This window comes from Mercurialis annua, linkage group LG8, assembly GCF_937616625.2.
Source record: "Mercurialis annua linkage group LG8, ddMerAnnu1.2, whole genome shotgun sequence".
Lineage (NCBI taxonomy): Eukaryota > Viridiplantae > Streptophyta > Magnoliopsida > Malpighiales > Euphorbiaceae > Mercurialis > Mercurialis annua.
This window is the reverse complement of record NC_065577.1, coordinates 25,313,212-25,457,390: the sequence shown is the minus strand read 5'-3', so window position 1 is coordinate 25,457,390 and position 144,179 is coordinate 25,313,212. Positions and strand designations below refer to the sequence as shown.

Below are 144,179 nucleotides of genomic sequence, written 5' to 3'. Positions count from 1 at the left end.
GATCTCTCAGATTTGAAAATTTAATCTGTACATTATCGGGTAATTGATTCTGGGAGTAGATGTACTTTCTCAAATTTTCAAAATGGTCAATGTACTAATTTTTGTTCCAAAATGGTTACCGGCAAGTTTGTCCTATGTGACTCGCCGGATGCTGTCATCTCTTCCCCCTTTTACCATGTCATCTTCTTCTCTAATTTTTTTAAAATTGTTTCTATTAAAAATAAAAAATTCCATTAAATATGAATTTTACGGAATCAATTTTTGAAAAAAAAATTCAGCTTACGGAAATAAAAAATCGTTCGATTTGTCTCGGTTCAAACCCAAACGACCCAAAAACGAAGTATTCTTCGTCTTGGTTTGAATCCAGACGAAGTACACTTTGTGTGGGTTCAAACCCAGACGAAGATCCGTCTGGGTTCAAGTCTTTACTTCGTCTGGGTTTAATCCCAGACAGATTTACGTATGGGTTTGAACTCAGAATTTGTTTGGGTTCAAACCCAAACGGATCTTCTGTCTAGGATTGAACCCAGACAAAAAATCTTCGTCTGGGTTCAATCCCAGACAAAAATCCGTTTGGGATTGAACCCAGACGAAGTAAAACTCTTCGTCTGGGTTCAATCCCAGACAGATTTGCGTCTGTGTTTGAACCCAAAATTCGTCTGGGTTCAAACCCAGATAGATCTTCTGTCTGGAATTGAACCCAGACAAAAAATCTTCGTCTGGGTTCAATCCTAGACGAAGAACATTCGTCTGGGTTAAACCCAGACAAAGAACACTTCAATGTTCTTCGTCTGGGTTCAACCCAGACGAATGTTCTTCATCTGGTTTCAAACCCAGACGAAGAACACCTTTGATATATTATTTAAAATTTATTGTTTATTTTGAAAGTTAACAATGTACATTGTAGAGTTATTGACATAAATGGTACCAAACCTTTGGACCTTGTATCAAAATGGTACCAAACCTTTAATTTGTATCTTTTTGGTACCCAATGTTTTATCATTCATTTCATATTGTTTTTTTTTTTTACAAATTTCGGCTATTTTTGATGATTGGCAGAAGCGAAAGAGAAGGGCTGAACCACCAAACTATGATATGTGTCATGTGATATGGCGGTAAAAATAAATAAAAACATATTGCTCTGGTCGCCACATCATTAAAAATGGCATGAATTTGTAAAAAAAAAATCTGAAACAATGATAGAAAATTGGGTACCAAAAAGATACAAATTAAAAATTTGGTACCATTTTGATACAAGGTCCAAAGGTTTGGTACCATTTATGTCAATAACCCGTACATTGTAATTAGAAAATAAAAATATAATTAACCAAAAGATTGGTTTGTGTGAATATTGCAAACGTATTTCAAGGTACTATAAACACAAGAATAGGATTATGTTTTGGTATGGGTTTGAGTGGTGAATAGTGGAGTTTTCACACTATGATAGTTGTGGGTTAGAGTTGGTCGACAATCCACATTTCTTAGTAAGGGGTGAGCAGCGGTCGGTTCGGTCATAGAACCGCCCAAAAATTCAAAACCGTTCGTTTTTTTTAAAATTTTGGTCATCAAACCGTATTAACCAAACCGAAATATTTTAATTCGGTTTGGTTCGGTCGAAAACCGTAATATTTTTTATATGATTTTTAGAAAAAAAGAAAACAGTTTTTTAAAAAATAAAAATAAAAAAATGGAGAAATTTAACCTAGAGAGAACATGTGCTTTAAATTAAATCTATATTTATCGTTTTTTATTCTAAAACTATAACAATAAACAAGTTTAATATATAAATGTGTGTATATAAAAGTTTAAAACGATGTAGTTTTTAAATACGGTCGGTTCGGTTATTACGGTTATTATTTGTTAAAAACATAAACTGAACCGAATAGTCAAAATTTAAAAATTCAGACCGTAACTGAACCGTATTTTCAAATAATATTTCGGTTTGATTAATCCGGTTCGGTTCGGTTATTCGGTTTTAACCGTTTAATGCTCACCCCTGATCAATTCTTACCTCCAAGGACGAATTCGCTGTTGCATTCATCACTCATCGCTGCATGTTACGATTTATAAATATAATAGTTCACTTTCACTGTTCAATTACATAGTATAAATTTACAAAAAAAATAACAGTTAATTTGAATTTAAGCTCACTTTTTCCCCCTTTATTTAATATTTATATTCAGATAACTTCTCTATTAAGTTTATGAAGATTTCAAAAAAAACAGTATATGAAACGGAATTGAATTGGGCTCCATGAATTTAAGAAATAGCGAGAATTCTAGATCTCTCTCAATATCTCTCTCAATTCGAAAATCCAGAATTTGAATTGATGTTCTTTTATTGATTCCTCCTAAATTGCATTGATTTATCCTAAAGATTTCATTTCAATTGGAATTAGTAGTACCGACGTGTCAAATATATTCTTCTCCGCTATCATTTCAGTTCATCGCTGTCGGTGCTGAAAATTCAAGTATCTTTTGAATCATTGCTATCAATGATTACAATTCCGATTTCAGGTTCCTATTCTATCCAATTTAAATTGGACTGAAATCATGTTCGATTAAATTTCTCAATGATAAAAATGGAGATTTAAGAAATAAAAGAAATAGATTAACTCGATTAGTGAAGAGGTATGGTTATCTATGTTATTTTGTGGGAAATGAGGTGCTGGAGTATAGAGAAAATGATTGTTAAAGAAATTATGAAAAATGTAGATCTTGTGCAAAGCTGATGAAAGCATAAGGAAGAAGTAAGGGGTTTGGATTTGTATGCTTTTTTTCGCTTTTGTTACCCTAGCGTTGGAGTAGTTGGAGTTACTTTATGACACCCCTCACATTTGACATAATTCACAGTTTAGTCTCTCTTGTTTGAAAAATGAACTATATAGCCCCTCACTTTTGTTTTTGTCAATCATTTAGTCCTTCCGTCCATTTCAGTTGTTAGTCAACGAAACTATATGGTCCCACACTTTTTTTTTCTCAACGATTTCACCCCAGTTTTATTTTTGTCATCGTCCCTCAGTTTTGATAATTAATTACCCATAAGTCCTTTGACTTCGTTGACTAACACTAAAAATGGATGGAGGGACTAAAATGTTGAAGGAAGCAAAAGTGAGGGGCCACATAGTTTAGTTTTCAAATAAGAGGGACTAAAGTGTCTATTATGTCGAATGTGAGGAGCTTCTATTTTTTTACCTAAATAAACCCTTTCATTTCGTTTCTACTTGGGATTTTCTCTCTGAGCTTCTTAGTAATTTGCTCTTTTTCATCGTCTCTGCCGTTTTAAATTTCTTTTCACAAGAATGGCAAAGAACATCTTTGATGCTATGGATATGGGTTTGTTGAGTGATGATGAGGTCACTGTCATACCCAGTCTACCTCTGCTTGAACGGCCGTCTACTCCCTTCATTTCCCTCTTACCTGATAATGAGGATGGTGTCTCAGCTGCGTCCGGTGGTCCTCCCGCCCCTACAGCTGCTATTTCTTTGTCTGGGGCTATATCTCCGGTCCCTACTGATTCTGTGTCGGTCGTGGTAGTATCGTCTCCGGGGCCCGCGTCGTCTGCTTCTCTTCCTTCGGCCTCTTTGAAGGGGACGAGGAAACGTCCTGCTTCCAGTCCTCCCGACTCTTCCTCTGAACGGCTTCTCCTCCATGTCGAGTTGTTTATACTTTCATTCCCAAGGGTGGGGTTGTGGATCAGGATTGTTTCATTCTTTCCAAAAGTTCTCCTTTGGAGTCTAATCACGTTCATTCTTTGGCTGCCTTCCTTCGTAGCCAGTGCCCACTATCGGTTTCTGAGCAGGTTCCCGGTTTGGGAGGCGCTTCATCTGCTTATGCTACTACCCTTAAAATGATGGACGAGGTGCGACAGTTGGATGATGAGCGGATCCGTTTGTCTCCTTTGCTTAATTCCCAGTCTAACTTCAACACCGAGTTTGATCAGATGTCCATAATGTTAAAGAGGTTTCAGAACTTGAGTCGTCGTCAGGCGGTGGATATCGAATCTTTGAAGGCTTCGAATAAGTCCCTGAGGGTTGATCTTCGTGAGAAGACAGTGGTTGCTTCTTCTTTGGAGAAGCGGCTTGATCAGCGAGGAAAGCAAGTTGAGGTTTTACAAAATTCTTCTCGGGCGCAGGAGAATCATATTCTGGACTTGGAGGCCGCATTAAATAACGTAAGTTTGGATAGGGCGGAGGTGGTCACTGATCGTGATCGTTTGGAGTTGCTTTGTCATTCCCTGCAGAGTCAGTTGGATGAGGCTACTGAGGTGGTTCCTCTTATATTCCGACACTACCGTCGGTTCATCTAGTCGGCCATTTTGAAGGACAATCCATCGGCGGAACTTTCCTTTTTGTATGTTGACTTGGATCGTTTTAAAGCCGAGTGCCTTTCCACCTTGGCTGCTCAAAAGTCTACAATTAGTCCCTCGGTTGCTGCTTCTCCCTTTTCTAGGGACGCACCTTCTATGTCTTTTGCAGGCAGGGATTGCAATGTTCTTCCAGTATCTACGCCCGTTTCATCTCTTGTGGTGACTAGATCATTTCCTTCTTCCGGTGGCGGTGTTTGATGAAGTTTTAATTGGTTTTTTTTACGTATTTATACTTTAGTTGGGGAGTGTGGCCTCCTATTGTGCTGCACACATATTTTTGCAGTAACATTTTCCTTCTTTTTTTTGCTTGGCTTTTGCCCTCGTATTTATGCTTTACTTGGCCGTTGTTTCCCTAAATGTGTATTTCTTGGCCATTGCCGCACGAGATGTATCTCTTATGTTTGGCCGTTGCCTTACGAGATATGCGTATTGAATGACTAGGCACCATTTGGGAATTATATATTTAGGGGGCAATTTTATGGGAAAAAACATGTCTCTTCTCTTTTGTGCTTGTTTAAAATTGGCATGGAAAATACACAGAATAATATTTTCCTTCAAACTCTGTTCTACTAGAAAATTCCTGAAGTTTTCAAAAAAAAAAATCCCAAAAACACACTTCATTGAAGACTCTTTCTATATTAGTACAATCTTAAAAATTACGACGACTTTTACTCCAATGGAAAGTTTTTATGCTCTTATTATAATGCAGGGAAGGATTGATTATGGGTTTAGTGGTAAAAGATTTACTGTAAAAAAAAAGTGTTTCGGTGGTGGTTCTGATAGTTGTGTGATTAAATTAGAAATTATTTTAAGTCTATGAGGTGGCAGCAGATTAACATGCCAGCATATCAAGTTGCAGGAGATTAACATGCCAGCATATCAAGTTGCGAAGCGGGCTTTAGTGGGCCGGATCGTTGGTTCGGTCTGACAGCCTGCTATATTCCGTATCCTTTTTGTTTTCAATGTTTTTGCCTAAATTGTCTTTCTGCTTTATTTTACTTCTTTTTTCTTTCATCATGGCTGAAGGTTACTCAAAGGCTGTCGCTTCATTAAAGCAGTCGCGTTGCTCCCTGACTCAGGAGTCACTGGTTTCTCTGTGGCAGACCTATGGCATCCCTGACGACTATCTACTAGATCTTCCAAGCGATGGTCAGTTTGCGGACTCTCGCCTTCCTCCTGGTCAATCGTTTGTCTTTGAGGAACAACTGCTGGCTGGTCTCTGTTTTCCTTTGGATGAACTGCTGCTCCGCTTTCTGGACAATTGGGGTATTGCTTTTTCTCAATTGCATCCAAACGCCATCCGCCATTTCATATGCCTGCAGTCGCTTTACTGTCTTCATCTGGAGCAGTTGTCCCTTGCCCGTATTCATTACTGGACGAACTCTCCTTATCCCCGTAAGAATATTCCGTTCATTTCGTTGGGTTTCCGTTCCGGGTTAAAGTTTGGAGACATCCTGGATTCTTTAAAGGATTTGAAGGACAAGTTTTTTTATCATTTCTCACCCTTCCTGTTCCTTTGGGCCTGCACGTTGGCGTTCATATATCAACCCCTGAGACCCATATGTGATACTGACAGAAGAGAAAGCTTTGATGGATTGTATCATTACCACTTATAAAAAGGGGTCCCAGACATATGCTGACTTAATCAGCCACTATCTGTGGAGGCGTGCCACCCCGGTGGCCCATGTTCCGCCGGATGTTGTTCCTTCTACTCGTATGTTTCGTGTGGTGTTATTGTTTTTTTATTGTTGTTGTTGTGTTATGTTGTTTATTTTATGTCGGCTTTGGTAGGTTGTTCCACTAATTCTACTACCCTATTGGGAGTGACAGGCGTTGCTCTTCCTGCTTCTTCCGGGCATCTAAGCACCATTGTGCCTTCACCGGCTTCTCGTGCTGAAGTAGCATCGGTTCCTTTTGTATCGTTGTCCTCTCCTTCCTCCCGGGTTGGTGTTCCTGGGAGTTCTCTGGGCCCTTTGGCTGCTTCAGCTTTTTCTTCTTCCAATGCTGTTGAGGCGGCATTAGTCGCTTTTCATGGCGTTTTTCCTTCAACTGGTATGTTTCATGTGGTGGTGGTGTTCTTTATTTATTTATTTTTAGTGGTTGTTGTGTTGCTGATTTTATGTCAGCTTTGGTAGGGTTCTCCACTGCTCGTACCTCTCCGCTTCTAACTGAATCTAACATTGTTCGTCGGAAGCGTGTCCGTAATGGTGACTCAGAGCTTCTGCCCAAAATGAAGCCTGCCACTGTGTCAACTCCACTTGTTTCCGTTCGTTCTACAACCCCATTGGGAATGGCCGGCATTGCTCTTCCAGTTTCTTCGGGGTGTCAACCCACCATTGTGCCTTCACCAACTTCTTGTGCTAAGGTAGCGTTGATTCCTTTGGTATCATTGTCCTCTCCTTTCTCCCGGGTTGGTGTTTCTGGGAGTTCTCCGGGCCCTTTGGCTGCTTCAGCTTTTTCTTCTTCCAAGGCAGTTGAGAAGGAAGTAGTCGTTTTTCCTTCTACTAGTATGTTTCGTGTGGTGGTGTTGTTCTTTATTTGTTTATTTTTTGCTGTTGTTGTGTTGCTGATTTTATGTCGGCTTTGGTAGGTTGCTCTACTGCTCAAACCGCTCCGCTTTTAACAGAGTCTTCCATTGTTCCTCCAAAGCGTGTCCGTAATGGTGACTCGAAGCTTCCGCTTAAAAAGAAGCCTGCCACTCTGTCTCCTCCACCTGTTTCCATTCCTTCTACCACCCCATTGGGAGTGGCGGGCGTTGCTCTTCCAGCTTCTTCCGGGTGTCCGCCCACCATTGTGCCTTCACCGGCTACTGGTGCTGAGGTAGGGTCGGTTCCTTTGGGTTTGTTGTCTAGTCCTTCCTCCCGGGTTTGTGTCTCTGGGAGCTTTTCGGGCCCTTTGGCTGCTTCAGCTTCTTCTTCTTCCCAGGCAGATGAGAGGGAGGTAGTAGCTTTTCCTGGCGTTGTTATTCACCTTGGTTCTCACCTGATCGTCTCATTCGGTTGCAACCGTAATGACTTGGGTGTTCCTCACCAAGTTCGTGACTTTATTGGGATGATGGAGTCTCCCTCTCTTTACAACCGCTTAGAGGGTGATGACCTTTATGATTCCATCTTCCAAGGTCACCTCAACGTTATTGATGGTGTGCGCGTTGCTCAACAGAGGTACGTTACCAAGGAGTGTCAGCTGGTGGCTGAGCAGGCGGACAGGAAGTTTGCTAATGTTCAAGTGAAAGAAGCTCTGATTGAACAAGACCTTCAGCGGAAGGATAACATCGCTCTGCGAGCTGAATTAAGTCGGCTCAAAGCTGCCCAAGCTGCACTGGAGGATCGTTTAGGGGATTATTATTTCCTCGTCTCTCGGATATTGAGATTGCACCGAAAGGCTATTCACGATAACTATTTGGCTCTTCATCCTGGTGGGGATACTTCTTTCCTGGATGTCAATGCTTGTGCATTGAAGGAGGAGGCTAAGCGTTTGTTAGCAAATAATAAGCAAGTCGTGCCGCCTCCTGCCAGTGTGCCTTTTTCGGTTCCTCCCGCTTCTTCGGTTCCTGTTAGTCATCCGAGCCTTCCTCCTTTGTCTTTGGACGTTCCGTCTCCGTTTGCTTCTCAACCTTTGGCCTTGCCGGAATCCAGAATGCCTTTTCTTTCGGAGGGCTTCAGCTTCCTAAATACTCCCAATGGGGGATAGCTTTGTATCACCAAATAAAGCATTCTCATAGTTTCCACCTATCTTAAAACATTAATTGTAATTTTATTATTGTTAATGAGTTTTTAATAATGTTTTTCTCTTTAATATTTATATTTTATTCATAAAAGATATTTACATTTTATCTCTTTATTACTCCTATAAGATTACAACGTTTACAATATCTATAGTTATCTAATACTACATCTAATTCTATTAGTGCACAAACACCTTTTCCTAATTACTACTTTATATAATTTTAATTTTTTTTCAATTCCATTATCATATTTCTAATTCACTGGATCAAGTAAATGCCTATTCATTTGTACTTTGTCTATGATATTCTGGTATTTGTCTGAATGTTTTGTACATTGATTTTATTTATTAAATTTATATGGAGTTGGTGATATTTTTTCTTTATTTTTGTGCTTCTTTAATATAGAGACAATGAAATCAACAACCGGTTTTTGATATTTATATTTTTTTGTAACCTTCTTTGTTTGAGTTTGTATAGTCTAAAAAATTGATTTTAATTATTTGTGTAATTAAATTGATATGTGTTTACAATTCAATGAGTGTGCGAGGGTGTAGTGGATCTGTACAGAGAGCAGCAATCGCATATGCAACAATGATTCCGATGTATATGGCAACGTTTGACTTCTGGAATTTGAGGCCCGATTGTAAACACAGCGGGGACAATGTTAATCCTTACGACCCGTTGGATGTAGAGATTATGTCTTGTTTGCCACAACAAATTAATTCGTAAGATATTTGTACTTTTACATTAACATAACACATGCAGTTATTTTCCATGTTCCATGTATTTCATGATTTGAATGGTGTCCGTGTGTATTTCAATGATTGTGGTCCTTTTATTTGCTGTTATGATGAGTTTTTGTCCGAGGGCGCTAGTATTCCCAGAGAGATTGATATTGCTGCATATCGCCTGAGACTTGCTGGCTCGCTGTGGCAGTATGGAATGCTAAAGAATAATAAAGGAACTGTTAGTGATGGCGAGGTCCCTCGCAGAGAGGAGACCTAAAATCACGAGCTATTACTTTATCAAAAGAAGACCAAAGAACAAGATAAACAGTTTTCCTGATAATTTGGCTTGTTCCGTATCACTAATATTTTTGGAGTACTTTTAATATGGTTATTACCTTGCCAAGAGTATTATTATTATAATAGTGACATACCGTTTATATAGTTTAAATTATTAAATGCCATTTCTAATTGCGGTCAAATTTGGTGAATTATAATGCCATATATATTTGAAATTATTAAAAGCCATTTTCTCAATTTGGTGAAATTTTCACCAAATTCACTCCAATGGTAGTCACCAATTTTTTGACCAAAAAATATAGTATTTTGTTACTTTTTAATATTTTAATCATTTTAGTTCTTAACCCCTCCCCTAAAATATTACAGCAACCTGTGGAATTACCCGGGAAAAAAAATAAATCCTCGTGGATTCTCTTTAAAAGCAACGTACATTTAGACCGGTGAAAAGTAAAATAATCAAACATGTATTTTACTAACTCCGAAGATAAATAATCATGAACAGTTTCCGTCGCCAAACTAGGCACCCCGTCGATAAAAAGGGGAAATATGCCGATCGGACGCCGGGAACACCAGGTGTGCCTGTACTTTTTTTTTATCGAACTCTCTAAAAAATAAAAAAAGTGGATATATACGGATACAGGCACCAGTATGTTTTTTATCCGGCTGATATCCACCCGGATATGGTGTATATTTCACCGTGACTCTATGAGTTTGTCCAAATGAAACAATCGCCAAAATTGGTAATTGGGAGCCGAAAGAGAGTGTCTCGACTTCTGGATCGTTGGAACAGTTTAAATAGCCCATTTTAAATGTATATGTACCAGTTTTGTTTAAATAGCCCTCAACTTCAAATTAGTTCTTCCCCAAATCAATACATGTGTAAAATCATACATATTTAAGCCTCTATTTATGAATGTGTAACAAACTAAGAGTATTAAATTGTACTTTAGCCAAATAATAAAATAATGAATAGTACTCCAAAGTCCAAATATTAATCAGAGGTCCTGGTTTCGAACCCTCCTCTGGCTGCACTTTAAGAAATTGTTGATAAACTAATCCTAACACTAACTAACTCCTGCTAATCCCCGCTAATCATATCTCCGTTAAAAAAAGAACAAATATTTGCATAATACTCCATTGTTTGTCCTATTAATATACGAGTTAAATGCTTATGTATCATGAAATATGTCGTATTTTCAACGCAATGATTCCCCGTTGTAGATGAATATAGTACTACTCCACAGTCTCCACTATTTCTCCGAAAGCATTGATTTTTGAACGCATTGAATTTATTATAAATGGTCATGCAGAGAACCGGTGAACACTGGACTAGACAGAACCCATAGTCTTGAAATTTCCACTGACTTATCAATACTCCCCCTATTTCTCTGAAAGCATTTGCATTGAATTCATTATTGATGGTCATGAAACTAGACTAGACGGAACCCATAGTCTTGAAATTTCCACTGACTTATCAGTACTAAAAGACTGAACAAGTCTTTTTAATGTTTACTGCAGTTTGTAGACGGCTTGTCGTCTACAATCACTTGCCATATCGTATAAAATAGGGGAGAAGCCACTACCCAGAATCTGAAACTCAAAAATGAGTTTTGGGTTGGAGATGCCCTTAGTTCTAATAATTACAAAATAATACTAGGACAAGCTTGAATCCTCATATGTCTACTATCAGAAAACAACAACTAAAAACACACACCAGACTAATAAGAACAGTTATAATGTTATGCCAACTTGCATACATGAGGCACTTGTAGAGCAGAATCACATGTACAGTCATAAGGCTTTGCAAAATCATTTCACACCCAACTTTCTCATCGCCTACATTAACCTGTTGGCAGTGAGAGCCAATCGCTGTCTTTGGACTCGCCGGCCTATCGCAACAACATCGATGCCATTGAATCTGCTCTGTCGCGGCTCTCTAGAGCTGCATTCCTTGCCTGAAGAGTCTTGACATGGTCTCGATACTTGGAGAGAGCCGATACCAAGTTTCCATTCTCCTTGAGAAATCCATCATACTTCTCCTTAGCTGTAGACGCTTTCGAAGCTGCAACGTTTAGGGTCGATTTCTGTTCAGCGAGACATACATAAAGCAGATCAGAAAACTTCTTTCTTGACTGCTCGGCCACTATTTTATCTTCCAGCACCCGTTTCTCCGAAAGAAGCTTCTTGTTACTATGTTGACACTCCGAGAGAGCTGAGACCAACTTTTTATTCTCCTTTAGAAGAGTATTATACTTCTCCTTAGCCGAAGACGCTTTCAAAGTTGCGGCTTTTAGGGCGAATCTGTGATTGGCGATAGATATAGCAAGAACTTCGGCACGCTCCTTCTCCTTAGCAAGCTCATCTTCAGCCGCTAAGCACTTGAAATTGTCCTCAGTGGCCCACCGAGCAAGCTCAACGGCGAGTTCCTGAAACGGAATAAAAATTATTAAAAATATCGCATAAAAAACAAAGCACACATGTAATCCTAACTTTTCTTCAAAAAAAAAGAGTCTAAACTAATTTGGTTAAAATACCCGGAATAAAGAGTCTATTGCGTCGGATAGATCCTTAGGAAAAGAATTAGGGTCGCCATAGTCAGGATAGTTGGCCTTAAGAAACTCCATACGATCTTGAGCTTGCCCTGAAAATACTGGCATGATAATACATGACTATGGACTAACCTGACATAATTAGACAAAATAATACTAGGACAAGCTTGAATCCTCATGTGTCTACCAGAAAAAAAACAACTAAAAACACGCACCAAACTAATAAGAACAGTTATAATTTATACCAACTTGCATACATGAGGCACTTGTAGCACTAGAGTCGTTCATCTGATGCTTGAGAGTTATGTATGCCGTAGATATTTTTCCATTGTTGAAAGATATGCAGCAGAGTACGAAATTAAGTTTTTTAATTTAAGTATAAATGAGAGAAAAAAATTTTCTTGTTTGATTTGATTATGAGAAAGAAAGAACAAATATTGAAATAAACAACCGTGGCCTCTTTATACAATAAAAACAAAACAACCGTGTCATCTTCACCAGTCACCACAAATAAGTATTAATGACTCCCTCGAGGGTTTCGAGAAGTTTTTGAAAAAAGTTGCTTGTGCGTGGAGTGTTATTATTGGATTTTAATATTAACGTTAAATGACATGTGGCATTCATGCAAAGAAAATTAAGGATCATGACATTTTAGATGCAGGAGTCCATAAAATAAATGGATCCAAACCCTAACTATAAAACTCAAGTAAAACAAAAACCACCGCTAATGAAATCAATTTAATATGATTTCGCATCATATAGAGACTCTCAGCCATACATTGACTTACATGTACTAAACCATTGACTTCCATGTACTAAGCTAAATCAATTTAATCAACTTTAATAACTATCCAAACACAATTAAATTTTAAGCTCCCCTCCCTTTATATTACCTTCCCCTACTCTTTTTAACCCCCATCCATGAAAAGTGTAAACGTACACATCGTAAACATGGGCAATATTTGATAATTGGACGCCGGTAACGAGTTGTGACCGGTGCGATATTTGTTAATTCTGGATACAATAAAGTGGCTGTGATCAACAACATAAGGCCACTTTTGGAGCCATTGATCACTCCAGAGACCATTAAGCTGCACCCTGTAAGAGAACCGACTGAATTTATGTCAAAAGGAACATTTCGACAAAAAGAAATCAATCACTTCCCATTTGCAAGCGGAATGCTAAGGAAAATAGAATCACCAAGAGGAAATGGTGGAAATACATCAAATAGGATCGCGCTCCTTGGAGAAATTACGATCTTCACAAAACAAACCCATCGGGTTACTGGAAAAAGTAATCACCGGGAAAGAGGAAAGAAAATCTTTCGGTTAAAAAAGAACTACCAAAAAGATAGGACTGACAAGAAGTAGAAGTTGAATACAACACGGAAGAAACCTGAAGGGTTATTTATAGGGAGATGTAGTCGAAACGAAACGTTTAAAGGAGATTGAAGCGTTGCTTCGGGAAGGACGATAATATTTTAAATATTTTTATAAGTTTATACATTTAGACTACGCATAAACAAACGTATAATGAATTTAGAGAAACACCAAAAATACATCATAGATACATACATCTATAAATACACCAATAAAAATAAACTGTATGTGTATTATTTATTCAAATCAAATCTTAATCAATAATACATTATTGTCTAGAGAATAATCCGATCACAAATAATGTTGAGAGTAGGAAGGAAATTTAGAGAGAGTTATGTAGGTGTCATTCGAATTTCTAGATAAAATTAACCGTGTATTACCTAGAAAAACGTATGAGTGTTTTTTTTCCAGTCTCAAAAACATATGAGTATTTCAAACTCTATCAAGTAGACATAGCAGGGATACACGTAAACATTTTAAGAATATTATATGATCCAGAGGTAACAAACCAACTAAATATATACTGCGAACACTATATTTTTTGTGGAAAAAAAAACGCTATATTTTTTGATAACTTAATTGTGGTCACCAAATACCAATATTAATATTTATAATTTTGATTCATCAAAAAATCAATTTTTTAAGGTATGGATATGAAAAGCTAAAATAACTGTAGTCAAGCCACGTAAGCCCCACAAGAGTATTAACTCCTGAATTCAGATTCTGGGTAGTGGCTCCGCCCCTATTTAATACGATATGGCAAGTGACTGTAGACGACAAGCTGTCTACAAACTGCAGTAAACATTAAAAAGACTTGTTCCGTCATAGATCTTCCAGTATTAGTACGTTTGTGGAAATTTCAAAACTATGGGTTCCGTCTAGTCTAGTGTCATCACCATTAATAATGAATTCAATGCAAATGCTTTCAGAAATCGGTGACTTTTTGTTTTTCTTGAATTTGTGAAGCGGTTGTTTAATATGATTCGACTTCGAATTAACTGCTATCCATATGGAGAGTCTCAGCATGCATGAATATCGAGAGTCTCAGCATGCATGACTGATACATTTTCACTTGCCCTAGAATTAATAGACCACTGGATTTACGAAAATGCATTAATGTTCGCTCTCTCAAATCTCATCCATCAGTTGAAATTCTTGGGAAGTGAAAAACTAGCCGATGGAAATTAGAAAATTTATTGTCTACTATAGTATTTGTGTTTTCATAGATCGGTGACTTTTTGTTTTACTTTAATTTGCGAAGCGGTGGTTTAAGTGAATGCAGTGGGCCGAGAATTAAAGTCAATATATATCGCTGGTTTATAAATTATTTGCCTAGTAAAATCCATCGAATCAATTGATTTTTTTTGTCTCTAAGCCTCAAACCCTAATAAAACATTGAATAGGCCAGGATCATCAATGAAAATGGATGAGAAGTGTGTAATCTCTGTATTTTCGAATGCTGCGTTTAGAGGAGTATGTTTTATTAGGGTTTGAGGCTTAGAGACAAAAAAATTCAATTGATTCGATGGATTTTACAAGGAAAATAATTTATAAACCAGCGATATATATTGACTTTAATTCCCGGCCCACTGCATTCACTTAAACCACCGCTTCGCAAATTAAAGTAAAACAAAAAGTCACTGATCTATGAAAACACAAATACTACAGTAGACAATAAGTTTTCTAATTTCCATAATTTCCATCGGCTAGTTTTTCACTTCCCAAGAATTTCAACTGATGGATGAGATTTGAGAGAGCGAACATTAATGCATTTTCTACAGTCGTAAAGCCAGTGGTCTATTAATTTTTAGGCAGGGAAAATGGATGAGATTTGGGAAAATGTATCAATCATGCATGCTGAGACAATACATTTTATTTTTAGATATTGGCATAGTTATATTAAAATCCTTTGTTTGCCGTATTAATATACGAGTTAAATGCGTACATCATGAAACATTTTTCAATCTAATGATCCCCCGTTGTAGATAAATACTCTACCGGTTCTCGGCTCATTAATAATGGATTCAATGGAGTAGCTTTAGTACTAAATTCTTTCATTTAAGACTTGTGAGTTGTAATCTTTTGCTTTTGTGCGCCAGTGGCGGACCCAGAAATATTTCATAAGGGGGGCAAGATTGTGAACGTATTTTAAAAGATGGGCACGGACATGGACATGGTTAATATTCTTGTAGGACCTTTTCTCAGCCATGTATTAATTCAAAGGTGCATTACAAACAAAGCCTGCTAAATGGAGCATAAGAGCTCCTTTATCAATTACATACAAAAGTAGTGCATGTCATACACTAGCTCAATAACAATAAATCACATCCTATTAAAAATTACATTTCATCAGTACAAAAGATCGCAAAGACCTGAAATGAAATTCTGAATCAAGCATTATCAAATCACGTTTTCCATAAAATATGCACCGAATCAATGGCTTTCTGTCCAATTTTAAGGAACTTCTCAAAGAAAATACTCCCATTCATAAAATATAAATATTTACAGTCCGAAGACATGCCAAATTGTGCCCCTCAACTTAAAATTAGCTCTTCACCAAATCAATACATATGCCTTATATAAGTGGACTTTTCGGCAGCCCTATCTGACTATAGACAGAATAACCGGTAGATAGAATTCTATAATTGTATTATGTCTAAAGTGTTAAATTATATAATACAAACACTTCTAAGTAATAACCATAGTTGTATTAGAAAATAATACGGATATACACGGATACAGGCACTTGATCACATTTTATCTGCATGTTATACAACAGATATGATGTGGATTTTATCGTGACTCTGCACACGCAGAAGCTTTAAGAGAAATTTTACTTATCAGATGAAAAAAAATTTATAAACCAATGTCGTTGCCATGTCCATGTCTTTACTATAAGTTCATTCTTGGGAACATTAACCGTACACATCATAAACATGGATAACCCTAATTGGACGCCGGGAACACGAGTCGTGACTTTTCTTTTAATCAAAGAGATGAATATAGATGGATACAAGCATGTGCATATGTTTTATCTACGTAATATTCTACGGCTATGATGTGGTTTTGACAATGTCTCTGTTTACGCAGCAGCTTGAAGGCATATTTCGCCTTTTTTAGAAGAAGAAACCGTGTAGAATGTCCTCTTGAAAGCTGCAGGAATCCGAGTCAGCTTTCCAGGACGGATCAGTCCAATCGAAGGTATAGCTATAGATATCTTGGTTACGAATGTGCTCTATGGACTAGTCCGGCTAATATGGAAAACAGTTGAATAGGACGTTGGAAACACGAGTTGCGCCATAAATAAGGTAATCATGGATTACCTAAATCGGACGTCGGGAACACCAGGTGTGCTTGTACCAAAAATAAGAAAAATGGATATATACAGATACAGGCACTTGTACGTTTTTTATCCGGGCGATATCCACCAAGATATGGTGTAGATTTCACTGTGACTCTGCACATGCAAGGGCTTAAGGCGAGGTTTCGCCCTTTTTAGAGACGAATTCGGGTAGGATCATGAAAGTTGTAGGACGTCCAGGGACGTTCGGATGATTCCAATCGGACTCCGGGAACACGAGTTTTTGCACGAAAAGAGCCGGACAGCTTTCCTATTTCTTTTGTGTCTCCGGATAGTAATTTAATTCTCATAATTCCACGAAGTGAAGTAAAATATTACAGCAACCTATGGAATTACCTGGAAAAAAATAGATCATCATGGATTCTCTTTAAAAGCGACGTACATTTAAACCTGTGAAAAGTAAAATAATCAAACATGTATTTTACTTACTCCGAAGATAAATAATTATAAACCGTTTTCGTTGCCAAATTCATCCACTAGGCACCCCGTCGATAAAAAAGGTAACATGGCTTACCCCAATCGGACGCCGGGAACACCAGGTGGGCCTGTACTCGTTTTTTTATCGAACTCTCTAAAAAATAAGAAAAGTAGATATATATGGATACAGGCACTTGTACGTTTTTAAACCGTGCGATATCCGCCATGATATGGTGTAGATTTCAACTTGACTCTGCAAACGTAGGGGCTTCAAGGGAGGTTTCGCCCTTTTTAGAAGACGAATCCGGGTAGGATGTCCCCACAAAAGCTGTAGGACGTCCACGGACGAATCCGGGACTCAGGATTAATTTTTTTGAAAGAAGTTTTTAACTATGTTTGTATATTTAAAAATACAATGATGTCTTATGAATACCTTGTTATTCAATTCGGGACATTTCTATAAAAAAAAAAAATTTGCCGAAATTGATAAATGTAAAAAAGTATAAGAATATGTATCAGCTAGACTTCGGATATCTGGTAGATACATTTTTAATTGCTGAGTTAGAACTGCCGGACAAGAGGATATGCCATAAATAACAGTATGATTTGTCACTGTACCATGCCCTCTAGAAACTGAAGTATTCTTAAACAATACTAGTATTATTTTTGGACATATTTATTTATATAGGGGGGGGGGGGTCTTAATGAGTAACTGGTTAGATTAAGATACAAAGGTTACCTTGTGCATTTGTTCCATTTCAATGATTTTACCTAGATGGGTATAAATAGCCGGGCAGCTTTTCGGTGGTTTCTTTCGTTCTTGGTTCGTTTTAGTATGGCAGATTCTTTCTTGGTTCTTTAAGAAGAGGTTAAGCCTACTATGTTTCTTCTAGCCAAAACGACGTTCTCTCTTAAGTTGTTGTTTTTAGTGTAAGAATGGATGAGCAAGACAATAGTAAAAAGGATCAGATTATAACATATAATTGCGATATTGCCATTTTTGTTAAATAATTATATTACTAAGTAGTAAAATATTTTAATTAATTATTTTTTAATTTTACCTAGTATGAGATATAAAGTAAACAATTGAAAAAGATATTTACATTTAAGTTGTTTTATTTAATTATTTATTTTATATATTCAAACTAATAAATATATTTTATAGATTTTTTTCCGAATTTTATAGATTGATATCATATTAAACTATTTTGGGCACAATTATCTCTTTTTATTTTTCTATATTCAAATATCAATTTTATTCAAATTTTATTTGATTTTTTTAAATAAAATAGAGATTAAAAGGAACACATGACAAAATAATGGCTAATAATCATCGACGGTCCTCGACCTTTACCCTAAACTTCCATAAACCCCCTATACTTTCAAAAGCTTCCCTAAATCCCCCAACCTTTATGGCGGCGCTCATTCACGGTCCTTATGGACGAAAATACCCCTAAGCGCCGTCTTTTTTTTGCGGCTACAAATCTTAAAAAAAAAAGACGACGCCACCTGTCATCTGACATGTGGCAAAATATCTAAGAAAAAAAATTGAAAAACCCAAAACACCCTTACAACTATTAAAATTTAATTAAAACAAAAATAAAAATAAAAAATTAAAGCAAATCAACCCATTCAAACCACGGAATTATCGAAACCGAACCGCCACAACCGAACCCGCCTCCGGTCACTTTCTCAGGTGAGAGGACGACCGTCTTCTCATATATGAGAAGACGAGTACCAGCTTGTCTTCTCAGGGAAGACGAGCTACTGCTCGTCTTCTCCGGTTGTGAGAAGACGAGCAGCAGCTCGTCTTCCCTGAGAAGACGAGCTGCTACTCGTCTTCTGCACATCTGTTCTTAGAGAACAGATGTGCATCTGTTCTCCAAGAACAGATTCTGATGGGTCGGCGGCGGGCGGCGGGTGGTGGTCGGCGGCGGGTGCGGTTAGTGGTTCGGGTTGGCGGGCGGTGTAAATAGATTGACCATGGGTTTGGTTTGATTAAGTAAATTTGATTTGGTTTAATTTTTTAGGGGGTATTTTGGGTGTTTAAATTTTGTTTTGACATTAAATGACGCGTCAATTAACACGTGGCGCCACTAATTATTTTTTTTCCAAAAAAAAGGACTGCCGCCGAAACCAAAAGGGTAGTTTCGTCTATAAGGGCCATGAATGGCGCCGCCACAAAAGTTGGGGGGTTTAGGGAAGCTTTTGAAAGTATAGGGGGTTTACGGAAGTTTAGGGTAAAAGTCGAGAACCGTCGGTGATTATTAGCCCAAAATAATTATAAAAAGAAAACAAATTTTGTGTTTGTTCTAACTATTTATGTTTTGCACTTCCACATCTACTGTAATATGAATTCATGCAATTACTATTTGAATATAAACACCGGTTAACCATAAAACTATCAAAAAAATATTGAATTTTTATGAATACACTATAAGTTCATAGATTTGTTCTTTACTTAGAACATAAAATATACATTGCAGATACGTATTAGATATCTAGACGATAAATGTTTTGGATGGATAAATGTAGAATTGAAAAAAATTATAAATTAAAGTTGAATTAATTGTATAAATAAGCTAAAACATATAGAAAAATTCAATGTCATTGTTGTACTATATTTTTGTGACGAAAACTCACTCTAATGAGTCGAAACTCAATATCATTGTCATTTTTGTACTATATTTGATTATGATTAGAAAAGAGTCGTAAGTGGTTTATGAGTAGAAATTTAATTTAATAGTTAAAGTTGATAAAACCAGTTAGAAAATTTTATATCCATATATAAGTGTTCGTAGATGATTAGGAATACAAATAAGCAACCACCGAAAAGCTGCCCGGCTATTTATGCCCATCCAGCCATCCATACCAAAACATTGAATTTTTCTACTATATGTTTTAGCTTATTTATACAATTAATATAGTACACATACATATTCTGGGGATAACAAACTACTACAATATTAAAATGATTAAACTTATTATGGGCCCTAAACTAGCACCGTCAATCTGATATCAAAAGTCCGGTGGAGATTCAGATGAACCAGAATTCCTTATGTATGATCTGCTAGATGTCATCAAGAAGTAACCCTGTAACGTAAGATAAAGGTCGTCAACTTTGCCGTTGCTTTGATCCGAATCAAGTTTTACAAACAAATATGATTGCCATTGTTTTTACATAATTCTAACTCTAGTTTTTCAATTTCTTTAGTACTTTAAAAGCGACATATATTTGAACTGAATAGTAAAATGATCTCCTTGGCAGTCAATTGCATCCAAAACACTCTTGCAGAAGCATCTCTTCAAGTACTACTGATTCAGCCAATATAAATTCAATATGTGAGGCAGTTCAGCAACTTCAACATGTAAGGCAGTTCTAGAACTCTAAGACCATGTTGGAAAACTAGAGTTCAATGCTCTGCAGAACACGAAAATAAAATAAATTATTCAAAAGAAAAACTTCAGATACAATCAGATCATGAAAGAATAAGAATTAATCTTACGAGGTAATACCCAAGGCTCAAAATACTTGAACCTCGGGAATTTTCCAGACTTCATCATCATTGCTAGAGTCGTTCATCTGATGTTTGAGAGTTCTGTTTGCCGTAGATATTTTTTGTTTTTTGAGAGATATGCCATAGAAATCAAGATTAAGTTTGTCAATTTAAGTATAAATGAGAGAAAAAGTCTTTCATGTTTGATTTGATTATGAGAAAAAAATAAGTTAGTAAAATATTAGGAAAAACAAGGAAGTTTCTGGAAAAAGTAATCATCAGAAAGAGAAGTAAAGAGGAAAGGAAAATCTTTTAGTTAGCAATATCGCAAAGAACAAATTCGAAAAGAAATAGAAATTACAAGTAGAAGTTGAACATGTTAGAAAATAAGGAGGACCAATTTGAACAAACTCTATTTTATTACACTAAAGTGTAATTTGTACAACACACTAAACTACTCTTCGAATTTTCACTCTCACTCTTATACACTCATGCACCCACTAATGCATTTCTCACATACACAAAATATGATTAAGCCCTTCTATTTATAGGCTTCTTAAGTCGGTGGTAGTTTCTATCTATTTCTATTCTATAATTAATAGAGGAGTTGTTGACTCTTAATTGAACACAAAAAGGAAGAAACCTCAACCGTTATTTATAGGGAGATGTAGTCGCAAACGAAACGGTCAAAGAAAATTGAAGCATTGCTTCGGGAACGAACGGTAATTATGGAAGACAGCTAATATAAAAAAGCAAAATTTAAATAAATGAGTATATTACAAATTCCACTAACATTAGACCAAGATTATTACTTTTCCACGTAAGCCCTACAAGAGTATTCGAATATCGTGTAAATCCTGACTTCAGATCTGGCTCCGCCCCTATTTAATACGATATGGCAAAGTAACGGTACACAAGCCGTCTATAAACTAAAGTAATCATCATTTAAGAGACTTGTTTAGTCATAGATCTTCCTTCTAGTATTAATATGTCAGTGGAAATTTCAACACTGTGGGTTCTGTTTAGTCTATTGCCCACCGGCTCTCTGCATCATCATTAATATAAGGCAGTTGTTAAATAGTACTACTAAATGCTTTCATTTATCCTAAAAAAAATATGCTTTCATTTAAGATTCATAAACAGTATGTCTTTTATTTGAATAACCCGTGGATAGTAAAGGTAGCAAATTTTATGTCCTTCCCCTATGTCTAGAATAACCCGTAGATAGTAATGGTGTAAATCTTTTATCAACTGTATATTCTCATGGAGAGGTTGAGTTCCATCCGTCCACGAAAGATAGGCTGATTCAAATGCTTAATGGGTGCAACCAAACGACCGTTTTATAGTACAATTTGAAATGACACAGATAGATGACAAGGCAATTAATAAAGGTAGCGGTGGATAAGTGGGTACATGGCTTATTAATTCTGCATTGACTCGATGTATCTAACTTAAAAGCTACTAGTACGTAGGTCGATGGAAGACAATCTGATTGTGTAAAATCATATTGGTTTTTATTTTACAACTGTTCTATGTGATATGGAACGTCAAAGATTGAATGCAACGGTCCATTGGATTTAAACCACCGCTTCGCAAATTCAAGTAAAACAAAAAGTCACCAATCTATGAAAAAACAACACTGCATGTGTAGACAATAGATTTTATTTAGCGTTTAGGATCTAGTATGTAATTCGAAAAAACATAGGGTAATAAATTCTAAAATATTCTAGTAGATATAGATATATATTAATCAGATGATACAACTTTGAAAGTACTCTATCAAATAGTTAATTAATTTCTCATTGATACATTTTCTATTATATGGAACAAATTAAATCTGCCTTCTTTTCTTTTATTTTTGTATTTTATTATGCACCGTGTTTGGTTTTGAAGGTCAACCATTAGTCAGTACATGGCATATCTATAGTCTATAGACGTTCTATATTGAATTTTAAATTTTCTAAACGGGAGTTACTTTATGGTCAGGCGTGATGATTCCCACATTAAGACATGGATATGTGCTGCACTGAAGAGGAATGTTCATTTGGTCGACATTACAATTGATGGTGGTTTTGTCTTGCCTTCTTGCTTGCTCGCTTGTGCAACATTGACATCATTATGTTTAAACTTATGCAGCAATTTGAGTGTTTCTACTTCAGTTTGTTTGTCTGCTCTCATGTTCTTAGATCTTGATTGTGTTAAATTTTCAATTGATAATTCCATCTAGAAGCTATTGTCCGGTTGTCTGGTCCTGGAGCAGCTGTGTTTTTGGGACTTGCTAATGCTGAGAAACTAATTCTTACAGAAGATATCATTGAGGTGAGTTTCCTGTTGCCTTCACTATTTCAATTATCTTTTTGGTTCGGTGGAAGAAGGCAGAGGGAGAGTAGTGAAACTCAAGATGCAGGAGGATCGAGACATTTTAGATGGTGGGGTCCCTGGCAATTTATTATAAAATTGTAGCTTTATTACAAAACGGTTACCGAATTATAAAAATTTACAAAATAGTTATAAAGTTTGTGGGAAAATGGAAATAGGAAATGTATGTTCTTAAAAGGAGGGGTCGCAATACTTGCATAGCGATTCAAACGGCTCTATAAGTAGGTTGTTTATAAAATTGAAAAAGTAGAAATTAATCCTTAGAGTAATAAATAGTGAAACTCTACATGTACAGTTTACTGTTCAAAACTCTAAAAAAATGGGTGTATACAATTAGGTTGAAGTTGGTTAACTCTAAATGGTGGGATCCAATTCTTTTTTAGAGTTGGGTTGGAGACGCCTGAAGTTCTAGAAAATTACAGCGTGAGATAAAAATATAAAATTCTTCCCTAAATTAGTTTTATGTGACAGTTAAAATACTCATAAAACAAACAATACACGATAGATATTGAGCAGATAGTCACCAATAATATAAGTCTTCTGAAGCCCGTAACAAGAAAAGTACACAACTCCATTGAATATTACACAGTTGACAGACCAAAGTTTAAGCGTGCGCAAAAGGATGGATCTCTTTGAAAGCAATAGATTGCTTTATGTTCCAAAAATAAATGCAATTTGATTGTCTTCCAGCTATGTGAATCCCTCAATAATCAAAGAAGCCATTGCAGGCTTTCTCTATTATAATGTTGGTGTTTTTGGATAGGCTACATCCATACACGAGGCATATTTTGTTACCCGAGCTCTATTCTCGTTGCAGTTATGCGTGATAAGCCATACCAGGATGTCGATTCTAGTCTGCTGACTCTGCAACTTCGGATTCAACCGCATAAAATTTAGATGCATTATTGAGAATTTGAGATGATAAAATGCTTTAGTACTCTTATTTTACAAAGTTTTAAATATTCACCTCGTTGCATAAGCCTATGCGGGTGTGGAAGATGTCCTCGCGGAGTTTCATTTGGAGGTCTTGCATGTTTTTAATTACAAATACTCCACAGTCGTAAGTGTAATGTAGTAATTTGTGTTAAGTTAATAATAATACATCTGAACTCCCAATTAACGTACTCCATTGTCTATTAAATGCATTGTCGAATGTCGTAAAATTGTAATTACCTATTCATCTGTATAGGTGCATCCGACTTCAATATCGTCCAAAATGATTGAAAATTCCACCATTTTGAAACCTCAGGAGGAGGGAACATCCTATGAATCTGAGCTAACTACATGATGGGACTAACCGGGTTAGAGCTCGATCATCCAATCATACATTATAAAATACAGCAAAGCGTACCACAAAGCGTATAACTTCTCTTTCGCATTCCCACGAAGTCTCTCTAGTTTTAGATGATTCCCAAAGCATGGCTATTTTCCATTTTACATCGATGACGAGCAAGGTATAGTGGCGTCGGCTTGTACAGTAGAGGGGAATAAAAATCTGCATTTATGAATGCAATCATATCTTCTATTTTCCCTGTTATAACTAAAAACATCGGAGCACAGTTTGCATGGTCAAATTATGGCAGTTACCTTCTCGCACCCGTATGCATCGCCGATCGAAAATCTTTCCCTTAATTTGTGACTGTCAACAAATATGTCCCAAAATAACTCTGAACTGCATTGGTGCTCCTGCATGGTGCAATAAATCATTACTTCGAAATATGAACATAAATAATTACTTAATATGGACATAAATCAGTTATTAGACTTTAGATGCTCGTATAAATTATCAAATGTTAAACTCACTGTGTGTACAATAGGGGTAAACCATGATGTCATTTGACTTCCATTTGGTTTTTGTTCAGACATAAGTGCCCGTGAAGCCATAACCACAGCCTAATAGATACAAATCAGATATTAATGTTCAGTTAGGTCTAATAACTATAATTAATATCATTCCTAAAAAAAGGACTGTAGTTAAGTCAGCGTACCAAGCTATCAAGCAATTGACGTTCTCGCAAGGTGAAGAATACTTTTCTTGTACCATAAAATGAAGGTGTTGTTATTAGTGGCTTGCTTTATATAATTGAGTAATTTAATTTTAAAAATCCAGAAATAACACACCATTCCTCGAATTTACTGCTAAAGGCATACGAGATGATCTTCATTATGTTTGACGCACTTCTTATACATTGAGTAATTTGCAATAATCGGGAGATGAGGGCGAACCTGAATCTGAATCAGAAGACATGTCAATTATTTGAATCTCGCTTATTTTCCTTTTACCGTTGTAATGTGTCCCTGTTTTTTTATGGTGAAGGGAGGGGGCGGTTGATATCTGGGATGATTCGAATACCAATTTCTTCCTCGCTTGAAGGCCTTCAGGACTTACTGCTTGTGTTGTGTTACCCGTCCCTTCAACCTTACCTTCCACCAACGGCGGGGTCAATAGAGCAAAAGTTGGTGCAAAGGTAAGGGAATCGTGTAATATTTCCCGCTCCACTTTTACCCGCTTCTTCACTATCTTTAACTCCATTGTTTCATATAAATCTGTGAGCTCTTCTGACATTTTACGCAATTCTTTGATTAACCATTTATTTTCTCTGACTATCGTTTGACCTGACTGTGGAATATTGCAAAGTTATCTTATAACCCATTCAGATCATAATCAAATTAATAAAATAAGTCAATATATGATTTTATGCGTAAGATTCGGTTTTCAGGAGTAGGCTATCGAAATGATAAACCATCGATAAAGGAAGAAAATAATGGTTCTCATGCAAAATATATGATAATAATCTAGTTAAATTGTTCCAACGTAGTTGCCTTTACCTCAATAGTATTGTCAATAAAAGGTATACGTAGATATCTTCCAAATATCAATAAAGTTTAGATGTTATCAAAAGATTAATAAGGTACATTAACTCTAGATACACATATTGATATTACTTATATATAATTAAGATAAGTGTTGAAATTATCCACATCTATATTACAAATTTCAACATATTAACCTGCCTGTCCAACATTTAGGAATAATATTTCAGTATAACTAAAGCAATAACAAATATGAATATATCGTTTAGATAATCAAAAATATATTAATTGTAAGTGTTTATCTCAAACTCATCGTTCCCCATCTTTAAAGAATCTGATTCAGTTTCCACCAGCAGGCTATCGAAATGAGGAATCTTTGGAAGGAAAACATTAATATTCAAACGTTATATTCATGCATAACCTTTTACACAAAAGTATATCATCTATATACAGTTCGATTTTTCTAACATCCAACGTATTTGCCTTTACCTCATAGTCAAACGCATCATTATTTTGATTTACAGATTCCTTTAGGCTATCAATAAGATCAACCTGTTATTAAAAGATCAATAAGCTACATCTGCATAAATAAGTATTCGTTAAATATTATCAAGAAAAGTGTGGAAATTATCCAAAATAAATTTCAAATATCAACATATTGACCCGCTTGTGGAAAATTGAAAACTAATCTCATACTAACACATTCAAGAAACAATTCATTATAACAATAGAAATAACAGAAGTCAAAAATAAAATATTTAATTTAGATATCCGTATATATGTTAGAGATAATTTGCATAAAACTAGTCTACCTATAAGACATAAAAATATCGGAGGATATTAGAAATATAGTCTGCATAAAACTAGTCTAGAAATATTAAACCTATCCAGATATTAGAAATATGATTTACATAAAACTATCTAAAAATTATAATATTCAAAATGTCCGAAAATAATAGTCAGATTCCAGATTCTGTTTCAACGAGTCCATCGAAATGAGGAACTATTAAAAACAGGAAAACAGACTGGTATTCAAAACGTTACATTTCTGCAATGCTTTCCAAAAATAAGATATTAACCAATACTGTACATTATACTGATCAATACTGTACATTATACTCTATACATAATACATAATACTCAAGAGATGCTAAATAATTAGATATCATCAAGAGAAGAGTGGAAATTGCCACATAATTACAAATATCAACGAATTGTTGCTTTAAACCGTTGTTTACCCAATTAATATACGTGTAAAGAGAGGCATAATAATTAGATATCATCAAGAGAAATGTGGAAATTGCCACATTAAATTACAAATATCAACAAATTGTTGCATTAAACCGTTGTTTACCCAATTAATATACGTGTAAAACGTGTATATATCGTGGAACAAGTCGTTTTTTCCAAATTAATGATTCCCCGTGATAAATCATCATGAACAAAGATGTAGCGGTGACGAAACAAGTCTTAAATGAAAGCATTAATTAGTAATAAACGACTACCTTATTATTTGACTCGATTGAATTCATTTTTAATGAGGATGCAGAGAACTGGTAGACAGAGCCCAGAAGATCATTAACCAAGTTTGCAACAACCTGGGTTTTAATATCAGAAGATTATTAACCAAGATCTGTATGATTACTTCCGTTTCTAGACGGCTTGTCCACATTGACTTGTCTTATCTTATTAATGAGGGCACGGTGCTCATAATCAATCAAAATGGCGCCAATTGTGCGGAAGAATTTGGAGGGAAAATGGTCAACCGACGCCGTACTGATTCTACGACTTGTAAAATTCTATTAGGTTTTTATCTTTTTTTTATTTGGCCTAATAACTTAAAAAACCCCAACCATTTATTCCCTTTTCAATCCTACCCTGACATTGAAAATCAGTCAATTTTACACTATTTTGCATTTATTCATTTCAATTGTACCCTGAAGCATAAAATTTTAATTGTACAAGTGACATGCATTGGCGAGACACAACTCATTTAAGGATATAAAGCACATATTTGTAAATCCGGGTTTTTTTTGGTGGGTAATAAAGAGTTTTGCTTAGAGATTACATGGGTAATTTTTAATTGTATTCCTAATAAATCTTCTCAAATGTCAAATGTAACTCGAAAACACCCTACAAGATACAGCGACTATCTACAATTTTGAAACAAGTGATATGTAAATAATCACGCCACGTGTCACGTCTTAATCCTACGGGGTGGACTTGGTTCACCTAAAAGGACTTCTCCATTTCGACAGACTCGTTGAACCGCATATGATACGTTAAAGCAGGGAACGATGAATTTTTCTTACATATACGTCTCAAATATCTAGCGGATACATTGTTAGTATGTTATATATTTGAATACATATATATGTTTATTTTCTTATTACTTCGCTTATTATGATTAAATTTTTAACCGAGTTAGTATAAGATTCTTTCGCAATTCCATAGGCAGGTCAATATGATTATATTTGTAATTTAGTGTCGATAACTTCCAAACTCTTGTTTATCATATTTAACTAATATGTATGTCTAGAGTAAATTATGGCACCTTGTCGAACTTTTGATAATAGGTTAATCTTTTTGATATTACCGTCAAACACAATCAAGATCATGTCGTATACCTTTAGCACCAAAGTCCAGGATCTGTGAGGTATTTCTGGATATTTTTTGTTTCATCACTCAGTTGTACTAAACAAGTCACTAAAAACCCCTTAATTATGTGACCAACGAATCACTTTTCCTCAACGGGTTTTATGGCACAAGAAGAGAATTAATAATCAACTCGTGCTTCTGGCTTCAGATTGGACTGGTCCGAACGGATTTGTCTTTTAAAAAGCTCATAATCTCCCTTGAAGCTGCTGCGTGTGAAGAACCACGTTGGAATCTACACTTTATATTAGTAAATATCCTGCAAATAAATGTTGGTTAAATCTACACCATATCCTGCAAATATCTCCGATGATAAGGTAGTATAAGAGCCTGTCCTGATAAAGGGCGAAATCACCCTTGAAGCTCTTGCGTCTGCAGTGTCACGGTGAAATCTACACCATATCTGGGCAGATATCTTCCGGATGAGAAATGAACAAATGACTGTACATACCATCTCTTTTTATCTTTTAAAGAGTGATACAAAAAAGGTACAGGCACACCTGGTGTTTCCGGCGTCAGTTTGTGGTAATCCATGTTTATTTTCTAAGTAAAATACATGTTTGATTATTTTACATTTCAGTTTAAATATAATGTACGTCGCTTTTAAAGGGAATTTGTAATGATCTATTCTTTTTCTAGGTAATTCCACAGGTTTCTACAATATTTTACTTCGATCCGTGGATTTAACAAGAATCAAGTTTACTATCAAGAGATACAAAAGAAATAGGAAAGCTGGCCGGCACTCTTCATGCAAAAACTCGTGTTTCCGGCGTCCGATTGGAATGATCCGAAGATGTATGACTAGAGCTCCTACAGCTTCCTCCTTCCATGGAGGCAGTATGTTCCTCCATGGAAGGAGGAAAACGCTGCTCCTCCTTGGAAAGGAGGAACAGCATGTTCCTCCTTTGAAAGGGGAACAGATCTGTTCCTCCTTTCCATGGAGGAACACGTTGTTCCTCCTTTCCATGGAGGAACACGCTGTTCCTTTCCTCCTTTCCATGGAGGAACAGCGTGCCATGGAAGGAGGACGACGGTTCCTCCTTCCACGGAAGGAGGACGGTAGCGGTGGGTGAAATTTAAATAATTATAATTAATTGATTTTATTAAAGAAGAATGTATTTTTGTATAATTAATAACATTGACGTGTAATTAGAATATATACTAAAAATGAAGGACTATTTTAAACTTTTTTCAAATGAAAAGAGGTAAATTTAATACCTCGAGGTAGAGGTGAAGCATAAAGACAAGGTCGTGAGTATATGTGACAGTTCCCTAGGTCAGGGTATAAACGAAAAAAAAGTTAAAGGTGAGGGTTTTTTAAGTAATTAAGCCATTTTATTAATGATTAATTTCAGTTCCTAGACGGCATGTCTACAGACTACAGTGCCTTGTCATTTCTAATTGATGAGAGCGCGGAGCTCGGAGCTAAAGTAAAGGCGGTAATTTTGAATGATTTATGGGGACATTTATCTAGTCATCCGACGTCGTACCGATTGTTAGACTTAACAACACACTTCCACAGCAAAACGGATCCATTTCACATCTAAACAGTTGACCAAATGGGTTTTATTTTTGACTTAAATGACCCTTTCTCTCCCTCCGACGACACGTTTTGTTATGAGACTGAACATAAAGAAGAAGATGACAATGACAATAAAGAAGAAGATGACGATGACGATAAAGAATAAGATGACGATGCAGACGAATCTCTGATGGAGCCTCAACTCTCTAGAGCCTATTGTGAGCGGGTAGCATTTCTGCGCTAAAATATACACAAGCAAGTTGATCAATGGACTGAAGAGGACGTTATCGGTCAGCCATTTAGCACGTTAAAGGACGCTGAAAATTTCTACAATACATATGCTAAAATTGTTGGCTTCAGCATTCGTTGTCAAGATCAGAGAATAATAAATAAAATACGTACAATGAGGCTCTGGGTGTGCAGCTGCCACAGTGTAAGGAGGAAGAGGTCCATCAACTGCGTTAGGGCAGAGAGGCGGATTACTCGGACAAACTGTGGCGTTTTATTTCAAATCAAGTGGACGCCTTTGCTTAATTTGTTTCATGCAAGCAAATTCGTTCATGTTCATAACCATACTCTGGCTCTTCCTGCCCATTTTCAGTTTCTCAAAAGCCATCGACACATCAAAGAAGAACAAGCCACAGAAATCAACATTCTTTTAGGTGCTGGTATTCCAAAAGGGCAAATAGTAGACTATATATTATCCATCAATGGAGAGTATGACGCTATAGGATTCACAAGGAAAGATGTATACAATTATCAGGTGGCTTCGCAAGTGCCTAAAGGTTCAACGAATGATGTAGAGGCTATCATCGCCTTGATAACAGGACTTCCAGCAAAAGACCCTGGTATTTATTGCCGTTACTCTGCTAACAAAGATGACAAGCTCTACAGGCTGTTCTTTTCAGACACTATTTCCAGGGCGGAGTATAAGAATTTCGGGGATGTAGTAGTATGCGATGCAACATACAAAACCAATACATTCCGCATGCCCCAAATCCTTTTCACAGGCCTAGACAACAATCGTTTGAAAATTGTCTTCGCATTTGCAATTATAAATTGCGAAGACGTAGAAACCTACAATTGGGTCTTCAGGACGTTCGTGGATTGCATGGGCGGAATAGCGCCGAAAGCCATCTTCACAGACGTATACAAGGCGATGCAGGTTTCCTTACGTGAATCAATGCCCTTAACAAGGCACAGGTGGTGTGCGTGGCATATTTGCCGTAACTTAACTTCGGTTCCGGGTAAAGATCAAAAATTCCGAGATGAATTCGCCACTCTTATGCAAAAAAATGCACTGCCGATATATTTCGATCTTTATGGAATCAATTTAAAAAAAACATGTACTGCCCAAGAAATTACCATGGCTTGTGCTGATGGATAGTGCATTGACTTTATGTCCTGAAGCTTACTTTTTAGACGTGTTCTTAGGCGGAATGAACACAACGCAAAGGGGGGAGAGCTTCAATGCATATATCAAAAGATTTGTTAACCTGGAACTTCGATTGCTTAATTTCATCCAGCATTACTACAGGGGGACAGAGCGTATTCGGGCGGAATGTATGCGTCATGACAGCATCCTGCCAATTCCGCCCCAGCTTATCATGGTATTTTCAAGAAGGTGCACGCCCAACCGGCAGGCATATATACTTCAGCAGTAATGAGTAATGTACGTGTGCCGACCTCTATTTCTTCCTCGACCTATTAAGTCCAAGAAGTTAATTACCAATAACGCTGTATTTTGATAAACACATCTTTTCTGCGAGTTTTAGCCAATGGTTGGTTGTGTGTGATTCACAACTGGCGGACCTAGAAACGTTTCATAAGGTGGCAAGATTGTACCGAAATTTATAAGATGGACAAATCGACAAAATGGAAATTTTAAGGTGGGCAGTACTACAAATTTTAAGCCGGAAAAACTAGTCATATATGTTTCAGAGTCCTCCCCTTGTGCGAAGTATTATTGCCAGAGGGTAATACCTAAAATTAGAGATTTAGAATGATAATCTAGCGATTGTGATGATTTCAGTTTCATATTTCAATTGCAATTGCAATCTTTAAATTAAACTCTATCGATAGATTTTTTTAAAAACCATGTAATTGCGTCTTCAAAGAATCTACTAGTAATTTACGTTTTTGCTGCTTTCTACTAATAAAGTTTCACATTACTATTTTCCTCCCAATGTTACTTTAGATAGAGGAAGAAATGGCTGCAGAAGCAGCCTTTGCATCACAACAAATTAGTTGCACATTTGGAGGCACAAATTGAACAATGAAGATCATTGATTATGGTGATGAGGGAAGCAGTTTTCCAGAATGGACTGTGACTGGTACACCTACAATAATAAGCTGTTCTCGCTGCATGTTAGTAACACATGGTTGGCCATGCAAACATATCTTTTCAGCTATCAAAGAAAAGCGTATACATGAAATTCCAGCGGGCAATTTATCTGTTCGTTGGATGTAGAACATTCGCAGAATGCCGCACCTTTCGGGCTTAAGCTACCACCGTTTAACCGCTACTGATAGAACCAACCGATATGCCGCTTTGCATTCCCAATGTCTGCAGGTAACGCACTACGGGTCAATGAATGCTGGTGCCTTCGAATATGCTAACAAAAAATTTCTAGGAATCACAGATGGTGCACGTCAGCGGTCCATAATAACAGAGGAAGAAAAACAATCAACCCAAAAGAAAAGCAACCATGACAAATACCCACCAAAAATTATTCGAGATCCGGGGATTGTCAAGACAAAAGATGCATCAAAAAAAGCTATACGTCGTAAATGCGTTGTTTGTGGAAAAAAAAAGGACAAACAAAGAGTAAGTGTCATCTCGTCCGGCAAACAATGCAGGTGCCGGCAACTGATGCGGAGTAATGTTTTGTTGGTTAGCATTTTGGATGAATTTTCTATTTTTTACGGTAAAAGGTAATATGTGAAATTTCGTTATCAATGTAATCTGTATTTAAGATTGTTTTGAAACGATGTGATTTGAGTGGTTTTATGACATTATTATATTCAACTGAATTTAGGAAATTAACAAATAATACTTAAAAAATTAATTTGTGGAAGGGGGGAGCTTGTGGGAGCAATTAAACACACGACCTAGCAGTTTGCCGCCCGTCGCTTATACCATTCAAGCTATAGCTCATTGGTAACTCTTAAGTATACTTAAAAAATTAATTTGTGGGAGTTTAATAATTAAAAAACCGAGTGTTCAAATCAATTTCTTGTTCAATTTCACCAAATTGTCCAACATCCTTTTAACATAGTGCAATACAGAAATCATCATGATTTTCCTCAGCTTCCCATAATCTATATCTACGCTGTATAGACACCATATTCTATTGCTCATAATTTTTCTCGGTTTCACATGAATTGTTTATTTTCTTCAATCAGTGTTGGATTTAGCTGAAGGAGGGTGTTTATTTACAAAACTTCTTACATCTATTTTTTGGAATTCAGCCTGTGTCCGTCGGAATTGATAGAAGTTAAAAAGGTGCTAAAAAGGTGGGTTGCAGGATATTCTTTGAAATACAATTTCTGCTTTCTCTGAGGAACATTGGATCTATTTGGTTAATACTATTTTACATTTTGTATTTATACTGCTCTGTAAGAATGTGGATTATCGCCTTTTGGTTGTTATTGAAATTTGGATTATCGCCTTTTAGGTTAATACTGTTCTTTTTTCCTAATATTGAATTTATTAATCAATTGTGGACCCTCAAATTGGACTTAGTTTTCAACCATGGACCCTAAAATTTAAATTGGTAAATATCCATAAATTAAAAATTACTCTATAAAACAATAACTTAATACATACACAAACAATACATACACAAAAACTATCTGATTCCATAGACAACTATTTGATTCCATAAACAATACATACACAAAAACTTACATATGGGTGCAGAAATTAATGGCTAATAATTAGAGACATTTTGACTAGGGGCAGCATTAATTATCATCGTCTGAACCAAACTCACATGATCGACATACACAAACTTCCAACTTTATCAAACCGTCAGCAAAAAAATCATGATCACTACTATTAAGTAGGAACCCTGTTAATGAACGGTAATAATTGTCGGCGTCTTGAATATTCTGGGTAGAAGAATGAAACCTGTGAATAGAGGATTCATTAAATTTTACTTCGATATCATACGGGCAGCATCGGTTTGATAATGGTCCAAGACAAAACAACGTTAATATATTCCCATAAGCGCACATTGTGTTGTTCAGAACAAACACAATATCTATTTTTTCCTCTTGGAGAAGCAAACCTTATCATTCAAGTTAAGAGAAACAACGAATTAACGACCAAAATAAAATGGTGTAAACGAATCTTTATGCATCTCTTTACAGTGACCATAAATCATTTCGGATGATCCCTTGTCATTGCAGTCTAAAAGCGGGCATGAACACGCTATAAAAGAATAATACTTTTCGTGCTTTGTCTTTCCGTAGTAACTAAAAGTTTCTTAGCATCCATAAATTTTATTTTGGTAAAAACTTTTAAAGACTCGACCACTGCTTCCATTGCCCGACATCGCATTGTTCCGATAGGAACAGTGCAAGCATGACATTTTTGAATTTTGGCAGAGCACGTGTTGCAAGTTGTGTGTCCATTCTCACACTGAAGAAAATCAGCAGTTATATAGTATAATTAAGAATAACCCAAGTAAAAGATACAAATATGAAAATATAAAAAAGATAAAGAGAAACCTGAATAATGGAAGGAGTTAAAGGTTCGCAGCAGACGGCGCAATCCATTAATTCAAGATCAAATGCAGAGATAATACTATCGGACATTTGGGAGTTACTTTGAATATGAAGAATGATCTGATCTCTATAAGTGTCTGAATGATAAGTTGGTTGTGTGTGTTAGTAAACATTGTGTTGTGATTACATATTTAAATAAGTTGGATACGTGTCTGCTCAAATTCTTCACTATAAACATTGTGTTGTTTCCCAAGAGAGTGGATGTATTAATGACGGTTTAATCAAAGGGTATGTATAGGGAGACGAAAGGGTTTATTGGTTTTTTAAACATAATTAATGATACTGGTATGTAACACAGAATCAAATTAAACATTCATAAATCTATTTTTTTTTATTTTTTAAAAACGCAGAATCAAATTACAATCGATGATAAAATAGAGTAGAATATTATTAAAACACAGAATCAAATTACAATCGATGATAAAATAGTAGAATATTATTATTAAAACGCAATATTATTTTCTTACATGAAAGCCACATGTCATTTTACATTACTACAAAAACAATTATAACTCCAGCCACCTACTAATTAGAGCATCAGGGATTAATATTACCGCTAGGTTAATTATGATTTAAAACTTGAAGCGTTGCTTCGGGAAGGACGGTACTTATGGAAGGCAAATCATATAAAAATGCAAAATACATAAATTTATCTTTCTTATTTGTATTTTTTTTTAAAACTAATACTCTATAATTAAGGAGTACATTTAGAATACACATAAAAAACGTTATATTGGATTGAGAGAAACACCAAAAATACATCATAGATATATCTATATATACACCCCACCCCATTATAAATACAAAGGGATGAAAGAAGAAAACCACACGCAAAAGGAGAAAGGACAAAAATGGAGTCTTCATGAGCTGCTTTGTAGCTTTTTTGGGTTGGGTTAAGAAAAACCAGGCAACCCAAAAGCTACAAAAAGAACAGGAAGAACCCATAAATAAAGAAGGGGGAGACAAACAAGGTATGTGCTAAGGTAAGGGAACCAATACTCCGCTCCTCTTTTGTCCGCTACTTCATTATCTTTAACTCCATAGTATCCCTCAAATCTGTGACAGTCTCTGATATTTTTGACACTTTATATTCTCTGACAAACGTTCGACCTGTCTGTGGAAAATTACAAAATTATCTCATCCAGATTACTCTACAAACGCAGGGGCTTCGAGTCAGATATCCAGGGACGTTAAGAACAAGATCATTCCAATCGGACGCCGGCAACACGAGTTTTTACATGAAGAGAGCTGGCCAGCTTTCCTATTTCTTTTGAATCTCTTGATAGTAAACTTGATTCTCGTAAATCGACGAATAGAAGCTGGCAGGCTCTTTCAATAAAGTCGAATGCAACGTATCTGGTTGATATCTATAGATATTTGTAGAGAGAAATGTAATTCGTTACGCCGTGGATAATGGAAATTCATTATTTCACAATTTGTTACGTCGTGGATGATAGATACATCATAAACTTCATGTTCATTATTCCCTGTTCTCATAATTTTTATATTTTTTATCCAGTTATATTTTTGTTTGGATAAAAAATTTGGCCGGTAAAGCAAGGGGATGGAAGGTAAAGTCCTAATAAAAGTGTGATTCTTTTGAAAAATATCCTAAACTCACACATTAGGATTTTATTAATTCTATTAACATTTTTCTTATGTTGGTGTATAATTATTTTGGCTTTCAAATTTCAACGCTTTTTGATATTAATATATTTAAATAAAATAAATATTAATATTTTTAAAGTTAATTTATAATATCATAATTAGGTTTTTTAGTTAAATTATAATATTATTATTTTAAGGGATTTGTTGATATGTTATAGTAATATGGTTGATAAAAATAATAATTTTTTTTTTAAATTCGCAAAGTTGAGTCTTTATATACTCCCTTCGTCTCAAAACAATAGTCCACTTTCCTTATTTTTTTGAGAAAATGTCACCATATACCCAAAATCTGAAAAGTTTATGTTAGTGACCCAACATAATATTTTAAGCAAAAATCCCTCTTTTTTAATTTTCCATTTTCAGCTCTACCCCTTTCTTAGGCAAGTTACTTAAATAACCCTGTCTATAGTAGGTGCTTTACAATTGCTATAGTGTATTTCATACACTCAATTTTTCCCCCCACTTTCTCTTCTCCTCTACAATTTTTTCCCTCACTTCCTCCATTACTCCATTTTCTCACTATCTTCTCTTTCTCATTATCTGCGAAAATCACTCAGCACAAACCTCTGTTTTTGTTATTAAATCATTATCAATGGCTCATACACGTTCTGCAAAATCGATTCCTAAAAAAGCTCTGAATATGAAACCGAAGAAAGCGGTTTCTAAGAAGAAGAAGGGTGAATCAAACAATGTCAAGGCCAAAGTTCAACAAGAATCTGTCTCTGGTGAAGGAGTAGTCCGACAATCTCCTCCTTCTCTCAAAAAGAGACATGCAACCGAAATTACTAAGCCAAAGAAGAAGCAAAAAGTGATTTCAATCTCTGAACCAAAACAGCGAAGTCCTAAGGTACTGTTCTTAATTTCATTTTCAATTTTTAGGTTTTCGATTTTGTTAATTTTATGATGTTTGTTTATTTACTGATTATATGTTTGTATGCGTGATTCTATTTGATCCTTATTTGTTTCATTTTGTCATTCATTTATTTTCCCCTGATCTGGTTTAATTTAGGTTCTAATACTTAGTTTGTTTTGTTAAATTGCTTCATTCTATGTTTTAATTATTTGTTATTGTCATTAGGATTGTTTGTGTTGTATTTTAGATTTCAATATGTAGTCCACTTTTAGGTCATATTTATTTTTGTTTTTATGGTGTCTGACAGTTTTATTATTTATTTTTATAGCTGTGGCAGTTAAAGCTCTTACGTGAAGATCGACTTCATTTGAAAATCGATACTTGTATGTCCTACGATACTATTTCTGAAATACAATCAACTTTGAGTCCTTTTGAGTTAGAGTTGTTTAGGAAGTCTTATTTCGGTTATTTTCTCGATATTCCTAAGATTATGGTTCAAAACCAGATTATTCATTGTTTGTTGTTGAGGGAAGTAGAGCAATATAACAAATCTGAGATGTGGTTTGAGGTCGGGGGTCATAGGCTGAAATTCGGTATTGAGGAGTTTGCCTTAGTGTCGGGTTTAAAATGTCACGGGAATGTCAGTAAATATGGTTACCCGACGGTGTCTAATGGAATTTTGGACAAGTATTTTGGCGGTTCACAGTCTATTTCTAAGCAAACTCTTCGAGATATTTTTAGGTCTAAGCATTGGGATTGTCCGGAAGATGGTTTCAAGCTTGCTTTTATGCATTTTTTGCATAACTTTTTGTTAGCTTCCCCTAAAACTGCTCGTATTCCTCTAAAAGATTTTGATGTTGTTGATTCCGATGAGTTGAATGACTACCCGTGGGGTGCTGATGTTTTTAAATATACTTTTGATTCTTTGTCCACTAAGGCTGTTTTGGTCTGGGTAGTCTTAGGGAACCTAAACACATCTACAAATACTGTCTTCAAGGTTGTCCTCTTGTGTTTCTTTGTTGGTTTTATTAATGTTGTCCGAAGGTGCAAAATTCCTTTGTTCAGTTGGTCAATGAAGCTGTCATTCCTCGCATTTTGAAGTGGCAAGCTTTCTTTTTTCCTTTTTATATCCCAGTTGATAGAGATCTTTTTGATGAAGTTTATTCTGAGCAGGTTTGTCTCTATTTGCATTAATTTTCTGTTTAACTTTTTTATTAATCTGTGGTCATAAATGGTTAATATTAGGTTCATATTTGGTTTTAATGCTTCAGATGAATCTGCGGTCCATTGTTCCAACATCTGCTAAATGGGAAACCCTTCCTTTAAGTGACTTTTTCAAAAGTTTCAAAGGGAAGGGTAAGTCTAATGATGGTTCTGGATCTAGCAAAGAGGTTGGTGCTAAAGATGGCTATTGTCCGGCATTACTCGTTACAGATGATTTGGATGAAAGGAATAAATCTAGTGATTTAGGCGCTATGGAAGAGAAGTTCCAACTCATTTTTACTGGTTAGAAGAAAATCCAGTCTGAAATTTCTGAATTTAAACGCCTTATTAGTAGTCAAGTTTCTGAAGTGTTAAGCGTTGTGAAACGGTTGTGTTTAAAGATTAATTTAGATGTTGCTTCTGAAAAGGTAATGTATTTTCATTCAATTTAAAATTTTCTTTTTATGTTTTCTGTTTGTTTTAAGAAATAATTTTATTAATCATTGTTCATTCATTTATTATTCTTATTTCTATCTAGGTTGATGGTTTGTCCACTTCGAAAAAAGATGCTACCTCCTCTCGTGACGATAACGGTAGTGATAGTGATGAGACGTACGTTGTTGGTAAAAAACCTGTCTCTAAAGATCCTATCGAGTTAGCCAAGTCTTCTTCTGACGATTCTGAGCCTATTTTGAAGGTTTAGTTATATTCAAGTTTGTGTTATTTCAGTTTATGTTTTTTGAACTAAATGTTAACTATATATGAACTAAATATGAACCATGTTTTGTTTATCAGGTTGTCAGCAAAAACCAGCAACAATCTTCGAGCATGCATATATATTTCCGGGTCTGTAAAAGAACGAAAAATAGATTTTGCTGCTGAGGATAATTCTAAAAACGATAGCTTTAATGATAGCTTTATTGGAGTTGAGCAAGGCGTTGAGGATTCTGTCAGCCGATCAAATTTTACACCGGAGAAAGAATATGCTAACAAGTTTGTGTCTGTAAATGCAAATACTGAGGATAAGCGCTCCGATGACATGCCATTGAGCGAAAAAGCTGCAAATGAAGATGCGGCTGATGAGAAGGCTGCTAATGAAGTTTCAGTTGACGGTGATGGAGATGGTTCTTCATCGGACGCCACAATTTCAGACAAGGCTGGTGACTTTTCAAGTGCCTATATTGAGATTACTGCAACTTATGGTGTCGCGGATTCCGTAAATGCAAACATTGAGGATAAGCGCTCCGATGACAAGACATTGAATGAAAAAACTGCAAATGAAGATGCCGCTGATGTGAAGACTGCTAATGAAGGGGCTATCGATGGGGATGGCGATGGGTTTTTATTGGAGGCCACGATTTCGGAGAAGATTGATCGTAAAGTTGATGACATTGAAACTGCCAATATTGAGAATGCTGCAACTGATGGTGTTGCTGATTGTTCAAATTTTGTTTTTCCTATGGATGTTGGGACATCTACTGGCAGCGATATGCTCGCTGATATTGTTACACAAAAAAAAATTAAATTCTGTTGTTGGAGCTTCTGTTTCTAACGAGGTATATTTTCTAATTTGTTATTTTTTTTTTCAATTTTTTCTGTTATTTATCACTTATTCAATTTGACAGGTTCCTGTCCGACCTCTATCTATAATTGATTCCACAACTTGGAATATATCTGCTGAGGTTTTTGATCAAACGCTTGAAAATGCAATGGCTTCTTTGGCTGAAAGGCAGTCACAGGTTAAAACTGAACATTACTGTTTTTTCCAAGTATTAGTATGGTATACATTTAGTACATATTTAGTTCATATCAGGTTACTAAAACTCTTTTTAATGCTTCTGTAGGTTTCTTATGCAGATTTTAATTTTGGTACTTATTCTCTATACCCTTCTCTTCTGATGATTTATTATCAATTGCTTTATTCAATTTAGTTTACACTTAATTGGTTTCCCATTATGTTTTTTCTTTCTTTAGGTTGTATTGTACCGAAGGACAGTGTCGGTAGTGTTTGTATTTTTCCTTTTGATGAAAATGGTAATATGTTTTCTCATGTGAGTAAACACAAGACTTTCTTGGTAGATCACCTACAAAGGAGAGTTGAAAGTTTTAAAATCAGACGAAAACCGATCAAAGACATGACTCGAACATTATGTGCTGCAGTAGTTCCTAGGTAGATCACCTACAAAGCAGTGGTATCCTGGACCAACTGCTCTGATACCACCTTTCACGACCCAAATTCGAGGGCCGAGACCGGCGCTAGGGAACAGGAGTGGTTTCTCCGGAACCCGTAGCAAGCCTAAAAACGAGTAAATTTTTTTTCCGCAAATCAAACATAAAATTATGCACAAAACGTTTTCGGGAAAACATCGTAAAACAATATTTCATATACGTCGAAACCGTTCTTTGAAAACCGATGCATAATCGATAGGAACCAAGGTCTTACTCTGCGATAACATAACTCAGCATTGCCTTGTTCCGAGTCAAACAATTTCATACCAATTTCATTCATACACAATTGGTGAAAATATCAAACTGGTAAAAACATAGTTTTATAAACCGTGTATGTATAGATTATAAAATCAGAGTTAACAGCTGGACCTTGTTTGATATAAACAATCAAATATAGACTGACATCTACTGACTACGGCAGCGCTACGAATTGAAGCGTACTTCAATACATACTTTATATATTGCAGACTTCCGAAACAAGAATGGAAGTCCATCTCTTCAAATACTATCACCTGAAATAAAACACAGTTGGGGGGGTCAGACAACGCTGAGTGAGTTTACGCGTTACTAATGGTGTTATGTAAAATAGCATCGCATTTAAAAACAAAACAAATATATAAGGACATAATATATATCAAGTATTAGATCCGATCGAAACCTTAATCTTAAACTCATACTATTTCCTATACATATCCTACTCATACTGTATCCGTTCATATTATATCAAATCATTTTAATCCAAGTGGTACGGTCCCGAGATAGTTCGACCGAGTTACTCGTTACCACGTGACATAGTCCCGAGATAGTTCAACCGAGTTACATCATGTCACTGCTTAATCCCAAGGTGTGAGTCCCGAGATAGTTCAACCGAGTTACTCACTAGATACGGGTCCCGAGATAGTTCAACCGAGTTACTCACGTATCTACCAAAAATATAATCCTCCTTACTCCCAAACATAGTCATCATTTAACGAGATCATATCAAACATTTTTAAATACAAGCCTCTATCTATACTAATTCTATGACTGACCGGACACTGGTGATCACACAGCCTATTGACGCCCAATAGGTAGCTCGTTTCCTCGGATCGCTATACTAGTTTTATTTTATAAGAAATAAACATTCAATAAGAAACAATAATCATTATGAGTAATAATGTTTTATGCGATGCATTAATAATAATGATAATTAAAATAAATTGCTTTTATTAATAACACACAAAAGTAAATTGTAAACTCACCACTTGCTAACCGTAATCTTCGAGAATTTGTAAAGCGGTATCGTATTCATCATGTTCCGGGTCCCGTTGGTGGTTCTCTCGCCGGGTCTACACAAATTCGATAATAGATCGAATTAATAAAATTTCTAACTATAATTAACTTATCCAAAATTGGGTTTCTAGTCAACTTCGGCTATCGAAACCGCTCATTTAAAATATCCCAAACTCAAAACAAATTGGACATTTCCATAGTCCGCAACATTTCCTACAACTTTCATTCATATTCTAACTTTATTTGACGTCTTTAAAGTTTCCAAAGTTTTCGTTAAAGTTAGCTCTTTAAATATTTCCTATTTATTTTGTGTTTTTGGACCATCTTTGAGCTACTACAAATGTGACTTAATGTGGTCCAAACGCGAAATAAAAATGACATTCCTAAAGTTTGGAATGTCGTCTAAAACTTTCATTTGGACCTCGGAGTGAAATTAGCACCCGAAGGTGTCAGAAATCAATCCTGAAGTTGGTACCTCAAATCTGGAAATTGAAGCTGTCAAAACAGCTTACTAGTGCTGCTGTTTCAGGCCTCGAAACAGGGCGCGTATATTGGTCGAAATCCAAAACAAATTTGACATTCTTATTCTCCGTACTCCATTGAACAACTTTCATGAAGATTTCAACTCATTTCGACCTATAGTTTGCTCACAATTTAATTCCAAAGTTGCCCTTTTATTATGTCTTAATACTTGGTTTATTTTTCTAACTTATATTTCCAATTTTTGACTTAACTTCAAACACGGATAATTTTTAATCCGACTTAACAATACCATGTTTATTTCACTTAAATCTCATCTATGAAGCATCATTTATTTATTCTACCCATTTTTGGGTTAATATTATTACGGATTGAGGTTCGTTTTTATAGGCGAAGTAGCCTTCATGACTTGATTATGTCATTTCCAGATTTTCACTCTTTCAACACCCCATCTATTTCAATAAATTCAGCCCTATTTAAATATTCAAATGTTAATCCGAATATTACGTTTCAGTCTCCGTATATCTCTTACGATATACTACTCAACATTTCTCGAATATCACCGCTCCAAGACCTTCGAAACTTGATCGAAAGTCGGCACTTCACACTATTTTGGGACTGCATTTTCTGCAGTCCACAAACTCAGTCCTAACCCCGAAAACCTACTGTTTTTATTCCGATTAAATTCTGTCATGCTTTAGACTCGATCCTACGTCTGAATATGCCGCACTTGGCTGGTCGGGGACTGCTTAAACAGTCCCCGTTAATAGCTGAACTCTGCTCATGTGAGCAGAGTTCATCTGCTCGTTGTGAGCAGTGAGTATTCTGCTCACGTGAGCAGAATGGTTCTGCTCCATTTGAGCAGAACCGAGCCCCTATTAGTGTGTCCCGACGTGCTACCTCGACATACTATCGATCCCCTAGCATATTCATTAATCACGAATCTCAAACCTCACTCAAACACATCACAAATCATTAATAAAAACTGAATTTTCAGCAAACTTTCAAACAGAAAATTTAATCAAATAAACTCATCAAACAGCCCCAAATCTTAATCTAATTCAAAGCTTAAGAGGTTACCTTGATCCCTAGATGTTGGCTTCACAACCGAGCTGAAATCTCTGAAATTGGTGGCCGGATGGTTGATCTATGGAGTTTGCCGTGGTGGGAGTTCCATTGTCATGGTGAAAGTGATGAAACCTTCGGCACTTTGCATAAACAAGGGTTTGGCTTTGATTTTCCATTGATCCAAATTATGTTTGCTAGAGAAATTAATATTGAAGAGGTGGAGGGTTATGAGGTGTCTTCATCAATTTCATTTGATGGAAAAATTTGAGATGCAATACTTGAAGTTGGCACCTCTAGCAATTCCACCCTTAAATTTTCAATTCTTACAATTTAATCCAAATCGTTTCACAATTAATCGGAATTTTGACGATTATCCTTTATCGATAAATAATGGACTTTATCGCATTATTTATTTATCCGGGTCCAAATAATTTCTTGATATCGTTTTCCTTTTCCGATAGTCAAATTCCGTTTAATTAAAATCCTTTCGTCCAATTTCCATAAAATTTAATTTTAGCTTCTTAATTTTTATTTCACGAACTTTATCGTAAAATTTATTAGTTCGGGACTTTTCATTTATTTTATTTTATTTATTTTTCTTTAGTCCAGTAAATATTCTAATTTATCAAATAACAATCTCTATTTAAATTATTATTTTATGAAAATTTTTAATAGACCCGCTTCGGTCTAAATTTTTATTTCTCGAACTTAATTTCGATGTCCTTGATTAAATTCTCACACTTATGCCTCGTGTCATCTTATTTGGTACTTAAAAGTACGGGGTATTACAAATTTATTGATTAATAGGGCTATATTAGTGTTTTTCCTTATAATTTAGTGTAGAATATATGCTAGATAAAACATGTACACATTCTTTTATCCTTATCTCTTCTAAATTTTTAGAGAATGATTAAAAATAAATGTCACAACTCGTGTTTCCGACCTCTGATTGGGGTAGAAAACCTTAGATGTAAATTATTAAAACAACCGCTTCTTGATTACTCATTCGTTCCTAATGCCAAAGCTACCATTGGGGAATTCTGTTTTATACAAATTAGAATGGTCATCGTTCTCTTGAAAGACTTAAAAGAGTTGGATATACGGAAACAGCCATGTAAACATGCCTTATCCACATGCTATTAACTGATATATAGTGTAGATTCCACCGTGGCTCTTCTCATGCAGCAGCTTCAAGGGAGATTATGACCTTTTTAGAAGACGAATCCGGATTGTAAATTATTCAAGACAGCTTTGCACAGTCGCTCGGACCAGACCAATCTGACGCCAGAAGCATGAGTTGTGGCGAGAATTGAAGTAAAATATTGGAGAAATTTATTTTTTTGTGATTGCTCGGAGAAAATAGTTTATTACTTCATAAATTATATTTAATTGCGACATATATATGAAAAACTTTTTTCTCCGAGCAATTACACAGGAAAGTAATTTCTCCAAGATAATTGTTGGATGACAAAAAGACAAATCAAAGTTAATGCATGTTTTTAAAAAACGTTTAATGGATGTTTTCCATGTTAGCCGTAGTAAATACGAAATTAATTAAGTAGTCCATAAAGTCGAATGCAAAATATCTAATATATATCTATCGCAATCTGTAGAGTACAAACTGTAGTTTGTTACCCCGTGGATGATGGAAAAATGGGATGTCGTTCCCTGCGTCCTGTATAATTAAGAAGGGGGGTTAATCCCTACACTTCGCATGATAAGAAGGTAGAAGTAGGGATCGTAGTTTAATAGATGTTTATAAAGAGAAATTCAATGAATGTTTTCCATGCTTAGCCGTAGTAATAAAAAATTAATTAACTAGTCCACAGAGTAGAATGCAGCGTATCTGGCCAGTATCTATAAATATATTGTAGAGTTATAGATTTTAATACTGCAGTTTGTTACCCCATGGGTGATGGGATGTTCCATTTCAACCCCGGTTAGGAAAATAGAATCACCAAGAGGAAATGGTGGGAATATTACAACAAATAGGATCGCGCTCCTTGGAAAAGTTACGATCTTCACAAAACAAACCCATCGGGTTACTGGAAAAAGTAATCACCGGGAAGTGGAAAGGAAAATCTTTTGGTTAAAGAAAAACTCGCGAAAAGATAGAACTGACAAGTCACTAAACATGAAACTAACTTACTAATTCAATTTCAAAAGAAACTATCTCGTACTAGTTATTCGTAATAAAGACTTTGATTCCAAGATCATTTCAGGGACGAAATCATGGCCGTCGATAAACATCAAAAGACCGTTGGAGATGAACCATAAATCATTATTCTCACCTTCAAGTCGATAAAACCAACAGCTATAAACTGATAGATATTATCAAGAAAGGTTGCTAACTTCTCCTTTCGTTCAACAGCGTTAGTACAAGATTGAGACGTGAGACTTAATTCTGTTAACTTTTTCTCCGATGTCGTAATAATAACCTTCTTCGGATGAAGCAGGGCCAATACGACAAACCGTAATCATCATTTTCCCAGCTGATCCATTTTTTTTTGCTAGAAGAACACAGGACGCTTAACCTCTTCTTGAAGAACCAAGAAAGAATCTGCCATACTAAAACGAACGTCAAAGCTGCAATCAAGATGTAAGAATTTGCAATACGGAATCCTGCAACAAAATGTAAGAATTAACATCGTTGAAGTTTAAACGAGGTATTCTAAATTAAAAACAACAAGTTGTAGTTGCACCTACAACGAGATGTAAGAATTAACATCGCTAAAGTCGTTCATCTTATGTTTGAGAGTTATGTTTGCCGTAGATATTTTTTTGTTTTTTTAAGAGATATGCCATAGAAATCAAGATTAAGTTTGTCAATTAAAGTATAAATGAGAAGGAAAGAGGAAAGGAAAATATCGCAAAGAATAAATTCAAAAAAAAAATAGAAATTAGAAGAAGTCGAAGTTGAACAAAAAGAAGAAGAAACCTCAACCGTTATTTATAGGGAGATGTAGTCGCAAACGAAACGGTCAAAGAAATTGAATATTTCCGCAAAAACTGTTGACGTTTAATAGACTATTTTTTCTTAAAGTCCCAGGGACCCGAGATAAGATTAATTGAATACGAAAGATAGGCTGATTCAAATGCTTAATGGGTGCAACCAAACGGCAGGTTTATAGTACAATTTGAAATGACACAGATTGATGACAAGGCAATAAAGAGAGCGAAAATAGAACATGGTTTCTAGAGAAAGGAATCGTGGTAATTAATGGACGGTTTTACATTGACACGAATTGATGACATGGAATAAAATTAACTGTAATAAACCCTACGTAAACGGCTATTAAACCACATTTAAAATAAATTGTAAATACATATTTGCTCCTTACCCATAAAGTAACTCCCGTTTTAAAAATATAAAATTCAATATAGAGCGTCTATAGATTTGCCTTATACTGACCAATGGTTGACCTTCAAAATCAAACACTCCGTGCATAATAAAATACAAAAATACATATAATAAATCATTATCAAAATAAAATAATAACAGAAAAGAAGACAGATTAAATTTGTTCCATATAATAGAAAATGTATCAATGACAAATTAATTAACTAGTTGATAGAGTACTTTCAAATTTGTATCATCTCATTAATATATATCTAAATCTATAAGAATATATTAGAATTACATGGAGATTTTCATATTGTAGTTTGCTACCCTATGTTTTTTCGAATTACATACTAGACCCTAAACGCTAAATAAAATCTATTGTCTACTGCAGTGTTGTTTTTCCATAGATCGGTGACTTTTTGTTTTACTTGAATATTCGAAGCGGTGGTTTAAATCCAACGGACCGTTGCATTCAATTTTTGACGTTCCATATCACACATAACAATTGTAAAATAAAAACCAATATGATTTTACACAATCTCCATCGACCTACTTACTAGTAGTAGCTTTTAAGTTAGATACGTCGAGTCAATGCAGAATTAATAAGCCATGTACCCACTTATCCACCACGACCTTTATTGCCTTGTCATAAATATGTGTCAAATTGTACTATAAAAAGGTCGTTTGCTTATACCCATTAAGCATTTGAATAGTTATAAAAAGTTCATATTAATCTATTTTTTAGTAATAAGAGCAGCAATGGATCCATCATTTGTTGATTGTTCGTGCCCTATTTCAGGCTGTCCTGTTGTTGGCTCATCTGAAATTATTTATGCTCACTGCAAAATAATGCATAATCACTCTGTTACTAATTTTGATTTTGATAGCAGTTTTGTTGTTTCGCTTAGAGTTGATTATGAGTCTTTTGTTGCTTTACAAGAGAACAAATCCAATGTTGTATTTGTTTTGCACAACAATTCACAACCTACTGGAAACATTTTAACATTGAGTCGTCTTGCACCGTCATCAAGTAGCCGCCACTGTTTTGTTATTGAAAAAAAAAATTAGTGATGGTAGATGCATCAAGGTTGAATCTCTTGCTGGCAATTTTCAATCCATTAAAGCTTATAATAGGCCTCCAGTAGACACTGTTTTTGGTGGAAGTCGTACAATTTTTGTTGAATGTTTAACAAATTTGGATATCATCGTGTATGCTGATACTGCAAGGCTTATAGAACCCTTACAAGACGATTCCGATTTAGATTCAGATTCAGGTATGCAGAATCACAAATAAATTATGTAATTTCTAGTTGTTTAAATTCACTTTATAAATTCGGTGTAATACCCCAAAATATTTTAAGATAATTACGTCGTGCCACGTGTCGTGATTTCCGATAAATTAAATTAAGGAGAATTTAATTTAATTATATCGGGAATTTAGAATAAATTTTAATAAGTTAGTTAGCGGGATTTGAGGATTTAACTTCAGAAATTAATATAAAATAAAATATAAATCCCGTGACGGAAATTATTTTGCCAAAGTCCGCAAAATAATTTATAGTATTAGTGGTAAAAGTTTCGAGTCAATCGGAGACCGTTTAAAATTTGGACGCGGATAGGTTTTGGGCTAAATTGAAACTTTTGAAAAGTTTCAAGGATCAAGTTGCAAATTGACCATTATATATAAGTTTCCTTCAGATGAAGGAATGGCCCAGAAACCTTATATCAGATAACCATTTTCATTTCATTTCGTTCATCGCCGTTTCCGCCGTTTTCACCGTACGATCTCCGTTTCTCGTCCGTTTTCGACGTTTAATAACTCGAATCGATCGTATTCCGAAGGGCAATCACGGTAAGCAAGTCGTTTCTCCATTTGTTTGAGTTTATTTGATGGAAAAACGGTTTAAAACGATAGGTTACGGCGAAACCGAATCGCGATTACGTATTCGATTCGTTTTAAGCGTTTTTCTCTTGTTTTCGACTAGCTTGATTGATGTTTTGGTGATTTGGATGATTTGGGATCGATTTAGCATGTCGGGAGGGCCTTTTTCAGTGGTCAGGGTCGTGCCCACGAAGGTGCACGACGTGCACAACATCAGTGCACGTCGTGCAGGGGCACGACGTGCACCAGTGAGGTGCACGACGTGCACAAGGGAGGTGCACGACGTGCACAAGGGGGGTGCACGACGTGCACCACCCCTCTTTTGAAGGGAATGACCCTAAAAACCTAATTTGACGATTCCCCATCCCGATATCGACTCCCGGACTCCGAAAATGCGAGATTCGGACGTAAAACGAGTAAATTATGACTAGTTGTTTGGGATGAATTAGTTTATGGATATCAATTGGTTTCATCAAGGAAACCTATATTCTCTATTGAGAATTAAATTGAGAAATAGTAAGAAATGAGAGAAGAATGATTCGTTTATCGGAAAAGATTACGTTTGAAGCGCGACGGCTTATGTTTTGTGTCTTGTCGTGTCTCGAGTCTAGAGTCAATCTTAGAATAGGATTCTGATATGAGTCAAATGTTTTGAAATTGTTTTAGATCCAGCGAGGCAAGAAGGAGCTGGACCAGGAGCTCGGGAAGCTTGACGTTTCTAAAGCCCCGACGTATTTTTGGATAAGCGTTTTCTGTGAGTTTATACGATTTGCTTTTAAAGTATTTATTTAAGCAAATATTTTATATTGCTTTATGTTTGTTTTACATGATTGCGATGCGAATTCTTTTTATGAATTGCATATGCTTGATTTGAAACCAGTATTGATCCGATGAAACGTGCTACCTATTGGGCGACAATAGGACTGTGTGATCACCAGTTTTGATATGCCTCAGCTGGGAGCTGATGATGAATATGAAATTTACGATTGGGTTATGATTTCGATACGCAGAGTGAACTCGGCTACGGTGTAGCCTGGAAGTCCCCGTATCTAGTGGCTGGGCCACCAGCGAGTTGGACTCGCAATTGATATTTATGATTGGGTTGATCGATTGATTATTAGTATGTTTGAGGATTAAGGTTTCAATCGGATCCTGTACTTGGCTGCATATGATTGATTACGATTTTATGTTTTATTTGAATACTTATTAGTAAATGTATGAACTCACTCAGTATATCCCAATATACTGACCCCTCACAGATTTCCTTTCAGGATAAAGACGCTTTGAAGCAACGGACTTCTATCCTACTTCCAGAAGTCTGTATTTTTGAAAGTATGTAAAGAAACAATACTTTACTCTTAGAGCTGCAGTAGATAAGTATTTTGTCAGACAGCTTGTATGTAAAGTTTTCTGTAAATATAACTTTAACGTTTTAAAGTTTTAAACGTTTTACGCTTGATGCGTTATTTATATTGTGACTGCCAGAGGATATATGTGCCTGGCATGTGTGCTTCTGCATGACACGTATTTATTTATGTCATGCATGACGTTTATGTTTCGCGAAAAATTATTTTACGTTATTAGGCTTGCTACGGGTTTCGGAGCAACCACTCCCATTCCCTAGCGCCGGTCTCGGCCCTGAGATTGGGTCGTGACATTCGGGATGACCTATATGAATATATCCAAACGATGTTGATGTAATTGTTTGTTTGAGGCTTCTTTCGAAACCATGCAAGTACGTACATCTGGTTTATGATGCGTACGTATCATGAAATATGTCGTATTTTTCAACTTAATGATCCCCTAGATCAATATAGTAGTGTGATGCTGCGAATTTTATAGTTTAAACTCCAATGGGATGGCGTCGTACAATCGGATATTATTTGAAAATTAAGTTTATTATTAAAATTATCAGTCCATGTCTAATCGATAGATATGCCGCTGATAGCAAAAAGGGAAAAATAATAATTATGGTTGACATTATAATATCCACAGTACTTGATTTCAAAAGAAATTCCTGATTATTATAGAAAAGTTTTAATCTCCATCCGTTTATCAATTCGCAGATGGATTATTATCTTTACAGGTTATTTAGTATTTACGGTATATAGAGTTTCTTGGTGAGGAGGCGCCACACATATCGAAAATAATACCCGGGTAGTTTGTCTTTTTGGTAGAAGAGTATGTAATATAAAATTTGTTGAAATTCACCTACCACAGTCGTTTTTTCATACTGTTCGTGTGGAAAAGGGTGGAATATACAGAAACCGACGGATGTGTTTTAATATCCACGCTTTATTCCACGAATAGTCAGGTAATATACAGTAATTTCGAAAGTAATACTGAGATTGTTTTTTGTTAAAATACTTGGCATATAAATTTTTATTCGGATTTCAATTTGTCAGGACAATTCGTAATCGTTGAAGATAGTTCATAATTTTAATTAAACTACAGCTTCACAAATTCAAGTAAAACACAAAAGCACCGATCTATTAGAACCTAATACTACATTAGACAATAAATGAATTGCCACTTACTGATGCCACCAAGGTACGTATTCATCCACTCTCAAGAGCGAAGAGGTAAGCCCAATTCCGAATAATCTTTTCTTTAGGGTGTTTGAAATGAATTGCCACTTACTGATGCCGACAATCATCGAGAACTTGTTAACAAAATCTCACAAGAAGCGGCAAAAAAATAATATTATAAATATTAATTGAACTAATATGTAACAAAAATAAGTTTGTGGGTATAATTGATAAAAGTGTATAAATGTTAAAGTAAAAAAAATGATTAAAATATTAAAGATAAATAGAATATTCTTTTTGGTGTAGGAAAAGGTGAGTTTGGGTTGGAGTGAATTTGATGACAAATCACCTAATTAATATCTGATGATGAAAACATGGATTACCGCAATCGGACGCCGGGAACAGAGACATTTGTTATCTGGTTGATATCTTTAGAATATGTAGTAGATTTCAGCGTAACTTTACTAACCCAGAACGTAGATTTCGTCGTTTTTCGAAGACAAATCCGGGTAGGATGTCTCTATGAAAGCTGTAGCCAGGAACTCGAGTCAGCTTTCCACGAATGTTCGGATCATGAAAAACAAACAAATCACCACTCTACAGTCTAGACTCTATGAAAACACAACAGTATTGCTGACAATTTACAATCTATTGGCCACATTGTTTATATTTAATAGATATTATTTTCGGTATGATACATTATCGTGCTGATTACATATCATCGAGTAAGGAGTGGAATTAATTTCAAATTTCGATACTAAGAAAAATATACATTTCAGAAGCTCATTCTGAGGTGCCCTCTTCTTGAAAACTTTGGTACCTGCAAGAAGGCAAAGTTCAATCTATCAAAGTATGAAATACTTAATTCCAGGAGTGTTCAATTAATTGGTTTGTTACAATTTTAGATATGAAGATAGATGTAAAAGCCGGGACTCATGATTAGTTTTTTGGAAAGAAGTTTTTAAAATACAATGATGCTTTTGGACGACTCAGGAGATACATATCTCCCAAGGCAACGGCCAAACAAAAGAGGGAAGGCAACAGCCAAACATAAGAGAAACATATCTCCCAAAACAAACAACAACACAACAGCAACGTGAATCGACAAACAAGCAAACAAGAAGCCAAATACTTCAACAAAATCTCACAGGAAGCGGCAAAAAAGTAATATTATTAAAAATAGATGTGCGGCACAAAAGGAGGCCACACTCCCCAACATCATAAAAAACAAAAACAAACATTAAACACCACCGGAGGAAGGAGGCACACCCTGAATTAATGCAGGCGAAGAAATACCAGAAACGGGCAGAGGAGCAACAACAGCAGAAGAAGGCGGAGGAATAACCTCGGACGAAGGAGAGGCATCCACCAACGCCTCAATCGCAGATCTCTGCGCAGCCAAGGCGGAGAGACCCTTATCACGAAACCGAGGCAAGTCAACATATAGGAAGGAGAGGTCTGCCATTGGGTAGTCCCTCAGAATAACCGACCTGATGGACCGGCGATACTGCTGAAACATCAGAGGAACTACGTCAGTAGCCTCCCCAACTTGATACTCCAAGGCTTGGCCTTGCAACTCCAGGCGAGAACGTTCCACCTCCGCCCGTTCCAGACGAACATTATTCAACGTGTCCCCGAGGTCCGCAATACAATCTTCGCGACTACGAAGAGATTGATGCAAGGACTCCACCTACTGACCCCTCTGATCAAGCTGCTTCTCCAGGGAAGTCGCAAGAACAGTCTTGTCACGAAGGTCTTTTCTCAGAGACTTGTTTGAGGCCCTTAATTGTAAGATCTCATCCGATTGACGCTTCTGTGCCTCCCGGAAACGAGCCAAAGCCGCAGACATTTGGTCGAACTGAGCGTCAACATCCTTCCGGGAATTCTTAAAATTAGAAAGACGAATCCGATCGTCCTCCAACCGACGGACCTCATCAAGTAACTGGAAACAAGTAGCATAGATGGACGGCCCACCTCCTACGCCAGGGACTTGTCCAACCATAGACAAGGGATACTGACTCCGGAGGTAACCACAAACAGAGGTCCGGATGTAATAGGCGTCGAAAGGAGCCCCCTTCGGTAGTATAAAGCAGTCTCGATCTACAGTGCTGCCCTTCAAGACAAAGGTGGAGCGTGGCACCTCTCGACGAGGACGAGACACGTTCTCCGAGGAGGAATCCGGGAGACAGGTAGAAGGACGCTTCCGACTACTCTTAGAAGAAGCAGAAGGAGTCACTGATGGCATTGCAGCAGAAGAAGACACCACCACCACTGACACGGAATCGGTAGCAACAGATGTAAGAGCCCCAGGCGGGGTAACAACAGGCAGAACGGCAGGCAGGGAGGCTAGAGATGCAGCCGCCACGGAAGGAACGGGATCGCCAGCCATAAGCTCATCTTCATCGTCTGACAGAAGAGAGATGAATGGTGTCATCGGACGTTTAAGCAAGGGAAGGCTGACATCAGCAGCGCCCTCATCGTCACTCAGGAGACCAACGTCCATGGCATCAAAGATGTTCTTAGCCATATTAGAAGGGAAAACGACAGTGACAGAAAGATGAAAACAAAAATCACGAAAGAAGTAAAGAAAAGAAACGAAAAGAAGAAGAGCTATTTATAAACTTTCCCGAGAAGGCAAAAAGATGAAACAAAAGGGTCAAATGGTTAAAATCGAAGAGGCGCAGGAGATGAACAAAGGGTCAACATGCCCCCTAAATTTGTGATAAAGGATCATCTAACTTAATTTTTAGGTCAAATAACCCCATAATTGTATTTTTAAAACGCATAAAATAAAAATCAGAGTTAGGGGTGCAAAAAAATTATATACTTCCCTAATTGTTGCGATATAATTATTATAAATCCATTTTTTAAAATAAAAATATAAATTATGGAGTTATTTGACCCAAAAATAAAGAGTTTTGGGGTTAGTTGCTGAAAACAATATAAATTGGGTCAGATGACCCGGTGTCACAAGTTCAGGGGGAGCGTTAACCCTTTGTTCTTTTTTGTTGACAGTGAAAATTAGTCAATAGAGATAGCAATGCTAGTCTAGAAAATGCAATTTATTTTTTTAGTGTTGTTGGATTTTATTATAATTCTAAAAAATTTAAACTATTATTTTAATTATATTGATAAGTTATACTTATCATATATTCAAACAATTTCTTTTATTATTTCTTATAATATGTTATATATATAAAAATAATTTTTTTATACTTTTTATATATATTTAATTTTATAACTTTTAATATTTATAAATATACCCCTGTCATTTGAAAAAATTTATTTGGCCGTTTTCGTTTCCATTCCGGAAACCGTTTCCTTTTCCGTTTCCTTGCACCTTAGGTATTGATAATTAACCAAATTAATTTATCTTTTTATTGGAGGGTCTATGGTAGTAGCATTTTTTTATGATTGACGTTAAAATTCTCTTCATTTGTGAATCCACCTGTTTCCGTATATATCCATCTCTTTTCGATCGACAAAAAATTCACAACGTTACATTTCTGCATAACCTTCTAAATAAGAGTATATAAAGATGATTGTCTTCACCTCAAACACATCATTATTATGAATTAGAGATATCACCGCAATATCGATATATTTGTGTAGATATTATTAATCATTCCCTGCTATAATGAATCACTTTTGTGAAACGTATGCTTCGGAGGTTGGGCTTCCACTACTCATAAAAATGATGTGTTTGAGGTGAAGACGAACATGTTGATATACTCTTATTTAGAAGGTTATGCAGAAATTTAACATTTTGAATTTTTTGTCGATCGCAAAGAGATGGATATATACGGAAACAGGTGGATTCACAAATGAAGAGAATTTTATCTTCAATCATCAAAATATGCTACTACCGTAGACCCTCCAATACAAAGGTTATTTGGTTAATTATCAATACTGATACACATGTTTTCTTCCTGATGTGCTCGTGTACTGATATATCAATGATTCTTAAAATAGCTCACCATCTTCATCTCGCACTCTTCATGTTCTACTTCCTCACCTTCCTGTTCTCCTTGTTCTTCTATTGTATCATCTTCATTTTCATCGTCCACCAATCCTTCATGTTCATTATCATTTTTCAAACAGTAGAGTCGTAGTGAATTCACCCCCCTCTGCAACTCGTTCTAACATAACATACAACCAGTTAGATATATTCTCCGAGTATCACGTTAAAATATATCTGTTTAAATGTCTATAAAGTAAATGAACAAATAACGTAGACACTACTAAATTGAAAATTGAATCCCACCCACTCCTCGGTCTTATTTTGTACACATACGGCTGCATGAATTTCAGACAATGTTTTTGTTGCCCATATTTGAAATTTAAATATTTCGTCAATCTTTTCCGGGCTGGCTCCATGTTCACCGCCTCCGGTACCGTCAGACCTGGAATCTAACGAGTCTTTGAGGAGAGATCTTCGTGAGAAGACCGTACTTGCAACCTCTCTAGAGAAGTAGCTCGACCAGCGGGGTAAGCAGGTGGAGTCTCTGCAGCATTCTCTCCAACTGCGGGAGGATTGTATTGCGGACCTTAAGGTGGCTTTGAACAATGCTCGCTTGGATTGGGCGGAAGTGGAGGCAGAACGTTCTTGCCGGGAGCTGCACGGCCAAGCCTTGGAAAATAACCTGGGGGAGGCTACCGGTGTAGTTCCCTTGATGTTTCAGCAGTATCGCCGGTCTATCAGGTCGGTTATTTTGAGAGAGTATCTGATGGCGGATCTCTCCTTTCTTTATGTTGATCTGGTCCAGTTTCGTGACCAGTGTCTCTCTGCCTTGGCTGCGCAGAAGTCTGCGTTTGAGACGTTGGTGGATGCCTCTCCTTCGCCCGAAGTTGTGCCTCCATCTTCCTCCTCGATTATTGCCTTGCCTTCTCCTGTGACTGCTTCTGATGTTTCTTTGTCAGCGGTAGTTGAAGCCGTGCCTCCTTCTACTGGCAGTAGTTGAAGTTTGTCTTTCTTCTCTTTTCTCTTTTTTATATTATATACTTTTGTAATGTTGGAGAATGTGACCTCCTCTTGTGCTGCACGTATGTTTTAATAATACTGCTTTTTGTTATTTGGCTGTTTCTCCCATTTATTTTCTTGTATTGCCTTTTCTATGTATGTTGTTTCAGGAATTTCGTTGCATTTTTTGTTGGTTTCGTTCTTTCCTTGCTTGCTTATTGTCCTAATGATCTTGCGATTTGTGTTGTTGTTTTTGGGAGATATGTTTCTCCGTTTTATTTGGCCGTTGCCTTAAAGAGATATGTATCTCTTTTATTTGGTTGTTGCCTTGGGAGATATGTATCTCTTTTATTTTTGGCCCTTTCCTTGAGAGGTCTGTTCCTCTTTTGTTTGGCCGTTGCCTTAGGAGATGTGTATCTCTTTTGTCGCTTGTCTATGTGTATTTGCTTACATCTTCGGATTATTGTTGTTGCTTTTTAATTTGCATTTTGCTACTTTGTCAAAAAGAGAACTTTGATTGTATTGAGATTGACATGGAAATATTAGTTATAACAAAAATGAAAGCTACTATCTTTGTCTTTTTGGCCTTCCTTCTTTGACTTTCTTCTTGTGGCTACTTTATCCTTCTGCTTCCTTCATGGAGATAGTGTAGAATTTGGCCGCTACTTCTTGGTCTCCTTTCACATTGATTATTCCTCCCGGGGTTGGTATCTTCATTACTAGGTAGCGGATGCTATTGATTGCTCCGGCGGCCTCCCTAGTATTCCGTTGTATGCTAGTGGCATGTCCACGACCGAGAACAGTGTTTTGACTTCCTTTGCTTCCTTTTCTCGCCTTCCAAACTCTATCATCAGCTCTGCTAGCCCTCTAGGTTGGAAGGAAGTTCCTCCGAGTCCCATGATTGGCACCGGACAGTGTTTGAGTTTTCCGAGTTCTCCCCAATCCTTTTGTATGTTTCCCATGTTATCAGATTTACAGCGCTTCCGTCATTTACTAGCAGCTTCATCACTAGGAAGTTGTTGATGATTGCTTCTACCACCAACGCATCGTTATGCGGCCCTTTTACGTGTGTTCTGTCATCTGCAGAGAAGGTGATTACCTTTGTTGATTCTCCTTTTCTTCCGGCCTGCTCAGCGACCTGCATTACTTCGGCTCTTAATCTTTTCCTTCCTTCTCTCGTGCTTTTTCCACCCACAATGATGTTGATGACTCCAGCGATGTCCTTCTTCCTTCCCCTTTCTTCTTCCTTTTTCTCTTCTTTGTCTGTTCCTTCCTTTCGCTGCTCCTTTTCTTCTCTGTTATTTTTGAAATTCCTCAATGCTCCTGATTCGATTAGCTTCTCTATTTCCTTTTTCAGGTCGTAGCATTCTTCTGTATCGTGCCCGTAGTCTTCGTGTAACTTGCAATATCAGTTTTCGTCTCTCGTCCCGGTTATGTGGATCATCTTTCTGGGCCACGTTACTGGCGTCCGGCTTTCTTTGACCCACATCAGGACGTTGGCTCTTGTGGTGTTTAGTGGCGTGAATGCCTCTGTTCTGTCCCCGTACCTCGATTGGTTATCATGGGAATACCTGTTGTTGTTCCTCCAATGGTTATTTTCTTCATAAGGGTTGTACCTGATGATACTTTGGTGGCTCGTGCTATATTCCTTTCGTGAGTGCGAAGATTGTCCCTGAGAGGCGCTCCCCTTGCTTTCTTCCTTTTTTGGCGCATCGTTGGTCTTCTATCTCCTTCCGTCATCTACGGTGATACATTTCTAGGCCACCGCCATTACCTGCTGGTATGTCTTTGGATTCATTGAGCTCAGCTTGTCTCCCAGTACTCCCATTCTTGTTCCCTTCTTTAGAGCTTGTACCACCGTGTCATTTTTCAGGTCCTTGATCTTCATAGCTTCGCTGTTGAATCTTCCAATGTATGCTCTAAGTGTTTCCCCTTCTCCTTATTTGCACCTGTATAGTTCTTCTGAGCTTCTTTTCGGTGGGATATTTGTGAAAAATCTTATCACGAATCCTCTGTTTAGTTGCCTCCAGGTAACTATCGATCCCTCTTTAAAACCGTTGCACCATCTCTGTGCTGTGTCGCTGAGTGTAGTCGGGAATGTCTTGCAAAGTATTGCATCTAAGACGTCCAGTAGTACCATCTTGTTGTAGAACTTGGTGACGTGGCTTTCCGGACAACCGATGTCGTCGAAGTTGTCAGATTTGGGTATCTTGAGTCTCTCCGGCCATTTCTCGGACAATACGCTCGTCGATAGGGGTGATTTTCCGTCTGTCATACTGCTGGTTTGGATGTGCTCTCTTGATTTTTCTTCGGCTACCTTCTGCATTGCTTCTGAGATGAGCCTTTGAACTTCTTTCAAATCCACGCTATCCATTCCTATCTCCGATCGCCTGGGAGCGGGTAAGTCCGCCTCTTCCTTATCACCATCTTCAATCATGACTACTTCCGGCTCCCTCCCTTCTGGGTCGTCGAATGCGTTGGGTGTCTTCTCAAGTCCGCTTGTCAGTCGTACTCCGATTCTTGCCGTTGGGTGTCTACGACCTGATTGACTCGGTTGCTTCCTCCACCACAGTGGCCACTTCCTCTCTGAAACGCCTCATCATCCCATCCGTCATTAGTCCCAGGGAAAGTCCTGACTGGGTCCGTCTTTCGGTGTGGGTGTCAGACTTCCGAAACCCTGAAAGAAGATTTCTGACCTCCCTGTCGCCCCCGAAGCAATGGGGGTTTGGGGACTATCTTCTGATACTTCTGATACGCCGGGTAAGGTACTTTTCTCCTTGGCCGCTTGTCCTGTTGTGTTCTTGCTTACATCCTCCATGGCCAAATCCAATCAGTAAATTTTTTTCTAGGAGTTCCCACAGACGGCGCCAAACGATGGATCCGGATGCCGGATATAATCTAAGAGTTGGGATGTCGAGTATCAGGTTAGATGTTTGTCTTCTGATGGTAGGTTTGATGTTCGGATCCTTTGCTCCTTGTTTTTCTTATTTTTCTTAGTCGATGTGGGATTTGTGTTTTCCTTCCTTTTACCTTATTTTATTTGCTTATTCCATCATGTCTGGATTTAAGACAAGTGTCTGCTCGTGTCTGTTTATATTCTTCGAATTTTAAACTGTTGTTTTTCGTGCACTTTATCTCATTTTACTTTCTTTTCTAGATATTGCTTCGTTATCCTCTCATCTTCAATCTCTACGCTTTATTTTCCAGGTAAACTTTGAAGTATCTTTAAGGTTTCTTGTGTCTGGTTTTCATCATCTTTCATATAGCTGAAACTCTGCTCCTTTTATGTTGTTAGTATTTTTGTTCTTCTTTAGATTCTGGGTAATTTTCCCTCATTCTTGGTGTTCTTCATTCCGGTATTTTACCCGTTTTGATCTTCTTCTTTTTAGGTCTATTTATAATATTTGTTTGTGCTGTATCATCCTTAGATGGCGGCTAGGAGGGCAAAGACAAAGTTCGCCTCTCTCACTATTACTGACTCTTGCCTTAGTAAAGATGAAGTTCGAGATATTTATTTTAAGTATAATTTTCCTTCTGAGTATAGAGTTAGGTTACCCGGTTATCGGAAGCCTGCATTTGGGTCTCCTGGTTCGCCTCGTGAGGCGGTTGTTTTTGAAGAACAACTCGTCGCTAGTCTTCGGTTTTCTTTAGATCCTTTTTTGGTAGAATTATGTAGGGACTTGATAATCGCCATGGGAGAACTCCATCCTAGGACTATTTAAGTCATTCTTACTTTTGTAGAAGCATGTAGGCTTCGGGGTTGATCTCCTTCTCTTAACGTCTTTTATCATTTTGTTGAGTTGATGAAGTGTGATAGCTGTTTCGTCTTTGCCATCGGTAGGAAGGATCGTTCTTCCATATACTTATCGTGTTTAGATAATGGTTGGTGGAAGCACCATTTCATAGTCATTCATGATTTTGCCTTCTTCCACTTTCCGGATGGTTTTTCAATTTATCGCGTACAAAATTATCCATCGCCTTTAAGTTTGTCTGAGTCTATTCTTGCTTTCGATTTGTCTTTTCATAGTATTTTCCAGCGTCCTATTTTAGCGGTTTTGGTAAATAGTCATATTTGATGTCAATGGTCTCCTTTGTAGGATCCTTCAAAGGGTTTGGTGCATCTTCACTATGAATATATTGAAGGTATTTCTTCCAGACTCTGTTTTATTTCCTTTTTTTTTATGGGATGTCCTCTTCCTTTGATGATCTGCTTTTTAGTTTCAAAATAGATTTGGATGTTCTAATGGGCGGAGTAGAAATAGTCGCCGATGTTCCGGTTGGCGAGGTTGAAGCTGAAGTTGCTCTAGTTCCTGCCGGAGCGATCCTATTAGCGGGCGCTAGGGTGGTTGTTATAGCTGATGATGTTGCAGTTGTTGATGGCGAACATGTTGATACAGAGGTTGCTGTCCCTGTACCCCCTCTAGCTCCGGTGGCTTTGCCGAAGACAGCGGAGATAATAGATCTCGATGCAGTTATTGTACAAGATTCAGAGGAGACTTCTCCAAGCACAGATCCTGCAGTCAATGATTCGCCCTCTCGGAAAAGACGATGTGTCAGTGAGGGATTTTCCTCGGAAGGGCCCCGTTTTGATCGTTCAACTTCTCCTCCGAAGTTGGCTGAGTGGGTTGAAGATCATAATCCGGCTAGTTTTCTCAACCTTCGGGTTCTAGCTGAGTATATCAGGGGTTTGGCGATTCCTGAAGATATTACTTGGTTCGCCTCCAAGCATGGTCATGAGCTAGCATATATTGCTTGCTTCCATGGTTTTTCGGTGAGTCTTCTGATAAAATAAGTTTATTTATTCACTTTTTCTGGCGATTTACTTATCTGGGTTTTTCTTGTGATAAGCCCTTCAGGCCGTTTTGGTTCTGAATGATCGCCGACAATGTGCCAAAAATGAGGCTGAGCGTCTTTCTGCTCTCTTAGCAACGTCTGAGTATGAGAGAGCAAGCTTGAAAGTTTCTCTAGAGGAGCACGATTCGCTTTTTTTAAAGTTGAAGGCTCAGGATGCCATTAATGACCGCTGGTTCATGGTTATCGAGAAGAAGACCGCTGATTTGACTCGGGAGATTGAGGAGTTTATAACCGTCAATACCTATGTCGGGGAGGAGAGGAACAAGTTAAAGGATGAAGTTGAAAAACTTCACATTCGTCTACTTGATACGAAGGCCTTTTATTATGCTTTGATTGGCGAATATCGCCTTGCCATCGAGAATAAGCTGTTGGAGCAGAACCCTAATATTGACTTTTCGGGTGTGAACGGGTTGGACCCTCAGGTCATAGCCCAAGCGTTTCTTGTGAAGATGGCGAAGGATTTCTCTTCAGGAAAATAGTCTTTGTTTTTTATTTATTATTTTTCTCTTTGTATTGTGTCGCCTTTGTGCGCAACGTACTTTGTTTGTTTTTAATGAATGAATCACTTTCCATTTGATGTTGGTTTTTCCTTTTGCGTTTATTTGTTGGAATATGTTTGATTGCTGGTTTGAAATTTTTGGGCGCCATTGCTTCTGTTATTTTGATATTGTTGTTTCACCTTTTTAGAGTTAATTTGAACTCCTCTTTTGCTTTGTCGATTCGCTTCGTTAAAGAGCTATTCTAAACTCTGTTTTTTGGTGTTTTTGCCCTATTATACAGTTAATCTAAATTCTGTTTGTTTTTTGGTGTTTCTCCTTTTTCGAGAGTTAATCTAAACTCTGATTATTTGGCGTTTTGCCTTTTTAGAGAGTTAGTTTAAATTCTGTTTGTTTTGGGGATTTTGCCTTTTATTTCCAATTCCTTGTTTAGCATTCGTGCATCATGTGCTATTTGGGAAAACTAAAAATTTATTGATATAAATAGGCTTGCTTATAAAAAAATAAAGATAGTTGTAACACCATCGGGTTTGACACAAAGTCTCTGTTGGCGATGAGTTATTTAGTTCCTACTACTCTCCTTTCGTTTCCTGCATGCTTTCTTGTAGGTCAATGATGGACTCGTCATAGCACTTTTTGGCGATATTCTGATCTCCTCTCAGTGTTACTACGCCTTTCTCAGTTGATACCTTTATGGCTAGCGCTTTTATGCTGATGACCGCAGCCGAATCATGGAGGAATGGCCTTCCAAGGATTGCGTTATATGTCAGCTCCATGTCTACTATATTGAATAGGGACATGATCTTTTTGTTGATTCCTTTCTCCGGACCGATTATAACTTCTAGGCTCACATCTCCGAGTGGGTTGATAGAGGGTCCTCCGAGTCCTGATAATGGAATCAGGACTCGACGCAGTTTTGTCACGGTCCCTCCTAAGCTTTTGTATGGAGCATTTGCCATAAGGTTTACATCACTTCCTTCATCTATGGGGATTCGTTCCATATTCCAGTTTTTGATGATGGTAGTTACAACCAACGCGTCATTGTGGGACGCTTTCACATGTTCATAATCTTCGACATCAAAAATCACCGGTGGCATATGGGTTTCTTTGATGTTCAATACTTCTCTTCTCTGCTTTCTTCGGATGGTTGAGCTGCTATGCCCTCCCCCATTGATCATGTGTATCGTCCCTAGAATCTTTGACGGTCTCTCTTCAGCATTTTCCTTGCCTTTGTCCTCCCTGTTCCTCTTTTCTCCCTTGTCGTTGCTTTTTGGTTTATTAGCAATGAACTTCCTTAGTTCGCTAGCGTCTATCATCCTTTCAGTCTCAACTTTTAGATCTCTGCATTCGTCCGTTTCGTGTCTGTGCTCGTCTTGAAATTTGCAGAACTTCCTAGTGTCTCTGATCTCAGATTTCATCTTTGGTGGCCATACCACATTTTTCACATTCTCTTTAATCCACATGAGGACGTTGGTCCTGCTTGTGTTTAATGGTGTGTAGTTGCGCTCGTCCTCTCGGGGGTCATACCTTCTTTCATATCTGCCCTGGGGGCGAATCGCCTGCTTTCTTCAGGCCTCGATCGTCTATCGTCCGATCTTGATTTGGGTCTCTCTTTTGACTTTTCTTATGATTCCTTCCCTTTCGCTCTTTTCATCTGATTGCTCCGCGTCCTTCGTCTAGCTCGAAGTATTTTTGGGCTATACCCATTAGGTTCGAGAAAGTGGTTGGCTTGTTGACTAGCAGTTTGTCCACCAATTTCCCGAATCTCGTTCCTTCTCTTAGCACTTCGGTTGCCATATCAACATTCAAGTTGTCTATCTCCATAGCTTCTTTGTTGAATTGTTCGATGTAGCTTCTTAGCGTTTCTCCTTCCTCCTGGATGCATGGCCTCAGGATGCTGGTGATCGTTTTGGATAGGATGTTAGTGAGATATCTCTTGAGAAATTCCGTTGATAGAGAGGCGAAGTTCTTGATCGATCTCGGCTTGAGTTTATTATACCATCTTTGGGCAGCTCTTGTCAAGGTGGTCGGGAATACTCGGCATAGGATTGCGTACGAGACACTTAGGAGGCTCATAGTTGCAGTAAATCTGGACGTGTGGTCCCTTGGATCTCCTTCTCCATTAAAAGTTGGTAAGGTGGGTAGTTTCATGTTGTAGGGGATTGTTTCTTCCATGATTTCGGCTGATAGGGGCTAACCCTTCAGCTTCAGGTCGTCTATATCCAGTTCTTCGGATTTCAGCTTCTTCAATGCCTTGGCTATCTTTTCCTCCAGGTCTTCTTCTGCTACATATGTGGTTTTACTCTTCTGAGGCGATTCGGAGGATTCGCCTTCGTCTTTCTGGTTCTTTTTCCTGGACTGTGCTTTTCCAGTATCTTTTTCTTGTCTCTTGCTCTTTGCTGGGGCAGCCTCTTTATCTTTTTCTCTTCGTTCCTCTCTCTTGGAGTTGAGTCCGCTTCGGGCATCATCTTGATTTTCTTAATTCTTTGCTGCATTCCCTGAATTTTCCTCTTTTGACTCGTCGTTCCTGTACTCTCGGTTTTTTGGGTTTTCTCCACCTTCGTTTCTTCCTTTGTTTATCCCTTCGTTTCTTCCTTCGTTTCCTCTGGTTGGTCCTTGGTGATTTGGATTCCTTGTGTTTTCTTCCCTGTGTCTTCATCGGGCGGGAGATGGGCTGAATTTTTCCCTTAGTATCTTCATAGTTTCGTCATGATTGTCCTTCGACCGTTTGGCTTTGTTAGCCAATTTGTCCAAGTTTGTTTGGACAGCTTCCAACACCTTTTTCAAGATCTCGTTGTATATTTCTGGGTTTACCATGCCTGGTGTTTGCTCATTGTTGGCTCCGAGGTCATGGAATGCAATATGGTTGTTTCCCCTGATTGAGTTGGTCTGATACTGCGGGGTGGAGAAGGATGTTCTCCCAGTGTTACTCCCTCCAGCTGTGTTGTGCACGCCATCGCCGGTGGTGGTTATCACCTCAGGCGTTTGTTGATGGGTCTTGGGATCCATCGGTTGTTTATTCTTGAGGTTTGATCCATCAGAAGTCATCTTCTTCAATGAGTATTTGTTTTCGAGTTCAGAAAAAAGCCTCTTCTTGTTTGAAGTTTTGGAGCTTTTTCCCACAGACGGCGCTAATTGATGGAGTCTGCCATCTGATCCGGTGGATTAACCTGCAAAACAGGATAGAAGCTAACCGGACGGTGGTTGTCCGATTAATTCTCCGATGCTAAAGTCAGTATTGAGATTTGAGCAGTGTTTTGAGTAACTGAATGTAATTGTGTGTTTAGGCATACCTTAAACTCTTTATATAGTAGTTGAATATATACCTTGTAGTCTTGGAATATGAAAGTGAATCCTATTTAGTAGGGTTTGACCCTGATTAGGAGTGTGATTCCTTATTCAGACGAGAGTCCTATTTAGGAACATCTTCCTAAATAGTCTCATCTTCCTAAGTTGGAGTTTGTATTCAAATAGGAAAGATCTTTATGGATCTTCATAAATTTGGTCGATTGGCCGAATCCCTAGGTCGACGCGCTTTGTCGAGTCTTGATGGGAATCGGTCTTCTACTCGAGATTCGACTTGCTATTCTGGTCAAGGCGAATCTTGTGGATTCGGTTATGAGTTTCGTCTGGCTTAACCCTTTCGGCGGGCGTCCGATATCGTCTGAGGATGGATCTCCTGCGACTCGGCTCCATAGTACTTATGATAGGATTCAATATCCATTAGTAAATCTATATAAAATATGAACGAATAATCACTTTACCCCCTGAACTTGGCACAAAGTATCAAAAAACGTTCAAATTACAAAAACCTGATCACTTTTACCCTGAACTTGGAAAAACTGGATCAAAATCCCCCCCTTTGCTAACGTGGCACTTAATAGGAGAGTGAGATTAATAAAAATCATAATTATCTCTAATTAATCACACTTAAATACTAATTAATTCTAATTAAATTTTGATTAAAATAAATAAAATCAGGGATCTTTTTGAATCTTTTCTAAAAAAAATCAAGTTTTTTTTCTTCCTTCAACAGATTGGCCGGAAACTTTTACGGCCAATATGTTGAAGGAGAACAGACCCACCGGCGAGTCTATTCTTCAAGAACAAACCCGCCGCCGACTCCTCGTTGTTGACCCGCCGTTCGGTGGGTCAACAACGAGGAGTATCGAGGAGCAGATCCGGCGTGGCAATGTTATCTGCCGTTGGATAAATGAGCCAATAGTTAAAGCTTCAAAACTAAATAATTTTAGACTGAGAAGAAAAGAAAATTACTTGTAGAGACACGCAAAATAAACAAATAATTCAAAGGGGAAAAAATGGTATTAAATCTCCAATCTGCAACTATAAATACACGAAAATTGTCCCTTGTACCTCCGATTCAATCATCAAATTCTTTCTCTATTAAAATCTCTACACCAATCAAGAACAAATCTCATTTCTCTTATGGTATTTATTTTCAAACTTGATTTTTTTCCGTTTGGTTGTCAAAAAAATTTAAATAAGTTGCTGAAGTGTTTTAATTTTTGTTTTGGAGCTTGCAGGTCTTCATCGAATCGATCTTTTTCATTGCTCGCATTTATGGTATTTATTCTAATTTTAATTTACGAATCAGAGTGATATATTAAAAGCGGAGTTTAGTGTTTTGTAATTACAAGTTGTTTAGCATTGCAAAAAACCGAAGTGGAATCACCTCTGAAAAAGGAAGACAAAAGAGAAGAAGAAAAATAACAGCGAGAGACAATGACGATTAAGCCGGCGGTTTGAATTTCTGATGGAAAACAAATTGTGAAAGATCAGACGATCTTGAACGGACTACCGGACAATATAATAGCAACATCCATTTCATCGTCAGGTCCGGTGGACGAAGTGTTTCTCGGAGCTGTATTTGAATAAGAAAACAGTCGTCACGTAGTACCGTTAGGTACTTTACGAGACGTCCGGTTCATGGCATGTTTCCGGTTCAAACTATTTTGGATTGGCGCAAAAAATGGGAGATCACGGCAAGGATATTTCGTTAGAAACTCAGTTTTTAATGGTGGAGACTAAGGATGGTCCCATCTTGAATCTCACGGTGGAAATGAAGAGAATCAGATTATCTATACAGTTTTTTTGCCTCTGATTGAAGGTTCATTTAGAGTTTGTTCGCAGGGGAAGATTGACGATGAGCTTAAGCTATGTTTGGAGAGTGGTGACGTGGATACTAAAGCGTCGTCATTTAGTCGCTCTCTTTTTATTCACGCTGGTACTGATCCGTTTAGTACTATAACATAAGCTGTTAGAGCTGTTAAGTTGCACTCAAAGACGTTCCGTCAATGGCATGAGAAAAAATTGCCTGCAATAGTTGATTATTTTGGATGGTGCACCTGGAATGCTTTTTACCAAGAAGTTACACAAAAAGGTGTAGAATATGGGCTAAAGAGTTTATCCGACGGTGGGACTCCTCCAAGATTTGTGATCATCGATGATGGATGGCAATCCATCGGTGGATATTCACAACAAGATGAAAGCAAATCTCAGCCGTTACTTAGGTTGACTGGAATAAAAGAAAACGAAAAGTTTCAAAAGAAAGATGATCCGACGGTGGGTATAAAGAACATAGTGAGCATAGCGAAAGAGAAATATAGGCTGAAATACGTGTATGTGTGGCATGCAATCACAGGATACTGGGGTGGGGTCCATCTAGGAGTTAAGGAGATGGAGGAATATGGATCGTTGATGAAATATCCAACGGTGTCAAAAGAGGTGATGAAGAATGAACCAACATGGAAAAGCGATCCGCTGGGCAATGCAGGGATTAGGTTTGATGAATCCTAAAGAAGTTTATAAATTTAATAATGAGTTGCATAGTTATCTAGCGTCTGCGGTTATATATGGAGTTAAGGTGGGCGTGCAATATATATTGGAAACTTTGGGTGGGGGGCTTAGTGTTGGCGCAGCGGGAGGCGCGGGTCCGGATCGTATATTTAAATTCGAAATCAAAATTCCAGCAATCCGAATCCTAAAGTAGATCATATCAACAACAAATGGATCGTCGTATCATTTAGTAATTAAAGCACGCATCTAGGAATCGAAAGAAGAATACCTATGTCGATTCTCCAACCATTCTTGTAGTCCCAAAAGTACGGCGACATCAAGCTCGTCCACACGAGTATGCGTCCGATTGAATTCTCGCCTTGAAGTAATCTGCAAGAGTTCCTCTTGCCGAGCAGCCCTATGCTCAAACTCTCACCGCAATTACGTCCTTGCTCGGATGTATGAAAAACATCGCCAAGTTTTTCCCGTGATTGATGACTACTTGAACTCCTTCAAGTGCTTTCTCCCTCTACAACTTTGTAGTGAGATGTGTGTTGTCTGGTGTTATGAAATGAGCAAAGCCAAGCTCATTTTATAAGGTAGAACTTTGCTTAAGAATGCAACACCTTGCATGCTCGGTGTCACACACCAAGCAAAGGTGTTGCCACCACATGACACCTTTCATGTGATGACATCACATAGATGACATCATATAGGTGATGTCATCATATGATATCACAAATAAGCCTATTTCCTTATCTCATTGCATCACCATGACATCATCATTCCATTAACTTATGATTAATGCTTTAAGTATCATTAATTACACTATTTAATTACTTAAGCCTTCTGATCATAAAACTTGGTTAAAATATAATTAGGTTCATACAATTAGGTCCTACTAATTTATAACTCTTACAAATTAGTCCCAAATTTGTACTTGTTTTTCATTTTAGATTAATTTCCGAGATATGCTAGAATCTATATGAAATCGATCTTTCGTAAACTCAATCGGTTGCACACTCTATTGTGTGTGACTAACTAGGTTCACATCTATATGGCAACGAGAGACATAAGAAACGCCTTTCTTATATTAAATAATTAAATCCCATTTAATTATTAATTCTCGTAGATCGAGAGTGACGTCTAGCAACATATCACGACCCCCAAAATAGAGATGAATGTTTCGATGCATTCTTTATGAACCAATGTTCATAATTACCGTACACTCAAAATTCCCTTCATCTAAGATTCCAATCTCGACTAACGTCACGGTTAAGTCAAACACTGTTTGTCTTGATTATATGACCTCGTCTCTCAGTTCTAATTTTTGATAAATATGACTTCCTCTAGAAACAACTTTCTATGTAATTCATATACACCTGCGCAGGTTTTATCATCCATCAAGAATAATTCGAGATAGCATAGAATCTTGTCTCTGTTCATCCAGAGTGATGAATCCTTTCTAGGTTAAACCCCTATCTCCATATACAACTAATTAGAGCCAACACATCCCGCGGCCCTAGCTCATGAAAGATATAGGGTTAAAGACTATCAAACTCTAATCACCTATATACAAGATAGTGTCACCGTAAGTCAAAGGACATATGTACAATTATGAACTAGATGACATTAATTTGACTTTAATGAATTACCATGTATAAGTCATCTAGCGTCACTTGTTCGACTCACTCAACACCTTGAGTGTCCACATGTTTATTCTGATCCCCATCAAGTAGTATGAGACTCACTACTTCCTATAATTAGCAACTCTTTACTAATCAGGAGAATAAATAGAGGTGACAATCTTTCCGGGGTAATGCGATGCCCTTATTTGCAAGACCCCAACGATCGTGAACGATTATTTAGATCATTTGTATAATAGAATCTGTCACTCATATTCTTAACACCTTAAGAATTGATTCTATCACAATGTGATAAGGACAATACGTAATAAATGAACACTTAGTTGATGAGACAGTTAGTTCAAATAGAACATATATATTTTTGCCATTGAGATTATTTCTACAAAGATAAATGATTAAATGGCCCTAGGGCACATACTACTAACAATCTCCCACTTGCACTAGTGCCATTGACAACTATATCTAAGCCCCATCTTCTCAAGATGTAAATCTTAATGACTCTAAATCATGTAAATATTAATGACTCTAAGTCATGGGCTTTGTCAGTGGGTCAACCATGTTATTGTCTGATGATATCTTTTAGAGAAACAATTTCTCTCTTTCCAACACTTTCTTTAGATAATATGATAATGCCTTTACATATGTTCGGATAATTTGTGAGACCCGGTTTCTTTTGCTAGGGCAGTAGCACCATTATGGTCCCAGAAAAGAGGAACTGTCGACTTTAATGGAAGAAAACCGTACTTAGTTCAGTTACAAACTAATTTATCCAAACACCTTCTATTATGACATCTCATGTCATAATATACTCGGCTTCTATAATGGAATATGGAGTTGATTCTTGCTTAGAACACTTCTAGCTCACTACTCCTTCATTATAGATAAATATGAATTTGGAGATAAGACTCTCTGTTATCCATATCTGATTATTAATCAGAATCTGTAAAACAGTCTACTTAAAAATCTCGTTCTCCATTTGTTAATATCATATCTTTAGTTCTACAGAAGTACTTAAAGATATCTTTAAGAACCATGTAATGTTCTCAACATGGATTGGATTAAAACCGATTAGTCCCACTAACCGCATAGACAATTTCTAGCTTTTAAAGTGGAAACACATACCTCAGACTACCAATTGCCGAAGCCTGTGGTATCTTTACTAGATTCTTTCTTTCTTTAGAAGTTTCGGAAAACACTGAAAGAAGAATTTTATGCCTAACTAGTATCAATCCTCTCTTAGAACTTCCATATTGAACTACTTCAATATATTTTATAAGAAGAGTCTTTAGGAGAAACCAATTATTCTCTTAGATCTATCTCTGTAGAGTCTAATACTGAGAATTTAGGCTACCTCTCCTAGGTCTTTGATGGAGTACATATTAGATAAACCAAAATTTTACAAAAGTTAACATTCCGACATTATTATTTATTAGTAATAAGTTATCTACATGCAAGATCATGAAAGTGAGTCTGCTCCCACTAACCTTCTTGTAAACATTGGGTTTATCATCGTTTTTAATAAATTCGTAACTCCTTACGAATTTATCAAGACGACGAAACTCGAAGCTTTCTTTCCATCCACTATGGATCATTTTAGCTTACACGCCTTGGAACCTTCTTCGTATTCAAAATCCTCGGCTTGTTCCATATAGATATACTCCTTAATTTAACCATTAAGGAATGTGGTTCTTACATCCATATGTCCAACCACAAAATCTAAATGTAGCCTTGGTAAGAAAAATCTTGATGGACTTAAGCATGGCTACCGGTGATAAAGTGTATTCACAATACGACTTCTTGCCTCTAGCAAAACTCTTTTGCAACAAGCCTAGCTTTAAAGGTCTCCACCTTTTCATTAGTACCAATTTTACACTTGAAGATCCATTTAAACCTTATTGGTATAATACCTTTGGATGGATCGACTAGCTCCTAAAATTTGGTTTCTTTATGTGGAATTCATTTAAGATTTTATTCCTTCAAACCAATTTTGAAGAATCTATATCACATATAGTTTCCTCATAAGTAGAGGGATCAACACTTGATCTTTTTCTCCATGACTAAACAACTCTTGTTTATCATGCGGGAAAACCATCTCTCCAGTGGACGAGATACTCTACTTAATCTTCGAGTTGTTAATGTAGATACATCTTTTACTAACTCCGGCTTTTAGTGGGTTTGATCAATCTTCATTTATTCATTATTTTGTTGGTAACTAGATGACTCCTCATCTAATTCTATATTCCTTTCTTAGTGTCCCTCTTGAATAAACGCTTTATTAAGAAAGACTACCACCGATAAACAACGATTGTTTGTTCGGTTCGAATATAGAAATAAATATCCTAAACTATCTTTAGGATATCCAACTTAACCTTTCCATGATTGATTTTGATTCCAAATTTATCGGATATCAGCTTCCTGATATGTTCCGAACACCCTCAAATCTTAACATCCTTAAGACTTGACTCCATACTATATCTCTTAAGGTATCTATGGTGCAAAATTTAGTTTAGAATTTTATTTGCGGTAAGAAGTGCTTGACCCCATAACGAGATGGATATGTCAGTATATAGCTCATTATTGATCGTAGTCCCACAATATACGATACCTCCTTCTTGACAGACGCACCATTCAACCATGGTGTTCCCAAGGAGTAAGTTGAAAAATAATACCAGATTCCTATTAGGAACGTGCCAAATTTTGTACTCAAGTTTTCTTCCCTTTTCGATCACATCGTAAAGTCTTAATACTTTTTCCAATTTGGTTTTCTACATCATTCTTGAAGTCATTTGAACATTTCAAAATCTTCATGTTTGTTCTTTATAAGACAAACTTAACTATGTCAAGATAAATCATCGATGTAGAAAATGAAGTATAAGTATCTACCTTGGTCCTTTTCTTTAAACGTACCATATACATCACTATGTATGATCTCTTAAACGGCCTTAGCTCTACCTCTTTGTCTCACAAAGAATAATCAGGCCATATTGCCTTTACAATACGACTCACAAATCGGAAGAGATGCAAAATCTTGATTGCTTAAGATTCCCATCCTATCTAACTTGTTATGTCTATTTTTTGCAATATGTCCAAATCATAAATGCCAAAGTTGTTTAGAAGTTTGATAACTTATGGTATTAATTTCCAAAACATCTTTTGCATTAAACATCTTTAATCAAATAATAAAGACCATTTTGTACATATCCATACCCAACTCCGTATTATCAAATTTAACACTACAAACTTCCTTTGTAAATATAAAATCAACTACCAAATTTGTCATACAAATTCGGACATGATATTTCTATATATAGTGGGTAAGTACAAAAATACTTATTTAAGTACAACTTATGTTTACTTAAGAAAATTGAAGTTGATCCTATAGCTCTTGTCGCAACGCTTGCGTCATTCCCGAGCTTTAAGATTACTTCATCTTTTTTTTATCTTTCTCACTTTTACTAAATCCGTAAAAGATAAACACTTGTGAGAATTAGCATCGGTATTCAATACCCAAGCTTTTAAATGAGCAATTGACATTGAAACTTGAGATAGACACATTCTTGATGGAATTGTCATTCCTCTCGTCATTGCCGTTTAAGTATTCACAATACTTAATGCAATTTCCATTTCAATGTCTTTCGGTTTGACAAAAGAAACACTTTCTTTTATTGACAGAACCGCCTTTTAAATATTCCAAATATTTCCGGCAATGACTTATACTGTCCTACATCTTAACAAATGAAAACACTTATCTTTGTTAACCGATGTGCATTTCTTTTTCATAATAGCCTTGGAGGCATCTAAATATCTTAATCAATCAAAAAATTGATTTTAAACCACTAGCCGATTATTATCGTGAATGTCACTTTAAAGGATTCTATTTAATCTTATTATCCATTAGATAACAAAGATCTCTAATTAGTATTCATGTTATTTTATATATTTAACCATAATGATTTGGTCTTTATCAAAATGGCCTCCCACTATCTTTTTCGAATCCTACACTTCCAAAATAGGAAACGCGAATCTTTTTTGGAAAAGATTTCAAGCGGGTGATTGAATTCTTATATTCATTTATCTTTCCCTCAAGTACTTAATGCTATTCTTTGGATCAAAATGATATATAAGTGAACAACTACTTGTTCATCATATCTCATATGAGGTTCAATCATTTCCGGCTCCTAATGCTTTCACCCTCAAGTACTTAATTCTATTCTTAGGTTTCCACATTAGTTAAGTTTAACCCATTGAATCAACTAAGATGTATCAATTTGAATAATACACGACTCAGGTACGCCTAATTGCCGTTATTTTCGTGTACTATATTGATACACCCGTAACATCTCATGCTTAACAATAAACTCAACAACAGCCTCTTGACGATATCATCTCACCCCTATGTATCCATAGCCGACAAGATGATAACTCAAAGTGTGTTAGTTTATTGCTCCAATGGAGAGCCATTGATAACTCAATTTAATGATTAATCACTATAAACTTAATCTTTCAACATTTTAGGAAGATTTCTTAGTGTAGTCTGTCACTGATCTATCCCCTTTCTTCAAACTTAGCAACTTTTCTCTGAAATTCTCAGTAACAGAGAAGGGTAGATAGTAACCTCTGAACCTTGTCATAAAATCAGCCCAAGACAATGTAGCCATCTATCGCCGCCTGATGTTATCGCGAAACCAGTCCTTAGCTGGACCCTTCAGCGACATCTCCACAAGCATCACTAATTGACGATCAGTAGCTTGAACTCTCTGACTATTGTATTCAAACTCTTCCAAAAAGTCAAGAGCATCCCCAGTACCATCAAAAGAAGTCGGATTCAACTTCGTGTAGGTTATCACCATCTCTCTGTCTGTCGGAATGTGACCGACTCCAGCAAGTCCACCCATACCAGCTACAGCACCAGCCTGAGTTTGTTGTTGCTGCGCTAACTGACCCAGTACAGTACACTGATTCTGCAAAAGAGCCTGGTTGTTCTGTATCTCGACAATCCCAGCAAAGAAAGTAGTGAAGTCGAACGCCTGCATATTCGGTGCCTGCTGCACATTCGGTGCCTGAACACCTGCTACACCACATCCTCTAGCTCCACCTCTACCAGTACCAGCTCCTTTGCCTCTACCTCTACCTGCACCTCTACCTCTACCACGTCCAGCATTGGCCGGAACTGGTGGTACGTTCTGATCGACTTCTTTGGAAATCGCATCATCAGCCACAGCTTCTTGCTCTGCTGCAACACGAGCACGAGTATGAACAACATTGTCCATATCCTAAGGATTGAACAAAAACAATTTAAATAACACGTAATTCATACCCAAGTATGAAACAACACAAATAACAATTAGGATTTCCCGAGAAATCAACAGCAGTAAAATATTCACCCAAGTGAAATAACATTGACAATTAACAGTGTCAAATCAACATATAATGACTGATTTGACGCAATCCTATTGGTGTAGGAAGAATATTTTAAAAATCAAAAGATGACGTTTTTAAAGACATGATAGAAACCTATATCCGCAGTAGTTCCTAAGACACAACCATACTTAACAGAGTAAACACATAGCAAGCAAATTACCTTGGTTTGAAACCAAAGCTCTGATACCAAGTTTGTCACGACCCATTTTCATGAATCTCGACCGGCGCTAGGGTATGGGTAATGTAGTACCAAAACCCGTAGCTAGCCTTTCATTTAACATAATAACACATAAACCTGCAGAAAACCAATGCTCGGGGGCAACCGAGACTTCAGCCTAAATCTAGTAGTTATAATATTCAACAATTAAAATAACATGTTTTCCAATAATAATATTAATTCGGTTTAACATAAATAATTCTGAATAGTATTATAACATGCCAAAGCAATAGACCAATCTGACAACAACTAAAATAAAATAAAGACGTCTAGTCAACTACTGCGGTCTAAGAATAAAATAGTTTTATAGTTATACTAATATAAATGGAACCTTCGAAGAAAGTAAATGCGGAGATCACCAGACTCTCTCAGATCAAAACCCTAGAAAAAATTGGAAAAACAACGGAGTCAGATATACTGAGATGAGTTTATACCATTATCTACATTTATTAAGTGGAAAACCTTTAAAATCGTTTAAAACATTTAATAACGATATTACGAATAATAGTTGGAACCCTAATCCACAATTCTAAATAATAAACATAATCCAATAGGTCTGGTCCCGAGAGCTGAGCTACATCGAGTTACCACTGACCACACTTATACCAGAGTCCCGAGAGCTGAGCTACACCGAGTTACTCTGCATGGTCCCGAGAGCTATGCTCACACCAAGTTACCACATTACCATAATTACCTTACCCAGATCATTACCGGTGCGCACGCAGTCCTAATGATGCCCATTAGATAGCATGTTCCAACTAGAAGCCATAATATAAAAACAGTTTGAAATGTACGTACAGTATATATATTTAATATTAAAATAACAATTTACTTAATAAAGCGGTAAATAGTAAGTACAAACTCACTGCTTGCTAATCCACGTGAAAACCGGCAAGCAACTAATCCTGGTTCGCCTCTGGAGCACGAACAATAGACGGGTCTAGACAAATAAAATAATTATTAAAAACAGACCCTAACTCTAGAGAGTACTAGACACCACACAAGACTAGCACAATTAACACGTTGGAATTAAATAATCCAGAATAATACAAAAATACCCAAAAGGTAATAAAGTCCAATTAATATAAGTCTATTGAGTTCTTGCTTTAAAATCCAATTAACAAATATTATTTAATATCTTTAAATAATAATTAATTTCCAAATAGTGGGTTAGCCGAGTTATCATTAACTACCAAGCTAACCTCACTTGTCGGGTGACCCAAGTCTAACCCGATTCAAAACATTTATCAATATAAACCCGAGTTTATATTTTTAAAATAATTCAATAAAATAATAATCCACTTTAAAAGCAGAACTCAATAACTTCAATTCCAAGTAACCCAAGTTACACCCTAAAAATCTAACCATTTTAAGTTTAATAAAGTTTGGGGGTTAAACTGTACTTTAGTCAATTAGGGACTAAATTGTACATTAGCCAATTAGGGGCTAAACTGTACTTTATCCAATTTGATATCCGAATTCAATTTAATAGCGCTTGTTTATAATTAAAATAAAATATGAAGTTATTAACCAAAAACTTATGTAAATAAGTTATAAAACTCGTTTAGAGACTAAATTGTAATTTAGCCAACTTTTGCCAAAACGACATTTGAAGGCAATTATAATTACCCGAGTAATTATATTAACTTAATTTATAAATAATTATCGTTAACAACATTTTAGTTATAAATCAAAACAAAATCCAATTCATTAGGTATAGTTTAACTCAAGGGATTAATTTGATTTAAACAAAAATGTAACATGATTGAAGTGGCAAATTAACCATCTATTCTATTTTAAAAACAAACTCCCTCCAAGGCATCATCTTCTTCGTGGAAATAGTTACAGAACATCCAAGACATGGTTTATTAATTTCTAACAACAATTTTCATCAACTTTAATGATTCAATCTAACAATGCTCAATCCTAATAACTCTCAACGTGAAACCAAAACCGAATGAAGCAAGGAGTCAAGTAACAGTAACATTCATACAACGAATAAGAATTAAGAACGAACCAAGGATTCTTAACCGAGCTCAATCGACTAACAACAAACTAGATGGTGGCTAGAGTTTGTTGGATTTGTAGTGAATGAATTAGGTTTAAAAGATTGATATATATAAGGGAAGAAATAAGTTTGGATTTGCTGAAATCATGTGAGAAATGGAAGGCTCACTGTCCCGGTTTGTTTCTCGAACGAGAACAACCGAATGGCCTTGTTCTCGTTCGAGAATGCCTGGTCTCGTACGAGACCAGGCATTGAACGAGAACAATCGTGATTCTCAGGTCTCGTTTGAGACCTGAGTCACACGGCAGTGGTTCAACCATTTGGTTGAACCACGAATCCAAAGATGTATTCTTTTTTTTTAATAACCGAACCTAAAATGAATCGAACCACGAACTATTTAAAATACTCCTCAAAACATACCCGGAACCACGTCGGAAATTACAAAAATAATTTAAAATTTTACGGGATATTACACATACATATTAAAGCTAAAATCAATCATGCAATTACACATGTATGATCATGGACTTCCCAGGTCTCATTCTTTAGCCAAAAAAGAATGAACAAACTATTACATATCTCGGAAATGATTCCCTAATCATTCACTATGTAATATCTGTTTTCTTTAGGTATCGAGGAATCATCCTAGAACCTTCGAAGACTTCAACCGATTGCTGATCCTCGAAAACAAAAAATTACTTTTTTTTTACATTTTTTTATGCCGGGTGTAAAACTCCTTTTTCAGGATTTCGGTTTTTTTACAGAAAACAAATTTTTTTTTGAGCCGAAAACTTTTTCCCGGGTGTAAAACCCGCTTTTCGTCATTTTTGGTTTTTATGAAAAAAAATATTATATTTTTTTTCGGTTTTTTTTTCGGGTTTCGCTTTTTCCGCATATTCCGTTGATAACAACATAATGAACAAGCGAATCACGTATTGTGTTAAATGATCACATTAGAAAAATTCCCAAGATAGATTGGAGGGTCACGAGCGAACCACTTAAGTACCAATCTCCTAGACAGGATTTATTCAAATGTAATTAATATCACAATAGCATTTGTTCGTTTTGGAAAAAAAAATTAAGCCCTCAGAATTATAAATTACATGCCCAATAATAATTTCTAAGTCCATGATTATTTATACATGTATTCAATCGTAAAGCGTTAATACTCGATGATACGGTGGCTCTGATACCATTGTTGGTGCAGCAGGAGGCGCGGGTCCGGATCGTATATTTCAATTCAAAATCAAAATTCCAGCAATCTGAATCCTAAAGTTGATCATATGAACAACAAATGGATCATCGTATCATTTAGTATTTAAAGCACGCATCTAGGAATCGAAAGAAGAATACCTATGTCGATTCTCCAACGATTCTTGTAGTCCCAAAAGTAAGACGACATCAAGCTCGTCCACACGAGTATGCGTCCGATTGAATACTCGCCTTGAAGTAATATGCAAGAGTTCCTCTTGCCGAGCAGCCCTAAGCTCAAACTCTCGCCGCGATTACGTCCTTGCTCGAATGTATGAAAAGCGTCGCCAAGTTTTTCCCGTGATTGATAACTACTTGAACTCCTTCAAGTGCTTTCTCTCTCTACAACTTTGTAGTGAGATGTGTGTTGTCTGGTGTTATGAATGAGCAAAGCCAAGCTCATTTTATAAGGTAGAACTTTGCTTAAAAATGCAACACCTTGCATGCTAGGTGTCACACACCAAGCAAAGGTGTTGCCACCACATGACACCTTTCATGTGGTGACATCACATAGGTGACATCATATTGATGATGTCATCATATGACATCACAAATAAACTTATTTCCTTATCTCATTACATTACCATGACATCATCATTCCATTAACTTATGATTAATGCTTAAAGTATCATTAATTACACTAATTAATTAATTAAGCCTTTTAATCATAAAATTTGGTTAAAATATAATTAGGTTCCTACTAATCTATAACTCTTATAAATTAGTCCCTAATTAATTTGGACATATTACAATTAGGTCCTACTAATTTATAACTCTTAAAAATTAGTCCCTAATTTGTACTTGTTTTTCATCTTAGATTAATTTCCGAGATATGCTAGTATCTATATGAAATCGATCTTTCGTAAACTCAATCGGTTGCACACTCTATTGTGTGTGACTAACTAGGTTCACATCTATATGGCAACGAGAGACATAAGAAACGCCTTTCTTATATTAAATAATTAAATCCCATTTAATTATTAATTCTCGTAGATCGAGAGTGACGTCTAGCAACATATCACGACCCCCAAATAAAGATGAATGTTTCGATGCATTCTTTATGAACCAATGCTCATAATTACCGTACACTTAAAATTCCCTTCATCTAAGATTCCAATCTCGACTAGTGTCACGGTTAAGTCAAACATTGTTTGTCTTGATTATATGACCTCATCTCTCAGTTCTAATTCTTGATAAATATGACTTCCACTAGAAACAACTTTCTATGTAATTCATATACACCTGCGCATGTTTTATCATCCATCAAGAATAATTCGAGATAGCATAGAATCTTGTCTCTGTTCATCCAGAGTGATGAATCCTTTCTAGGTTAAACCCCTATCTCCATATACAACTAATTAGAGCCAACACATCCCGCGGCCCTACCTCATGAAAGATCTAGGGTTAAAGAGTATCAAACTCTAATCACCTATATACAAGATAGTGTCACCGCAAGTCAAAGGACATATGTACAATTATTAACTAGATGACATTAAACTGACTTTAATGAATTACCATGTATAAGTCATCTAGCGTCACTTGTTCGACTCACTCAACACCTTGAGTGTCCACATGTTTATTCTGATCTCCATCAATTAGTATGAGACTCACTACTTCCTATAATTAGCAACTCTTTACTAATCAGGAGAATAAATAGTGGTGACGATCTTTCCGTGATAATGCGATGCCCTTATTCGCAGGACCCCAACGATCATGGACGGTTATTTAGATCACTTGTATAATAGAATCTGTCACTCATATTCTTTACACCTTAAGAATAGATTCTATCACAATGTGATAAGGACAATACGTAATAAATGAACATTTAGTTGATGAGACAGTTAGTTCAAATAGAACATATATATCTTTACCATTGGGATTATTTCTACAAATATACATGATTAAATGGCCCTAGGGCGTACATACTACTAACACTTAGGAGGAAGGGTAGAATTGACAAAGCAATATCATTAGGCTTTTGATTCTTCTGTTGCTAGGAATTTTCCTGATAATGGATGCATTGCTTGCATGAGTCACAATACTAATGCATTATACTGGTAAGTTTTTTATTTTTCTGACCTAATTTGCTAAATAATTATAATTTCTAGTTGGAGTTGGGTTAAAATTTTGAATTAATTATTATTACCTCCATAAATATAGGTTTGAACTTTTTCTCCCCTTAATTTTAAAAATTACTATATACACTGCATTTCGTTATCTCATGTTGTTTGCTGAAAAAAGTAATTTTTGATTAAACGTTAAAATATTTTAACCACATGTTTGATATAATGTTTTGTTGGTGTATGACACAGTTCTAAACAGGCAGCTGTAGTAAGAGCATCTGATGATTTCTTCCCAAGGGACCCCGTATCACACACAATCCATATATCAGCTGTGCCATACAATTGTGTAAGTTCGTCCACTAACTTTGTAGTAGAGCCTTCATTTATGTGCACAGCGCCAAAAAGAAACATGTTCTTTTCTAGCATTCTACTGACCAAACTGATAACATCTTTTATACCCTGAACTTTTGCATCAATCCCAAGCTGCTTACGTTTCTTTAGCTCTCCTGCAAGAATATGCATGGAATGAGGTTCCAAGAAGGAGAGGGATTAAAACAAATAAAAGCACATTTTAGCAAACTATGTCATTAGAGCCAATAACCTTACAAATAACCTTTCTAGAAAATCTCCAAAAATATAAAAAGGAAAAAGACAAATTCAATTGTGTATGTACCACCCAATTCATAGCTACAGATAGAAGAAAAATCATTCAGCATGTTCAGATCGATTGAAGACCTAAATTAACTAAAGAAAAGAAAATATATCATATATCATAATCGCATTGCAATTATTAAAAAGAAACCTTGGCAGCTTCTAATTGATGGTAGTTTGGAAACAATCCACAGAACAATATCTCAAGTAAAATAGCACATGACAATAGTTTTAACTAAACTCGATTAAGCTTTAATTACAAACTACTAAGATACACTTTATGCTCGTCAAGTTGTCAATTAAAAAGTTTGATGCAGTAGCTTGGGGAACATACTAAGATATATATAGATTCTTAAAGGTGGCTTGAATGGTTGAGTTTCATGTAAACAGTAAAGGCAATACAAGCCGCATAATCTTCGAGACAAAGGAGCATTACTACTCACCATGTAACTTGCGTATCATCAAAACAAGTTCGTAAACTGCACAACATAAACTAAATTAAAAGCATAAATTAAATAAATTAGGTTATAAATTGAATGAGCATAAAGAGATTGCATAAACAAGGCCAATTTGTTAGAAGGCATAGCATCAAAGATGTAAGTGAACCTTCTAGAATACCAAACTTTCTTTATTTCAGAAATTTTGTTAAATCATTCTACACCGCAAAATTCACAGCTATTAGTCAAATAATTAAACAATCAAAAACAGCTAAAAATACAATTAAAAAAAAGAAAGGATTAAGTAGAAAATAGTTACCTCACCGAACTCATTAAGAGGCTCGTCGATATATTGCTTGAGCGGAGATAGACTCATTGAGAACTGCAGATTCTTCCAACTAATAGAAACGCTCAATCGCAGCAATTGGTACTAAAATTTTAATTTCGACGTCAGCCGTTGCATACAGCGGTGGTGATGGTGGCCTAATCTGTAGTAACAAAGGTGGTGATGGTGGCCTAATCTGTAGTAACAAAGGTGGTGGTGGTGGCGGTTTCGGAGGAGAAGAGTGTTTGAGCTTTCGCGGCAGATAAAAAATATGGGGTTTAAATAACATTATTTATATAGATTGTGAATTTTCAGTTCCAAATTAAATTTGTAAACGACATGTAGTCAGTTCTAAACAAACACTAGATATTATTTTTTCTTTTTTATTATGGACGAGACTAGAGAACTAATTTAATCATTGATAATTGATTATTTAATAATTTTATTGGAAAAACAAACATACTTCTAATTCTTTTTCATACAACCAGCCTTTAGAACTTTAAAACTATTCAAATTTTAATCTATCAAATAAAATAATATCAATACAAAAATACAAGCAAAAATATTAATCGAATTGGAAATAATCAAGCCGAAATTCCGCGAAAGGTAGTCAATTCGGCTTTCAACGATGAACATAGTTCCTTGAGTGCAAGGTCTTCAGTATAATCCTGTTCGATTAGTATGTGAGAACGTTCGATTCTTGAAATTTCGTGCTTTTCAAGTTTCTTATTGAATCCAAAAGATAGATCTAAAAAAATAAACTCTAGATTTTTGAAGAAAAACAAACTTCAAGACTTCTAAGGTACCAACTCTAGATTTTTGAAGAAACCACTAATTAAAACTAGAGGTGATTTTCAAATCCCTAAAAAAACCACCTCCTTTAAAATAGATTAGTTTCTTCATATCTCTAAAGATAGACCAATTAAAATACTTCTACTTCTTCTACTTTCAAGTTGCGAATCGCAAATCCAATCAAGGACCCCAACAACCTTGATTGGGTTAAGATCCTTACAACCGATTTAAGAGGGAAAAAATTCTTCATTTTAAATTTTAAAAGAGACCCACTAATTAAAACTAGGAGGTGGTTTTCCATTCCGAAAAATAATAATTAGAATTTCTACTTGGATTGAATTTAAATTTTGAATTAATTATTAAGACCTCCATAAATATAGGTTTGAACTTTTTCTCTCCTTAATTTTAAAAATTACTACATTAAGAATTTAGTTATCTCATGTTGTTTGTTGAGAAAAGTAAATTTTTTTTAAACGCTAAAATATTTTAACCCCATGTTTGATATAATATTTTGTCGGTGCATGGCACAGTTCTAAACAAACGGCTGCAGTAAGAGCTTCAGATAATTTCCTCCCAAGGGACCCCGTATCACACAGTATCCATATAACAGCTGCGGCATATAACAATATGCTTTTAGGAGAATTTATACTGGCAGATTGGGACATGTTTCATTCACTCCATCCAGCTGTTGAATATCATGTTTCGGCTAGAGCTATTAGCGGTGGTCCGATCTATGTTAGGTACTCCTAATGTTGGAAAAGCGTCATTTTCTATTCGTATATATGGCAATCGTGAAGTTATTTTTATGTTAGATCGGTAATTCTGATGAATGCTTTTATGAACAGTGATGAGCCTGGGAAGCATGATTTTAATGTGCTAAAGAAGCTGGTTTTGCCTAATGGGTACTTGTTTCGTGCGCGTTTGCCTAGCCGGCCAACTCGTGACTGTTTGTTTTCCGATCCAGCTCGTAATGGTGTTAGGTAAGAACTGCAAGACAAGTAGCTAAATCTTTCTTGATGGGTGTTATATAACACGGCTGAAACAATATTTTTTATATAGAATTTAGAGTTGTATTTGCGTTCCAGAAATAAAACCAACACGTTGAAATTTAGGACTTGAAAAATTTCTATGCAACACAGGGTTTAAGCATAGAAAGTTATATGTGGGTACATTTTCTTACCAGCAATTTGTGTTTTGGCAGCTTGCTGAAGATATGGAATATGAACAAATACACAGGCGTTTAAGGAGTTTACAATTGTCAAGGAGCAGCTTGGAATAGTGTTGAAAGAAAGAACACATTCCACGAAACAAAATCCGATGCATTAACAGGCGCCATTAAGGGTCGTGATGTCCATCTCATTGCTGAAGCAGCAACAGAATGTAACTGGAATAGTGACTCTGCTATTTACTGTCACCGAATTACTGAGCTTATTACTCTCCCTTATAATGCATCTCTACCGCTGTGACTCAAAGTCCTTGAGCATGACATATTCACAGTGACGCCCATTAAAGTGTTAGCACCTTGGTTCAGCTTTGCACCCTAGGGACTCATTGCCATGTATAATGCTGGTGGTGCCATTGATGGGCTAAAGTATGAAGTAAAAGGAGGAGCAAAACTATCGGAGTTGGACGAGGGATATAAGGGTGAAATCAGCATAGCGAGCAATGAGAGATTGGATAATTTGAGCAATGAATTAGTTGGGAAAGTATATATGAAGGTTAAAGGGTGTGGCAAGTTTGGTGCTTACTCGTCTACTAAGCCAAGGAAGTGCCTTGTCGATCACAATGTTGTTGAGGTTGAGGTATAGATAATAACATTTAGGTTAGATTAAAAAAGCTGAACTGAGTACAAATTGCGGGACGTCTTGACAGAAAATAAATTGCACGCGTCGAGTGGATTAAAGAGGGCAGGGTGGGTATTAAATTTGGAAGAAACTCGTTAGTTTTTTCTTCCTTTAAATTTCCCTTGCCTGTTATGTATTTTATTTTATGTGGAAGAATCCAATCAATTTATATCTAGACTTGTAGTTCAGTGATCTTACTTGAAAGTTTTTTAGGCCTAAAACCAATCTGCATCAAGTGTTTCTCTTGCACCATTATTGCTATTTACGATCGTAACAACCCTAAACATTACAGCTATAAACACTACATGATAGTTAAAGAAATATAAATTTCTCACCCAAAGCGAAAACACCAATCAGAATATGTATTGAAACTGAATTTGATAAACATTTCATTCACAAAGTTTCATAGTTATCAACAAAAACTTGAGAGGACAGTTTGGTAGGAAAAATCAACCTGTTAATAGTATTTATTTAAGTTACCAATTTGTTTACTGAATGCCCTTCTTCTATAAGATTTTCTTAATCTGCACTACAACCAATCCCAGTTTTATCTAAAGTACCTAATTATAACTCATATCGATCATATTCTAACATGTCCATCCACAGCTTATCTCAACTCAAGTGGGTTTGAAGTCTAAACCATTTTCCTAATTTCCTTGTTTCTGTGAATACATTCTTTATTATCCTGTTGTCACTTGTCAATGTTCTTGTAGCGGGTTGTAAAAATGTTGCATTTTTAGTTCCACCTATATTTTCCTCTTCCTCATGTCTCTATTCTTGTGGCTCTTCTTCATATAGTTGCGCTTCTAATTCACGACTAAAATCATCATTCTCTTCGTCCTCATTTTTCTCTTTATGGTTCTGATGCTGCTGTTCTTGTTTTTCAGCTGGATGCTCATACAATCTTGTCTGTTGATAGAACATCTCTTTCTGGACATTCAAGTTCCCTCTGATGTTATCCATTATATCTCTAATAAATTCCTTATCATCTGATATGTGTTGTATGTCCTCAATGTTCGCCACCTTACTTGCCTCTTCAAATGAAAAGGAAGGAATAAATTGTTAAACAAGAACATAATAAAGATCATTAACATTATTTGGACAAACAGAACGATGAGTTCAAGTTATGAGAGCTCAAATACTTAAAGTTCCGTTGGCAACAAAAATATTTAAAGATAAAAACCTTTCAGGGTTTGAGATTCCAAAAAGGAAAATCCATTACAGAAATAAATTGCAGAAATGACCCAAAAAAAATGAAGAAACTAAAAGCAGCTCAGGATGCAACAAGTGAAATCAGAAAATTCCAAAGCAGCTCGGAATTAAACACTTCAAAAATTCCTACAAAATGTGGCTTATAATAAAATTCCCCTGCTAAAAACTTGTAAAACTATTTTTGTAGGTAAATTTAAATTTGGATATTAGCACTAGCAGTAATCAGTAGCTCTCCTGAGCAGCACTGGTTTTGATTTTCTGAGATAAATAAAAAATAATTTGAAGAAATGATGTTTAATTGTAGTAAAACCGCTACTACATGAAAAGTTAATTAGGAAAAGTTACCTTGGATAGCTTGCTTCTTGGCCTTTGCATACTCTGTTGATATTGTCTTCATTGTATCAACATCAAATTCGCTACCCTGATAAATGAGATAATAAAAAATTTAAATGAAATGTTGCTTAATCCACAGGCTTATTAAAAGAGAAAAATAGGAAAAGATTATCACTATTTTTCTTTATAAATATCACTGACGCCTAATTATTTAAAGATCATTTCATAGTCTTCCTGGTATGTTGGCCTAGAGAAACTATACCAAAATATCTTCACTGTTGCTAAAAGTATTCAGTTATATAACTACTAATATAACCAGTTAGTAAATTAATTATAACATTGAAGGAGAAAAACTGCATGCACCGCGTCAGACTAATATAAGTGAGACATCTAAGTTTAATTGGAATTGGAATGAATACTTTCTGGACTAAATGAGTGAGACATCTAAATAAGCTCAGGAAAAAAAAACGTTGAGTTGAATCTTGATTACATGTATCATCACACTATCAAGTTCCCATAGTTGGACTATGCATTTGCCGATTTTCTCTATAAACATATTGGTTGTGATCAAATCACTTACCAAGTCTATGTGGAGGAATTGTTTAAGGCGAGTCTCAGAAATTAATCTGCAGCAAGAAATCAATAAGCAATGAAAAGATGCAGCAAATTCTTCTAACTAATAGAAACGCTCAATCGCAGCAATTGATACTAAAATTTTAATTTCGACGTCAGCCGTTGCATACAGAGGTGGTGATGGTGTCCTAATCTGTAGTAACGGCGGTGGTGGTGGTGGCAGTTTCGAAGGAGAAGAGTGTTTGAGCTTTCGCGGCAGATAAAAAAATATGTGGTTAAAATAAAATTATTTATATAGATTGTGAATTTTCAGTTCCAAATTAAATTTGTAAACGACATGTAGTCGGTTCTAAACAAACACTAGATATTATTTTTTTATCCTTTTTTATTATGGACGAGACTAGAGAACTAATTTAATCATTGGTAATTGATAATTTAATAATTTTATTGGAAAAACAAACATACTTCTAAATCTTTTTCATACAACCAGCCTTATGAACTTTCAAACTATTCAAATTTTAATTTATCAAATAAAATAATATAAATGATTGATACAAAAACACAAGCAAAAATATTAATTGAGTTGGAAATAATCAAGCCGAAATTCCGCGAAAGGTAGTCAATTCGGCTTCCAACGATGACCATAGTTCCGTGAGTGCAGGATTTTAACTATAATCTTGTTCGATTAGTACGTGAAAAAGTTCGATTCTTGAAATTTCATGCTTTTCAAGTTCCTTCTTGAATCCAAAAGATAAATCTAATAAAATAAACTCTAGATTTTTGAAGAAAAACAAACTTCAAAACTTCTAAGATCCCAACTCTAGATTTTTTAAGAAACCACTAATTAAAACTAGAGGTGGTTTTCAAATACCTAAAAAAACCGCCTCCTTTAAAATAGATTAGTTTCTTTAAATCTCTAAAGATAAACCAATTAAAATACTTCTACTTCTTTTGCTTTTCAAGTTGCGGATCGCAAATCCAATCAAGGACCCCAACAACCTTAATAAGATTAAGATCCTTACAACCGATTTAAGAGGAAAAAAAATTCTTCATTTTAAATATTAAAAGAGAGTAACTAATTAAAACTAGAAGGTGGCTTTACATCCCGAAAAATAATAATTAGAATTTCTATTTGGATTGGATTTAAATTTTAAATTAATTATTATTACCTCCATAAATATAGGTTTGAACTTTTTCTCCCCTTAATTTTAAAAATTACTACATTACATTTAGTTATCTCATGTTGTTTACTGAAAAAAGTAATTTTTGATTAAACGCTAGCAATATTTTAACCCCAGGTTTGATACAATGTTTTGTTGGTGTATGGCACAGTTCTAAACAGATGGTTGTAGTAAGAGCATCGGATGATTTCCTACCAAGGGACCCCGTATCACACACAATCCATATAGCAGCTGCGGCATACAATATTGTATTTTTAGGAGAATTTATGCTGGCGAATTGGGACATGTTTCATTCACACCATCAAGCTGGTGAATATCATGCCTCAGCTAGAGCTATTAGCGGTGGTCCGATCTATGTTAGGTACTCCTAATGTTGCAAAAAACGCCATTTTTTATTCGTATATGTGGCAACCGTGATGTTATTTTTATGTTAGATCAGTAATTCCGATGAGTGATTTTATAACCAGTGATGAGCCTGGGAAGCATGATTTTAATGTGCTAATGAAGCTGGTTTGCCTGATGGGTCCGTGCTTCGTGCCCGTTTGCCTGGCCGGCCAACCCGTGACTGTTTATTTTCCAATCCAGCTCGTGATGGTGTTAGGTAAGAACTACAAGACAAGTAGCTAAATCTTTGTTGATGGCTGTTATATAACACGGCCGAAACAATATTTTCTATATAGAATTTAGAGTTTTATATGCGTTCCAGAAACAAAACCAACACGTTGAAATGTAGGACTTGAAAAATTTCTATGCAACACAGGGTTTAAGCATAGAAAGTTATATGTGGGTACATTTTCTTACCAGCAATTTGTGTTTTGGCAGCTTGCTGAAGATATGGAATATGAACAAATACACAGGCGTTTAAGGAGTTTACAATTTACAAGGAGCAGCTTGGAATAGTTTTGAAAGAAAGAACACATTCCACGAAACAAAATCTGATGCATTAACAGGCGCCATTAAGGGTCGTGATGTCCATCTCATTGCTGAAGCAGCAACAGAATGTAACTGGAATAGTGACTCTGCTATTTACTGTCACCGAATTATTGAGCTTATTACTCTCCCTTATAATGCATCTCTACCGCTGTGACTCAAAGTCCTTGAGCATGACATATTCACAGTGACGCCCATTAAAGTGTTAGCACCTTGGTTCAGCTTTGCACCCTAGGGACTCATTGCCATGTATAATGCTGGTGGTGCCATTGATGGGCTAAAGTATGAAGTAAAAGGAGGAGCAAAACTATCGGAGTTGGACGAGGGATATAAGGGTGAAATCAGCATAGCGAGCAATGAGAGATTGGATAATTTGAGCAATGAATTAGTTGGGAAAGTATATATGAAGGTTAAAGGGTGTGGCAAGTTTGGTGCTTACTCGTCTACTAAGCCAAGGAAGTGCATTGTCGATCACAATGTTGTTGAGGTTGAGGTATAGATAATAACATTAGTTAGGTTAGATTAAAAAAGCTGAAGCAGCAATAGAATGTAACTGGAATGGTGACTCTGCTATTTACTGTCACCGAACTGCTGAGCTTTACTCTCCATTTTAATGAATCTCTACTGCTGTCACTCAAAGTCCTTGAGCATGACATATTCACATTGACGCCCATTAAAGTGTTAGCACATGGGTTCAGCTTTGCACCCTTGGAACTCATTTCCATGTATAATGCCGGTGGTGCAATTGATGGGCTAAAGTATGAAGTGAAAGGAGGAGCAAAACTATCGGAGTTGGACGAGGGATATAAGGGTGAAACCAGCATAGCGAGCAATTAGAGATTGGATAATTTTGAGCAGTGAATTAGTTGGGAAAGTATATATGGAGGTTAAAGGGTGTGGCAAGTTTTGTGCTTACTCGTCGACTAAGCCAAGGAAGTGCATTGTCGATCACAATGATGTTGATTTCAAGTATGATTCTTCTGGTATGGTTACTTTTATCTTGGATAACTTGCCTGAGGAAAGTAAACTTCATATTGTTGAGGTTGAGGTATAAATAATAACATTTTTTAGGTTAGATTAAAAAAGCTAAACTAAGCATTAAATTTGGAAGAAACTCGGTAGTTTTTTCCTCCTTTCAAATTCCCTTGCCTGTTATGTAATTTATTTTATGCGGATGAAAATCAATTTATATCTAGACTTGTAGTTTAATGATCTTACTTGAAAGCTTTTTAGGCCTAAAACCAATCTGCATCAAGTGTTGCTCTTGCACTATTATTGCTGCGATCATAACAACCCCAAACATTAGAACTATAAACACTACATGATAGTTAAAGAAATATAAATTTCTCACCCAAAGCGAAAACACCAATAAGAATATGTATTGAAACTGAATTTGATAAACATTTCATTCACAAAAGTTTCATAGTTATCAATAAAAACTTGAGAAGACAGCCTGGTAGAAAAAATCAACCTGTTCATAGTATTTATTTAAGTTACCAATTTGTTAACCAACTGCCCTTCTTCTATAAGATTTCTTTAATCTGCATTACAACCAATTCCGGTTTTATCTAAAGTACCTAATTATAACTCATATCGAGCATATTCCAACATGTCCATCCACGGCTTATCTCAAGTCAAGTGGGTTTGAAGTCTAAACCATTTTCGTAATTCCCTTGTTTCTAAGACTACATTCTTCATTATCCTGTTGTCACTTGTCAATGTTTTTCTTGCGGGTTGTGAAAATGTTGCATTTTCAGTTCCATCTATATTTTCCTCATTCTCTTGATGCCACGGGTCCTAAAGTTTTGAAATAAGAAAATGATGTCACGGGTCCTAAAATTTCATAATTTGGACCAAGTAGGTCGGGAAATGGACACCGACATGAGAATTATTAAAGATAGGTCGAGAAATAATAATAATTTGAAATGGGAATTATTATTATTATTAAAATAAGAATTTATCGAAAAAGGAATTCCAAAAGTTAGGTACGACGATTAATTAGGAATTTGAGTTTAAGTGCAAATTGACCGTTTTGAGCCAAAATAGCCTTTTAGCCATTAAGTGGCCTTATTAGGAAATGATTCATCATTTCCCTTTAGCCTAAGAAAGGCCCTCATCTCCTTCTTTTCTTCTTAGAAAAACTGTCCCCTCCTCCATGAACACAAGTTCATGATTCTTTCACCAAATTCCATCTTTTTGGATGCAAATTACTCCTAGAGCAAAGGTGATCAATCTATGGAGAGTAATTTAAAGTTTCTATGGTTAGTTTGGATGATTTTGAGATTGAATAAGTTAGGGTTTATAAACCTAAAATTGGAGTTTTGTCTAATTGATTATGTAGCGTGTTCTTAAGCTTGAAAGAAGTGTATTAATTGTGAAAAGGAGGCTAGAATCATTCGGCTATGAGGAATCATTCATGGTAAGGAATTTATGAATTCACAAGATTTTTGATTGATGTGTTTGAATGAGTTTGTTAGCTATGGATTCGGCAACAATCATGAACACAAAGTGTTTGACGATTGCCTAAGTGAAATAAGGAATTGAGTTGTATGTTTGGTTAAGTAATGGCTTGAAAGTATTCGGCCATGACCCTAAGTTATTGATATGTGTGTGTTGATAAGTTTTAGGCATTGATTTGGTGATGAAATAGCTGAATTAGAGTCCATTGGAGTTAAGTTTAAGTGAATGATAAGGTTGGTGAATTTCTGGAATTAGTGCGCTGCAGAATAGCCTCGTTGCTAAGGCAATATATCAAAATATAGAGCTCCAAATTAAGTCCCGTTTATTGGTACGGAAACTTAAGAGTGTCATCTAAATCTGTCTAAGTTTATGTCTCTGCAGATTCGGTCTCTAAGTGGCTCGAATAGAGCAGAACATTAAGTTGCACATAACAGTTCTGGAAACAGGACAGCCCAAGTTATTAACTTAAGGGCTAGTTTCCGACACCTTCGGGTGCTAGAATTAGTCCGAGACCTAAACAAAAATTGTAGAGGACATATGGAACTTTAAGAATGTTTGTTTTTTTAGAGGTCGGACTACGTTACGGTTAGCAAACATAGTCGACTACGGGGTCGATAATGCGACAATTTATGAACTTGTTTATTCTCGAGCTATGTGTCTATGGAATTAGAATCTCACTCGAGATCTATTTGATAAATGTCCTAGATCCGATAAGACGACCTACTAGCAGAAAAGGAGCTCAGGGAGCTTACGCTATAGTAAACGAAGATTTTGGATAAGCAAGTTGTGAGTATATTTTACTTACTCGCATTATCGTAGTAACTTTATATTAAAGTACTATATGATTAGTATTTAAATGCATCGCATGGATTGTTTGGATTGAATTGGTTTGGATTGAATTGTTTGGCTTGAATTGATTGGATTGGTTTGTGTCGTTTGAATACGACTTAATTGTTTTGGAATGGTTTGGCTGGATTGTATTGTTTATATTGCTTTATGCATATCATGAATATGCGTATAGTTTGCATTAGAAATGTGATCACAAAGTCGGGTCAAGTATAGACAAACATAGAACGAACCCAACTAACTGACAATGGGGCCTCTTGGAGGTATGAATCTGTGGAGTGAATGTGTGGTGTGATTGGAGTGTGACGTTTAGCATGAGATAACCCGGTTGAATTACCTCGGGACTCATGGCTAGAATATTGGAGTGGAAGGTGAAAGGGTATGGTGTGTTTATGGAGTGTTTATGGAGTGTATGTACCCTATGAATGGAGTGTGGAGTGAACTCGGTGGAATTATCCCGAGATTTAGAGAGGAAGTATTGTGATGGAGTGTGGATTGAACTCGGTGGAATCATCCCGAGAAATTGTGACTGATTGATTGATCACAGACTTTGTGTCTGGTGATTAGCCCAGAATTTTTTGATCAATCGAAAAGGCAATACCTCCGTAAGACTAGGTGAATACCTATAGCGATATAAATCTACGATTAAGACTTGATTGAATCAAGTAATTGCCTTGTGTGAATTGATTGAAAGCATATATTTGTGTTTGCTTTAAAATGATTTTAAGATGCGATGCTATTTTGATAATAGGGTATGTAACGTATAACTCACTCAGTCTCAACTGACCCCTCAACAGTGTATGTTGCAGGTGTATGGTCTATGGCACGACAGACTTCTATCTTAGTTCCATAAGTCCTTATGTACAGAAAGAAGGAGACAACCAGTAGTGCTGCAGTAGGGTTGAGTCCTAGTCTATGTATGTTTGTTTGTCAAACGGTTTTCACGTTCGATAAAACTCTGATATGTGTATGATGTTTTGACTTCCGCTTTAGTGTTTTGACTTCCGCTTTAATGTTTTTACTTCCGCTTTAATGTTTTGACTTCCGCTTTAAAACCGTTTGTTTTGATTGGTATGATACAGAACGGGCTGTGCTAGGATGTGGGACATCGCATGGTAAGAACCAGGTTCCTAATGTGACGTCTTTAGATTTTGAAAGAGACGTTTGTATACATCAAAGCTCAAGGAGCTTTTAATGAAAACGTTTTGTGAATGAAAGAGGATTTGTATGTTTAAAGGTTTGCGAAAAATTTATGTATATTTTTAAAGGCTTGCTACATGTTTCAGAACCACCATTCCTATTCCCTAGCGCCGATCGCTGCTCGAGATTTCAGATCGTGACACCAGCGAGGCTGCAGTTTTAGAGGAAGAGGTGGAGGTAGAAATGCTGGTGGTAAAGGTGATGGGCAAGTTTCCCAGGCTAGTAGAAGCCAAGCTAGAATTTTGCATTAAATCCTCAGGATGTGCATGCATCTAATGTTGTGGTGCAAGGTACCCTCCCTATATATTCTATGGATGCATTAGTTTTGTTTGATCCAGGTGCTACTCACTCGTTTGTTTTTCCGAGTTTTGCGGTGAAAATGGATAAAACACCTGCATTTTTACAGAGTCCTTTGTCAGTATCCACTCTCGTGGATGAGAGCGTGAATGTTGATGCGATGTATCCGTCTTGACTTGTGATAGTAAATGGACTTAATATGTTTGTTAATTTGATTTTATTTAAGGTGCTAACTTTTAATGTGATACTTAATACTCCTGGTGGTGAGCCATTTTCTTTTCAAGGTGAAAGGGTATAGTCACCAAAAGATTTAATATCGATTACTAAGGCGCGATGGATGCTAAGGATTTTTTGTTGTAATGAAAGATCTAGACATGGACAAAGGTAGTGTGCATTATGTACCAGTGGTGTCGGAATATCCATATGTTTTTTTTGGAAGAATTACCTGGATTTCCACCTGAAAGGGAGATAGAATTTTGCATAGATGTGATTCCTGAAACAATCCTGATATCGATACCTCCGTATCTAATGGCACCAACGGAGTTAAGAGAACAGAAAGATTAGTTAAGGAGTTATTAGTTAGAGGTTTTATCCGACCAAGTGTATCACCATAGGTGCTCTAGTATTGTTTGTCAAGAAGAAAGATGGGACTTCAGGACTCTGTATAGAATACAGGCAATTGAATAAAGTAAAAATCAAAGAATAAGTATCCTTTTCCTAGAATCGATGATTTACTTGATCAATTGCAAGGAGCGAAGTGCTTCTCTCATATTGATTTACGATTAAGCCATCAACTGCGAATTCAAAATTATGATATTTCAAAAATAGTTTTCAAAACTCGATATGGTCATTACGAGTTTCTGGTTATGTCGTTTGGACTAACAAACGTTCTAGAGGCTTTTATGGATTTGATGAATCGAATTTTTGAACCGTTTTTGGACCAGTTTGTGATTGTTTTTATTGATGATATATTGATATATTCCCGTAGTGAGGAGGAACATGTATCACTTACGGTTGCTGCTGCAGAAGTTGAGGGAACATTAACAATACGACAATTCTCAAAGTGCGAATATTGGCTTGATCAAGTAGTATTTTTAGGACACGTGGTGTCTAAGGATGTCATTAAAGTCATTCCAAAGAAAATGGAGACGACCAAGTACAGCCAAGCCGATCACACTAATAAATTTAAAGATTCGAGTCAGAAATATTTTCGGGCGAACAAGTGTAAACCAATTTAAGAGAAAAAAAGGTTTAAAATAGGAAGCATTGCAATTTATTTTCGATTATATTTACTATAATGAATAATATGCATTATAAATTCCACTACGAGTTGACTTAATTGGTGTCAAGTGTGGACAGTAGGCATGGGATTGAAAGAACATAACATGTTCGAATCTCATATCCCATAAAATGAGATTTATTGAAAACATTTGTGGATGAATTGTTATAAATTTGTATTAAGTGGAAGGTTGGGATGGTGTGATCCGAAACTAGTCTCACCGGAGGTTTACGAGAATGGTCAGGCTCCGCCTCTACGAGGTAGTAGGCCTCCATCGGGAGTTCGCTCGTCACAAAAATATATATTTAAATATATATTTATTTTTGAAATTGATATTATGCACATTTAACCATATTTATTAAATTAAATATATATATATATATATATATATTTAAATATATATTTGTTTTTGAAATTGATATTATGCACATTTAACCATATTTATTAAATTATATATGTGTTGACAAATGAAGTTGATGTTTTTTGTGCGAAGCATGGCATAATTATGCCCAATATGGAAGATTTTGTTCCCACACGTAGTCGGTTGAAAGCGAGAGAGCTCTGAATTACATACCTTCATCATTTTTGCTTTGACGTCTTCTATGCGGTAATAGATTTAATTTCCATCGAAATGAATAATCATTTTCCAGAGTCAAATTTAGAATTGCTTTTATGCATATCATGTCTAGATCCAAAAAACTCGTTTGAAGCTTTTGACCATGTTAAGTTACTTCGACTTGCTGAAATATATCCATAAGATTTTTCAAGTGCTGATATTATCATTCTTGAAAATCAAATTCAGACTTATATTTTTGATGTTAGAAATACCAGCGATTTTTGTGATCTTCGTGATATTGGTGGTCTTGCTAAAATGATGGTTAAGAAGGGAAAAGTTGAGAGAGTATTCGGTTGGCATTGACGTTACCAGTTGCAACTGCAACAGTTGAGAGAGTATTTTTAGCTATGAATATCGTCAAGACAGATTTGCGGAATAAGATGGCAAATCAATTCATGAATGATTGTCTAGTATGTTTTATAGAAAAAAGATCTTCAAGATCTTGAAGAATCGTATGATACAATTGCCTCTAATTAGAAAGCAATGATTCTTTAATTTTGTAATGTGTTTTTTTTCTTTTCATTTTTTTTACATTAGACAATTTAATAATTATACATTTTGATTATATTTTTTAGGCCAAATCCATTCTCAGGTCCCTCTACTTTTCACCTTTTTTTCAATAGGTCCTTCTACTTTAATTTGACGTATACAGGTCCTTTAAACTTTAATTTCGATGTTATTGTATCCTTACACGGATGGAATATGGAGAGTGTGTCACACTCTCCGTTAAATGATAAACTTCCGTTAGATGATGACCTGTCAATATAAAAAAAATAGAAAAAATAATTTGGCTAAAATTTAAGAATCAATTTGCACTTTTTTCCATTAATCTTCTTCTTCCTCCATTTCACTCCATTGCCGGAGTAAAAACTCCATTGCCGGAGTTAAAAAAAAATCAGCTAGCCACCACTGAAAAGTGGTGGCATTCTTCTCCTCCATTAATGGAGGAGACGAGCTTCGTTTCCTCCATTAATGGAGGAGACGAGCTTCGTTTCCTCCATTAATGGAGGAGACGAAGCTGTTCGTCTCCTCCATTAATGGAGGAAACGAGATCTCGTTTCCTCCATTAATGGAGGAGACGAACTCGTTTCTTCCATTAATGGAGGAGACGAAGCTGATCGTCTACTCCATTAATGGAGGAAACGGAAACGGCTCGTCTCCTCCATAATGGAGGAGACATACAGCAGGTCTCTTCCATTAATGGAGGAGAGACATGCTGGTTTCTCCTCCATTAATGGAGGAGACAAACCAGGTCTCCTCCATTAATGGAGGAGAAACCAGAAGGTCTCTCCTCCATTAATGGAGGAGAAGAACGGCCACCACTTTTTCAGTGATGGCCGGCGGTCGAGAATTATGGTGGTGGTCGGAGTGTGAGTGGGCGGCGGTAATTAAAATTTTAAAAGCAATTTTTATTTTTAAATTAAAATTAAGTTCCGATTTAAATTCAAATTTAATTCTTTTTATGTGGGGGCGGTTGGAGCGGGAAGGATAAAAACGGCATCGAGATTAAAATTACGGACTAAAAAATATTAATTATTTGTAAATATAAAAATTGGATTTGATTTTGTTTGTAAATTAAGTCAAAGGGTTTAATTGTAGTATATATCAAATATAAGAATTTTAATGTATTTTTTTTACTTTATTTTAAAATTAAAATGTTATATATTTTTTTTCCACACTCTCAATAACGGAGAGTGTGGCACACTCTCCAAATTCCATCCATAAAAGGGTGCAATAACAATAAAATCGAAGTTTAAGGGACTTGTAAACGTTAAATTGAAGTAGAAGGATCTATTGAAAAAAAAGTGAAGAGTAGAGGGATCTGAGGATGGGTTTGGCCTATTTTTTATGGTACAATGTTTTAATTTTTTTCAAGTTGAATTTGTGCCCTACCTCAGTTTGGGGCTGGCTTCGTCACTAATACAAACATATATTAACCTTATAAACAGAAGCATCGTATCAACATTTGTACATACACACTAGAAAACCGATATAAATACATGGGCTTATAATTTCCATATCCTATACGTACTAGCCCGACACATAGGTCCATATTTGGATCATATCTCGAGCTACAAATATCCAAATCATGTCATTAAACATCTCATGGAAAGACAAGAGATAAATCTACAATTTTCTTAAAAGAAACCGAGTCCAAATTTAAACTCAAACCGGCTCATAATTCTCCTTCAGAGTAGTACCTGTGCGAACCAAGGATTGAATCGCTCAAAGGCAATGAAATGATGACATACAGCCACTCGGCCGGCCCGTAGCTGGCCCAAAAATTCCGGTCTGGCCTAGACTTGGAGAAGTTGAGTTTTTGTCAATTTTGGAAGGTTCTGGAAGTCTTGGTGAGCACTCTTAGTCATTATACACTCAATTACACCTCTTAGATAACACACAAAGCACTTGCCCTTCACTCAAGGTTGTTATAGAAAGGAACCAAACTTAATCCTCCACTCAAACTCATTGTGAAAGGGAGACAACTTGGGCTTCACTCAAGCTCTTTATGGGAAATAAATGGCTTAAACTTGAGCATCACTCCACCTCATTATGTAAGGAAAGCAACTTGGGCACCACTCAAACTCTTTATGGCAATTAAATTGCTAAAACTGGAGCATCACTCCACCTAATTATGGAAGGAAAAAACACTTGGCTAGGGGGTCACTCATATTTCCGCTATAAATAGCCTTCTTTTGAGATGAGGGGACTTTTCACAAATTCTTGAATTCACAAAATTCTCTCAACCATTTTCTTTGTTCTCTTCTTTTCTTTCATGTTCTTGAGGTACAACAAGTCTATTATTATTTTAATATGACAATGGATTGCTAAACCTCAAACTAGGAATTGAAATGTAGCCTTGTTTCGAAGAAATTCTTGATTATTTTGTATTACATCTTATTAATGTTTTAAACAAGGTTTTTCTTTAAATCTGTTTTGATTATCAGGCTAATAATCACCCATGGCCCCTGACTTTAAGGGTACCTTACGACAAACCCCCTGATCTGAAAAAACGATCAGTAAACCCCCTGATCTTTGTGATGGCGCAGTCTTTTTTAGTCAACTAACATTAAAAAAAAAAATCTGACGACGCCACGTATCAGTTGACAAGTCATCAAAAGACAAAAAAAAAATTAAAACACCCTAAATTACACACAACCCAAACCAGCCCCAAAAAAGTCGAACCAAACTAAATTCCAACCACCCAAATTTAACCAAACCATCTATCAACCTCTAACCACCACCGGGCCGGCCACCACCTCCGGCCCGGTCACCATCTATGACCGTCTTCTTAGGTGAGTATCTCACTTGAGAAGACGGTCTTGTCTTCTCAGATCATCATCTGAGAAGACCCGCGTCTTCTCATATGGACATGAGAAGACACGTTCGTCTTCCCAGATGGATCTGAGAAGACGAACGTCGACCGGAATTAGGCGGGTGGGCGGGTGTTGGGTGGGGTGGCGGTTAGGATTCAAATGGCTGGTTTAGGTTCAAATGGCTGGTTTGGGTTGTGGGTAATTTAGGGTGTTTTGGGTATTTTGATTTTTTTTGTCTTTTGATGACCTGTCAACTGACACGTGGCGTCGTCAGATTTTTTTTTAATGTTAGTTGACCAAAAAATACGGCGCCAGGGGTATTTTCGTCCAAAAGGGGTTTAGTGAGCGCCGTCACAAAGATCAGGAGGTTTACTGATCCTTTTTTTAGATCAGGGGGTTTATCGTAAGGTAAACCTAAAGTCAGGGGCCATGGGTGATTATTAGCCTGATTATCATGAATAGTAAGATGGATCACCTTGATGATGTTTTTATCCTAGAATTCATATGAAGTACTTAGCGGTGAAGCATGAATTTGGACTTAGAGATCTAATTTAAACACAATTTACTTCAGAATAGAGATATGTCGAGGAATTTCGATGGCGCTAATTTTTTTAACAAAAGGATTTAATTAATTAACATGGTAATTGAAAAGTATCCAGAGTTAATTAAACACGAGGGAACAAACATAAAATTTTGAGATGTAATATTAGATATGATTGAATTTTCCCTCAACTATGGTGAAATCTGAAATCCTATTTATTACAAATACTTGATATTTTATCACAAATTTTCTTTTACTTTTCATTAATTAATTAGTTGTTTTCAACCCCAAATTAAATAAACAGAACCGTTACTTAAACAAAAATTAAATCAAATAATATTTTAAACAGTTCGTACTTATGGATTCAACCTTGGATACTCCGAGTATTACTTGCTATAATTTATTTTGTATACTGACAGAATTGACCGATCAGTCACGACTTTCTGCTACATTATATGGATTAGATTATTTTTTAGGAGTACATGCTACATGTCTCACATGCAAGTTAAATTTGAATCATATGCGCCTTTTACTTGTTTTTCGCTTTTAGACGTGTTTAGATTACTAGTACTATATCCATTGAACTTCATGATTGTTGAGATAAGATAATCGGATACATCACGCAAATAGTTAAAGAGTTAGATAAGCCAAGTACAAGAAATTTGGTAGTATTCATCGAATCTGGTCTTGTGGTCTGGTGCACGATAATCTCACCCATAAGCGAGTGAGGTAATCTAGTTGGTAGAAAAGGCATTATCTAGCCAAGCTAGGTGGCGACTCTATTATTGTCAAAGCCTAACCATATCCAAAATCAGCCATAGGCCTGGGTGAATGGCTCTCGAACTCCGCTCCACTCACACCTTACTAACTGAAAGGAAATTGATTGGAAAAGTAGTGAGGAAAAACTCAGTGAATAGATATATCAAGCATAAAACATTATTCCTTTCAGTTTAAAATATAAAACTTTGAATATCATTACCATTAAACTTTCATAAACCTTTAAATGATATTCACAAGAATCATCAAAATATATGGATAAAATATTCAATAGGAATAAAACATTTCATTTTTAAAACACATTGAAAAAAATAATATCAAAAACCAAAAATATGTTGTGATATCCATTTCAGTAATAATCCACCAAACCTTAGGTATGTTACAAGGAACATAACATTGATTTACGCCCTAGCCAAACGTTTTTAGGCACACTTTATGGCTAAACATTCCACGTCATTAGCAAGGCTCAGCCCTTCTCTCTTTACCGGCCATCAATCAAGTGTCTTGTGTCAAAATACGCATGTGCATATAACAATCTCAGCACATAATCAGGTGCATATCACAAACTCAGAACCTCTTACATATATCATTACAGATTAGTCATATCACAAACATAAATCACAATTCATTTGAGCACAAACTAAACCACAATTTGGCAATAAAACCAATCTCAAGACATTTGCCAAATCAAACACTTTCACAAGCCATCTACCAAAACAAATGAATATCGAACTTACCAAAAGGCATAAATCATTTCATAGACATTCAACAAGTATATCAAGAGCCTAAAAGCTTTTCCATAATCAAACATTCATAATGATTCAAATAAAACATTTCTTTCAATACAACAACATTTTATAAAATGGTATTTGAAAAGTTTAATGCGACATTTTATCGAATACCTTATGTGCATTATAAAAAAAGTCATATAAAACCATTTCAAAAGTATTTAAATATTAACATATCAAATAAAAAAATTATAGGTTAATTTCATTTGCAAGTGCTTGCATATCTACTTATCAAAATGCGTCCGAAACACACACTAATGATTCACCGTTTTGCATAATTCGCACCGACACATTTCTTTCCTTTAACAAAATAATGGTCTGAACAAAACAAATACTTTAGAGACTGAAATAGAGAAGATTAAACTTGTAAAATTGTATCTAACATCCCTATGTTTTTATGCCAAGCAACATAAATCAATTTGGAGTTATAAAACTCAAAATATCCATCTCGCATTAAGCTGCAAATTCTGGATTCAAAAACAGAATATTATGTCACTTAGGTAATCCTCAAATACACAAGCTATTGAAGATAACATTACTTACCAATTGATTATGTATTCCTTCCTAGACCTTAAGAACTCTAAGGATAGAAGCTTTGGAGTTATGCATATCTCATATTCTCTCACACACATTATGAATTTACCGAAATAGAATAGGCTTTTGACATTAACCTTTTAGAAACTCTTAAGGGTAATCTTTCCATTTATATTCTCTATATACACATCAAACATAAATTCCTTTAATTAAATAATCACAATATCTTTTAATCCTCAAGGCATTTGTTTCGTTTAATTAAACTGATTCAAGTTAACTAACTATAATGTTCTTTTCAATCTAATTCTAATATATAAAATATATTATTCCTTATTTTTAGTTATTTGTAATAATAATTAGACATGATATGCAATGTATAATGAGTTCTAAATACGATTATGGTACGGTTATGACAAAATCCAAACACTACTAAAATATCCGGTGTTAGCGACGGATTTTCCCAACGGACAGAAAATCTGTCGCTAAATACAGAATAACGACGGAAATTGGCGACGGATAGACTTATGTTGCCAATTTCCTAGGAAATTGAGGCAGGAAGTGGCTAAGCTCACTCCCACCTCTTTACCGACGGTATTTACCGACGGATATGGTTTTCTGTTAGTAAATTTACTAACGGAAAATCATATCTGTCGGCAATATACCATCTTAAAAAACGCTGCGTTAAGCAGCTGAGTTTACCGACGGATTTTCATAAATTCGCCGGTAAACCTAGTTAAATGAAACGGCACATTTAAGGGCTAAATTTACCGATAGATTTTTCTGTCGGTAAATTTAGTCCTAAAACGAGTTTCAGATCTTTCTTCCCCATTTCTGTAGATTCAAAGAAAAACGCAAAAACTGCCATTCTGCCATTCTTCCCCATTTCTGTCTTTCTTCCCCTCCCCCCCTCTGCCGTTCTTCCCCATCTCCGCTGCCGCCGTTTGCAAGCTCCTCCTCCTCGTCTCAGCCGTCCTCCTCGTTGTCACAACCGTTCTCCGCCGCCGCCGCCAGTGTCCAACAGTTCCGGTAAGTGTTTTTTTAGTAATATACTTAATTAGTAAATATATTAAATTAGTTTAAGATTTGTTATATTAATTTAGGGTTAGATTATATTAAATTAGGTGTTTATATAGATTTTTTAAGATAAAATTAGGTGTTTATATAGATTTTATAAGATAAAATTATGTGTTTGTAATACCCCGTAAAATTAAAGGATTAAATTATTTCACGTAAGGAATAACTTATAGGACCGGGAGAACGTAAATTAAATTTAAGGATAAATTTAATTTATAATATCTCCGGAAATATAAAATAGTTATAGAAGTTAAAATATAAAATTTGGATATTTATATTTTAACTAACGGGAATTAAGAAATACTTATAAATTAAAATAGAATAATTTATAAGTCCCGTGTGAATATTTTTGGAGTCAATATTTACGAAATATTTTTAGAAAGTTACCCCTAAAATTTTATAGAATTTGGAGATAGCAATTTTATTAAGTGGGTCTAATTTAACCCTAATAAATCTTTAATGAATTATTAAAGATTTTATATAAGTCCCGTGATAATAAAAATTACGTTTTTATTCTAATTACGAATTATGGAATTCGTGGTTAAAATTTCATAAAATTTGGAGTTCGTTGTCCGTTTTAGTTACGGACGAATATTTAAAAATTTGGGTTAAACTATTGCGTGAATACCTAGGGGCTAGTTTGGAATTTAACCAAACTATATATATAAACATTTCATTTGAAATGTTCATAAGCTGCAGAAAATCAAAAACTTAGGTTTTTGAATACAGAGAAACGGCGACGACGCACGCGACAGTAGGTTCGCCGATTTCGATCCGATTTCTCGTTTCTAACTCAAATTTCTTCGGTAATCCATTATTAATCTAAGTTATAACCGTTATTTTGAATTTGGATATATAGAAAATGGATTATATTCGAATATATAACGGTTACCGTATCGAATCGAACGTATACGTAATGATTTTACGTTCCGATAGCGGAAATGGATAGATTGGTGTTTGTATTGGTGTTTAGGATCAAAAAGTGGCGTTTTAGCATGTCGGAAAGTCCGGGAAATCGAGTTTCCCAGGGCTGTGCATGACTAGTGCACGAACGTGCACCATCCATGGGGCACGACCGTGTATCAAGTGCACGATCGTGCACTAGCCTGGGTGCACGAACGTGCACCAGGCAGCACGACCGTGCACAGGGTTGCACGATCGCGCTGCCATGACTCGAAGGGGGGAGTGTTTTGGGGCTTTTCGCCCTAACTTTCGACGCAAGTAATTGTCGAACTATGGATGATTTAAATGGACTTTAAACCTTAAACCTGGACGTTCAAAGGATTAAAAGAACTTGGACAATTAAGGGAGTTCGATTAATAAAAACATAGAGATGTTTTAATTAGGTCCTCTATTAATCAAAAGTGATTAATAGTTAGAGGACTATGAGTTGATATCGAAAATGAGTATAGACTAGATATGTTATATGTTTAGTAATGTCAATAGAGAGTCTACTCTTTAGAGTTAGAATTCTTGTTTCAATTGTGTTTAACAATTATTTTCTAACTAGATCCGACGAGCAAGCAAGCTACCGGACCAGGAGAGTAGAGGGTGAACGAGAACTGTTTTGTGGATAACGGTTTTATGAGTTCGCATATTTACTTTTGAGTATTAATGCCAAAACATTTATAATTAAAAATGTGTTTGAAATTGCATTGCATAGAGTCGATTTGAAACCAATATATAGATCCACTCGAACCTGATATCTATTGGGCAACAATAGAACTGTGTGATCACCGGTATTAATAAAACATTGCATTGCATACTAGTTGGGTTCTTTGGCCAGATGCTTGCAAAGCGGCCTAGACCTAACAGGTTATCCTGGGGAGCCAGTAATTCAATTTACGGCCCAGCAAACCTTACACAGAGATAAGATGATTGTGATAACATGAGTTCACATTTCATCCTGTGTTAAACAAGAAAGCATGAACTGTGATATTAATCACAGTTATCCAAATGGGGTTTCTCTTAGGGTTTCATTTGGATCGGTTATTTGGCTGCACAAAGTGCGTTTACATGCGATTTCTGCGTTTATTAATATGCCTTAGTAACTATGTGAATTCACTCATATTTGACCCCCGTTGATTTCCCTTTTCACAGGTAAATGATATTTTGACGTGACAAGACTTCCAATTCTTTCTCTGGAAGTTGTAACTAAATAAAGGTCACTCTAGAGCTGCAGAGTAGTTCTAGCTCCGAATAGTAGTTCAATTGTAAATGCTTAAACTCTGATATGAAACTACTGTCAGTATCATTTTGGGACAAAAGCATGTTTTTATAAAAAGGGCTTTTGCCAGTTGTTTATAAGAAACCTAGTTTTGATAAAAGCTTTGTGAATAATTATTTGGCATGCTTAAACCGGTTATCTAATATGATTACTGGTTTTCACCGCTGGCATTGTTTTCGGACAGGGTTGTGTCAAGATGTGTGCAGTGTACACGTATTACCCTAAGTCCAGTAATGCAATTGTATGGTTTTGATTACACGTTTATCTGAAGGTTTTCAAATACTTGCGAAAAGAGATTGAGACCCTTTATGTTTTCAAAACGCGAAAAGTTTTTACTGTTTTTTCCTAGGCTTGCAACGGGTTTCGGAACAGCCATTCTCATTCCCTAGCGCCGGTCTCGACACGAGTTTCTAGGCGGAAATCGGGTCGTGACAATATTGGTATCAGAGCAATGTTGTAGAACTGGAATGTCTACAGTAACATTGCCGATACTCGAATAGTAGAGTCTAAGGAACTACTGCAGCAATAGGATTTGAGTCATGTCCTTGATATATCATCATTTAATTGTGAAATATTCAGCTTTTCCTTAGGTTGTGAATTTAGAATGTGTCTGATATGAGTTATATATTGTGATACGCATGAGCACGTGAGGTGTGACCATTGAGATGGTTATATGCGTTCATGTTGGATTTGTATTTGTTGTTCTTCGTTTGATTGCAGTGTGGTTTGATTTGGTTAGGATGGCTGACCAAAGACAAACTCGTGGTCGAGCTACGATGATACGAGATGCACCTGAAGAGGCTCATGATGAGTCGTCTGTGCATATAGGGCAACATGAACCGGCCAACGTAGCAGGTCGAGGCCGTGGGCGTGGTAGACCTAGAGGTAGAGCTAGAGGTCAAGTTGTGGAGGAACAGGAACCAGTTCAGGCTCCTGGGATGCCACAACAACCTAACGCGCCAGGCTTTGACTTTAATCAGTTCTTAGCTGGAGTTGCAGCTATGCAAGCTAACCAAGTGGAGAATCAGGCTATGCATAGGGAGCAACTATTACAACAACAACAATGCGTTGGTGCAAATGTCGATAGAGACAGTGTTTTGGCTTATATGCGGCTCAAACCAACAGAATTTGATGGTTCAGGCGATGCATTAGATTTTCTTGAGGAAGTTGAGCGTAATGCTAGACGTTTGCAGGCTGACGAGAGACAGTCAATCTTGTTAGTTGAAATGTCAATGAAAGGACCCCCAAAGGATTGGTTTCGACGTATAATTCAACCTACGATGAATCAAATGACCTGGGTAGAGTTTGTTAATCGGTACAGAGAATTTTATCTGCCATTTTCTGTGACCGAGAGTTATCGAGATCAATTGTTAAATTTGAGAAGAGGAAATAGGTCAGTGCAAGAATATGTGACGGAGTTCACTAGGTTGGGAAGATTTGCACCTGATTTGATGGCTGATCCAGCAAGGGCGAATGCGAGTTTTATCAAGGGTTTAGGACCCTAAGTTTCTGATGTGAACCGAGATTTGATCCAGCTGATAGACAGTGCACGTCAGATGGAGACTTCGTTGGTACAGTTTGGCAGAATTGTAAATTCTACTGCACCAGTGTCGACAAGGAGTGATCAAGTTGGTACGACAGCCAATACACAAATGTGGTTTAATCCAAGTGGTTTTACTGGACCGCGACGTAAAATTTTTAAAGGGAAGAGTAATAAGCATTTCAATACCCCTGGGGCTAGTTCAAGTGGACGTAGCTCAGGAAGTTCTGGAGTTTTAACTCCATATTGCCAGAATTGTCGGAGGAGACACTATGGAGTGTGTCATCTTGCTCTAGGAGCGTGCTTTGTTTGTGGCCAACCAGGCCATTATGCAAGACAGTGTCCGATGTCAGGAGCACAAGGGTCTGCTGCCAATGTTGCTCAACCTTTTCAGCAGCAGCGGAGACCAATGTTTCCGGCGGCATCTGGGCAAGGTCAAACTGGTAGTACATTTACTAGTCAGAGAGGAAGAGGTTTTGGTAATAATCGAGGGGGAGGAAGAAATGGTGGAGGAAGAGGTACTGGTCAAAACTCTCAGGCGGAGGGGAGTCAAGCCAGGGTGTTTGCACTAAACCCACAAGAGGCTCAAGCCTCTAATGCAGTTGTGCAAGGTATTTTTACTATAGCTTCTATGGATACTTTAGTATTATTTAATCCGGGTGCAACACATTCATTTGTTTCACCGAGTTTTGCGATTAAGATGGGAAAGCAACCCGCTTACTTGCAGAATCCATTATCAGTAGCCACGCCAATGGGTGAAAGTATGGATGCGGACATAGTTTATTTGTCTTGTCCTGTGAATGTTCAAGGACGAGAGTTGCTTGCCGATCTAATTTTGCTAGAAGTACTAGCATTTGATGTTATATTAGGTATGGATTGGTTAGCTCGACATTATACGAGTGTGGATTGTCGGGAGAAGTTAATGACATTCAATACCCCTGGAATTCAGATGGTTTCAATTCAAAGTGAAAAATTGAAATCCACAGCTAGCATAATCTCAGCTATGAAAGCTCAACGAATGATGAGAAAAGGATGTCAAGCATTCTTAGCTATTGTGTTAGATACAGAGAAAGCTCAAGGAACTGTACAGAATGTACCGGTGGTAATGGAGTATCCAGATGTTTTTCCAGACGAATTACCAGGATTACCACCAGATAGGGAGATAGAGTTTTGTATTGAGCTAGCTCCTGGTACCAAACCGATATCAATACCTCCTTATCGAATGGCGCCAGCAGAGTTAAAGGAACTAAAAGATCAACTAGAGGAACTACTTAATTGTGGTTTTATCAGACCGAGTGTTTCACCATGGGGAGCACCTGTTTTATTTGTTAAAAAGAAGGACGGATCGTTTCGGCTCTGTATAGACTACAGACAGCTGAACAAAGTTACAATCAAGAACAAGTACCCATTGCCAAGGATTGATGATTTGTTCGATCAACTGCAAGGAGCAAGGTACTTTTCTAAGATTGACTTGCGATCAGGATATCATCAGTTAAAGATTCGAGAGAATGATGTTTCGAAAACTGCTTTTAGGACTCGGTATGGTCACTACGAGTTCCTAGTTATGTCATTTGGATTGACGAACGCACCGGCGGCTTTCATGGATTTGATGAATATGATATTCAAACCATTCTTGGATCAGTTTGTAATTGTTTTCATTGATGATATTTTGATTTACTCGCGTACGGAGGAGGAGCATGCACATCATTTGCGCATAGTTCTTCAGATATTGAGGGAGCATCAATTGTACGCCAAGTTTTCAAAGTGTGAATTTTGGTTAGAAGAAGTGGCATTTTTGGGACATGTTGTGTCTCAAAGTGGAATCAAAGTAGATCCAAAGAAGATTGAAGCGGTTGTGGAATGGAAACGACCAACTTCGGTGACTGAAATTCGTAGTTTCCTTGGTTTTGCAGGATACTACAGAAGATTTGTGCAAGATTTCTCAAAAATCTCAGCACCATTGACGAAGTTAACTCAGAAGAATGCAAAGTATGAATGGACAGAGAAATGCGATGACAGTTTTCAGAAACTGAAGGAGTGTCTAACGACAGCTCCAGTACTAGCATTACCAGAAGGTATTGAAGGATTCACTGTTTACTTTGATGCTTCAAGGGTTGGTTTAGGATGTGTTTTAATGCAACATGGATGAGTAATAGCTTACGCTTCTCGCCAACTGAAAAAGCATGAAGTGAACTATCCTACTCATGACCTGGAATTAGCAGCAGTGATTTTTGCATTGAAAATCTGGAGACATTACTTATACGGTGCAACGTGCGAGATATTCACGGATCATAAAAGTTTGAGGTATATCTTTGATCAACGTGAATTGAATCTCAGACAGAGGAGGTGGCTAGAGTTGCTTAAGGATTATGATTGCACTATACAGTATCATCCGGGTAAAGCCAATGTGGTGGCTGATGCGTTAAGTAGGAAGTCTGCAGGAAGTTTAGCACACGTTACAACAGAGTGGCGAAGGCCATTGATCAAGGAGATTTATATGATGTTCAGTCAGAACATTAGATTTGAAGTTTCTTATCTTGGAAGCTTGATAGCCCAACTAAGTTTGCGACCAACTCTAATCGACAGGATTAGGAACTACAAGGTGAAGATCCTCAACTAAAGCATGTAATGGATGAGGTAGAGAAAGGAAAGTGTCAATACTTTAGTGTTGTTAACGGAACACTGAAGTATGGTACCAGATTGTGTGTACCAGATGTTGAGAGTCTAAGGCAAAAGATCATGGAGGAGATCCATGGATCAACTTATAGTATTCATCCGGGTTCTACCAAGATGTATAAAGATATTAAGGAGATGTACTGGTGGAACGGAATGAAGCGAGATATTGCGGAATTTGTAGCAAGATGTCCAGTGTGTTAGCAAGTTAAGCTTGAACACCAAAGGCCATATGGATTTTTACAACCCCTACCCATTCCAGAGTGGAAGTGAGAGAGGATTACAATGGACTTTGTGGTTGGATTGCCTAAGACGCAAAAAGGTTTTGATTCTATATGGGTTATAGTGGATCGTCTGACGAAGTCGGCCCACTTTATACCTATTAAGATATCATATACTGCGGCGAAATTGGCACAAGTATATATTGACAAGATAATCAGTTTACATGGAATTCCTGTGTCAATAGTTTCAGATAGAGGTTCGGTATTTACCTCTAGATTTTGGGGAAGTTTGCAAGAAGCGATGGGAACGCGGCTAGATTTTAGTATCGCATTTCATCCGCAAACTGATGGACAGTCTGAAAGGACTATTCGGACTTTGGAAGATATGCTTCGACTGTGTGTACTGGATTTTGGAGGTAGATGGGACGTGTATTTGCCATTAGTAGAGTTCTCATACAATAACAGCTATCATTCCAGTATCGAAATGGCTCCATATGAGGCACTATACGGTCGTAAGTGTCGATCTCCTATCTATTGGGAGGAAGTTGGAGAAAGAAAATTGACAGGAGCAGAGATTATCCAAATTACCTCAGAGAAGGTACCATTAATTAAGCAGCGATTGAAAACTGCTTTTAGTCGCCAGAAAAGTTATGCGGATCCAAAGAGAAAAGAGATAGAGTTTCAAGTTGGTGACTATGTCTTTCTAAAAGTATCACCAATGAAGGGTGTTATTCGTTTTGGAAAGAAATGCAAGTTATCTCCAAGATATGTGGGACCATATGAAATTATAGAGCGCATCAGAGCGGTAGCATATAAATTAGATCTACCGCCAGACATGTCACAAGTTCATCCGGTGTTTCACATATCGATGCTGCGAAAATATATCGCAGATCCTTCTCATGTGATTCAACTTCAAGCTGTGGAAGTTAACGAGGAACTTTCTTACGAGGAGCAGCCTGTTGAGATAATAGATACTCAACTGCGGAAACTTCGTACTAAGGAGATTCCTATGGTGAAAGTGCGGTGGAGAAATCATTCTGTAGAGGAGTGTACGTGGGAGACGGAGGCGGATATGCGTCAGCGATATCCTTACCTATTTTTACAAGGTACGTAGTTCTTATTGAAATTCGAGTACGAATTTTAATAAGGTGGGGAGAATGTAATACCCCGTAAAATTAAAGGATTAAATTATTCCACGTAAGGAATAATTTATAGGACCGGGAGAACGTAAATTAAATTTAAGGATAAATTTAATTTATAGTATCTCCGGAAATATAAAATAGTTATAGAAGTTAAAATATAAAATTTGGATATTTAAATTTTAACTAACGGGAATTAAGAAATGCTTATAAATTAAAATAGAATAATTTATAAGTCCCGTGTGAATATTTTTGGAGTCAATATTCACGAAATATTTTTAGAAAGTTACCCCTAAAATTTTATAGAATTTGGAGATAGCAATTTTATTAAGTGGGTCTAATTTAGCCCTAATAAATCTTTAATGAATTATTAAAGATAAAATATAAGTCCCGTGATAATAAAAATTACGTTTTTATTCTAATTACGAATTATGGAATTCGTGGTTAAAATTTCATAAAATTTGGAGTTTGTTGTCCGTTTTAGTTACGGACGAATATTTAAGAATTTGGGTTAAAGTAACGCGTGAATACCTAGGGCTAGTTTGGAATTTAACCAAACTATATATATAAACATTTCATTTGAAATGTTCATAAGCTGCAGAAAATCAAAAACTTAGGTTTTTGAATACAGAGAAACGGCGACGACGCATGCGACGGTAGGTTCGTCGATTTCGATCCGATTTCTCGTTTCTAACTCAAATTTCTTCGGTAATCCATTATTAATCTAAGTTATAACCGTTATTTTGAATTTGGATATATAGAAAATGGATTAATTCGAATATATAACGGTTACCGTATCTAATCGAACGTATACGCAATGATTTTACTTCCCGATAGCGGAAATGGATAGATTGGTATTTGTATTGGTGTTTAGGATCGAAAAGTGGCGTTTTAGCACGTCGGAAAGACCGGGAAATTGAGTTTCCCGGGGTTGTGCACGACTGGTGCACGAACGTGCACCAGCCATGGTGCACGACCGTGTATCAAGTGCACGATCGTGCACTAGCCTGGGTGCACGAACGTGCACCAGGCAGCACGACCGTGCACAGGGTTGCACGATCGTGCTGCCATGACTCGAAGGGGGGAGTGTTTTGGGGGTTTTCGCCCTAACTTTCGACGCAAGTAATTGTCGAACTATGGATGATTTAAATGGACTTTAAACCTTAAACTTGGACAATTAAGGGAGTTAGATTAATTAAAACATAGAGATGTTTTAATTAGGTCCTCTATTAATCAAAAGTGATCAATAGTTAGAGGACTATGAGTTGATATCGAAAATGAGTATAGACTAGATATGTTATATGTTTAGTAATGTCAATAGAGAGTCTACTCTTTAGAGTTAGAATTCTTGTTTCAATTGTGATTAACAATTGTTTTCTAACTAGATCCGACGAGCAAGCAAGCTACCGGACCAGGAGAGTAGAGGGTGAACGAGAACTGTTTTGTGGATAACGGTTTTGTGAGTTCGTATATTTACTTTTGAGTATTAATGCCAAAACAATTATAACTAAAAATGTGTTTGAAATTGCATTGCATAGAGTCGATTTGAAACCAATATATAGATCCACTCGAACGTGCTATCTATTGGGCAACAATAGAACTATGTGATCACCGGTATTAATAAAACATTGCATTGCATACTAGTTGGGTTCTTTGGCCAGATGCTTGCAAAGCAGCCTAGACCTAACAGGTTATCCTAGGGAGCTAGTATTTCAATTTACGGCCCAGCAAACCTTACACAGAGATAAGATGATTGTGATAACATGAGTTCACATTTCATTCTGTGTTAAACAAGAAAGCATTATCTGTGATATTAATCACAGTTATCCAAATGGGGTTTCTCTTAGGGTTTCATTTGGATCGGTATTTGGCTGCACAAAGTGCATTTACATGCGATTTCTGCTTTTATTAATATGCCTTAGTAACTATGTGAATTCACTCATATTTGACCCCCGTTGATTTCCTTTTTCACAGGTAAATGATATTTTGACGTGAAACGACTTCCAATTCTTTCTCTGGAAGTTGTAACTAAATAAAGGTCACTCTAGAGTTGCAGAGTAGTTCTAGCTCCGAACAGTAGTTCAATTGTAAATGCTTAAACTCTGATATGAAACTACTGTCAGTATCATTTTGGGACAAAAGCATGTTTTTATAAAAAGGACTTTTGCCAGTTGTTTATAAGAAACCTGGTTTTGATAAAAGCTTTGTGAATAATTATTTGGCATGCTTAAACCGGTTATCTAATATGATTACTGGTTTGCACCGCTGGCATTGTTTTCGGACAGGGTTGTGTCAAGATGTGTGCAGTGTAAACGTATTACCCTAAGTCCAGTAATGCAATTGTATGGTTTTGATTACACGTTTATCTGAAGGTTTTCAAATACTTGCGAAAAGAGATTGAGACCTTTTATGTTTTCAAAACGCGAAAAGTTTTTACTGTTTTTTCCTAGGCTTGCTACGGGTTTCGGAACAACCATTCCCATTCCCTAGCGCCGGTCTCGACACGAGTTTCTAGGCGGAAATCGGGTCGTGACAGTGTTATAACTTATTTAGATTTTAATTAGATTTATTTACATTTTAGGGTTGCAGGTTATTTTGGTTTCCGCATCCGCTGCCTCGGTTTCCGCACCCGCATTCGCTGCCATAGCCTCTGCTGCCCGTGCCATTGCCTCTGACGGTTAGTAATTTTTTCATTTTAGTCTATTTATTTAGTTATTTATAATTACAAATTGAATTTTGTATTAATTAATTTAGAGTAGTTTATGCGCAATTGTAGTATAATTTATAACATACTTATCGTAGCCAATAAAATACACTTTGTACAAGACATCAATTAAAACAATACATTATATTAAACTGTTGTACTAGACCACGACTCGATCAAAGCAAAATACTATTGCAACGACTACGACTTCCGATCCAAAGATAGACTTCTAGTCAAGTCCCGAGTCTAGGTACCTGAAAACCATTTTGGAAATCTGGGTCAGTTTAAACTAAGTGAGATATACGTTACTTATCATACTATCAAAATAAGCATCGCGTTTTAAACATTTTTCATATATACAATCACATCGATACAATCACATTGAGTTCAAACAATACAATTAGGCAAACAATTGATTTGATCCTAATCTTAATCCTGGACAATTCTTAACCTAGTGATCTTCTTAGGCTTAGCGAGAGTACTTCTTTCTCGTGTCCTTTTGGGTAAAGTCCCGGGATAGTTCGACCGAGTTAAAAACTGGTATCACTACTTATATCCACACGATCGATCACTATCAGTCCTTTGATAGTTCAACCGAGTTACTTTGATTAACGATAGTTGCAATGATAAGTTAGTTTGATTTGATCTATTTCTATCGTCTAAACTTGACTTGACATATGACCACATACTAACTCGGATGTATACTAATTCACATTTGCAACTAATCATCAAACAAGAAAACAATAGAATCCAAACAATTCAAATATAACAATTTGATACAATCGATCCATATAATTAATTCCATCAATCAATACAATTCAATATAATCCAATTAAATACAATATTTATGCGATGCATTTAAATACTATTCATATGGTATATTATTTAATTTTTAATACGATAATACGCATCAGTAAAATATACTCACAACTCGCTCTCCAATATTTCACAATTCTTTGTCTTGGCCGAACCCTCCAAGCCAAAACCCGTCGAATCCGTAGCTTGTTGATACATCTGTCATAATTAAAATTAAAATACGGTTAAATCTAATAAACGTATAACAAATATTATAATCCAACCTATAATGTTAGGTCGACTTATTAACCTTGACCTACAACTTTAGTTTGAAATTATTTGAATATCTACTTTAACTTTCGAATTCCATGTTCCTACTTTCAAAATTGATAACCTATTTAATAATCTAAATACGTCTAGCTCGAGCCTTAATATCAAATCTTTATCATACTTTATTGGTTATAGTAACCAAATAATCTAAAATGTTTAATTTTGACTCTATCACAATTTGCGTCAACTTTTTAGTTTCCATTTTAAACGTAAAACGCTGAATCCGTAACCATTATCCTTTTGCACTCAAACAGACCATATATGCCATTTTCATCAATTTTTCATTACTTTCATGCTTCACACTCATTATTTAGCATGATTTATAAGTTGATTAGAATCGTTTAACGATTTATCGTAAAATCGTCAAACTATCTCGCGTAACTTCGGATTGAAACGATTACGCGTCGAGGTTTGAAAACCTATCGACATTAGGTTTCTTTATCAACTCCATTCATCCAGTATACTCACCATAACCATATACAATCAAAGACCTAAATATTATCAAACTCATTCAAGCATGAATTCACTATGATGGCTGAACCTATCATTCCTTTTTCAATCTATATTCATCAATCATACTCATTTAGTTTCAGCTATTATAGCTCAAAAACAAGGCTTATGATTATCAATTGCATCAATATCATCCTCCTAACTTGGTGTCCGAATACCCTTACCAAGTTCCATTACAAATATTCAATCAATAACAACACACTTCTATACTTAGCATCATTAAACAATCAAACATCACAAATTCCATACAATTGTCGAACCATAAGCCAAGTCTTTATTTAAATTTCATCAATTTAGCTTAAGCACAATTCAACACTTATAGCTTACCTTGGCTGATGTCTCACCACCGAAGGTCATATCATCAAGAATCACCATTAATATTCTCCATTCAAGCTCCAAATCACCTTACACACATCAATTACACCAGTTATCATCAAAGCATAATTAATTACAGTAGAAATCCTAACCAGAAATACTCAACCTTACCTCAAATTGAAGACATAATCTAGTAGAGGGTCCTTTCCTCGTTCCGTGGCAGCAAAAGTCACTCAATTCCGTTGAGAAACAAAGGAGATATGGCTATTTGAAGATTTGAAGGTTTGGAGAAGAAGATGATACGGGATTTGTGCATTCAGCTGAAGAAAAATGGTTTTTTAGAAATAAAAATTAATTCCCTTACTATTTATAATTAATGCAAAAAGCCATCTTTATTCCTTAAAGAATTCGACTTAAACCGATTTGATTTCTAGCTTATAAAATGTTTGATTTCATCGATTAAATACCCGATTTTTACACCTCGGAAAATTTAATATTATTTATTATCCAAATAAATAATATCACTCTATTAACTCATAATTCCATTTCCGATGATTTATTTTAGCAATCTTTGGCTAAAAAAACTCAAATTCCAATTTGAGCCAAATTGCATTTTTTCCAAAAAAATTGCCCAAATTTTGTTTGAATAATTATCGATAACCAATTTATCTATATTATTTTTAGAAGAACTAAGTCCCTTTAATTTTCTATTTAATTTTTATTTTCGGGGAATTAAAAGCTTACTTTCCAATTTTGAGCTAAATTGTACCTTTAGCCACTTGCTTATATTTGTCACTTTAATCCAATTCTATTTCTTTTATGGAATATTATTATGGATATTTTCTTATTTCAATTTCAATGTTGACCTACTTAGATCTTTCTTTATTTACTTATTCCGCTCAATTTCTTATTTTTCCCATTTTAATCATTTAAAATGAGATGCACTGCTTATTTTTAAAATACCCAAATTTCAGGGTATTACACTAGCTTGCTTGGCCTATTTTGGATTTTACTATTTGACCTTGGCGGGACCCATTTGTTTGTTTCCAAACAGTCTGTGCGCATTTCAACATTTATATTGCGCGACTGGAAAATGCATAAGAAAATTTTAGAAAAGTTTGATTTATTGATAAATTTCTTGTTCCATTGTCTCAAACATTGTGGTATTGGAATTTATGGTCATTTTTCTGTTCTTTCTAGGTTCATGTGTTGGTCAATAATTGAAACATACATATACGATAAAAGATCTATATTACTGGCTCATTTAATAATTGATAGATGGAGATCTCTCTTTTTGGGTCCTATCAATGATCATCGAATATAATCTTATATCAAAAACATTAGTGATCATCGAATGTGATGAGGTCGTCGCCTGTCAACTAGCTTCGACAATTTCATTTTTGAAGATCTGTGAAGGTACTCTTAATCCCCTCTTGATTCATTTTGGAATGCATTACTTGGCTGATCCAAGCTGATCTTGACTGCAAATGGTACCTTTTGGTTGATTCTGACATACTGGTTGAACTAAGATTAACACTTCTCGGGTTGATTCTAACACTCTAGCTGAGTTGACTAATATGAAGCTTCTACTATATGAAGATCTTATGGAAGGAAAACTGTTCACTGATCTGTTTGACTATATGTATTGTATACTTTAGAGTTGAGAAGACTTTCTTAACCTTTAGCTGATTCGCCAGGCTGTCTAGATCGTCGATGCTGGAGTCGTAAAAGATTTGGTAGAACCGCTTTCTGATTCGTCGGCCTGTATGGATCGCTGATGCTTGAGTTGTAGAAGACTTGGTAGAACCATTTTCTAATTTTTCGGGCTGTCTGGATCGCGGATGCTGGAGTCGTACAAGATTCGGTAGAACTGTTTTCAGATTCGTCAGGCTGTGTGGATCGCCGATGCTGGAGTCGTAAAAGACTTGTTAGAACTGTTTTCTGATACGTCGGGCTGTCTGGATCGCTAATGCTGGAGTCGTAATAAACTTGTTTTCTGATTCGTCAAGCTGTTTAAATCGTCGATGCTGGAGTCGTAGAATACATGGTTGAACCATTTTCTCATTTGTCTGGATGGTTCCTTGACATTCTAGATGTTGGCTAGGTACCCAATATAGCAGTCAGTAGAATGGCTAAAATACAACTAGTTAGTGCATGATGCGTGTATGTTGTTTCATCCATCAAGGGTTCCTATTTGATGCATGGCATACGGGATGCATGGATGAATGATGTGAATGCTTATGATATGCAAGGCTAGTTAACACGTAGCACGTAGCACATAAAATAGCAGATATCACGGAGACATGTTGTTCCTTCCAGCCTTATTCCTCCTACACACGGTTCTGGGCAAGGTTTATTCCAAGGAGTTTTTGTCTGACTATCGCATCTGAAATGCTAAGGTCGACATGTACCTACAAGCTCTCTTCTAGCGGTCCTAAAAACAGATAAGTGACATAGTCAATGTATGAATTTGTTTTTCCCCTCAATTGGAAGGTATGGAAACATATAGACAAGGTGAACCAAGGATGTCACCAAAATTTTGGGAAGTAACTAAGCCTCGACGGGTGATCAAGTAAATGGACTTTACTTGACCAGATCTAGATATTAGGATTGATCAAGTAAATGGACTTTAGTTGATTCGAACTAAATATAGGGGTTGACCAAGAAAATGGAATTTACTTGATTGGATATGGTATTTGGGTCTGGCCTAATAGGGTGTTGTTGAAAATTTGGTTTTGAAAACTGGGTAAAAGTTATTAGGCCTTACCGAAGACTAAGAATGAAACTGGATATTTTGAAAAATGGATTTAGAATCCTTACATTGACATCATGCCTCAAATACAAACATTATATTGGGTAATTCCTTAGAGGGTAGTGTCTAGGCCAGAATGTATGTAAGCTGAGTCGATGGGTATTGTTAGTAACCAGTTTAAGATCCCCATAGACAAATACCTTTGATAGCTCTCCTTAATCACAAGTACAAGCGACCGAGGTACTGGGTTATGAGTGATGCTACTCCGCATAAGATGTTTTGGACGTTGGACTACAACACCAAAACGTGAGATCAGCTATAAGCATCGGGATTGATGTAGGGTCTCTTACATAGTAGGACGAGAAGAGAAGAATCTAATGTAATGCCGCATGCACAAATATGTTTGGAAAATAAGAGTGTTCAATAAGAAGCAAGTCATGTAGTTGTGTTCATGGCAACTATTTTTGAATTCTGAAAACATTTTGAGTTTTGATGTTTAAAAACAGTTTAATCATCCTTAGTGGAGTCGCCACTATGATTGGAGCGGGGTTTGAGTGCCACTCACCCAAGCTTATGGATGACTTCAGATCTAGTAAGGTTATGAAAATAATGGAGTCGCCACCTAGATAAGATAGGAAATACCTTTCCTACCGACTAGATAACCTCACTCGGTTATGGGTAAGATTATCGTACATCGGACCAAAATACCGGATTCATGGACACTATCAAGACTCTTGTACTTGAATTATCGAACACTTCATATATTTTCATGACATATTAATTAATCTCATCTTAATCACACATGCAGTCCACATGATATCATATTAGAAATGTAAACAAGTCTAGAAAGCGGCAAAACATATGAGACGCGTATATGAACAAAGCCTAAACATGATGTATACGTGAGGTTGATTTTATTAATTCATCTTGAATGCCTATACAACGACTATTTATATTTTTATGGCAACCTTATGATTTCTAAGTGATTTGCTGGACTTATTAGATTTTGTTAATTTAACGTGGTAAAATTCATTTACATATTGATATTGAATCTGGACATGCTTTTGAAAGAATATAAACAATGCAAGCATACATCTAGGTAGTTGATATACAAACGAGGTTAGAAATACTTTTTAACCTTGTAAACCCGGAGTGTCTAGCACTCGTTTGTCATCTGGAAGTCTGTGTGATCAGAATCTGGACTCGGTCAGAATACATAAGTTCTTTGTCTCTTTGATACAGATCAACTGGTTTGAACCGGGATCAATTTCAAGTTTAAACGAACCCGGAACACCTTCTGGAAGTTGCTGGTCTCTAGCGGACATGGGCTTCAAGGCACGGTTGGCATGACAAATTACAAATTTGGGCTTTTGGGCCTGAAATAAATGGATATATCCTATTATAACTTAATAACATATCCTACAACTAATTACATGTCTGTGGGCTCAATCGAGGTCTAATTCTGAGTTCCAACAAACCCGGAAACACAAAACGAAGGTCTAGATTGCATCGGGAAGATCTGGAAAGCGTTAGGATTGAAGAATAAAGGACCATAATGGTGCCACTAGGAGTAGCGCTGGTGCCACCATGGTGTGGCACTGGGGTTCGTCGTTTTTGGTTCGAGTTTCATGCAAAAACACTCAAAACAGATCAAAATGCATAAAAAAATATACTGAAATGTACCGGAACTGAAATACAATGTTTAAAATTGAATTAAAGACCCTAATGACATGTTTCTAAGCTGATTTTATGGAAATCATAGAAAAACAAGTAAGAACATGGCAATCATGACAATTTAATCTCTAAGCATGCGTTTTAAGCATCAGAATTTAACATTTTTAACATATGATGATTAAAACATATTAAAACAACTGATAAACATGTTTTTATGTCATTTTCATGAAAATCATGTCAAACGCTTAAAAACATAGCAATTATTTTAAAAACACAGTTTATGGCAGAACACATAAACATGCAGTTTAAGACTCGAAATCTAGCGGTTCTAAATTAAAGACGGAAAAAGTGATGGAAAAAATAATTATATCCTCAATAATACCGCTCTAAAACATTGGCTCGTTTTTTGGCTATCCGGATGTAGAATCCACCTTAAAATTGATGTGTAGCAATGTAATATCCCGTAAGTTTGACGTTGCTAAAGTGGGAAAGGTGTCTTGTTTTGAATAACCGGAGTGACGATAATAAGAGATTATCGAACGGATTAAATAAAATAAGACCGAAGTAGGTCGGTTTTAACATTCTAATAAGGAAATTCTGATATTAGAATTTAACAAAAGGAGTGAAATCGGAACTAAAAAACATTATAAGAGAAGAGTATAAAGTGAATTTTAACATCCCGTATTATTAATTATTGAAAATAATTAATATAATAGTCGAGAACAATTGATAAAAGATTATCGAAGAAAATAATTATATTGTAATGTCGTATAATTTATTTGGGTATAATAATACGTAATTATCAAAATTTAAGTGATTAATTAGTCATTTGGATAAAAGAAAAGTTAAAAAGGAAATGAGTAAAAGTAAAAGAAGCGGAGGATTAAATGGATTATTAATTAAATCACATATTGATAATAAAAACAAAAGTGAGAAGGACAAATAAATAAAAGGGTAAAGATGAAAGATTTGGTTGTACTTTAAACCATAATAATGGAGACAAGATTTAGAAGGAATTAAAAAATGTTTGGTTTAAGTGAGGGACCAAAGTGGTATATTTACCAATCTATATGAATGGATTTGATACGAATGAATTGATATGATCAGATAAAGAAAATAACAAACTTGGTAAAGAAGGGGAAGGAGACGATCAACTTCGATCTATCGCGTTTTCTTTGTCCGGTGTTAGAATTCGACGATTCTTGCGCCAATCTTTTGGAAATTCGACTCTCTAAAAACTAAGTCTTCAAATCAAGGTAAGGTTTCTTTTTGGGTTTCCGAAATTTTAGGGTTAGGGGTTGTATGTTTTGCGAATGAATCGTTTGATCGTAATCATGTTGATTTTGCGTAACTGATTTGTTTTAAGCATTGTTTGTGCGTTATTGATGTTTACGAGTATTGTGATGATGTTGGATATATTTGTAGGTATCTTAAGAATGAAGTAAGTGAGTTTTTCATGCCTGAGTACAGCCCTTAGGGTTACTGCCCTCACCTTCACGTCGTACCAACGATGGGCACAACGCGAGGCTTGCCCTCGCGATGCAACGGTACGCATCACAGCGCGAGGAGCCTTGGCACGGCAAGCCAAGGAAAGGCCCGACATACAAAGGCCAAGGCAAAGACACCTTTGGATTTATTTATTAAATTTCTCGGAGATTCCTCCGATATTGCCACTCCGGCCACTAAAAAGTGGACACGTGGTCCAATTAGATAATTAAATCTTTTGGGGTATTACATTCTTCCCCCCTTATAAAAATCCGTCCTCGAATTTTCATATACTTTCTTGATTCATTCTACGCCTTAATATCTTGAATTCCATTCACAATAGGTCCACCATATTCATCTTATGGCGCATGTCGGCGCGTGGAACAGTTATTACTGACCTTCATGCCGTTATCTTCTTCAATAGTGACCTCAGTGATATCCTTATGTACTATAACTTATTACATCGGATCTCTTCTTTTGTATCTTGGATACGTAGCTCTTTTATATGTTCTTTGTCCGATATATAACACTATTAACTCTTGTACTTGTAACTGAACTTTCAGTTCCTTACTAATGTTCAATGATAGCTCATCCTAATGATATCTCATCACTAAAGATGATAATCTTTGTCACTCGATATTTCTCTTTTATGATGACATTAGTCGTATTCATCTGTACTTACGATTCTCTGTTTTTGATTCTTTACTTTTGTTTAATACATCTAATCCCATCATCATTCTTGGTTGAGTAATGTGAATACTCAATTGGCTCATGCTTCTCTATTTACGTAGTTTCTTTTGTATTATTGTTGTTGTCATCCGATTGTTATTCATCGTAGCTCAAATAGATGCTGTTGATAAAGCTGAAAGAGACGCTGGTCTTCTTCGCAAGGTAATTTGTTTATTACTTTTATTCTGATTTAAAGTAAGTTTTTTGACAATTTACTAACAGTATACCAACAGTTTACCAATAGTTTACCAATATACATTTTATTTGTTTTTGGACTGTTATTAATATATAGTTTTTATTTAGAAGGTTTATGAAGTTGATGAGGGATTAGAGGATGAATCTATATTTGATGAAGCTTGTCTCAATGATCTTGCTTATGTTTGTGATCGTATTGAAAAACAAGCTGCTGATCGTATTGAAAAACAAGCTGCTGATCGTATTGAACAACAAGCCGCTGATCAAGTTGCAAAAGAAGCTTCCGCTGGTCAAGTTGCAAAAGAAGCTTCTGAGGTATTTATTAAAATTTAATAGTGATTAATAATTTATTGTTGTTTTTTCATAAATTATTATTTTTTTTAAATAGTTACAGAAGGCGTCTTTGAAAACAATTATTGTGTATCGAGGCAGTCCATCAGAGGTAGTATTTCAATTATATTTACTGTCTTTTTGTTATACTAAGTAGGTTCTAAATAGTTATTAATAGTCTACTAATTACTATTTACAGTTATTTTTGTGATTTTATTTGATATAATAATAATAATGGCAACAAATTTCAAAGATTGCCTCTGAGTTCAAAATTCCTTATGCAAAGCCACTAGCATTTATCAAGGCTAAAGAGAACGTAAAACGTGTGAAGAAACTGAATCCTCTTGATGACAATGTTGATGGAGATATTCAATGTGCAGAACTACAAGATTTTGTTGATTGGATTCAGTGTGGTCTGAGGCCTGATCTTAAGTACGTTTTTCTATTTTTAAGTTTTAATATTTTAATGCATTATAAATATATTTTAACTGTTTTTTGTTTTGATATTTGTAGGAAAAAGTTTTATCTAGATAATGACAACATGATTCGACCAAGAATGAATTTTGGAGTGGAACATATTGCGAAAAAATCATGGTTTTATGCGATTAAGTGTAGTGGTCAATTTTTGACGTCATCTGAAGTATTTTTACTTGTTTTATTATTGTGTTTAAGTACTACATTTGGTTTTAATTTCCATTTAACTTTTATTTACAGCATAACACTCTGGTTATGTATTATATCCGCAAAAAAGCCAAGTATAAGCCGTTAGATGGTTTGCGAATTACCACAACTGACTGTCTGTTTGACGATAGAATGTGTGCAACGTACGTGGCATATACAAAAAAGAAGAAGCGTGATGTATCTACTGTCAGTAAGCGTAGTACTGTAGCTGATTTTATTCGTGGAGATAAGGTTCTTTGCAATACTCATTGGAAGGACGTGGATGAGGTTCTTTTTCCCATATACGTGAACACTCAGAAACATTGGATTTTGGGACGTTTGGTCTTTAAAGAGAGATGCATATATGTCTATAATTCCATGCAATCAGCTTTGTCGAGGGCTCTTGGAATGGAAGCAGCCACGAAATATTCAGTTCTCATTCCTCTGTTTTGAACTCGTATGAATATTTATCAAATGAGGAGCGACATTGATTTTAACTCTCCTGCTTATCAGAATAAGGATTTTTGTGATCCTTTCAATATTGTATCTGTTTCCAGCCTTCCAGAGCAACAAGAAACGTAAGTTTTTATATATTTATAGTTTTATATACATCTACGTTTTTGTGCATTCAATAGGTCATTTGTTGATTATTAAATAAGTCTTTTTTTTAAACAGTGATTGTGGAGTGTTCACTCTCGCGTTTGCAGAGCATTTGATTCATAATAAACCTATTCCGTTGACTCTGTATATTAATCGCTATCGGATGCGTCTCTCATATCTGTTGTACCGATATGGCATGATGAAGAATGCGGAAAATATTGTTAGTGATGAAGAGATTGAATCGAAGAAGAACGATGGAAAAGCAACAAAAAAGGGAAGAAAAAGGTGTCAGATTAGTAAATGTTTAGTATAGTATGAATTTTTAATGGTATGTTTGAATCAGTAAATGTTTAATATAGCATGGATTTTAGTTAAACTAGTGTTTTTGAATTATTATGTGTTTTTTTTTGTATATAGGTTTTTTAAACCTATGAATGCTTTTACTTTAAACTAATGTTGTTCTAAATTTTTTTCTCTTTTAGCAATCTTTTAGTTTTCTTTTAGAAAATAATATGTGATATTTAATTTTTGTCTTTTCTTTTATGTTTCAATTATTTTATGTCTTTTTTTATATAGGTTTTCTAAAACTATGAATGCTTTTTTACTATAAACTAATATTTTTTCAAATATATTTTAAATTTTTAGAATCCTGTTAGTTAACTCTTAGAAGAATATATATAATTTTTAAATTTTTACCTTTTCTTATATGTTTCGATTATTTTATGTCTTTTGTTTTCTATATAGGTTTTCTAAAACTATGAATGTTTTTTTACTGTAAACTAATGTTTTTTCAAATGTTTTTTAAACTTTTAGAAATCTATTAGTTAACTCTTAGAAGACTGTATATAATTTTAAATTTTTTAAGCTTGAATGTTTGTACTATTGTGTTTTATCTCTTTTATGATGGAAAGATCAAATTTTTTGTGCTAAAAAGATAAATGATTTGTGAAAATAAAGCATACTCAATTTCAAAATATGTAATTATAACTAAACATAAAGAAGTAACTAAGATTTAACTAAAAAATTGCTAAAAGAGTATAAAAATTAATTAAAAAACATTACTTAGTATAATTTTTTTAACACTCTAGATAATAGTCAGTTAACCCTTAGTAAATTGTTAGTTACCATTTAACTTTTATATATATATATATTCACTCTTTTATTAATATGTTAGTTAACCCTTAACTTACTGAATATATATATATTATTTAGTAAATTGTTAGCTACCACTTTGATTTCCTCACTACATTTAAAGATAAAGAAGTAACTAAGATTTAACTAAAAAATTGCTAAAAGAGTATAAAAATTAATAAAAGAACATTACTTAGTATAATTTTTTTAACATTCTAGATAATAGTTAGTTAACCCTTAGTAAACTATTAGTTACCATTTAACTTTTTTTTTTTTATATATATATATATATATATTCACTCTTTTAATAATATGTTAGTTAACTCTTAACTCACTGAAATATATATATATATATATATATATATATATATATATATATATTAGTAAATTGTTAGCTACCACTTAGTAGACTATATGTTTTTGTAATTTAGTAAATTGTTAGTTACCATGTAGTAGAGTATATGGTTTTGTAAGTTATTTTACTTTAATAAACTGTTAGTTACCATTGACTATATATATTTTATGTTTTAAGGCTATAAATTCTTTTACTGTTAAGTATTATACTTTACAGATTTGTATACTTTTTTAGCAATCTGTTAGTTCATATTTAGTAACCTGATCATTACATATATTTTTAAAATATTTAGTAAATTAGTATTCAGATGCAAAATCAGTTTTTTATTAATAAACATATGTAACTTGTTCACAAACAAACAATAATAGTGTTTAAAAAATTTCAATGATGTTGTATTATAAATCAATTACTGAAAAATAACATTCTACTTTGGTAGATTTCGACATGTCTTTCGGTTATGTCCTCTTTGTTCATATCTTCCACACTTACTTGGATTAATTGTTTCCAATGGTCCATTTAGTCTTCTTTTTTTTGGTCTTCCAGCTAGTATCTTTCCTATTAGTGGAAGTATTTCAATCCTCTCAATTTCAGTAGGTACCAATTGTTTTGACTTGGCATTGGATACACAACTCCATCATACATTGCAAGCAGATTCTCTTTGGTGAAGAATTTAGAGCAGTATTGATAAGGATCTAGGTGTAGTGAGGATAATATTGCAAGTGTATGTGGACACGGCATCTCATCAATTTGAAATCTGCCACATGTACAGTTCTTTTCTCTCAGTTTCACTATAAATGTCTTTTCACCATCTTACACATTATGCACATTAGTAACTGATGTTGAAGCCTGTGTTATAAAAAAACACATTATAACTTAATTATAGAATACATTAGAAATTAATTATAGAACACTGTCAGTAAACCTATATACAATAAAATAAAACATAAAACACAATAATCAAAACATACAAAGAAAGATAAAAATGTTAAAAAATACATTTGGTCCTCTAAATGGCAACTAACAGTTTACTAAAAGAGTGAAAAATAATAATAACAGCATTAATAGGTTTAGAAAACATATATACAATAAAATAAAACATAAAACACAATAATCAAAAACATAGAAGCAAAGATAAAAAAGTTAAAGATATATATATAGTCTATTAAGGTTTAACTAACAGATTGCTAAAGGAGTGAAAAAAATGTACCTTTATTTTCAAAGAAATTGCATAGTTATCTCTGAGATCATTTTCTGCTTTGCTTGTCAACTTAGTCATTGTACAGATTGCAGCATTTCTATTCGTGTAAGTCCATTTTTGCGTCAAGAATCTCAAATATTCAAGAAGTGTCACTACTGGTAACTCCCTAGCTGCTTTGATAGCTGCATTCATAGATTCGGCTGTATATGAAGTCATTGTTGAGAACCTATTGTCTGTGCAATGTGCTCTTGCCCATTTTTTGACACCAATTTCTTCCAGATAGGGTCGAATTGCAACATTTACAGCATCTAGTTGCTCCATGAAATAGTCAAAAGACTGAACTGAGTAAGACTTTGCAGCTCCATGGAAACACTCTCTCAACGCTTTTGCATTTGTTTTCTTTTTGAACTTTAGTTTAACATTGTTTAGTAAATGGTATACACAAATTCCATGACTTGCTGCTGGAAAAATGTTTTTGACCGCCTCAGATATGCTATCGTGCCTATCTGATACTATACACAATCCAGCCCTCCGACCAAAAGCTTCTAGTAATTTTGCAAAAAAGTATTCCCAAGAAGCATGATTTTCAGAATCAACAACAGCAAATGCTAGTGGAAAAATCTTACCATTCCCATCTTGGGTGGATGCTGTCAATAGCATTCCACCATAGGTTGATTTTAAAAATGTTGCATCGACTACAATCACTGGTCTACAGTACTTCCAACCTTTTATGTATGCATCGAGAGCCATAAAAACATATTCAAATTTTCCATCGGATGTCTGTATATCTACTACTGACCCCGGATTAGTTTGTAAAAGCATGTGTTGAAATTTTGGCAAAATAGAATATGAGTCACATGGATTACCTCTAATCTGATCTAGCGCCTTTCCTTTTGATCTCCATGCCCTATTATAACTCAAAATCACCCCAAAATTTTTTGTATGTCTACAATTATGTCGGATGGGGTATAAATTGTTTTAACATCCAAAAACTTTGTTTTTATATATTCCCCAATTATTGATGACGTAGCTTGTTGTTTGTCTTCCATTCAAATTTCTGGTGGACAGGTGTGGATGTTATTCACTCTTCTAACAACAAACATACTTGTCTTTCCATCTCTTAAAGCTCTTACAGTCCACTTGCAATTGTCGTCTAAGCAATTAACTATATATTCCTTCGGGCATGATTTACTCACTTTATATTGAAAGTGGTTAGCAATTGTGTAAAAACAAAAACTATTTATCGTGATCTTTTTATCCTTAAAGATCTGTCCGACATATATATCCTTTATACTAGGTTCAGTGACCATTGAGATGTCTTCTGGTGTTCTCTCAGCTTTTTCTTCTTCTTTGCTATTATGTTCTCCCAAAATTTCAGCATATTTAACAATATCCATTGTTGTTTCACTGGAGATCATATTTACTGACTGTCCTTCAATCATTGTGGCAGAATGTAAGCTTTCAGATTCCAGTGATTTCCACTGTTCATCGCATACTTTGTTAGTAACACACAAAGGAAATTTGGTTACTCGCATTTCCTTTTTTTTAGTTCAATGTAGAATTGTAGGTTGTCATTGTCTTCAACTTCTAAAATCTGGTAGCTGTCTTCTAAACGATATTTAATTTCCAATTCTGTTTCCCAGTGGTTTACCTTCAGTATTCTAGCTATCATTTCCTTCAGTTTTTGAAAGTTTATGTCTTCCTTTATTATTATTCCTTTCACCTTATAGTTGGAGTAATTTAAATCTTTATCCCATACTCCATTGTAGTATACAAGACCTTGAAGTGTTGCTTTTGCTGCATCACATTTATATAAAATCAATAAACTTATAAAAATAGCATTAGTTATCTAAAAATAAAATAAACACTGCAAATTGATTTCATTATCATGTTTATAACATCAAAAACATATTTTAACTCACTGAGATATATTTAAATATAGAAAACTATTAAACTGTTAATTGAAATTCAGTAGTAATATATGAGTTTACTAACTGTTTACTAGCACTTAATTTAGTATAAAAGTTCTTATAATCTATAAACAGAATACCTAAACTAAGAAATATACATTAAAATAAATTAAATATACAGTGATAATTATAATTGTTGAAAACTTATAAAAAATATTGTAAGTTTCATTTTCTAAATTCTCAAAAGCTGAAATTCACTCATGCACGTACACATTGTAACACATTCACTCAGCATACACATTGTAACATATTCAAACGCATAGAACACTTTTAGTAAACTAACAATACATAATTTACTACAGGGTACCATAATTGTTTACTTAACTCATAATTTTAACAATTTACACAGCTTTCGGCTAAATAAACACATCTAAACATTTTGAGAATCATAAAAAACCTAAATTTAGTTTGATTTGAGTTGTTTAACTGATTATTATATGCTTTTAGTTAAATTTGTATGATATTTCAGCTCAATTAAAAATCACGATTAAGATTGAAAGTTAGCACAATTGTGATTGATTAAACTCACCGAAATCGTTTGGTAAACACATGTCGTCGTGATTCATCGCTTTTTCTCCAATGTTTTGATTGATTATCCTTTTCTGTGGAACTGTGATTGATCGCGATGATCAATTTTGTAATTGATCGTGTTCTAATCAGTGATTAATCGATGCCCTGTTTTGAATTTTGAGAGAATTTGTTGTTTGAGTTTAACAGAATCTCTTAACTTTTTGAATGATTGATTTTGCATGGGTTTTGTTTCCTATTTATATTGAATCGTATATATGCAAAAGAGGAAACATAGTTTTGCTAGATTTTAAAGTCAACCCGTAATTTTCTATCAGTCCTGGTCAAATTGTATTTGTGAGATTCTTTTCCTATTTTATATATATTTATCTGAAAATCCCTAAAAATTAATGATATCGATATGATAATGTTTATGATACCTGCATGATAACGAAATAAAATTATAATTATTTTAAATACCAAAAGTAAAACACATAAATTTAAGAGAAACGTGAAATATTTTATTTTATTTTTTCATGTTAAAGTAAGGCTTAATTACTTAAAAACCACTCACCTTGAACTTTTTTTTCGTTTATACCCTGACCTAGGAAAAAATTCATTTATACCATGACGTATGCATTTATGTTTCACCTCTACCCCGAGGCACTAAATTAACCTCTTTTCATTGAAAAAAAGTTTAAAATAGTTCTTTATTTTTAACCTAAGCTAATTAGAGTTTAAGTAGAAATGAATTTTTCTCTAAATGAAAGACTATTTTAAACTTTTTTTAAAGGAAAAGAGGTTAATTTAGTGCCTTGGGGTAGAGGTGAAACATAAACACATACGTCAGGGTATAAATGAATTTTTTCTAGGTTAGGGTATAAACGAAAAAAAAGTTCAACATGGGTGGTTTTTAAGTAATTAAATCTTAAAGTAAAAAGTGCAAATATATTTTCTTAAATAACTACGTAAATTTTTCTTTTTAAAATGAGACGGTGAGAGCATTTATATTGAATTTATAAATATAATATTTATCTAGTTTTTTGTTTTTTCTCTTTAAAATATGGAAACCGAAATCCACTTAACTTTTTAATTTGATTTTTCCAAAAAACAAAAAAAAAACCTGAAAGGTTTTAATAAAAGAAGGGCCAAGTAGAGCAATAGCATTATGGAGAAGAAAAGGGAAACGTGGGGGACATGGGAAGAGCTAGTACTGGCATGCGCAGTAAAACGACATGGTTTTAAGAACTGGGAATCCGTTTCCATGGAACTCCAAACCGCAACCTCCCTCCCCCGCCTCCTCACATCCGCCGATAGCTGCCGCCAAAAATACCACCACCGCTTCAACGAACACGGCGACGAAGAAGAATATATTAATAAGCTTAGAAAAACGCGGGTTGCTGAGTTAAAGCAAGAGCTCCACCGTTGTGATATTTCTATCAAGTAAAGTCTGAGTTATTTGTGTGCTTGAATTATCATAATTTATAGATTAGATCTGATTTTATTTTTGTTAACCAGCTGTCTGCAGCTGAAAGTGAAGAGATTGGAAGAAGAGCGCGTGCAACAACAGAATAAAATTGAAGCGGAGCCGGACAAAAAATGCTCGCTTTCGGGAGATGAATCTGACCGGTCAGTGAACGAGTCGAATTCTGAGGTGGAGGAAGGGAAGAAACCGACGGACGAGGTGCAGAGTTCGGCGAGGAACAGCAAAAGAAGGGATGAGATCTGGCTCCACAATAAATCGGAGCCGTTGATGCAAATTATTAGGGACCATAGATATGCTTCTCTGTTTGAGGGCCCACTTGAAACCCAGGTAATTTCCAACACAATCTCAGCTATTTAGCTAATCAAATTCATCATTTCTACTTTTAAAACAATTTAATGCCTAAAATAAAGCTCATCATCTCTAAGTAATATCTAAATATTATGTGTTGTGTAAGCTATATAATGAAATTACTATCTACTAATGCAACTCATAATTTAGTATTATGCAAATTTTGGGTGTTTACATTTTATATTTTTGATGTAATTATTTCAAACTCTCTTTGTTTTTATGGGCTTATTTTTTTAAAACTTTTGATTTGTTTTTTTTAGTTATAGTTATTTATTTAAATTGGAGAAAAAAAATTAAACACTCTTCATATTATTCATCTTTAAATTTTTTTAAATAAAATATAAACTGAAATAATATAAAGCGATATTAAAGATATATTTTTTTCCATTTCAATTGTACCAAACGTCAATTAAAACTAAACAATGAAAAATAGATCTAATTATTAATTGTCGAAAAAAAGAGATCAAAATTAAAGATATTAAAAAGTGGAATCATAAATTTAAAAAAATATTAACCAATGAGGTATTTTTAAACGAATAAACCTCTATGTTATCAGTCTTGTATCTGAAAACATTTGTACAAAAGGTGATTTATTCATCCAAAATGTCGACTTCACCTCTCTTTTTCTAGAAAGTGAAGTCTTTTAAATTAATAATTAAAGTTATATTATTAAAAATTATTAATCTATGCATACATTTTTATTTAAATAATATTAATAAATTCAAATCAATTAATAATTTTATTGAAAGTTGTCATTTGTTTTAATTTTATAGGACATTACTAAAATAAACATTAATAATAATAAAATAATAATCATATACTCTCTTCATTCTAATAGAGTTGTCCAATTTTTTATACAATAATTAAAAATATAGTTAGAAAAGTGGAGAAAAAGTTGTAGAAAATTATTGCACTAATAAGTGCTTTATTAAAATATATGATAATAATAAAGTTGACCACTCTATTATAACGTAAGTAACATTTAATAAAATTCTTTGTTAAATTATAGGGTTGTGTTTTTTTAACTGATATATAATTAGCGGGGGTTTATCAGGAGTTAGTTATTACATTAAGGCAAAAGGTTTAAAAAACCTTTAAACTTGTGCGCGAGAAATTAATATGTCCTTAGAATTTTGACTGTGTGACTCAGCCTCAAAAAATTTAAAATTGGATTGATTAAACCCAATTGATTGAACCTAAAGGTGTTTATGGTTTGGTTTGACTGATTTATTATTGATATTTTAGTCCAAACCAATTATACTAGTTTGGTAAATTTCAAAAATAAAATCAAACCACACACATTATAAACCAGCAAAATTGGTTTGGTTTGATTTGATAATTTTATTTTTTAAACCAGTTTAAACCATCATCAAAAAATTATTTATTTATCATCTAAGATAAAAAATCTAAAAATTTAAAAATATTTATTCATCATAAAAATAAATGTTTTATTTATATAAATAATTATTAAAATAACTAATAAATAAAAAAATATTTTATATTATAAAGTTTTACATTTTATTAATATAATATTTAAATATGATAGAAATATAACATTTATTGATCGATAAGAAATATACAAATAGTTATTTTATTAGATTATATTTAAATATATTATTTTGTAAAGTACAGTTTTAAAAGATAGTGATAGAATTTTTATTTTTAAGTTATAATATTTCTAATTTTAATAAAAATATGCATGTATGTGTATATATTGGTTTGGTTTGGTTTATGTTGGTTAATTTTTGAAATCGCAAATCAGACCAATAATTACTTTTTTTTTTATTTTTCAAACCAAAATCAAACCAACAATCTTTTAAACCGTATTTATTTGATTTCGTTTGGGCGAATTGATTTGACTTGGTTGGTTTGAATTTTTTCTGTACAGCCCTAATTGAACCAGTCTATTTTAGATATAACATTGTCCATTCTCTCTTTTAAAGAAGGTAAAAAGTCTAAAAAAACCCTAAATTTATGCTTGAAAAATATATATGCTCTTAAACTTATCATTTTATAATTTTTTAGACAATTTTTTTTAAAATAATTGATTTTAAATTTCAGTGACTTTTCATTTTTAATTTTATTTATCCATCTGCTGTAAACTATCATTTTAAAAAATATAGACAATTTAATGTAAGAAAATTAAAAATGCTTATTTTGTATAACATTATATACTATCAGTTTAAAATATATAGACAATTTAATGTAAGAAAATTAAAACTGCTTATTTGTATAACATTATATAGTATATTTTCATTTTTGGGACTGAGTGATACCGAATAAAAGTTTGAAGATATATTAATTTTTCATTTAAGTGCTTTTTTTGGCCTAATTATTTAAAAAAATAAAAAAAAATCTCTATTTGACAGTTCCTATACCTATGAATTCCATTCTTGTAACATTTTTTCATTTATACGATGACCTAGCAAAAAGTTCATTTGTAACATTTTTTTGATTTTTCATTTTCGTCCCTACCCTTAAGAGCTAATTTAACCTCTTTTCTTTGGATAAAATTTAAAATTATCTTTTATATTTATCCTATATTCTAAATAAACATTAAAATTATTAATTGTACAAAAACACCCTCTTCCTCACAAAAATCAATAAATAATAATAATTTACGTTTTTTTTTTAAATTAATTTTTTTTCGAATCCAAAGTCCGCTCCTCCTTCGGAGGATCTCCTCCTCCACGGAGGAACTGCTCGAGGTCCTCTTTCATGGAGGAGGAGCAGATCCTCTCCTCCTTCCATGAAGGAGGAGCTCGAGCAGCTCCTCCTCCGTGAGAGGAGGAGCAACAGCTCCTTCTCAGGCGAGGAGGTTTTCCTTTTCGCCTGAGAATCAGAATATTTTTTTTTCAAATTAGTAGACAGTTTGTAAATTACAGAAATACGATGGTTGATCGGAAATATTTTTTAGTTTATCTAATTTTTAAATAGAGTTTTTAAAAATAATTAATTATTAGGACTTATTTGAATATTTTTATTGTTAGAGAACATATTTGTATTTTTCCAAATAGAAAAAATATGACATTGCCCTTCTATTTAATCATTTATAATATTTTCATGCTTTAATTAATGTAATTGTCAAATATTTAAATTTTGGGTAGAGACGAAAACAAAAAATCAGAAAAACGAGTACAAATGAACTTTGTCCAAGGTCAAGGTGTAAACAAAAAATATTATAAGGTAGGTTTTTTTTAAGTAATTAGGCCTTTTTCTTTACCTTTGTCTAGTATTAATTTTTGTTTATAACTCAATTTTTAAAATACAGCCCATTTGCCTCTAGAGGCCGGTCGAGCGAGGATTTTTATACTCCAATTTATTATATAGACTATTTTACCCTCATTTTCTTTCTGATTATGCCTTTTCATTGATCATCTCATCCCTCGCCCACTCAACTTATCTTTTTCAATTAGAGGAATACACCAATACACAATAACACCATCCAACCAACTCTATACCAACACACTTCCCTCAACTCTGCAACCACCATTTTATCATTGCTTCAATAGTCTCAATCTGTATTTAAATTTTTAAAAACCAAAAGAGCATAATTCATTTCAAAATCTCTATATTTTAATGTTTTTGGATTTTTTTATTGAATTCTTAATTTTTATTTTGTTAAAAATTAAAGCCCCTTTATTAGTACTTGTATTGCAGTAGAGGTTAGTACAATAAAAATTCTTTATTTTCTAATTATTTGTTTTTATTTTTATAGAGATTTATGCAGATCACTTTTATTTTTTATTTTTTCTTATAAATGATGATTATATTAGCACGACTACAAGCAGTAGAAGGCTAAAAGAAAACACTAACACAATAATCTTGATAAAATTTAGTCGAAAAATCAGAATACGACTTTGCTTTAAATGTTGTAGAATAATAATTTAATAGTTGATTTGTTAAATAATGAATGTTCTTTATTATTATTATTATTAATTTAATATTTTTAAAATTTAAAATTCATTTAATTCATATTTGTTTATAAAATTTTAAAAAGAGATAATTTGAATATATCATTAAATAGTATAATATTAATTATGTATTGAATTTCAATTTTAGAATATAATCTATATATTTGTAATAAATTATAAGAATATAATAAAAAAGTAAGAACTAAATTTCTATTACTTTTCCAGTTTCTTTCTAGAAAAAGAGTGGTGAAGTCTTTGGTCCATTTTGTCACATTTGAATTGTGCATATGCCCCAATTGCATCAGTGCCTGCCCCACGCCGAATTGAATTCTTAGTGGATGGAAATTTTCGGTTCTTTTCTATTCATATGTATTTAAGATAAACCAAATTACCCAGTTTGGTTGGCCAATGACAGAAATGAAAACAAAATCAAAAATCAAACTTTATTCATATCCAACTACTTCTCTTAAACTTTTTAATCGATTCGATCTGATTTGCTTTGGAAAAAACTGTTCAGATTGATTTTGCTAAGTTCGGCATGTGTCTAACACTTGATTGATATTTCAGAAAACGGACGTGTATAAAAATACGATCAGGCAGCATCTGGATTTGGAAACAATTCAGACGAGATTGGAGCAAGGATCCTACTCTTGTTCAAATCTGTTATTCTTCCGGGATCTTTTGCTTCTCTTCAACAATGCTATTGTTTTCTTTTCCCAGTCCTCTAATGAATGGAGTGCGGCCTATGAACTTAGATCGATTGTCTCAAATGAAATTAAAAAAGAAACTCACAAGTCTGAGCTTACAGCAACGCCACAGGATATTCCACCTCAGCCCAAAATTGAACTTGAAAGATCAGACTCGTTACTTGCTAAACACAAGGTTTCAGCTCTGATCGTAGTCTGTCGCAAGCGGAGTTCATTGTCAGCTAAGCCTTCTGCTTCTAACATTGGCCAAAATACCGAACAGCAACAGCTACAGCCACCGAAACAACAGGAAAGCAACGAAAATGACGTGCCTAGCGGTCCAAAGACGCCTATTGTTGAGCAGAGTTCATTAAAGATAGAGCTGAAAGAGAAACTTGTGACGGGCACGAGAAGCTCTAGAAGAAGCAAAAAGAATATGGCAATTAGTCCGAGCAAGAAGCGAAATGCGAGTCCTAGCATAAAGGTTGACAAGTTGGAAACTCCTAAAACAGAGAAGAAGAAAACCGAAGTAGTGGCGTCGGATAAGAAAAGAAGTGCGGCGGATTTTTTAAAGAGAATAAAGAAAAGTTCACCGGAGGAGACCGCAAAGAAAAATACTAGGACAGCTGTTGATAAAGGGAAAGACAGAGCATTGAGAACAAAAGGTGAAGTTGAAGAGAATAGTCCATCGAAAAAAAATGTCGGACGGCCATCCAAGGTTGTCAAGCTTTCAGGAAAGCGTGGGAGGGAAAGTGGTGGAAAGGAGGCGGCAAAGCGGCCAATCAAGCGGTCTAGGAGGTAATTAAGTTATCACTGTAATATTGTTTATTCAACTCTTGTAATTCTTGTTCCATATGTAGAACTAATTGTAGCAGAAAATGCTGAATATTGTAACTTGATTTAGTGTAATGTGACAAACTGTTCACCAGAATTCAACTGTATCTGCCAATTCTCTTCTTTACAAGTTTATTAATCATTCTCAACAAAAAGAAAAGTTTATTAATCAACTACACTCAATATTCTATAATGTCTTACCCAACGGTTTGACCCCAACGGTTTGACCCCAATAAACTTACCCAACCAATTTCACATTTACTCTAACTCCTGAGTGAGGTGATAAGAAAAAAAAAAATTATTTATTAAGTACACATGCATAGAAATTTTAAAAAAAATGAGAGATTGTTGTAAAAAAAGAAAAAGAAATTCTGAGTCATTAACATAAAAATTTAAAAAATTGAGTTACTAATTTTCTCTTAATGCAATTGTAATTGTATTAATATTTAAATTTTATGAAATTCAAATGTGATTATAAACTTGAGTTAATAATCCTATAAATCAAACTATTTAAAATATTAATTTTAATTTATTTTAAATAAAATAAAAAAATAAAATAAAGTAAAAATATATTGGAGCTTGTTATATATAAAGTAAAAATATATTAGAGTTTAATTTATATCTGAGCTTAAACTCTAAAATAAAATAAAAAAAATAAAATTAATGGATAATGTCAAAAAAAATCAGGAACTTTACATGATTTTTCATTTTAATCAAAATTTAAATTGTCATTTTCATGCACGAGCTACCACTTTTTTTCAAATTCATACGCGGTGCTGAGGTATCACGGTTTCAATGTGTAATTCGCTGAGGTGACAGAGTGCCACCACAGTGCCGTGTATGAATTAAAAAAAATAGTAATTCATACATAAAAATGACAAAATTTAAACTGCATGAATAAAATAAAAAAACATATAAAGTTCGTGATTTTTTTTACATTAACCCTAACTAATCATAATCTACAGAATTATAAAAATAATTAAAAAGTCTTAATGGCGTCAAAACAATTTGATTTTCTAAAAATAAAAAGACACCTTATATTGCAGATACTAAATTGAAAATAATAATATTGATGAGCCACATAGAGATAAAAGCCAATGTGGGCCTATCTTGGATGGCTAAAACATCTCTAAGTGCATCAAGAGATTGTAAGTTCGGACCATGCTTTCGTAACTAACAACTAACAGTTGAGACTCTAAAGAGTCGATTATCATCTTTGACAAAATAAAAAACAGAGATAAAAAAAAAATTATGTATTTAAGTATCTTTTCCTGCCAAGCTCTTATACCATTTGAACTATAACTCGATGGTATCTACATTTGTATAGATATGTATATCTAATATCTATACGAAAACAAGCTAATGAACATAAATTTTCGATGTAATAAAATCAAAATTAAAGAATTCTATAATTATAAAACAGGAGAAAGACGAGTAATAGAAGAAAAATGTAAATTGAAAGGGTAATATTATTAGCGCAAAGTATCCCTAAAAGAAACAATCTCATTAGAAATACAACTACTTTCACCTTCCACAGACCGGCAAAAGAAGCCGAGGAAGGTCTATTTTAGGGTCTAATAAAATGTATGATTTAAGATCGACACCAGACGGTTCATTTGATTCAAGTTACTCCGCAAGAACGCAAAGAATATAAATAATGTCACAAAATACAAAACTTTTTACATCATCTGCACACTATTTGCTAACCAAAATGACCTTACATTTTCCAAAGTGATGCTTCTTTCTGCTAACTAAAAACAATTTTATCAGCTGGCTACAACAATTTTATCAGCTACAACAAAAGCTACCCTAAATGGACCCAACCAAACCCAGAAATATATTGACTATGAAAAATATAGTACAAGAAAATGAGTTTACAGTCAGATGTCGCGACTTTGACCAGCAATGTGCTCACCAAAAGTATTCCTACTGCCATATAATGTTTATTTTGTCAATCCCTTTCCATTGCCTGCCCGTAGTGATGGCCTCCCTCGTCTGTTTCAACCAAAACAACAAACACCAGCAATGTCTATGCTTTCATAGGACTCAACTAACAAACAATGTCATAAGCAGAGAAGTTCATGAAAGTGATAAAAGAAAGATAAGTACCGCTTTCACCATCGGAAATATCTGCAAGTCTCGAAATTGCATCAACAAGTGCTTGTTCCTGATCCTGCATTGAAGAGGTTACTTGGATGGCAATGCTAGAAAATCAAGAACTTGAAAGCAGAGAAGAAAAAAGTCTGCATGATTTAGTGACAAACCTTCAACACCTTCTTTGCTTTCTCAACCTCAAGAGGATCGGGATGGTGTGAACCAAAGACTCTCTCCACCTGTCCAAATTAATATAAGTGAGCTGCATGTTCTCAACCTCTTCGTATGGACCAATCAAGTGTCACTTACTTCCTTTATTAGAGTATCTGTGTGAAGAATTTGTATATCATCTGGCCTTTTTTTTCCAACTCCATTTTGTGATGGCAACAAGTCTTTTCTGGATTGACCCTTTATAGCGCCTCTGCCTCTTCCAACACCAGGAACACTGTCTCTGCCTACGGATCTATTCATTCCATGGCCCGTCCCACCATAACCTTCTCGATGAGAGACGCCAGTCTCCTCAACTTGCCATTGTATATCCTCAGGAGAGATCTGCAACAAAAAGTAAAAATAAATAATAAAGTAAGAAAACAAAATCATAATAGAAAGGCATTTGGTATCAATTTGTTTTTTTTTTAATTTGAGCAGTTAAAGGATCCATTTTTTCAAGATTGACTCTAGAAAATGACTGAAAATTTTCTATCCTTTTCTAGGATTGGGCATTACAATTACTGGCATCCTTTGTGTCAGCTTACCCCTAGTGACACTCTTGGGTTATTATTGTTGCTCAGCTGTCTGCTATTTAGCTTTCATTTAAAAGAACATTGTCTTATAAGCATCACAGTAACTGCTAGCGAAAGTAAAACTATAGATAGTCTCAAATATAAGATTGAGCTTTTGGGTGGACTGGTTGTTTGACATAGTATCTGATTCTCTATGATCGTAAAGTCTAGATCTCGAACCTTAAAACCTCGTTTGATTAATTACCTATTTGAGCAAGGTAAACGAGATTATGTTTGTGAACTAGTACACGCTTGAAATCCAATGGACATGCGTGTTCGTGGATGGGTTAAAGATGATAAAATCATAGTTGGATTTGAGCTTTTGGGTAGATTGGTTGTTTAACAGTAGTAACCAATAACCATTACTTTTAAGGAAACACGGAAACGGACACGGACACGGCGTTATTTTAAGGTTTCTTATGTTAAAATTGAAGTTCCGTGTCTGAAACGCCAAGTGTCCGATACGTTTGCTACCTAAGGACTACTAGTATTGAAGTGGATGGTAAATACAAAAGTTGCTTATCAACTAATTATCGCAAACCAGCACAAATGCCTTCCTCTTGGGGGTTGTGCTATTTATCATGCACAAATTTAAACGCCACTATGATCCTTGATCAGGCTTTACAATATGCTTATTACCCTCTTTCCATGTAACATCAAATACTTGCCACTTTGGGTATAATAAATTTATAATAACACTTTGTCCAAGAATAGAGGACTAACTATTGATTGTCTTAACAACAATGAGCAATCTAGAGGATCATTCATAAAGCAAATTTCTCGAGGGAGACGAAAACAAGGGAAAAAACTATGATTGTAGGGTACTGCAGTCTTCAGTTATAAAACCTTTATTTGCAACAGTCATATGTTCTCCCCCTATTTATACTCTGGCATAACTTTGTGCAATATGGCACACAAAGCTAAAAGTGCACCCCATAAGCACAAGTCTGACCAGAAGAAGAAAAAAAATTAAGCTTTAAAGTATAAAACAGCAGATATACCTCAGAAAGCTTAACCCATTCCCACGTTTCATTTGTTGTTCCTTGATCATACACCAGAGCATGTCGTTTCTAGCAGAATTGCAAAATCAGCCACATAAGCATTTGGGTAAAACAAATTGAGATGAAGAAGAATCTTACATACCTCAGTAGGGTTATAGTCAACTATAACAGCATCATAAAAGTTATTGTCATCCGGCCACCTAGTCTTGACTCTCTTTCCCACTAATGATATTGGAGTATCTCCTTCAGAAGGAGCACCAGAGACTCTGTTAGCTACTTGACCCCTTCCAGATGGGCCTGACGGCGCGTATGGAAGGGACTTCATTGACGCCGCACCAGGTAAACCCTGCAAAAGACAGAGACAAAAAAAATGAACATTGACTAGAAAGCTTATGTGTAGTGATCCATCTATAGCTCTGAACTCACAGGCTTTTGCTTCTTGTTCTTTGGTCTTGCAACAGGTCCACGTTTAGCAGAGGAAGATGGCTGGTGGGGAGCAGAAACAGCTTGCGGATGAAACGATGGAGAAGGTCCGCCAAAAGAATGAGACGGAGTAATCTTCTGTTTCTTACGAGATGCAGAGACAGTAGGGCTGGGTGCTGGGTCATGAACAGCTGGAGCTGCACCAAGCATGCCAGATTGAAGTGCACCCGTGCGTCTCCAATCCCGTATCCTCTTGATGACATCCTCATCATTAACCCGGCCCAGAAGCTCTCTATGCTCCTCATTGGATAATCTCAATTCCTTTCTAAGCTCGGTTATTAAACCTTCTTTTTCCTGAAGAAAAACGAGTGATGTAAGAAAGGCGATGAAAGAAAGAATAAATGTTAGGTTGATGAGGAAGTACCCAAGTAATTGCATCAGCTTGAGCTTTAAAGGCTCTTAGAACAGAACTGTAGGCTTCTTGCTCAAGCTGGTGAATTTGGGTCTCCATGTCGGTTTCACCATACATCCGAGGGTACGCAACGGGTCTTCCGTTCCCTCTGGGTATCCTAGTGTGATGTGATGGAGGCAAATCATCATCAGTTCCTGCAGTGTCACAGCAATAAAAATGGGTTTGAATTTGCAATCCGAATCTAGTATCCTTGCACATCTAAACAACACTCTCTCAAGTATTATTGTAAATTAAACATTAGAAAAGTAAGAGAAAAGTGCTACAACTTCACACAATCAATAGGAACTCAACTCTTCAAGCTCAAAACAAAACCCTAATTTGAAGCAGAGCAGAAAATAAAACTCACCACTGCTATCGTAGTCCATACCCAAATCACTTCAATTCAACTCCTTCACTACCATATTCTCTTCAATCACCCGACATCAAGCTCCCTTAAATCCTATTTTTGCTTTCCATTTATACTTCCATTTCAGATCCGTTGCTCGCTTTTTTTGCATTCACCCAATCACATAGAGTGGGCGCATCAAACTCCTTTTTTTTGTTACATTATAAAAGGAATAACCCATTTTTAATCCTTAAACTGTTTTTTTGTCCTTATTTAGTCCTCCAATTCAGCAAAAAATCATTTTCAAGTCCTTAATTGACAAAATCAAGGCCGTTAAGATAATAAATTGCATTTTTAAAAATAACAAAACAACGTCGTTTTTATCGTTTAATGACTGAAAAATGGTTTTTCGCTAAGTTAAAGAACCAGATAAAGACAAAAAAAAAAAAATTAAAGACCGGATGAACAAAACAAATATATTAGAGATCTGAAAATTGATTATTCTTAAATAAAAAAGAGAAATTTACTCGTTATACATCATTTGTTTCATTTCTTTACAAAAAAATACTCCTTTATGTATTACATTTGTAAGCATGTGCTTTTTTAATATTCAATTTGCAATAATACACTTATAGCTGGTATCCTTTCACTATCATTCGCAACTAGCAAAATGACCAAGCGTTGCCTTGGCCTTCTATCAGCGATAAAATAATTAGTATTGAATTAATATAAATTTGATAATAAAACATTTATTTAGTAAAATAATTTTTAATAACAATTATAACAATGTTAATTTTATTATACATAATTTTATCAAAATTTGATATTTTTTATGATGCGTGTTTATATTTTAGCAGTTTAAAATACGACTATCATTTTTTTAATTAAAACACCATACAATTTATTAATAAAAAATATTGATATAAATATCATAATAATAGCTATGCAAATATTTTTAATTAAAAATTATTTGATATTTTATATTATAAACTAAATTTCTTAATATTTTTATTTGTTCTAAACTGTCTATCAACTTAGGCTAGAAGGAATATTTTATTAACATTATTAGAAAACGTCCTAAAAAAGCAGTAGAGGTTTCTTAAAAATTATAAAGGACATGTTTTGCTAATAAAAATGAAATATAAAAAATTAAAATTAAAAATTAAGGATCATAAAATAATTTTAAAAACTTATAGAACACAAATGAGACATATTTACAATGAAACTCTTAAATTTTTATATTCAGCTAACGCGCCTGTAGTATACTCAATAATTAGCATTTTTGGTATAAATATCTTAATTCTATTATTGACTGTGATATCAATATTTTTACTTAAAAGATTTTAAAGTTCAAAAACAATTGTTAAATAAAATAGGTAATATATGTTGGATTTTTTAAACAATAGCACAATACATTTAAACTTAAAATATAAAATAATAGTATAATAAATTTATATTGCTAATAAAATTTATTAGTTTTTAATTAGTAATTTTATATTTTCTTGATAAATAAAAAAAGATACAATCTCCACTCTTGTAATAGCCTTTTATTTCCTTACCTTTGTTCTTACGCTAAGTCTAACTCTCAGATAATTCATAAAGAATTAAAAAAAAAAAGACACTCAGATTTGTCATTTTTAGCATTTCACATCTTAAGGATAAAATTTCCTTATATCCACGTGTTACTTACTTAAGATGTGAAATGCCAACTGTTATTTAATTAAGATCTTCCTACGTGGTAAACGGCAACCTTTTTATTAGAAACGACAATTATTATTATGTGTCGGTTAGGTTTTACATAAATTTTTTTAAGTCGTTTGGATATTATGTCGTTTGTTCCTTAGCTTTAATGTATAGTATAATATTCATTTATCAACAATTCAATGTTCTCATCCACTGTCATTGCTGATATTGTTATATGTTTTATTCATAAGAAATTAATATTGTTATCGCATAACATTACATGTTAATGTTTATAGATTTAAATTAATTACAATTGATTGAGAGTTTTAAATTTTTAGATACAAATTTATTTATATTAACATATTAAAATATTTATTATTTATCTTTATATATTTGTCTCTAATAAAAAATCTATCATTTTAATTTAATTTTTTTATTTACACCTATTATTTATTTTTAATATATAGACATTTGCTATTTATTTTTAAATACTTTTTAATACTAAACACTTACTTAGTGTCTTTAAGCATTTATTTTTTATAATGAACATTTGTTATTTTATGTTTTTTCTTATAAATAATTTTTTATTTTATCATTTTTATAAAAAAATTCATATTTATTAGTTATCTTTAATATGTAAACATGTGACATATAAATTTAGCCACTTGTATTCCATATTTAACTTTTTTTTTTTAAATCATTTTAAAAGAATTATCTATGTTATTTAATTATTAATATTTTTACATATCAATAATATAAATATTTTTAGTCCTATTAAATAATAAACATAAAGATATATGTTTTAGTTTATTTTAATTTTAATTTTAATTGTTTTTTAGTTGATAATTAATTTTTTATTAAAGCTATGAGAAGCGGCAAAAAAACTCCACTACTCAAAAAGTTTACGCCACTTAAAGTTACAACTCTGAGGAAGGAGAAAACAAGTTAAGAATATAAAATATTACCAGGATTTATATATAAGTCTAAACCGGAATAAATAAAAGAATGATGCTTACATTTGTAGTCGAATGCTACGCTATGCAAGCATCGAAAAACCACCTCTTCCACAGACAAATCCTTTTGCTGAAGTTTTTTTGTTGTGACATTTTCAAATTTTCTAAATAAAGATCAATCAATTCGTAGTCCAAAGGTTTATACAACTCTCATTTTAAATAAAAAGGTGCTGAGTTGGAGTCCCATTCTAACTAGGGATTCTTGTGGTTCCGGAGACCATCGGCCTATCGGTTAGTAAGTCATTTTCCCTGCTTTCGATTAGCATTCCATTAGCTGTTCAGTCGACTAAAATTTCATTTATATGCTGTTTTTATTTGATATTTAGTTGATCTTTATTTTCTCTTTAATTTCTCGCTGGTTGTTTGTTGGTTTCCTTTTAGTTGCTTTTTGAATATGATTGCTCGTTGCTTTTTAGTTGCTCGTTAGTTTCTCGTTGATTGTTTGTTAGTTGTTTTTCTTATTTATTTCAATTGACTTTGATTTCCATTGATTTTTTTACTACCCTTTGATTGCTTTTTCAGTTTTTGTTGGTTGCTCGTTGGTGCTCACAGTATGAGATATTGTTTACACTATTTTATTATTTGCTATTACCAATTAAGTAACATTATAAATCCATTTGAATGATAAATAATAATTTTATTTTTATACTCTCGTCGCACATATGTATAATGAGTAGTAAATATTTATACTACTCACATTTTTTATTTTATAGAAATAGATGATATTTAGTATAATAAAAGATAAAAGAGACTATATTATTGATAAATATAAAATTAAATAAAAAGTATTAATATATATATATATATATATATTTGATAAAATAATAATGTCACGACCCAAATTTATGAGTCGCGAGCGGCGATAGGAATTGGGAGTGGTAGCTCTGAAACCCGTAGTAAACCTAAAAATCTGTGTAAATTTTTCGCAAATCATATTTCATATATCAAAATACATGTGACCCCATTTTACAAAAACATCAGAGTGAAAATGTGTTAGACAAATACATAAACAAAAATATTTAGACTACTGCGGACCGCTACAATGAAAACCTTCTTTCACTTTTTGTGCAAATGACTTCCGAGAATTAAAACTTCGGAAGCATGACTCTCCAAATCCTAATTTACTTTTCCTGAAAAATGGGAGGAGCAACACATTATAAAACTAAGTGAGTTCACCAAATTACACGCAATATCACATAAAGGGTTAAAACCGTTGAAAACTCATTTTATATATAAAAAATACTCTTTTGAAATCATATTGCATACCCTCTTTATTTTCCTTCATAACTCTTTGTTTATTTCATAAACTTATAGTTTATACGTATTTGACATCTTTAATTTCTTATTATGG

The 144,179-nt window shown here is 35.2% G+C and overlaps 6 protein-coding genes, 1 long non-coding RNA gene and 1 pseudogene across 8 annotated transcripts; 3 read left to right on the top strand and 5 right to left on the bottom strand.

Moving 5' to 3' along the window:
- Nucleotides 1-40,571: 40,571 nt before the first annotated feature.
- On the bottom strand, nt 40,572-43,568 carry LOC126660000 (uncharacterized). The gene is made up of 2 exons (XR_007635181.1): nt 43,267-43,568; nt 40,572-40,946 (listed from the first exon to the last, which is right to left on the bottom strand). It is a non-coding gene; the product is annotated as an uncharacterized LOC126660000 (long non-coding RNA).
- Nucleotides 43,569-61,890: 18,322 nt separating this feature from the next.
- Nucleotides 61,891-62,781, bottom strand: LOC126661772 (uncharacterized). Its single transcript, XM_050355637.1, has one exon. It carries the CDS (start codon nt 62,779-62,781, stop codon nt 61,891-61,893), a length of 891 nt encoding a protein of 296 aa, XP_050211594.1.
- A 730-nt stretch (nt 62,782-63,511) lies between these two features.
- Nucleotides 63,512-63,977, bottom strand: LOC126661771 (protein PXR1-like). The gene is made up of 2 exons (XM_050355636.1): nt 63,877-63,977; nt 63,512-63,773 (listed from the first exon to the last, which is right to left on the bottom strand). Exons 1-2 carry the CDS (start codon nt 63,975-63,977, stop codon nt 63,512-63,514), a joined length of 363 nt encoding a protein of 120 aa, XP_050211593.1.
- Nucleotides 63,978-66,046: 2,069 nt separating this feature from the next.
- LOC126661088 (probable galactinol--sucrose galactosyltransferase 6) lies at nt 66,047-89,052 on the top strand (annotated as a pseudogene).
- Nucleotides 89,053-122,105: 33,053 nt separating this feature from the next.
- LOC126661770 (uncharacterized) lies at nt 122,106-123,032 on the top strand. The gene is made up of 3 exons (XM_056104136.1): nt 122,106-122,584; nt 122,682-122,913; nt 123,024-123,032. The coding sequence occupies exons 1-3, from the start codon at nt 122,466-122,468 to the stop codon at nt 123,030-123,032; spliced, it is 360 nt and encodes a 119-aa protein (XP_055960111.1). The 5' UTR covers nt 122,106-122,465.
- A 1,618-nt stretch (nt 123,033-124,650) lies between these two features.
- On the bottom strand, nt 124,651-126,112 carry LOC126661769 (protein FAR1-RELATED SEQUENCE 5-like). Its single transcript, XM_050355634.1, has 3 exons — nt 125,300-126,112; nt 124,907-124,938; nt 124,651-124,846 (listed from the first exon to the last, which is right to left on the bottom strand). The coding sequence occupies exons 1-3, from the start codon at nt 126,110-126,112 to the stop codon at nt 124,651-124,653; spliced, it is 1,041 nt and encodes a 346-aa protein (XP_050211591.1).
- Nucleotides 126,113-128,863: 2,751 nt separating this feature from the next.
- On the top strand, nt 128,864-135,132 carry LOC126661150 (uncharacterized). Its single transcript, XM_050354947.2, has 3 exons — nt 128,864-129,210; nt 129,286-129,580; nt 134,083-135,132. Exons 1-3 carry the CDS (start codon nt 128,936-128,938, stop codon nt 135,001-135,003), a joined length of 1,491 nt encoding a protein of 496 aa, XP_050210904.1. The 5' UTR covers nt 128,864-128,935; the 3' UTR covers nt 135,004-135,132.
- Nucleotides 135,133-136,650: 1,518 nt separating this feature from the next.
- Nucleotides 136,651-140,322, bottom strand: LOC126660863 (protein EMSY-LIKE 4). 2 transcript variants are annotated; one of them, XM_050354560.2, is made up of 9 exons: nt 140,154-140,322; nt 139,760-139,941; nt 139,339-139,689; nt 139,055-139,258; nt 138,913-138,981; nt 137,439-137,681; nt 137,300-137,368; nt 137,145-137,208; nt 136,651-137,064 (listed from the first exon to the last, which is right to left on the bottom strand). In XM_050354560.2, the coding sequence occupies exons 1-9, from the start codon at nt 140,170-140,172 to the stop codon at nt 137,036-137,038; spliced, it is 1,230 nt and encodes a 409-aa protein (XP_050210517.1). In that variant the 5' UTR covers nt 140,173-140,322; the 3' UTR covers nt 136,651-137,035. The 2 variants fall into 2 exon arrangements, with proteins under 2 accessions (XP_050210517.1, XP_050210516.1); XM_050354559.2 differs by having other exon boundaries at nt 136,651-137,030; nt 140,154-140,320.
- Between the last annotated feature and the right edge of the window lie 3,857 nt (nt 140,323-144,179).

Coding starts and splice junctions, on each gene's coding strand:
- LOC126661150 (XM_050354947.2), top strand. CDS start 128,936: ATGGAGAAGAAAAGGGAAACGTGGGGGACATGGGAAGAGCTAGTACTG. Junction 129,211..129,285: donor CGTTGTGATATTTCTATCAA/GTAAAGTCTGAG, acceptor TTTGTTAACCAG/CTGTCTGCAGCTGAAAGTGA. Junction 129,581..134,082: donor AGGGCCCACTTGAAACCCAG/GTAATTTCCAAC, acceptor TTGATATTTCAG/AAAACGGACGTGTATAAAAA.
- LOC126661769 (XM_050355634.1), bottom strand. CDS start 126,112: ATGCTTTTACAAACTAATCCGGGGTCAGTAGTAGATATACAGACATCC. Junction 124,939..125,299: donor CAATTTCTTTGAAAATAAAG/GTACATTTTTTT, acceptor TTTATAACACAG/GCTTCAACATCAGTTACTAA. Junction 124,847..124,906: donor GTTACTAATGTGCATAATGT/GTAAGATGGTGA, acceptor TACATGTGGCAG/ATTTCAAATTGATGAGATGC.
- LOC126661771 (XM_050355636.1), bottom strand. CDS start 63,977: ATGAAGACACAGGGAAGAAAACACAAGGAATCCAAATCACCAAGGACC. Junction 63,774..63,876: donor AAACAAAGGAAGAAACGAAG/GTGGAGAAAACC, acceptor TGATGCCCGAAG/CGGACTCAACTCCAAGAGAG.
- LOC126661772 (XM_050355637.1), bottom strand. CDS start 62,781: ATGTGGATTAAAGAGAATGTGAAAAATGTGGTATGGCCACCAAAGATG.
- LOC126660863 (XM_050354559.2), bottom strand. Junction 137,209..137,299: donor AAGCAAAGAAGGTGTTGAAG/GTTTGTCACTAA, acceptor TCTTCAATGCAG/GATCAGGAACAAGCACTTGT. Junction 137,031..137,144: donor TATTTCCGATGGTGAAAGCG/GTACTTATCTTT, acceptor TGGTTGAAACAG/ACGAGGGAGGCCATCACTAC.
- LOC126661770 (XM_056104136.1), top strand. CDS start 122,466: ATGAATATTTATCAAATGAGGAGCGACATTGATTTTAACTCTCCTGCT. Junction 122,585..122,681: donor CTTCCAGAGCAACAAGAAAC/GTAAGTTTTTAT, acceptor TTTTTTAAACAG/TGATTGTGGAGTGTTCACTC.